At 40.1% G+C, this 144179-nt stretch overlaps 1 protein-coding gene across 2 annotated transcripts; it reads left to right on the forward strand.

Moving 5' to 3' along the window:
- Positions 1-3167: 3167 nt before the first annotated feature.
- Positions 3168-61795, forward strand: RNF144B (ring finger protein 144B). Of its 2 annotated transcripts, XM_063298958.1 has the most exons (9): positions 3168-3264; positions 3412-3517; positions 16599-16784; positions 36408-36512; positions 55227-55287; positions 57292-57496; positions 58250-58394; positions 58899-58988; positions 59103-61795. In XM_063298958.1, the coding sequence occupies exons 3-9, from the start codon at positions 16620-16622 to the stop codon at positions 59241-59243; spliced, it is 912 nt and encodes a 303-aa protein (XP_063155028.1). In that variant the 5' UTR covers positions 3168-3264; positions 3412-3517; positions 16599-16619; the 3' UTR covers positions 59244-61795. The 2 variants fall into 2 exon arrangements, with proteins under 2 accessions (XP_063155028.1, XP_063155027.1); XM_063298957.1 differs by lacking the exon at positions 3168-3264 and having other exon boundaries at positions 3311-3517.
- The last annotated feature ends 82384 nt before the right edge of the window (positions 61796-144179 follow it).

Consider the following 144179-nt stretch of genomic DNA (forward strand, 5'->3'; position numbering starts at 1 on the left):
TTGTGCTTAGGTATGCACACTCATATGTCATTTTCAATGAGTGTGACACTTCCACTCTTTAATGTCTGCTCATTAACTAATCCTATAACAGTGGCAGGCTTTTCATCAACACTTCAACACTAAGATCATCCACCTGTGCAATTAGATATGTGGAGTATCCTGCCTGTAAGCAGATACCGGGAGAGGTTGAATTATCTTCTGTTCTTGGTATTATTAATTTGCCAGTAAGCAAAATTCAGCTTCTGAACCACTGTGCTGCTGAGAGTCAAAGGGAAGCTATTACTCCAAGAAGACACAATTTTCATGAATTGTGTGTATTGGAAACCTACATGATTTAGAGGCTGTTTGACTATAATTCCAAAGCTGCTTATAGTTAATATTTTATTGGAAGAAGTTTCTCAATTATCATGCCCAAGATTTGTCCTAGTGAAGTCTATAGAAAGCATGTCATTGGTTTTAAGTGCCTCAGTATCACTCTATTCCAGTGGTCTAATGTTGCAAGTTAATTAAACAGGCTATCATCTGGGATAAGCTCCCACACTGCAGTCAGTCAGTTAGCATCCTTGAGTGGTGACTCCTATAGCATCTTTATATTCTTTACTAAGTAAACAGCTAATATTTACTAAACTGAGGAAAAAATAAAACAAAGCCTGTTCTGAAAGAAAATGATACTTGAAAAAAATTGTCCATTACATTTTTCAGTACCTCAGATAACTGAAACCAGAGAGTGTGTTAAACATTGTTCTAAAATTACATATCATCTATTTAATTGACATGAAGTGGAGAATCTCACTCTAAGACTGGATAGTGCCCACCTTCCTGAGAGCTCTGGGTGCCTATAGAGTTGTCATTTCAATATGCATCATGCACCTTGAAGCAGTGGGGCTCAGCTGATTTTGCTTCTACCTAGTCTTTCCCAACAAGAACTGTGAGAGGAATGAAGTCTCTGGGACCTTTCAACTTGTTGGAAGTTCTGGCAAATCCAGCATGCCTCATTTGCATGTGAATTAACATGTAAATTAAATTATCCCACAATGCAACTCTGAGGAAGCTGTTGCCACTTCCACTTCCTCTTCCTCTTTTCCTTCTTCTCCAGCAGAAGCAAGCACATGGATGTATGCTGCTCTCCTCCATTCTGGGCACCATGTGGTGGGCCTAGAATTCCCCTTTCTTCCACGCAGCTCTTGGCAGCTGTAGGGCTGAGAGTTTAGCACAAAACTATGTAATTAGAAAGAAAAGAAGAACAAAGGAACTTCATCTTTTTCACCAAGATGGATGTAGCAGAAGCAACAATAAAGTCAGTAAGAAATTCTTTTACTTCTTAACCTAATCTGTCTAAGCGTGTGATTCTTTATGCTTGGGAGGGCTGAGTGTGTAAGATTAATAACCTGTATTTCTCTGGCATGCTCACTGAAGCTATTTTAAAGATAATCTTTTTCTGTGCCAGCTTCTCAGCTGCGTTATAAGCTCTGCTCCATTTCAGTGGTTCTAGCAGGCCACTGAATTGGCTTCACAACTTTCTGACAGTTCCTTGAAACAGTGGCTCATGATACCTGCTTTGGCAGTCCCTTGCTTTTCCAGGTGAAAGGCAAAACAGATGCAGCTTCCAGAATGAGGAGGGGCATCACCTAAGGCATTCATAGGCCAGGTGAGGTCCACAAGTCAGAAGACTTCTGTATTTCTGCACACTGTTTCGGTTGTCAGATTGAACTCATGAGAAGGAATAAGCAGTCCCGCTTCCTTCTTCTCATGCATTCAGTTGACTCTACAGAGAAGCTACAGTGTTGTCATTGTATCCAGTTAAAGTTCTCCCTCTACTTGGACATCCTGATTTTTCATGATTTCCAGTCAGATAGAGGAATACAAATACATTCTTTGCTAATTTTTGTAGTTGTAAAGGAAAGGGGAAAAATCGCTGTCACCTACAAGTTCATTGTAAAAGGTCTTACAGCATTTTGTTAGGTACTGTTATAACTCTACAAAGGTAGTTCAAACTTAGTGAACATAGTACGGAAGCATTTAATATTTTGTTCTGTTGTATTCTGTAATAATCTGTGATATTTTGTAATAACCTAATACAATACTACACATGTAGTAGTCTTGTAGCACAATTAAGTAACATGTGTACTTAGGAAGACTGTCCAATAAACACAGTAGCTTATTTCTAAAGAAACAATAATAGAATCAGGCTGCATAAAATTAAGGTTGGGCAGTTTATATAACAATAATTGGTTATTTAACATTTCGCAGATTGGCATGGTCCGTATTTATATACATAGATGTTTTGGAGCTTGCATGTAAAAATGCTATTATCTATTAATGTCTGATGTGCAGCAGTTCTGGGTAGCCGTGTTACACTGCACTGAAAAACTGAAAGATGCTCAGATGGCATGTTTGGCATATGGATTATTTTCACTGTAGTGAACATCAGACTCATAGTCAGAAAAAGAACATCTCATATATTTTTATGGTTTATTGCAGAAATCCAGTTTGTTTATTATTAGATTTCTAGCCCAGCTTCATTTTGTACAACTCCAAGTTCTACCTCCTACTTTCCCCACAACAACAGCCCTGTGAGGTGGGATGGGCTGAGAGAAGGTGTCTTGCCCAAAATCACCCAGCCGGCTTTCATGCCTAAGGGAGAACTTGAACCCAGGCTCCCAGTTTCTGGTTCAGCCTCTTAACCACCACAACAAACTAGCGTTGGTTTTGTGTGCTATATTCAGCGTAGTTTCTCTACAGTGCCTAAACTTTGAGGTGCTGTATAAGACAATAGAAGATTGAGTTCTGTGCACCATACATTGGCTGTGCCATTAATAGATTTGTATAAGGAAAAAAATTCAGTGGATGCAGCCCTTATGATACCCCATATTGTGTTTCTGCTTCTTTTGCAACAGTTAAAGATCCAGAAGTCTGGATGAAATAAAAAGCAGCAGCGCTAATCAAAAGCTTGTGACACTTTCGTCTTTGTGTATGTGTGGTCGGGATCCATTGTGATCCAGCTCTTTATTTATAGCCCGAATGGAATGTTTTGATAGCTCTCCTGGACTACCCAGTTAGAGTTCAGGAAGAATTTGTTCTTACTTAACTTGCTTTTTTTTTTTAATTATCAGCCAGTCTCTGGGAGGGTTAAAAATAATCACCTGCAGTTGAAATGGGACTTGGGAAGTAGGAAGTGCTGTGGCTCAAGCTTCCTGTATAAATAAGTATAGCTTTTCCACAGCTCTTGCATATGTGTGGCGATATGTGCTTTAAGAGATAATGGTAGCATGCTTCTAATAGAAGGGAGGAGATTATTTCTCGTAGTGACGAGAGGGGGGGGGAGATGAGTGTGTTTTCAAGCCCATGCAGCAAGAAAGAAACACGGAAGGAGAGAAAGAAAGGGAGAAATGAAATTGTTTTATTTTTCAGGCTCTGAGCTCTTGCTGGCTGTGACATGTCTTGGAAGTACTGAAATGTGAGTGAAGCTGTTGAAAAGTCCAGTGTCTAAGAGGGAACCCTCCTCTCCTTTTTTAAGGTATGCCAGAAAGACCTGCATTTCTTAAGAGCAAGGATTGCTAATTCAGGGCTATGTATTTTTTTTTTTATTTTCAGATGAGGGAGCGCAATATCTGCTCAACAGTTTTAGATAGCTAGCATGTTTCTGTTTAATCCAAACTTAAACTGCTGCTAGTGTTGTTCTAAGAAAACTGAGACAAAAATATTGCTTTCAGGTGTTCGGTGCCAGAGTTCAAGCTGTAACAAAATTGTGTGTCTGTGTAAATATGTGTGTTTTGTGTGTGTGTGTATATCTCTCAAAAAGAATGATGCTGATTTGATCAGTACAGCATTTTAAAAGAGTAATTTTATCTGTGTGGAAGATGAAACTCAAATGGCTAAGGTTACAGACTCGTCCATTTGAAATGGAAACTTAATTTATGCAAAAAGATAATATAAAAGGGACTAATGAGAGGGTCTGTTTGAAAACATACACATTTGTTGTGGCTTGTTGGATATAATTGGTGGTACAGCTTTATCTGCATCTTGTCTGTGAAAAAAATCACCAGTTTATAGGGACATTGTATTTGTTCAGTAATTTAGAAAGTACAATGGTAAGGTGGCAAATATTGAATGTGTAGTATACGGAAGGTTGTCTTTTAACATAGATTAAGCAGAAAATGAAATGTGTGTCTACATATTTATAGACATCTTGGAAAGCATGTCCTTGTACGGTGGTCTCAGTGCAAAGTGGTTGTTTCTGCTTTGCCTTTGAAAGATTGTTGTGTGTCATAAAAGAGCTAATAAACCCTCAGGCTTTAATTGCAGTTAAGTACTTTGGAAAATTTGAAAAATAGTTGCGTACAATGTGTTTTCTACAATGTACCATGGTTTACTTCTGGAAACACGGTTTCAGTGACTTTGTGGAGTTTATGCTTGTGGAATTTTGGTTCTCTCACATTCATCTTAGCCTTGCTGAGACGACCCAAACTGGATGCCTGCATAAGTAAGAGGGATTTGGTATGATACCTGCTGGCACTTTCACAATCTTCAGGCATTAATTGTAACCCCTGCTCTGAATGTTACCTGCCGTTTCTGCGCAGTAGAGAATATGTGTTCAGTGTTTACCTTCACTGGCTGAATGTTTGCATAGACTATTCCCAGCAGAAACTGAGTGTCAGAGGCAGGGTTCTGGGTAAGGTCCTCACCCACTATTGTATGTTCCTCCTTATTTGCATTTGAAAATCAGCAATGCTCCCAAGGCTTACTTTAGATCCGTTTTTTCCCCACAAGCAGTCCTCCAGCACAGGGTGGGACAGGTCAGGTCTCATTAGCTGGCAAATAAAGGGTTTGGAGAGGTAAAAATGACAATGTCTTGTGACCAGTTCTAATCACAACCGTGGGGCTGGAAACAAGTGAGGCAGACTGATCGAAGGACTGGTTCTAGCTGACAGTTCAGGCAGGGTCCATGATGGATATTCTCCCAATGCAACCTTGCTTCTTGTCTTTTTTTCTGCTCTGAAACCAGATGAATGACAATCACTGGTAAATGGCTGGAAGAGTTTAGTGTAGTTTCTTGCACTCCTTCAGATTTCCAAGGCAAGCTGAATACAGAAGTTCTATCTGAGAACATGCCCTTTGTGAATATTACCATTAACTCTGGAACTTGGAACTTTTCATGTCCTCCCTTCCTCACCCCTGCATGAGCTGGATTTTTTGAGCTTTCCCTATTACTCCTTTGCTTTCAGTAGAGATATGCTAATATTAGTAAGTTCCACACTGCATGGTAGTGACCAAAGATAAAACTACAAAGTGAAGTCCTTAATCATCTGTAGACATGCTAAGGACTTTGGAATATTGAGATATGAAGAGCACTGACTTTTTCTGTTAAACTGTGGCTAATAGCCTGCAATCAGTAAACTTGACTGAGCTAATTTTCATTCAGGTGCAAAACTGGAAACTGGATCAGCTTTGCCAGTTACCTTGAATAACAGATGGGATTTTTTTTTTCTTTTTGCATGTGATTCAGATTTGTGTTTATTTTGGTAGAACTAAGGAAGAAAGCATGAACTGAAAAAAGACTAAAGCCTGTATGAACTGAAGGAGACATTGTTACAGATAATAATATAATCATGGTTAAAAGAGGCCATTTAGGCTAACAAGTCCAACACTGCTCAGTGCAGGAATACAAATTAAAGCATTCCCAGCAAATTGTTGTCTAGCCTCCACTTGAACACATCCATAACTGACTATGGAACCTCCTTTGCCTCTGAATAAGACAAGAAGCTTGGAATTTTCTCAAAGAGGTTTTTTTCTAAAAAAAATTTCAACCATGAGAATTAGAAACTCACACAGCTGAATTATCTTAATGTGCTAGGCTAGATTTTTTCAGACTCCTAATTTATTGGTTATAAGCAAGAATGGTAGTGCACACTGCCTTATCACTGCCACCTGGTTCCTCCTGCAAGTGGGAGTCACTAAATTAAGCATAATGTTGTGGCTCAGTCTAGACATTGGCTTCAGTCCTCTTGAAAGTTTGGTGCATAGGAACAACAGAACTTACAGAAATAGGATACAGAGAACCCAACTGAGGTGAAGGCAAGTATTCTTAAACAGTAAATCCATATTTATTTTATTCTCTGCTGATGTTGCTGAACACAAGAATCTGGAGATCCCCTGTACTTTCAAGTCTCATTAAAAGGCAATTCTGAGTATTGTTGAGTAGTAGATAAGTTAGCAGTGTTCCAAATGTTGACTTAGTTGTCTATGCCAAATAACTTTGTGCTAAGAGTTCACTGTCTTTGTTTTTCATATATAAGGTACTTTCAGGAGGGACTTAGCGGTCTTTACTGTATAGTAACAAGGAAGTATAAAACTAAAGTTTAATTTGAAAATGATATGTATATTGGTCATGTTCCTATCCTGATACAATCCTTTGTTTGAATGCCAAAGCATAAAATGTATGTGGTTTTGGTAAACTGCTTTACTTTAACTACTGTGGTAGTTCCAAATTCTTATATGATGAATGATAGGCTAAACTTTCCGTTGGTATAATGAAAGCAGCCTATAGCTGAGTGCTGTAGGAAAGACTGTATGATCAGAAAATGTTTCAAGCTGTAGATCAAGTTTTGGTAACTTTTGGGCTAAATGTATCTTTTCCTACAGCCTCAGAACCCCCTCTTCACTTTCCTGTGAAAATTGGTGAAAATAAAGTTTGCCCCTGGTTTCAGCAGCAAGCTACATCATCATCCAATTATTCTGCACATTTAGTCTGTTAGATTGCATTCTAATGCTAATGAAAGAGATGAGATTAAAGTGTTTTGATCCTATAATTTTTCTTTTGTTTTTCTTTCTCTTCAGTTGGCTTATATTAATACACCAAGCCCAATTTAGCAGTTGGGGAATTTAATCAGATTTTTATCATGATTTAGAACAGGACAGGGTAATGTTTTGGTGTAATTTGAATAAATGAGTGATTAATCAGCTAGATAATTAGTAGTGGGGGATATTTTTGCCCATGCCTCTTTTTCTTTGGCCCTGCCCACTGTTTGACATTTAGTACAAGACTGAATATGGCTCTTGGCACAAAGGAACACTGCAGTCTCTGCTTTGATAAATGCTGTTCTTTTGTTCCATAAGTTTCGATTCGGTAAATCAGTTAGTGAACCTTAACAGTATTATTGACCTTTATCTGGAGACACTAGCATTTATGATATCCATAAGACTTGGCATAGATAATAACTACATTCCTTTCCAATACCACAGTGCCCTGTCTTTCCTACAAAGATTTTCAAGGTTTGGTCCAGACTGAATGCAATGTTTTTGTTGTCTACCTTCATTTTCCTCTACTTCTTACCACACTAAAGCTAGTGGAAATGATTCCACTGAATTTTGTGAGAAGAACATAAAGCTACCACAAAATCCTTGAACATGGATTTTGGAAGGACAAGGACCTTTGTTCTTGCTTACTCCCGATATTTTACAGAAGTAAAATTTTGTGGATCATTGAGTTAAGCTTTTTATTTACTGCAAGGCTCTTTGCATTGTTTTGGAACTGTTATTGTTATCTTTTGTGTCTTGAGGAAAGAGGTGATGGTGGTCACAAAGAGGCATGATGGAATGGTAGACTTATTTTTATAAGCTAAAAAAGATGGTGGTGTGATTTTGTATCCAAGCTCACTCCCACTTAACAATATTGACATTTCAATATTGAAAAGCCGAGGAATGGTGTATTGTTTTGTCTCTTTTCCTCTGCTCTAGTCAGGGGGTTAATGACACAGCCTTTAGAAATATACAAATATGAGCCATCCATTAAGAAGATTGCTCTCCCTGGGAAAGAGGCAGGAGAATGTTGCCTAAGTACATGGGCAATGTATTATTCCCACTTTAGAATGAAGTTAGTGACTTGAGAATGCTTCTGTATCCTACTCCTGCTCTTATGCAATTTATTTGACTGCTTTTATGTACAGCTGCTCTACTCCTGTCAGATTAATACAATTTAGTTTCCTTGAATGTAGCAAAACAGTGTTAGACCATCTGTAAAACTTGCCATTCCTTGATTGCCTTGATGATGTAGTTACAATTGTACGTTTTTATTTTATCTCATTTGAAATGGAACTCATTCATTTTATTAACTTACAGAATTCTGGTCAGTGACTGTAATAAAGAACTACGCTATACTTCTGCTTTTGGCTAGTTGAATGAGGTGGCAAATGGTGTCTGCAAATACTTTTTACCAGCATATATTAGTATACCAGCTGCATTTTTACAGATAGGGCTGATCTATCTATTGTCAATCTTGCCCTATTTACGTTCAGAAGCCATGCGCTCATATTTAAAATGGATTTTCTCTGCAATGACACTGTGCCTTTGAAAAGGGTCTGGAGGTATCTAAACTCCTGGAGAGAAATTTTCAACAGGCATAGGATACATACAGTGTATAAGGGTACTCCATGCAAAAACTATTAATACCACTGATTGAAAACCATTTTGCATTAAATCCATTTTTTCTTTATCCCCAAATCAGGTAACTGTTGAGAATATTCATTACAAAGGGAAGAATATATGAAATGCTGTTTTTGACTCTGGATGATTGCACAGTAAAAACTTTGTCTGGAAAATCCTGACTATTATTTATTAACTTACTGGATCCCATTTGGCTCTAAGTCCAGTTCTAAATTCTAAAACTGACCTTCAGTGCTGAATAATTGTTCCAGTAAATATGGATTGAGGGCTATTAACTTCCCTGTGAATTTTCCCAAGTCTCTGAACAATTCTGGGGACCCTATTTCATCTATCTTCACCTCTGGGAAACTGTGAAATGTTATTTTTAGGGAACCTGATTTCTTCATTTACAGTATAAAGTATTAGAGAAAGACTATATTTTCTCAAAGAAATTTTTCTTTGTGTGTGTATACTAAATAAAACAGCAAGGTAATTATACTAGTGACTTGGCTTGTGTGCTAGCCTATTTTATAGTAGAAAAAGGTCCTTAACAATTAAGAACAATATCCTAGTAGACCACTTTAGGGCTCTTCCACATATCTATTAGCCTTAGTCTCTTACTCAGTTTTGCACCCCTGATTGAATGTTCTCTTTGCTGCTCCTAAGGTCAGAGAGGTTGAGTAAGAAGAGTATAAAAAGGCCACCCACCTGGCTAATGGGGTAGCAGAAAAATTGGGACTCCAGTGAGTGTGCCTTCCTTCCTTTTCCTCACTGTAGTAGTTGTTGTTGTTTTAGCAAGGGAAGAAGTCAGGCAACTATATAGAAAGAACGGTGAAGCTACCACTCAGATCACTCTGAAAGAATAAAGGGATGCCAAGGTCCTCTAGCACTTTGGCTTCAAAAGGAATGGGCAAAGGTTAGGAATGAAAAGTTGAGTATTCACGCCAATGGGAAATTTCTTCTCTGCACTACCAGAACAAACAGTGCAAAAATACCTTTGCAGTGTTTCTTCTGGAGCAGCAGCTGAATCAGAAGTTAACTGCCATAAGATCTGAAATGCACCTGTCGCCACATGATCTTTCATGAACTTCAGAATGGAGTGGAAGAGCTGATGGTGGTGGAATCCAAGAGTGGCTCCTACAAGAGGAAATATTACAGTGTATAGTAAACAGCTTGAGCAGAGATACAGTTATAATGTTATAAGGAACTGCTTCTTGGATGTGAAAATAGGAAATCAGATCAGCAAGCAAGATAACGGTAATTTTAAGACCAAGCGTAATGGATGCAGAAAATCTCAAAAGTTCTAAAATAGCATGCTGGTGTGTGGGAACAACCCTGGGAGACAGGGGGAATAGCCGCAGCCAGGTAAGAGGCAGGTTAGCCTGCAGAAGGAATGTGGGCATGGCAAATGTCTCAGAAGGGACCCTCCCTTGTTTCTTGGACTGTAAAGGCAACCGGGAAGAGATGTACTTTCAGACTTGCAAGATCCTGTTAATGTAACCTTACAACAAAGTAGAGCTAGTACTTCTGGGTGTGCTTCTTGTCTGGACTACCTCGCAAGGCTGACAAATAGCCTTCTCCAATCCTAGAACTTTTCAAACTGTCACAATGGTAATTCCTTGAATTTTCACCTCATATGGCTAGTCTGGGAATTCTGGGAATATATATGTTATAACACATGTAGAAGGCTAGCCTTATGGAAGTGTTATCAACAGTGACTTGGACAAAATGGGTGAAGAGATAATGGATAAGCAATAATGGATTGAAATTGCAGCAAGCTAAAACAAGGCAGCAGCTTCTTTTTTGTTTCCTTATGGCATGGATTTTGTCAATAAATGGTAACTGTTTTTTTTTTTCTGTAGCACTGTTATCCAATCTGATGGAGAGGAGTTTGCTTTGATTTTTCTTTTCAAACGCTGTGTTCCTTCATTAGTTACAACTGTGTTTCTCAATCTTGGCAACTTTAAGCTGTGTGGACTTCAACACCCAGAATTCCCCAGCCAGCTGGCTGGGGAATTCTGGGAGTTGAAGTCCACACAGCTTAAAGTTGCCATGGTTGAGAAACACTGATTTACAAGATTGTCAAGGCAGGTAAGTGTCCTGACTCTCACTGCACAATCATTTTTAAAGTGGGATGCAGGTTCCAGTTCTTCACATAAATCCCAGCATAAGACTTCCTGATGGAATTTCTCCCAAGGGCAAGAAAGTAGGGTCAGCCAAGGAAGTCACACAATAATGAAGAGCTGGGCAAAGGAAGCAAAATTAACTTTCTCTGGTATTTGCAACCATAAAATATGCCATAGAATGTTACAGTTTCTTTGATAAAATACATGGACAGCAAAGTAGAAAATGGAAGCTTTTTCATAGGAAAAAGATGTTTTGGGAAACTGGAGAGCATTTTCAGCCCAGCAGCTTTTGAATATAGATCTAAGTGTTTGTAATGCTGTGGTGCATGTACATATGTTGTTAATTTTCAGTAGGAACAGGTATGTTGTGTATGTCCCGCATCTGCCGACCTTTATTAGATCTCAGCGTCACTTGTACAAAACTGTCCTCCAGAAAAAGAGTATACGTCACTTTGAAAATTGTACACCACTTTGGGATTGTTTTTTTAATTTAGGATGCTATTTTGTTTTGGGTTTGTGCTGGTTTTTATGTTACTACTATTAACGCTCAGTTAATTGGAATCAGGTGGTGTCCAAATTGAATTAAATAAAGTGGGATAAAAAAACATTAATAAAAGAAATGAAAGTGCTTTACTTGGGCACTTTGGCTTTCTTTTCTTTTGATGTGTGTAGGATGATTTCTATCAAAGACATTACTTCTGTCTAATGAAAAGCGAAGTGAACAAGGTCATATGTGGGGTCAGAATTAGTGATTGCCAATTACTGCATAATTGGGCAAATACTCATAATTGAAGTCTTCATTTAGTGTGGTAAAATCAATTAAACTGAATCCATGTCAGGAGAATGGATTCTGTTGGCTTTTAATTCCTCCTTTTTCATAGTTGGTGTGGCAGATCCCTTGAACAAAAAATTGATCTTGGCAGCCATCTCCTTTCACTTTGTTGTATCATTTCTTAGTTATGCATTTGATTCCATTATGCTTCCATTATGGTACAGTTGCTGTGATGCCATAAGATCTCTTTTCTACCTACCTATTCTTAGTTGGTGAGGGATGCTGATATCTTTGATAGGCTGTTTTCTCCTTTTGTTGTAGCTAATGTTATAAAATCCACAAATGTGGCTGGTGCCCAATAATGAAGCCAGGGAATATATAATTAAAGCCTGTATCAGCTCTTAACATTGTTTTATATTCTAGTTGCTCAGCTTTGAAATGGCATACAATGTAGAAGTACAAAAGCAGCATTCTCCTACATGGACCCTACAGAGGTTTGGCATTTTAATCTGTATCATCTCTAGAGAGGGTGATCCAATGTTTCTGGGAGACACCCAAATTGAGGAAAGCTGCTTTAATAGATTGTAGGCCTTTGGCAAGTAACATATTTTGTGCATAACAAAGGTCTTGATGGTAAAAAGGTTTTGAATGCTTGCATCATAGCTAGCACTCAACTTTTTTCTCTTTCCCATTAGTTGTGTTTTATTGCTGCCAAACAATACAAAGTATTATGTATGTTTGGTGCTTTTAAATGGATGAAGCATTAGCATTTGCTTATCTCTTCATCTAGTCTTTCCCAATCTTCTGTTGGGAAATTAATTTTTAAATAGACATAAGACATAATGTTCTTGAAAGATGAGAAAGAAAAACACTGTGTTGCAGTGTTGAAGATAAAACTTCCTGAAACCAATAAAAAAGAAGATTGCTTTAGCATATAGTACTCAGATTTTTAGACTGATGGGTTTTAAAGGTTAAGTAAGTGTAAGTCCTTTAGTCAAATTCTAATTTTCTTGAAAAGTAGGCTGTGGTTTTAACATTAAGAGTTGTAGTACTTAGAATCCCACTCAGACAATGTGCTGAATATTTTTATACACTTTAGCTGTGGAACTAAGCAGGTTTGAGCCTGGCCAATCCCTGGGAGAAAATCATAAAAAAGAATTCCCATGTGCACATATAGAGAAAAAATGTACAATAATGTTATAGATGACGAATTTCAGTGGACAATTCTAATTTAATGCCATTTTCTGAGGAAAGACCTGCTATTGTAAATCATGAATGCCTTGATTAGATAATAAAAACTTAGTGACAGCCAACTAATTAACCCTGGTTGTATATTATATAAGACTGCATCCAGTTGTGTCATTCTACTGATGGAAGAGCATTTATCCACAAAACAAAGAAACATTTGTACACTGATGCCTGTGAGATATCTTAGAACATTCAGTAATGCCAGGATAAAGCAACAGCTTTCCGTTAAGTAGAATGGACAGAAATGCTGATGCTACTGTAGATAAGTGCTGAGTCTACAAAATGAAGCTGTGGCAACTCTGCTGCTGATTTCACTGGAGGCTGACGCCATCTTCTCTTGAAAGTATCTTTATACTGATTAAGATTTCCTGGACATAATTCTGTCTTGTGTCACATGGTCCCCGTACTACAATAATGATGGAAATAGAATTTCACAATGTTCTGATGCTAATTACTGCTTATTGTAAGTTAAGACAAACAAACTTCATGTTTGGACTTTGCATGCTTTATAGTAAGAATGATCTAGGATTGCTGGTTCAGTAATTTCATGGGTCATCCAGATGATACTGTTTTCCCTTACTCATGAGCCTATGTTTGATCTCTGTATTGTTGCAACCCCCACCCCATATAGACTCGCTCCTGACGTCATCAGGAGTCATGGTTGGCTTAAGGGAGGTGTTACTTTTATGTTTATAAGTCAAACATTAGCATATGCTCATGACTTTACAGGGCACAGAATAAGGGAGGCATGGCCAGGAAAAGAGACTGAAGTAGGCAGGAGAAATATGTAGCTCTCCTTTGTACTTTCTGTTATGGTGTGTTCCTTGCTGCGTTTTGCAGAAGTGAACTTTGTGGTTGGTACACCATGGTTCCTCAGTCAACTAAAAATAAAAAGTCTGTGCCATGTGAAACAAAATTTTTATCCAGATATGTGTCAGATGTGGGCTTTTATTTTAGATATATGCTGTTCTGTCAGCCACCCTGAAAAGGTAAAAAATACCTGATTTTAAATGCTGCAGACTATTTCTTTTGTTTGGATTCGGCCTCCCCAATGAGAATTAAACAGATTGGTATAAATCTCAAAAAATGGGTTGAGTAACAGCCAGATGCTGTTTCAAATGTTGAAGCTTTACATATGTTCTTCTGCTGGGATGGAATGTTTAACACAATGTGCTAGCAAGAATTTTAGCACCACAGCTGAAAAACCAGACTTATGTATATTTGGGATGTATCAAGTTGAAAAGAAATTGCAAACCCAAATAAATAAAGCCTTTGATGTGTCAGTGTACTGTTGCTGCTTCACTGATCAGAATAGTTGCAGCAGTTATAGAACAGTAGCTTGTGGATTGTGAGTTTGCTACAAGATGTTGCCAAAATTTCTGGTAATGTCTGAAAGGCGCAGTTTGTTGCCTAAAAGAGCGCAAGAGTTGTTTTTGCATGCAGATAGAGGAAGACAATTACGTTCATAGAAAGAAATTCTGCAACCCAATGACTCTTCATTGTGTAATTCATTTGAAAGCAAGTACAATTGTTAGTTTTTCTGTGCATAAAGATTAATATCTGATAGATGCATACAGTATCTGAAGTAGAAGTAGCTGATTTGTGCCACACAAACAACAATTACTATTTGGTACTTAGATGAATAGTGAGACAGCTGATTACATTTTATTAATAAGAAGTCTGTGTGTATAGGAAACATACCAAACAAATGTGATGTGCAGGGCAAGTTCTTACTTTGCATTAAAATCAATGTGTGTTTTGGCTTCCAGTATTCATGAAGGAAGAATATAATGGGTGGAAGCAAACCAGCTAAGCCATTGGACAAAATGCATTTAATCAAACTGTCCTGAATAGGAGAAATCATCTACATGATCCTGCTTTAAAGCCGCATTTTATTGTCTTGATACTTTGCTAGACCCTTGTCTTTAACTGGCAGGCTTGTAAAATCTTAATGAACTTCAAAGCTGGTTTGCTATTAGACAGGTTTGCTGGCAAGTCAGGCTTCTTAATTATTTAATTTGATTAGGCTTGCTTGCAAATGTTTATGAAGTCTTTAGGCCACTTTTCCATAAAATATATGGTTCTAGAAACTCACCATGTTCAGAGTATAAAACAGCAGCATTAACAGATTTCAAACCAAGCTAGCATTTCAGTAAACCAGCCTTTCTCAGCCTGGCACTCTGCAGATCTTTTGGAATTGCAGTCCCAAAAACTCCGAGCCAGGTCTGCCAAAATATTGGCTGTGAATTTGGGAAATGTTTTATTTATGCATTTATATTTCTTTATAATTTTGATTTATAAGGCTGCCCCAAGTCAAAACTGACTTTGGGAAGCGCAGAGTTAAAAACCCAAGGCAGTACCTAAAAAAGCAAACAAAATAAACAGAAAAGTAAAGTTACGTAACAGGGGAAACACATATCACAAAACAAATAATACATATCAAATGGACAAATCACGTCCTGCTCCAGTGGTTGGGGTAAACGAAGGTTTTAAAGACCTTCTGAAGGCTTGCAGGTTTGAGGCAGTTTGAACTCTGTGGGGAAGCTATTCAAAAGGGCAGGAGCTGTGACAGAATAAAGTGCTTACTAGATCCCACCAGATGACATTGCTTAATTGATGGGACACAAAGACACCCAATCTGTCAGATCTTACAAGGCTGACAGAAATGTCAGAAGAAAAGCTGTCCCATGAAGAGGTATATAGGTGATCACCAGCACCTAGAATTGCATCCAGAAATGTACTGGTAACCATTGCGGTTTGTGTAGCAGAGATGTTACATGGGCACACCAAGATGTATGCGTAGCTGCTTGTGCCACTGCATTCTGATCAGCCATACTTCCAAATGGTCTTCAAGGGCAGCTCTATGTATAGCATATTGCTGCAGTCCACAGATGAAACAGGGCTTCTATTCAGGAGTCTGCAGATACAATCAGCATGGAGAAGAATTGACACTGCCATTCTTAACACCACCATGTAGGCTCAGACCTGAGCTCTTACCAGCGCTTGGTTGGGTCTACTTTTAGTTTTATGCCAACATCACTCCAAGTATCTCTTTAGGCACTACATTTCCCTCAAATTCTTCAAACCAAGAATCTGGTTGGGATTAGCGACTGGAGAGAAGTTGTGCTAGGGCAATTTTATCAAATGCTCTGGCCATATTCCATAGATCAACCAGATATGAGACAAACTGGGTAACCTGGATCCTTCTAGGAAATGCTTCAGTAGGGACACTGGTTGAAGTCATGGGTGTCTTAGTGATATCTGCTCTGATTTGGATCTGGACAGAGTCCATAGCAGATTTGCACAATTTGTAGATGGGAAGGTGTCACATTGATAGATTAAAAATAATTGCAGGCCGCAAAGGAATACCTGGCATGCTGATCAGCTGTTTGGCAGCTAGTGGAGTGGTGTCAGCACTGGAGCTGGTGGTGGTAATGTGGCCTGGAGGCTTTGGAGGTGCTCAACCGTGCGTTTTCTGGGGCAGCAGCAGTGAATTTTGTGGAGTCCTTGGTGCTCTCTGAGCCTTATTAACTTTTAAAAAAGTGTCTGCACATCACACAAGTCTGTTTGGAGGGCTGCATCTTGTGCAGGCCTGGTCTACTGGGATGAGCAGGGCAATGTCTTGTGGAATCATCTGGGATTATTTTGAATTTGTAAAGTCTGAGGAAGTGGCCCATTTTGTCTAGCTGTGGACCATGCTATAGCTTCTATGGCATTTTATGAATAGTTTTGATAGAAAATATTTATTTCTGGTAAATTTACATTGTTGGTTTATCTGAATGAGTTTTCTCCAGCTGAACTGATGAAGGCTGCTGCAGAATTAGGAGGGCCTGTACGTGAGTTATTCTGCACAAAATATAAGTGGGTTAGCCCTATCCAGTGTATTTGACAAACTATGTTGATGAGTAAAACAACAGGTTAAAAGGTGGAGCTGTAGAAGATGTCAGTTTTACATTGCTTAAAATTCTGTTATGTTAAATGTTGGCTTGCAAAATGATTCTCACTGGCACATTCTGATTTATATCTTGTAGAATTGCTGGGTGTTTAAATTGATGTCATCTGCTACTAAGATCTGCTTCAGCACCATGACAGCTGGAATAGCAGAAGTTGGGGAATTACCCTTGGAGTCTTTGGTCACTTGCAAACTGTGCCTGTCTGAATATTCACTGGATAAGATGACTGCTCTTCAGGACTGCAACTGCATTTTTTGTACCTCAGTAAGTATGGGCAGCAACGTATCTAATGCTGAAAGAAAAGAAGGAGCTGAAACACAACCCTGTAACATTAAGTAATAGATTACTACAGTAAGTAAGAATGATATTTTCAATATTATATTCTAAAGCAGGGTAGACAACATGATATTCGTGGTCACCAATGTTTTTGTGCACCAAGTTCTAAACTGGCTCCCTTCATCTTCTTTTATTTTTTTTCAGATACTTATTTTATTTTTTTCAGACACTTTAATTTTTTTAAAAGGAGGCAGAAAACTGGCATCCTGCAAAGCACTGACCTTTCCCATCACCAATAAATGTGCAGTTGGTATTCTTCTGAAAGTTATAATGCTTTATTATACTGAGCAAGGCCTCTAATACTCAGTGCTGTCTACTCTGATTGGTAGCAGAGTTCCAGAGTGTCTGCAGGAGAGCATTCCCTACACACTGCTGACATCTTCTTAATTGTAGATGCTAGAGTTTACGCCTACCGTCCAGCCATGCAGAGCATGTGCTTGTCTGCTGAGCTGTGGATCCTCTTTTTATGCCTACCAACCCACTGCAATGTTGGAGAAAAACCATGTAAAGGGGCTCAGAAATCTGTCCATCCATCTGTCAGTAGGATTACTCTCTGAAAATAGAACAAGCCCAAATTGGGTGTGGCAGAAGTCAATGAAAGAAAAATTGAGTTTGAAAATGGGCAAAATTTGGTCTGAGGCAAAAAAAAAAAAAAGTCTAGAAAAAAAAGTCCTCAAAGGCATCCTCGTGGGATGGACAGTGGCTCGGAATGCTAGCCCCTCTTCCATCCTAGGCCCTTCACCTGCCTCCTGATCACAGAGCATATCCAGCCCCCCACGCCCCACTTCTCAGTGCACATACCTACACAAAAGCACACAGATGCAAGGGGAATACAGAGACATGCACGAAGTGCAATACACTGCTTTGTTATATTGAAGAAAATTACAGATGGCTCCTATGGCTAATGCTGATAAAAGGGTTGGAAAGAACTCCAGAAGCTATGCTCTTCATACTTTCCTAACTAATTTTTGAATTCAGCTCTTTAATCAAAATAGTACAGGTAAGGAATTATTAGCACTCAGATCTATATTTTGTCAGATGTGAAAAAGATTCATCATTCAGTCAGCTAAGATATCAATTGTAATAGTAAATGTATGGGGGAATGTATTGTGAGTAATTCTTAGTAAGCTTTTTTCTACTGGTTGCTAGGGATTTAAGTGGAAGCTGCTAGAGTCCTGCTTGTCAACTTCTCATGATTATCTGATGAGCCACTCCTTGACCACATTGTCATTTATTTGATCAGTCACTGCCTTACGTAATGTTTTTCTACTTACTGTATGTATACAGAGCTCTTCATAACCAGTTTTAGGGTGGTTTCCCACAGGAAAATTAACGTATCAAACAAAACCGCAGTAAAGCAATGCTCTTAATGCTTCAAACAACTGTCAGATCCAAAACGCTCTTCAGTAAAGTAGAATCCAGGTTCTCGTATCACATCAAGAGGACCCAAACATGCGAATGAAGAAGTGCAGTTTAATGGAACTAGTCAACTGAATATGCCTGACATACTTCTAAAGATAGAGAGCCACAACTAAGAAGATACCCTGGTTATTGTCCACAGGCAGGATCATGAGAAGGGTTCTCAGCAAAGATATTAAAGTCTGGACAGTCCCAGACCAGACTGCATCTCAATGGTTATTTAGGTTCAAGCTGGACACCTGCACACATACGCATGTATGTAATCTAAATACTAGGTTTCAGTATTCACACAGATATAATGGGTTCCTCATAAGTTCGGCTCCTTATATCAGTAGCAATTTGTGACATATTGTCATGTTCATCGTTCCAATGGTTTGCATACATCATAACATTTCGCATGTCATGTTTCTGATCCGTGTCTATCATCTGCGGGGTGGGGAATTCCAGCCCTGCCAGGGTGTTATCTCTGTACTGCCCTGAAGGAATGTGTGTTTGGGTTATGACGTGTATTCAAGGTTACTTTCCCAGGCAGATGTGTGAGCCTTGCCAACGCTGGGAGGGGGTGGTTGTGATGCTGGGGTGAGGGGCGGGATCGGCTTGGAGGTGAGGGTTTTTAGTTTGTATTTGGCGCGCTTTTGCTTATTCTCAGCTTTCTTTGTATTTGCATACTATCCTTTCAATAAATCAGTTTTATTCACTAATCCCTGGTGAGACTGAGTTCGTTGGGATAAGGCAATCATTACATAAAGCTGAGAATCATCAAAAAATTTATCCCGCTAGCCCCTAGCCAGGTTACCTGTGACGGGGAGCGCTAGCGATGTCTTTACTACGAGAAGCCGAGTGGATTGAAGAGGAGCCAGACACCATGGCAGCGAGGGTGGCCCGGAGCGCCCACGCGGAGAGGGCGGCACGCCGAGAACAGCTGGGTCTACAACCTGGCGAGCAGTTGGTAATGTCGGAAATGACGGGCACGTCAGGGGCCGAATATAGAACGGGGGACGAGGACTCCGCTGTAGGGGACGCCCAAGAGGTCCGGAAACCAGGACCTCCGTTGTCACCCACAGTGGTAGTGGTAACCGGTGCGGCCGAAGAATCGGTCACCCCTGCACGAATGAAGCCTTTAGAGGAGAAGTTGGAGTCCTTGGTGGTGATGCTAAAGGAAAGCCGTAGAAAGTCGGGGTCGGCTGAGGGAAGACGAAAGGGCGCTAGGCATCAGAGCGCCAACCCTGAGTCATCACCCCCATCTCCGCGGGGAAGAGGTTGGACTCGGTTCCGACAGTCAGCGAAAGGGAGGAGGACCCTAGACGTTACTGGAAAAGCCAAACCTCTGGAGGCGGCGAGACCCCCCCCCTTTCCGGTGAAGTTTGATGGCGACCCTACAAAGCTGTCTTTCTTCATTACCAATGCTAATAGCTACATGGAGGACTGGGAGCAGAGCTTCCGCTCCGAGAGGGGGAAAATCAATGCCATTGCAAATAGGCTAAAGGGGAGGGTGGCGGATTGGTACGTCCAGCTGTGCCAAGCAGAGGCCCCAGAGTTAGAAGACTTCGAGTTCCTGTGGGCGCTAAAACAACACTTTGAGGACCCTCTGGCACAAGAAAGGGCAAAACGGGCTCTGAAGAATCTTGCCCAAGGGTCACTTTCAGTGGCAGACTACGCGTTAGAATTCAAAGCACTGGCCGGAAAAGTTGAGGATTGGTCCCAGTCTACCCTAGTAGAGCTGTTTAAAGATGAGCTAGAAACTGAGGTCCTTCGGTGGGCTCTGGGACATGATGACCCAAAGACTTTGTATGGGTGGATTCAACTAGTGGGCAGTGCTGAAAACGCTCTGGAAACCTTCGTGCATCGCAAGGCGGTAAAGCAAGGCAAAACAATCAAAAGCGCCCGTGCTCCGATCTCTTTAGGACGACCCAGCCAGCGTTCGTGGGAGGAGGAGAGGGAACGTCGCTTTGCTAAGGGGCAATGTCTGCGCTGCAGGAAGGAAGGACACCGAGCGGCGGCGTGCCCAAAAAGACGAGCCGAGGATCGCCCAGCTAAACCGGCTGAGAAATCGCCATCCCTACCAAGGAAGATGAAAGCCGCCCTGGCTGAGGCGGAACCTGAAGGCATCCCCTTCTTTGGAGAAGAGAGGGGACAGGAGACCGAGGAGCCGGCAGGAAACGCCAGCCATCTGCTTTGAAGGGCGCCGTGGGGCAGGTGGAAGAAGAAGAAGATGGGCGCGACCATGTTTCGGTGAGTGGGGATTTCCCTACCCTGACCGTTAGGGTGAAGTTGAGGTCCAGCACCTGAACTATCGAACTGTGGGCCATGATCGATTTGGGGTGTTCACGGTCCTTGATGCACCCTGACATGGTTACTGCGTTGGGGTTACCCACGTTCCCTTTAAAGCGGCTGATGATCTTTACCCAGTTGGACGGGACCATGGCAGGGGGGAAACCAGTTACCCGCTCTACCGGGATGGTTGCATTGCAAATGGGCAGCCATTGGGAAAAATTACCGTTTATTGTGGCACTGGTAGGGGGACCTTTGGTCATCTTAGGGATGCCCTGGTTTGTACGGCAAAATCCCTCCATAAATTGGGTGCATCGAACGGTGACGTTCGCAGATGGATTTTATAAAGCCCCTGCTAAGGACCAACTAGACGACAGCGAGGTGGGACGGGCAGCAACCACTTCTCTGCAAGTCCTCGAGCCGCTGGAAGGGCTGCCGGAGCAATACCAGGACTTTGCAGATGTGTTTGGTGAAAAAGAGGCGGACTGGCTGCCACCTCATCGCAAAACTGACTGTGCCATAGAATTTGTTCCTAATGTGAAATTGCCTAGTCCTAAAATTTATTCTATGACCCAGAAGGAGCTGGCAACACTACGAGAGTTCATTGACAAAAATCTAGCTAGGGGTTTCATTGAACCAGCCAGCTCTCCAGTAGGTGCACCTGTACTGTTTCGACCAAAGAAGGATGGCACTTTGAGACTGTGTACAGATTTCCGTGGGCTCAATGCAGTATCGATATTAAATAAATATCCTTTGCCCCTGATAAAAGATATGCTAACACATCTGGCAAAGGGGAAAATATTCTCTAAGCTGGACTTGAGGGAGGCGTATTTCCGTATTCGCATACGGGAGGGGGATGAATGGAAAACTGCGTTTAATTGTCCTTTGGGTGCTTTTCAATATAAAGTGCTACCATTTGGATTGGCGGGAGTGCCAGGAGTTTTTATGCAACTGATCAATGAGGTCTTGCATGACCACCTATTTAAAGGGGTGTTGGTGTATTTAGATGATGTTTTAATATATACTGAAACGATGGAAGAGCATGTATATCTAGTCAGAAAAGTACTGAGCAAACTGAGAAAGGCGGAATTGTATGCTAAACTGTCTAAATGTGCATTTCATAAATCGCAAATTGATTATCTGGGCTATAGGATTTCAGATAAGGGAATTGAAATGGATCCCGCTAAAATTGAAGCCATTTTGGCATGGGAGCTGCCACGCACGTGTAGGCAGCTACAAAGTCTCCTTGGATTCGCGAATTTCTATCGGCCCTTCATCCAGGGGTTCGTGGAAATAGCGCTACCCCTCACTGAGTTGCTCAAAACTAAAGGTTTGGGAGATACACGGAGGGTGAAAAATCCGGGAGTGCTGCTAAAATGGACACCCGCATGCCAGAGGGCTTTTGAGACCCTTAAACAACTGTTTACGTCTGAACCTATTCTGCAGCATCCTGATCCTGACAAACCATTTGTAGTACAGGTGGATGCTTCTGATTTCTCTATTGGAGCTCTGTTATTGCAAAAGGACAACCTCGGACAATTAAAGCCATGTGCCTACCTCTCCCGTAAATTTTCAGAGACAGAAAGGAGATGGCACGTTTGGGAGAAAGAGGCTTTTGCTGTTAAAGCTGCTTTGGAAAGCTGGCGTCACTTATTGGAGGGGGCTACCCACCTTTTCGAGGTTTGGACTGATCATAAAAACCTGGAGGCACTGACTGCGTCTCGTAAACTGAGCCCAAAACAAATTAGGTGGGCTCAATTCTTTAGTCGTTTTGACTTTAAACTGAAATTTATACCAGGGAAAACTAACTTCCTGGCTGATGCACTGTCGCGCCAGCCTCAGGATGCCAGTACTGTGCCAGATGTAGTGGGAACTCTCTGGACAGAGCCCCAAATGAGTCTGGCGGCTGTGACTCGCAGCCAAACTCGAGCACAGCGAACAGATGCTTCAGTTTCACCTCGCTTGCCTGTTCCCTCAGACTTGCAACAACAGTTTCTTTCTGAACTGAAAACTGACACTTGGTTGCAAGCAAACCTCAACGAGGTCACTTTTAAACAGGCTTTTGCATGGAAGCATGATCGTCTCTATGTGCCTGAGGCTTTACGCAAAACCATTCTGTCATGATCCCATGATGACAGATTGGCTGGACATTTTGGGTTTGGGAAGACCCTTCATCTGGTTAGGCGCCAATTCTGGTGGCCAATGCTCAGGCGCGACATTAAAGAATACGTCAGTTCCTGCCCAGTATGTGCTGCTTCTAAACGAAAAGTGGGAAAGCCCCAGGGCTTGTTACAACCTGTGGCTAATCCTTCCCGCCCCTGGGAGGAGATCTCTATGGACTTCATCGTTGATTTACCTCCTAGCCAGAGGAAAACTGTAATTTGGGTGGTAAAAGATTTTTTCTCTAAACAAGCCCATTTCATCCCATGTACCTCCATCCCATCTGCGCAGCAGCTGGCCCGCCTCTTCATTGTACACGTGTACAAAATTCACGGATGCCCCGCCCGCTTGGTGATGGACAAGGGCACACAATTCACGTCCAAGTTTTGGCGGGAATTTATGAAATTACTGGGTACTAACCAGGCATTGTCAACTGCGTCGCACCCGGAGACTGACGGAAATATGGAGGCGGTCAATTCTACACTTGAACAATATTTGCGTGCTTTTGTCAATTATCAGCAAGATTATTGGGTTGACCTCCTACCATTTGCTGAAGTTGCCTACAACAATGCCGTTCATCAAAGCACTGGCCAGGTGCCTTTCCATACCGTTTTTGGCCATGACTTTGTCCCGATCCCAGAACTGCCTCAGCCAGCATCCCCCACTCTTCACCTGCTGATTGGGCTGCACGCCTGGCAGCCGCCTGGCCAAAAATACATCAGGCACTTACTGATGCCCAAGCCACCTATAAACGGCATGCAGATTCCAAACGGTCCTCCTCACCATCTTTTCGAGTGGGTGATAAGGTATATCTTTCCACCAAATTCATTAAGTCTACACAACCTTCAAAAAAGTTGGCACCTAAATTTATTGGTCCTTTTTCTATTGTTGCTCAAATTAATCCTGTTACTTTTAAATTGGATTTGCCTGCAAATCTTAAACGTTTGCACCCTGTATTTCATTGCAGCCTCCTTAAGTCTTTCAATAAATCAGCCCGCTGGCATCCACAACCTCCCTCTCCTGCACCTATCATGATTGATGGTCAGCAACACTGAAGTCAGAGAAATCCTGGATTCCCGACAATGTTCTGTTTTACAATACCTGGTTCACTGGAAGCATTTCCCCCATCCTGAGTGGGTTGCTGCCCACGATGTTTACTCCCCTATTCTGGTTGCCCATTTCCACGCTGCTTATCCCGATAAACCTGCTCCTTGATTTCGTTTCGTTTCTTTAAGGGGGGCGATATGTCATGTTCATTGTTCCAATGGTTTGCATACATCGTAACGTTTCGCATGTCATGTTTCTGATCCGTGTCTATCATCTGCGGGGTGGGGAATTCCAGCCCTGCCGGAGTGTTATCTCTGTGCTGCCCTGAAGGAATGTGTGTTTGGGTTATGACATGTATTCAAGGTTACTTTCCCAGGCAGATGTGTGACGCTTGCCAATGCTGGGAGGGGGTGGTTGCGATGCTGGGGTGAGGGGCGGGATCGGCTTGGAGGCGAGGGTTTTTAGTTTGTATTTGGCGCACTTTTGCTTATTCTCAGCTTTCTTCGTATTTGCATACTATCCTTTCAATAAATCAGTTTTATTCACTAATCCCTGGTGAGACTGAGTTCGTTGGGATAAGGCAATCATTACACATATACATTGCTGTTCCATTCTAGGTCTATACTATCTATTTCATAGTCAGTGACATATCTCAAAAAGCTATACATATATATATATATGACTGGAATAGCATATACATCTGAGTGAATATTTAAGTAATAAATAATTTGTGTGCTAAGCTTCTTTGGGAATTAAGCTAAAAAACAGGCTGCCAAGAGCTCTTGTCAGTGAGGAAGCATAAAACCAATGTTCATACTTTTGATGGATAACAAGAATGAATTCTTGAAAATCAGTTTGTATACAGTAGTTGCTTGTAGAATCTTGTATAAGATACTAATTTGGATCAAGTTGCTCTTAATTTTTAAAATAATATTTCTTTTGGTATTGAATTGCCTGGAGTATTGAAAAAGGGCTAAATATTGTACCACTCTTTTTTAAGCAAACACATGCACAAACCAGTTAAGGAATGGTGAAAGGTGAAAGGTCCCCTGTGCAAGCACCGAGTCATGCCTGACCCTTTGGGGGGATGCCGCTTTCGCGACGTTTTCTTGGCAGACTATAGCGGGGTGGTTTGCCACTGCATTCCCCAATCATCACCTTCCCCAGCAAGCTGGGTACTCATTTTACCAATGTCAGAAGGATGGAAGGCTGAGTCCACCTGAGCTGGCTCACAAATCCTTCAAGCCTTAATAATAGATAATAATAAGATAAGCCTTAATCTTATTTGCTAGGAATAGTAGATTGGGACAGCTGGAGTTCGGGGACATAGACCTAATATTTCCCAAAATGTTTGTGGCTTATATGACCTCTAACAACATTTGTGTGATGGGTGAGTTTGTTGGGGTGAGTTTGATAATGTGTATTTTATTTTGAAATCTGAGTATTACTTCAGTGTTTTGTTCATGTAAATCAGAATTCAAGTGAAGGCTTGGGCATTCTCTCAGTGTCTTTTAGCCTTAACTGTAATCTAATCTTACAGTTAAGTTGATAATATCTATAGATCATTAATTATATTTTTTGTAAATTTCATATCAAAGGAAACATTTTCATTAGAATCATAAAATGTAGAGGTTGGAAGATACCTTGAAGATCATCTAGTCCAGTGTTTCTCAACCTTGGCAACTTTAAGATGTGTGCATTTCACCTCCCAGGATTCCCCAGCCTGGGAGTTGAAGTCTACACATCTTAAAGTTGCCAAGATTGAGAAACACTAGTCTAGTCCAACCAGCTGCCCAATGCAGCAGTCTATTATTACAGTATCCCAAAGAGATGACCATTGGAACTCCAATTAAACACCTCCAGCAAAAGAGAGTCCAAATGAGGCAGTCTGTTCAGTGTCAAGTCTGTGGTTACTGGATTACCTGGCTCTTCTTTTACTTTCTTTTGAACAACATTTCCCCTTATCCAAGCCTGTGTCACTTCGCCTGTGCCGTATAATTTCTCAAAGATTATAGAAAGGGGCCCAGCTATGACATCCACTGGCTCCTTCAAAACTCTTAGATGCCATTGGTTTGAACCTGAAGTTTAAACTTTTTCATGGTTACTGAGAAATAATTTCTTACTTTCAGAGCAAAATTTTTGAGGGGATTAAGTTATGTTACAAATTGGTGTAGGAATATGGCAGATGGTTACATATTTTAATTAGAGGTTATGTTTTAGGGGACAGATAGTGTCAGCCCAACTAGGTAGACTAGACTAAGAAACCATTGCCATATACTGTAGGTCAGGACTACTTTTATTGTAACAGCTATAGTAACAAGCTTGCGAGTCTGAATGTGCATCCCCCACCACATTTTATCTTCATGTGAACTAGGGAGGGGCCTGTCTGAGATGTTTATTCAAACTAATTTCTTGGCCCAGGCTCAAGCCTCTCTCATCTGATCCTTGCCTTGATACTGGCTCTTCCTCCTGTCCTTCAAGGCCATTCCATATTCCTTCCACATCTATGTCGAACATTGACAAATGCAAGACAATGCAATGGTTATAATAACTGGTGTGTGGTTTCCCCCTTATCCTTAAAAGAGGGTCCGTCTGAAACATTTGCCGCCCTGCTTTGTCTAATAAGATCTTCATCCACACGAAGACTAGTTCTAGTATAATGTTTAAGTCAAAACAATATCTACAAATATGCATTTGATGAAAATAAGTCACCTTTGCCCCTTTGCCTCTCTTGTGTGATCAGCTGTATTTAACTAGCTGTTCATGGGAGAATGTAGCCTCCACAGAATGTCAACTTACCGTTATAAACCCGCTTTATTTATTTATTTATTTATTTATTTATTTATTTATTTGATTTATATTACCGCCCCTCTCCCCAAATGGGGGACTTATCTTGTATATAGTACAGTGCAGATTAATATCTAGTTTCTGTTTCAGTTTTGGGTATGCATTTTGAGAACTTGTAGGAAAACCCATTTGCCACTTCCTCTTTTTTTGCAGAAGGGACAGACGTTCTCAAAAAACTAAGCAGGATCAGACTTGGTTAACACATGGATGGGAGAGCACTAAGAACGGCCAGGGTTGAAAAAAACATCTCAGAAAATGGCAGTGGCAAACATTTACTTATTAGTCTCAAGAAAATGACTTGGGTATATGAATGACATCGCTAGAAGCTGAGCTTGATTTGAAAGTTTTGCTAACTTTTGTGTGTGTTTTATTCCTAAATTGTCGACAGAGCCAGAAAGTATGCTGCCCTGTTGAATGGCAAATCAAATGTAATGGATTTTGTGCATCACACCAAGCTACTGCTTAACATGCAGTACATGTACCTCCTTTAAAAGGTGATTGATTGTGGGAACCACATTGAGAACCACTTTAAAATGGTATGTTAGCAACTCCCTTGATAGAATTGCATCAGGGTTCTAATGCCAATTGAAAGTGTACCTGTTATAGTTGTTAGCCTCCAAATCTCTACACGTTTAGTATTTTATTTTTAAAAAACCAACAAAACATCTCTCAAATTTAACCAAATCATTAAAATGCGTTACAGGTTAACATTTAACACTGGGATAAGAGGTCCTGGTGTTTTACCACTATAGCAGTATAAAGAGCAAACAGTACGACTGCTGAAGCCCAAATGGCGCTGCTGTGGTGGTGGTGGTTGTGATTGTTTGAGATGCAGCTTCTCCCCAAAGACAGCTCTAAGGCAGAGTGCCAAGACAGATTTGAGAAAGATGCAAAATAATTGCAGTGGAAAATATAGCAAAGATGCTGTGAGGTCAAGTTAGTGGATACAAATCTAGACAAAGAAATAGGGCTTTTCTAGTTTTGAGAGAGTAATAAATTAAGGCTGCTTTCCTATGAGTTTATCTGGGTGTAAGCACCATAGCCAGAGGGTCTGGCTTATATGTGAATTTTTATTAAATTGTTTTAAATTTAATACATTATATAGAGGAAATGAAATAGAAGTGTGTTTGAATTGAGTAGTGTAATTGAATTCTGTTGAATCATGTAAGTTATTAGTGAAAAACTGTATAAATAAATATTATAAGCTGCTATATTTTACTGAAGCAACAAGTAACTAAATATAGCTAGAGAATGTTGTATACCCTTACTTTACACATACCAATTGCAAGTTTTTATTTGTCTTAGCTAGGACCGTCATCCAAGAACCCAAAATGAGAAGTCAGTTATCATTAAAAAGCTCATGGCAATAATCCTACAAGACTAGTCCTTTTGTTGGGAAAATTCCTATGTAAAGGGTCAATGGTTGGGGAAATGTCTTTTTGAGAGAGAGATACTTTGCTAGATTCAACATCATGCTATACTACGATTGGCTGTGTTCATAAGGCATGCTAGGCCAAAATCAAGCAAACGATGTTGTGGCTTAGCCTGCTCAGAGAATCCGGCAAGAATAGGCTGACCATATTTCCTTGGGACAAAAACGGGACATTGGGATGGCAAAATGGGATGGGGTTAAACTTATGTAATATTCTGTATTCATGAAAAAGATGATAAAGAAAGTTATCGACAGTAAGCTGGGAAGGTGCAGGAGGGGGAGGTGCAGCACTGTTTGGGTCCGGAGAGGCTGATGCAGGGGTGGCGTTGGGCGGAGAAGTTGCAGGAGGGCTGAGGGTGGTGGTGAGCTGAGGGCAGCGGTGAGCTGGGACAGGAGGACAGGAATGAGGCGGCAGGAGGCTGGAGAAGCGGAGGGCTGAGGGCAGTGGAGGGCCGGGACAGGAGGGCACAAATGAGGTGGCAGGAGGCTGGAGAAGTGGAGGGCTGAGGGCAGCAGGGGGCTGAGGGCAGCGGCAGGCTGAAGCAAGCTGGGATGGGAGGACAGGAACGAGGCAGCAGGAGGCTGGAGAAGTGGAGGGCTGAGGGCAGCAGAGGGCTGAGGGCAGTGGCGGGCTAAAGCAAACTGGGATGGGAGGACAGGAACGAGGTGGAAGGAGGCTGGAGAAGCGGAGGGCTGAGGGCAGTGGTGAGCTGGGGCAGAAGAACAGGGACAGAGGAGTGTAGTGAACGGTTGTCCCTGGCAAGCTGTTCCTCTCTGGTGCGCCCTTTTATTTTATTTTCTTCCCACCGTTTTGGCCTGAGAGCCAATCGGCTTTGCTTCTGCTGTGCGTGCTCTTCCGACCGTCTTCCACTGCACTGATTGGCGGCAGCGACTCTTCCTCTTGCTCACCACCAATCAGCTGTTCCTGCAGTTCCTGCTCTAGGTTTCCTGCTGGATTGAGAACTACTGCCAAGTCAGCCTCCTTTTCAATTTCAATTTCAATTTTTTCCCGCTTTTCCCAATAATGGCTCCAACATTTTTTTAAAAATGGGACAAAATTGACATTTATATTAAAATGACAGGACAGTTGGGAAATGTTCAGAATGGGACATATGGTCAGCCTAAGCAAGAAGGATGACTTTACATGAGATAGATAAACTCTCCATTTCCAGCTGCTAAAATGTAGAATAATAATAATAATAACAACAACAACAACTTGATGACTGGGCAGTTTACAAGTTGTTAAAAAACATTTTAAAACAAGTAACAATACAAGAAATACAAAGCAAAGAAACAAAGATGGCAGAGAAAACAAACCCAGATGGGAACAAGGGAAAGGAAGAAAAGGGGTGTTTTCTTCGCCAAAGGCCCAGGCAAAAAGCCACATCTTCGGGGCCCTTTGAAATATCAGTAGGGTGGGGGCCATTCAAATCTCAACAGGGGGACCTCGTTCCAGAGGACAGGTGCTGGTACAGAGAAGGCATGCTTCTGGGGTCCTGATACATGGCATTATTTAATCGATGGAGCCCAGAGTGTGCCAGCCTTGCCAGATTGAACCGTCTGGGCAGACGTTATGGGAGACAGGCAGTCCCTCAAGTAACCAGGCCCGATGCCACATAGGACTTCATAAGTAGTGGCCAGCACCTTGAATCGCACCCGGAAGCAAACTGGCAACCACTGCAGCTTGTGAAAAAGAGGTGTTGCATGGACATACTAAGGCATGCCTGTTACCGCCTGTGCCACTGCATTCTGGACCAGCTGAAGCTTCCGAGTGGTCTTCAAGGGCAGTCCCATGTCGAGCCCATTGCAGTAGTCATGATCTATACTAACAGGACCATGAGGCAGGGAAATGCTGGTGTAGTATGGAATGAGAATAAGACCTTCCAAGAGCAGTTTGGAATCAGCCTGCAAACTTCTTTACCTTTGAACCTTCAGAAATGCTGCAGAGCAAAAACATTGTCCCATCCAGATGTGATGCATTCCGCACTAACAAAACCCCCTTCACCCTCCACTCCACATAAAAAAAAAAAAGAATGATGGGAAATAAGGAAAAATTGAAGCTCTCTGATGTTGTGCAGGAAGAAAGTGACAGTATCTTGTCAGTTTTGCCTCTGGTTATTTCGCCTGGGTTTTGAGGGGGAGCTGCAAATGTATGTATTTTCTTGACCAACCCAGAAACCCAGAACAAAAGTTTTCCAAAGAAAAAAAAGCTATCTTGCAAATAAGAAAGATTGTGGCAAAAGTAATTTCCCTTTTTAAAACAATATGACAAAAAGCTCCGATACAAAAAAGAGTGTTTGGCAGATAGAGAAACATAACCTTTAATGTTTGGTTAGTGATGATCATCCATAGAATTTTAAATAAAATCAGCAAAGTTAGCTTAAGTGATCTAGTTTATATGTCATGCTTGAATAGAATTAGAGACTAGATTTCATTGCAGAGAAAATAGTCCAAAAAAGAAACATTGCCTCCTGGTTAGCTTTTAAAAAAACAAAGTTGTAAGTAAAATTTCAGTATCTGATGGAATTGCTTCATCTTAGTAGAGACAGACTGTTATTTTGTCCAATGATGTGATATTCTTCATAGCTGATATTAGTGATCTAGCCAACAAATCAGAAACTTACTTAGTTGATAGCTGATTTAATTAACAACTCTATACTTCAATTATAAAAGAAATAATAGTTCTAAGAAAACAAATTGTTGTGCAATGAAGTTTAAGTTTTGGATACATTTAGGAGATTGTCACAGTACTGCTGAGGAAGAAAAGGCTGATTAAAACCTCCCTGTATCGCCATCAATTCTTGGCAAGAAAAAGCAATGGGTTGTAAAGGAGTGTGGAGAAGTTGTATGGGTTGCGTGGGAGCCAATGCAGCCTCTTGCCCAAAGAGATTAAGTAGGCCTTGTTTATAATACACACACACACCTCCTGTACTTTCCATATTAACATTTGCCATATTGTTGTAGCATTTTTCCTGTTGCCATTTGATCTCTGAAACTTGTAAGAGTTACAGTTAATCAGCTGGAAGCCTTTTAAAGTGTCGAAGCAGGGACAGTTAATGGAACACGTTGAAATGGTCACTTGAAAAGCCATGTGATGTACCTATACCAGTCCTTTTGTTTGTGAATGCAGAGGAAGATTATCTAAAAGTGGTCTTGATGGATTTGTAATGAGAGGAAGTACAAATACCTCCTTGAGTCTTTAGTTGGCAATATGAGATCTGAACACATTGCCTGTTGTGTGAGCTATATATTGAGTGCAAATAAATCCCTAATGGTTTTTTAAATGAAAATTTTGAGCAAGGGCTTAGCAACGTTGTGCACTTAAATCTTTCCTCATCAGCTATCAAGTTATTTGTGCTTTCCCCTTCAAGTGTCCCATGGATGTCAGTTTCTTTATAAACATGGACAATGCACACAGAACTCTCCAGGAAAAAAGAAGCATGGGTATATATTGAACAGACAAACATGGAAAGGGTGAAGCCAACCTTGTAAACAAAATCCCCAAAACTACGTGGAATGACTGCTGGACACTAGCAGAGGGAAGACAGAGAGCTGCCTTCTATGTGAGGCACAGAGCAGAGCCCTCCTTCATATATTATACCCTTGCCTGTGAAGCCATTAGTGGACAGCTAGGACCACTGAATGGAGCACAGCTTAACATAGCAAAAGATGTGCACAGAAAAAGAATATTATCTAAAATAGCATTAATGAGCATGCTAGAGAAATATAGGTTATTGATCTTATACACTTAGCCCACCCAAGCATAAAGACACTTAGACAAAGTAGGTTTAGAAGTAAGTAAAAAGAAGTCTTATTCATTTTTTTTGGTCCAGTTACATCCATTCAGAAGAAAAATGATGATTCTTGTTCTTCTGTCCCTAAACTGAATTAACCCGTAGTCCTCATTGCTGCTAAAGGCTGCATGGAGAAAGAGGGAACTTCCTCACTCTAGGTCCAAGTATGGCTCCCAGAGATGGAAAGAGCTGCAGCCGCATGCTCCCTTCCAGGGTGGTGAAGGAGGAGGAAGACAGGAACGTGGGAGGGGCAACAGACAGCCTCTTCCAGAAGCACATACAGAATTACCAATCAAAGCGAATATTTGTAGCTCAGGGTTGAACTGTGGAGTCCTTGGGGCTCTCTGAGTCTTGTTGTTTTCTTGCAGACATTTCATTGCCAGACTAGGCAACATCTTCAGTGCAAGGAGGGAGTGAGTCTTGCTCTCAGTTTATATACTGTGGTTTGCCCTGCTTGTGTTGGTAGTGGTGTTGTTCTGTCCTTGGGAGTTCTTTGGTTGGGCTGTTGCACCAAGGACTCCACATACAGAATTTGCATCCTAGAGCAAACTCATCTACGTGCTAATGAGGCATGCTGATTTGCTGAGACCTCCAACGGCATGCAATGCAATTCCTAGTTTCCTATATGACCAAGCTTAAACTCAAGGCTGAATTAAACATGACTTTTCCCTTCTCTGCTATTCCTTCACTCAGACTGGCAGGGTGTCAAGGAGCAACTCCACCAGCTTGCCTTCTAGTCAATGGATGTTTTATGATGGGCCACTTCCACTGTAACAGCCATTTTGTGAGTAGGCAACAAGTCTCACCTCCTGGCAACCCTGACATGCTCTCAGAGTTCACACTGGCCCCAAACAGTTGCCTACCTCTAGTCTAGGCTATTTATGATCAGTATGGGCTGCCAAGAGATACTGACCTTAGCTGAGAAAACATACTTTGTGCTAGAGATGCCACTTAAATTTCCTGTGTAATTCTGGAAATGTGGGCAATCCCTGATGTGTACCTTTTGCTCCAGAAGGGTAAAATCCATTTCCTAGCTAGTTTATCAGCAGCACTTCTGTGATTGAACATAATGTATATAAGTCTTTTACATGGTAACATTTGTGATACTTGATGAAGCAGTTTATAGTGAAGTTATAATATTGGAAAATTTTGTAACACCACCTATTGCAATGCTTTATGTGATGCAAAATACCTGGCTTTTAATATGTACTTAATATTACTGACTGGATGTAACTTCCACAAAATAAAAATGTATCTGTGGGATATAAATTCCCCAGCTCACCTTTACCGGCTCATCTTAAATTCAGCCTATGTTTATACTTTGTATTCTCTTTATATTGCAAGATGTTCAAACGCTAGCCATAAAGCTTTTAAAAATTAGAATTCGATTCGTTTTACCTATGGGAATGCAGAACCCTTATTTGGAGAACTAATCTAACTTTAATTGAAAAAGGCAAGCTTGGCGCTTCCTTGACATGAAGATATTAACAAATTAACATTAACGTATCTGAATGTTTTTTTTTACATGAAATTATTGAAAGGGCAAATGAGACATGAGAAATGCTTTTCTTACCAAGGCTATAGGCCTTCATCCTGAATTTTATATGTTTGCTTCAGAGTTATTACTAAATAATGTTTTATTGCTGCTAAATATATTCGTTCATCAATTCATGCAAATTATATGCTCTCCATTAAAAATATCAGAAAAAAATCAGAAAGGAAAACTTTAAAAAATGTATCCTGGTCAGGGCTGCTCCAATAGCTGCATAATTAAAGATGAGGGAAAAGGCAGGAGGTTGGGGCCATCTGAATCTCCAGTGACATGTTGTTCCACAGGGCAGGTACAGCAACAGGTGAACTATGGTAGGTGGTGCAAGCATCTGGCCAAACTGTATGTGTGTGTGTGTGTGTGTACACATTCATTCATTCATTCATTCATTCATTCATTCATTCATTCATTCATTCATTCTATCTATCTATCTATCTATCTATCTATCTATCTATCTATCTATTGCTATTGAGAAGGACAGAAGAGACATTGCATTGGTTGTACTACTTTTGTCTGAGACCTATGTCTCAGATTGAAAGGAACAATTTCGTAACTGTGTAAGCAGTTTCAGAACTGTGTTTCCTAAGTGTTTCACATTGTACAGAAGCAAAGTGGCAAAAGCTGTCCTTGAATTTGTTGTGAAAATCTTTCACAATTAACTTTTTCCAGATGGAAAATAAAATGCTGTCCATAACTATTGATAATTAAAGAAAATTCTAAACCCTAAAAATTTTGAAGCCCTTGATGCAGCTTCATCAAAACAGTAAAAAGCTCTGTTTTGGGGGAAATGGGGAAGATGTTATAATCTCAACATAAAGGCTTTACTGTATATTGCAGCAGAGCTTTTACTGCTGAGAAAACTCCTCTTGCAAGAAAACAAAGACACAATATTCTCTAAGGCAGTGTTTCTCAACTTTAGCAACTTCAACTTCTTCTGGACTTCAACTTCCAGAATTCCCCAGCCAGCACACATTTTAAAGTTGCCAAGGTTGAGAAACACTACTCTAAGGCTACATCCACACAGCTTCCTTGCTCCAGGGCAAAGATACCACATTAGCCATTTCTGGAGGACATATCTATCTGCCACTGCCTGCATCTTACTGTCCATCTGAAGTTGAGACTGCCCAAAGATGGCTTTAGATACTCTGCTTTGGAGGTGGTGATTTTCCTCTTATCCTGGCTCAGGACTTTTCATCTGGACAATCCATGGTGCACGGGGGGAGGAGGGTTGAGCTGAGGCGGTTTGAGTGGTGATCTGCTTGGTTTGGCTTTGATGGAAGTAGAACCTTGACTACTGCAACCACTTTCCTGTTTTAAATGGGGTGGTTAACCTAGAGGATGCAAAGCGCTAAAATGACTAGCCTGTCCCTGGCTTAATACAAGTAATTGAAAGTATAACTGAAATTATTTGGCTCTTGTACTTCTGTAGCCTGGATGGTGGGGAATTCCCTTCTCAGTGGATGCTGCTTCCAGAAAAGTTCTATGTCTCATTTCCTCATCTCATGTAATGTTGTTAGGGTAGTCTACAGCTCCCACCCAATCTCAACAGCAGAATCACTTTCTGATATTGCAGTTCTTCAACAATATAGTACTTATCCATTAGCTATACCCTGACTACATAAATCTGTATAACCATTAGATGGCAGCCAATAGATATGAAGTCTAACTCTTTGGTGCCTCCTACTGGTCAAAAAGTTGACCAATCCACCCACAGTAACATGAATTAAAATCTAATCGACAGTATGAGAAAGGAAAAATAAATAAATAATAATTGCGGTCTACAGAGTACCCAGAACACTGTTCATGCCCATTGGAGAAGGCTTTTTATATGGTGGGAGACATTTATTTATTTACAAAATGTATAGAACTTTGTTAGTCTCCTAACAAGGTCAAAAACATTGTAATGCACAAACAACAGTAATAAAATACTGTATTGGGAACAAAACACAACAATCATATATTTATATTCACAGTGGGCTCATATGTATGCCTGGCCAGTGCTTAAGGGAAAATCCTGGTCTTCAAAGTTGTCTTAAAGTCTGGCAGGGTTTAAATCTTGGTGGGGGGATGTCCTTCCATAGGGCAGGTACTATGACAGAGAAGCCACAGTGTCAGATGACACTGTTTAATTGGTTGGACCTGGAATATACCAATCCTGTGACATCTTGTACGGTGGGCACAGATAATTGGAGACAGATGGTTCCTCAAATATCCAGGTCCTGTGTCATATAGAATTTTATAGATGACTAGGAGGACTTTGAATTGCACCTGGAAGCCCACTGTCACAGCCCACACTGGATGAGGCTGGAATTTCAGCTGAGGGAATTAACAATCACAACCCTTAGAATGTCCCACATTCAGGGTGACCTAATTTCCTGCCAGCTCCAAGATGGGAATGGAGCATGGCAAGACAGCTTTGCGGATCTGGTCCAGTTAGGTGAGAAGAATGAACCAAACCAAACCAAAAATAAAAAAAAAGGGAAATAAGAAAAGCAAGCTTCATTTAAAAAAAAGAAGAAAATGTAGCCAGATGCTTCCCAAAGTCCTGAACAAAATGAGTGAATTAATGAATTAAAAGTAGTGGCACAAGACTTGACTTTAATAACCAAATACATGGGAGGAGATTTCCATCCATAATGACTATTTATACAGTGAAAAAGGTGAAAGGTCCCAAATGCAAGCACTGAGTCATGTCTGACCCTTTGGGGGGATGCTGCTTTTGCGACATTTTCTTGGCAGACTATAGCGGGGTGGTTTGCCATTGCCTTCCCCAGTCGTCACCTTCCCCAGCAAGCTGGGTCCTCATTTTACCGACCTCGGAAGGATGGAAGGCTGAGTCGACCTGAGCCGGCTACCTGAGAATCCAGCTTCTGCTGGGATTGAACTTGGATCGTGGGGAGAGTTTCGGTTGCAATACTGAAGTCCAGTCTTCTTTTTTTAATTGCAAAAGGTCCAATAGCTAATGAAGGTGCATTATGCTGTGTTTAATTCATACGTATGATTCATAACTTAGATTTCTTCTTCTTCTTTAGTGTCTAAAGCAATACATGCAATTGGCCATCCGTGAAGGGTGCGGTTCTCCCATCACTTGCCCAGACATGGTGTGCTTAGGCCGTGGGATGCTGCAAGAAGCAGAGGTATCTTTATTTTCTTCCTTTATCATTTCTTTTTAATCTTCTTCATTCATTTACATAATGAATATATTAGATTGTTTTCCCCCCTTAATTACTCTAATGACTACTTGGCAGGAGGCCCACTTCAAAGGAGAAACTAGAACCAAGCAGATGGTTTTTCTCTTGTTTTCCCTTTTCTGGGGAAACGTTTACTTGGCATCCAGACAGTTTCAGAATTGCTTGCTTAAAAACAAGAACATTCTCAATTTGAACGTCCCTGGCTCTTTGTTAGCAATCGATTCTAGAAGATGTACTACGGCATTCAGAATTGTAAAACACAAATGATAGAAATGTTTACATGTCGCTTGAGAAGGGTCATACCTTTCTGGATGGAAGGAATGGTGCTTATGTATACTTGAAAGGGTATATATGAACTCCAAGTGCAGTTCATTGGATTTCTGAAGATACCAAAGACAGTGAGTGCTATGTATAGTCCAACTATGCAGTATTGAGTAATAAAGGCTCAGGATTAAAAAAAATCACATGGCCAATCATCTATATTAAATCTCTTCTTGGAACACTTCATCTCACGGTTTGTATTATACCCATTGTCATTATGTGAATTACTTGTAGGTTGCACTTCAAAACAGAGTTTTCTCGGGACAATTTGCCAGATGGCAAAATTGTCAATTTCAAATTAAAATGATGAATAACAGGATTAAAAGTGTACAGAGATTATAGATTGGTTAAAAAATCGTAGGAGCAGCCTAGACATTAAATGTTAATATAATTCATTAAAAGGTTTGATAAAATAAAAGAAGCACGAAATGTCCTTCCCTGGAAGGCGTTCCCTGGAAAGACCTGCTCTTGAGCTAGAAAACAAAGTTAGGAGAACTGCCCTAGATGTCTTGCTTTCCATTTTCAGTGCAATGGAAGGAATAAAGGGAAGTGTATCATATATAATATCACCCTTGATTTAGATCTAGAAGCGAAAGAAAAAAGGAGACATTCCAGAGTTTGCGTAAAGTAGCTGGCTGTGGGTAATTGAAAGTCAGACAATTCCAGCGGATGCTTCCCTTTAATTTCATCCTCGAGAAAGACTTTGTAAACTGATGTCATTAACCCTGATTTAGGAGAAAATGCAAAACTTGTAGAAGTGCATACATGTGAGACCCAGGCTACAACAGTGTTATACCTTGGGATGCAGGTTTTTTGTGGTAGACTGAACTGGTGATTTATAAAGACCTGGACAACTAATGCAACATGCCCAATACCCATAGACAGACAAGGAGGGTAGTATGCTAGGGTATGCAGGCATTAAAATTGGGAAAAAACTTAAGTGTTTGGAGTAATTTTGCTTTCATTTGGTATATTCAGACAGCTGTTATTGTGCAATTGTCACACATTCATGGAATGTTGTGTGGTTCCAGATATCATTAACTTCCCTTTATAACTACACAGTGTTTTCCTGTAACTGCTATAATCTTCTTTTCCTTACCATAAAATATCTGTTAAAGAGTGAAAGATGGAATAGCTGCATTCGTCTTGTGACTTGTGCTACACAATATCCCCCAAAGCCTCCAGGGGACATCCATTCTGGCTCTCTGCTTTGGAATTAAGTGCAAAATGAGGCGGCTGTGGATGCTGTACTATACGTTCCTTTTCAAACTGATTTGGGCTGTAGATGACATGAGCTGCAGTGGGGACAGGTCAGAGGAGACCTCAGTTTTCTTTCTCCATGCCATATTTTCCTGTTTCGTCTATATTGAATAATAACATTTATTTTGTCCAATTATTAGGAGCAGGGGGGACAGTGTGTAGTTAAAATGGCTGAAGAAAATTAAAATGGACACAGACCCTTTTATCTGAAGGATATAAGAATTGCACCATTATGAAATAATTTAAATATTCCCTCCAAGTTTTCTTCAGTTGCATGGAGCTTCCTTAACATTCAAATGGTGGAGTTAAAAAAAAAAAGTGCTCTAAAGCACTAGGTCCACCCCAAAATCCATGTAATTGCACAAATAAAAGACCTGCACATTTCCATAGAATGTCCATGATTTTGAAGTTGAATTTTCAAGTGGTACATTGCACATATTCACCTTGAATTGTAGAGTTAGCAACTCTGTTAAGGGATAAAGTTGCTTCATCTTCTTAGATCAATGTCCTTGCATTACTCACGAAGACCTGAAATAATAATAAGCTTTCAGCATTTTGAATGTAGAGAGAATGCAATGCTAAAGTATGCATGAAAATCATAAAAGAGTGTTCCAGGATTATTGTTTGTAAAGCTCCTGAAATCCAAGCTCCATTTCAATTAGGCAGGCAAGAGGGCACTCGAGGGTATACATTAATGGGCCATTAATGTTTTCTTCTGTATGCAACCCTAAATGTTGAATGAATAAACAATGAGGAATATATTTAATGGCCCATGTATGATGGGAAGCACTGAATTTTGTTAGAGGTTTTGTTCCTTACCTATTTGTGATCTTCACTGATCATATATTGTAGTGATGAATAATCATTCCTGAGCAGAATAGGTGCTCTTAAGAGCAGTGGATGATCTTTGTTGGATCAAAGCTTTAGTAAGCTTTTGCCTCTCTTAATGAATAAACAGTGTGGCTTTGCTGCCCTCTCTGCTACCGCAGATTGCTTCATATGTTGTTCTGATTATATCTCCAAATTTCATCTATTCCTAAGACCAGCTTTAACCTGTTGCCCACCAAATGTATTGTATTGTTAGCCAGGATGGCCTTTGATCATGCTTGCTTGGAAATACTGTATATTATCTGTTAAGCTAAGTTTTATATATTCTATTTATGTAAATATGTGTTACACATTATAACACATGTAGTGGGCAGCACACTGGGGAAGGAGGTGTCCTGCAGTGCAGGGTGCTTAAGAGGCATGGACACCCACTCTTGTCCCTGTACTCTTGGTATAAGATAGTTGAGATCTGAAAAGGGCTTATTAGAATAATTAGCTGGACTTGTAAGGTAATTTCTTGTCAGGGTCCTCTGTTTAAGGCAGCACCAAACACACTCAACTGCATGAACACCTCCTTTCAGATTTTCATGCTAAGAACCTGAAAATCTCCAAGGTAACCTGTCATATGAAGACATTTGGAGTGGACACACACATGGCACCCATATCTCTTCCCATATTTAGTTCCACTTGCTAGAGTTCTTGACTTATCTTTAAAAGATTGTCCCAAACTGTCCTCCTCCTTAATAGTCAGTCAGTGGCTTTTTACCAAGAACTGATCCAAGCATGGATGTCTTTGTATGGTGATACTATGTAGTTACATGTTTATGTTATTTAGCTACTGGACTAATAATGTACAAGCTTATAAATGCACTGAAATTCAGTGCAATTTCTTGACTTAGATGGTAAAACTAGTTCTTAATTTAAAACAGTTAGATTAAAACAGCCTAGAGATCAATAAAAAGAGGCAAAATCTGCTGACTTGCATTAGAACAAAGAAGAATGAGAGCTCCATACAAGGCTTAGTTGAAAAAGATCTCTTTTTTCATACATCAATGTAATGGCAGCTCAATGACTGAAATAATATAAACTGTTTTAGCTTACTTTCTGGGTAACTCCAGGAAGTTTATTTATTGCCCATTGCAATAAATGACTAGGAATGATGGAAGTGGTCAGACTAACTGTAGCTTCTAATCTGGTTATATGGTTATTATCTTTATGGTCCTTTAATGGTGAATTTTTTGAAAGGTCATCTCTGCATATTCCACCAAACAGGCACTACTCAGTGCCCAAATGATAAAACATAAATTTCTATGGAAAAGTATGCAGTACAACTTTATGGTGTGGATGTTAAATCCCCAGATTTCCACTTGACAATCTAGGCTTTTAAAACCGCTTCTTCACTGAAGTAACTTGTTGGCTACAGAGATCTGCAGGAAATACTAATATAATCCAACTATTGTGAGGAGCGAATTGGAACTGCAGAAGTAGTCCGTCTGAAGTAAACTGATGTTCCTCTGCAAGTCTTGTTTGGTATCCTAGAACAAGTCAGCCTAGGCAATAGGACAGAACAAGAATGACGTTGTTCTGAGTGCCTTCCCAAGGCCCACGTTACCCAGTACAGCAGAAAAATACTTTCCACTCCATATCCATTTTCCTGAAATAGCATTAATTTGTTACATAGTTTTCTTGGAATAAATTCTGTTCAAAAACAACTATAATAAACCTTCAAGAACACTTCCATGGTAACTGAAGCAGCATTTGAATAGTACTCACTGCCTAAAAATAGTAACTTAACTGCTATTTAGTTTGCTTATCCTGCCTTTTCATAGAAATACAGTCAGGTGATTAAAGCTCCTCCTGAATACTGTTCATTTTCTTTTAAATTTGAGGGGAATAATAGGAATTACAAGTAGATGCAGGATAATTGTATGGAGGGAAAATGAGACAGTTTCCTCAGTAAGTGAATGATGGGTGACATTCAGAAGATGAGCCTGACTGTTTTTTTCCCTCTTTGTTCTTGAATACATTTTTAAAAGATTTGTTGGCAGTGGTGAGAAGGTATGAAGTCTCTTTGTAATGGTTCTACAGTACCTCTTTACTTTGGTGCTGCCTTGACTGAGCACTGGGCAAAGAGGTGGCAGCTGTATGTATCAATATGCACTCCCAGGAACAGGGACAGCTCATTCTTACTTGACTAACATAGCAAGGCTGCCTCTTTCTTGTTGCCTTCATCCCATCCCACTTATGATACCTTTGTTTGGCAAGTTGTATTGAACTGATAGATGTGTGAATCCATGTGAAGGGACAGAAAAGCTAAGGTTGAACTACATATTCAGGAAGCCTGTAGGGAAAAAAAAACAGGATAAGATGAAATAGTGATCTTGTTTACATATTGTGCTAAGCTATAATTTGCTTAATCATGGCTTGTAGAAAAATCCTTGATTGGCCTGGTTCACATATTGTACTAATCCCTAAAACCAAGGTTCATAACCCACAATAATTGCATTCACAAAACATGCTAAGCTGAAAAAGCACCAATTTAACCTGCCTTCTCCTCTAGCTTCTTCTCTTACAGGACAACAGCTGAGTATCTCTATCCTTTTTCTGGGAAAGTGTATATATTTTGAGGGGAAGATCAGGGCTACAGGTACACATCATTTCTATTTTCCATGAAAGCTTATGGGGTGTATTTTTGGAAATAAAGCTGATGATAGAGGCTGGCAATTTGCTTTGCACTATGGTAGCTCTCTGTTTGAAAATAATCTGTTTCTTAATGTATAAAGCCAGGTGGAGCAAGAAGCATGGTACATATCAAGGGAGTGTAATGATTGCCTACCCTAACAAAACCAGACTCACTGTCATGAGTAAGGATGGTGAGCAGGGGGCTCCCATCCAGGCTGTTAAGCGCATGCGTAGCACTGAGGAATTGGGCAGCTATTCAAAGAGACACAGATCGGGACCGCCTTAACCTTTGGGGTTTATATGTCTGGGTTTTTCCCACGCTTCTTCAGCTTGTTAGGATTCCTGTTATGTACAAGCAATAAAACATTAGAGACCAGTTCCTTGTCTCAGCGTGGTTCCTGGCTGTTAGGACACTCACAAGTAGAAGCTTAATGATATCTGATTTATTAAAGAATAGTATGCAAATACAAAGAAAGCTGAGAATGAGGAAAAGCACACCAAATACAAACTAAAAACCCTCGGCACAAACATAATCCCTCCCCTCGCCCAACTGTTTCAAATTCCCCACCCCAAGTGCTGGTAACAATTTCTGCTGATGTCCTGGGAAGAAAACCCTGAACACACAAGACAACCCAAACACATTCCAACCCTGCTGAATACAGATAACATCCCAGGAGACAGAGTCCTCCTCCCCTTCCAACCGAAACACGCATCAGCCAAATGACATGCGAAACGTTACAATGCACTTTAACATTGAAACGATGAACGTGACATACCACCCCCCCAAAAATAAGTAACTCATCAGGGAGCAGGTTTCAGAGGATAAGCCAAATGAAAGTGTCTAACTAAAACAGGAGAATTAACATCACGGGCAAACACCCACTCAGGGTGGGGGAAGTGCTTCCAACGAACCAGGTACTGTAAAGTTCCACGAAGCCTGCGAGAATCAAGGATCTCCTTCACCTCAAAATGCTGCTACCCGTCAATCATGATCGGAGCAGGAGGTGGAGGCTGTGGATGCCAACGGGACGAGTGGCTGACAGGCTTGAGCAAACTGCAATGAAACACAGGATGCAAACGTTTCAGATTGTGAGGTAAATCCAATTTAAATGTAACAGGGTTCACAATCCCGACAATGGGAAAAGGACCCACAAACTTAGGAGCCAATTTCCGGGATGGTTGTGGAGACTTAATAAATTTGGTGGAAAGGTAGACCTGGTCCCCAATTTTAAAATCAGGCTGAAGGGCTCTCCGTTTGTCTGTGTACAGCTTATGGGTAGATTGAGCATCAGCCAACGCCTGCTGAATCACTGGCCACGAATCAGCCAGTCTAGCAGCCCAATCAGAAGCAGAACAGGGTTGAGTAGAAGGTTGTGGCAACTCAGGGATAGGCACAAAATCCCTTCCAAAAACAACACGGAAAGGGGTGTGCCCTGTGCTCTGATGGACAGCGTTGTTGTAAGCCACTTCAGCAAAAGGCAGGAGATCAACCCAATTGTCCTGCTGATAGTTTACAAACGCCCTTAAAAATTGTTCAAGGGTCGAATTTAAAACCTCTGTAGATCCGTCAGTCTCCAGATGCGATGCAGTGGACAACGCCTGTTTAGTGCCAACCAGTTTTAAAAATGCCCTCCAAAATTGGGAAGTAAACTGTGTCCCGCAGTCCGTGACCAAGCGGGAGGGGCTACCGTGAATCCGGTAGATGTGGATTAGGAAAAGACGTGCCAATTGTGGGGCTGAAGGAATGGAAGCACACGGAATGAAATGGGCTTGCTTTGAAAAATAATCCTTGACCACCCAAATCACAGTCTTTTTCTGACTAGGAGGGAGGTCCACAATAAAAGCCATAGAAACCTCCTCCCATGGACCAGAAGGGCTTGCAACAGGCTGCAAAAGCCCCTGTGGTCTACCCCCCTTCCTCTTTGACATGGCACAAACAGGGCAAGAAGCAACATAATCTTTTACATCACACCTCAAAGTAGGCCACCAAAACTGGTGTCTCACCGAATGTAACGTTTTCACAAAGCCAAAATGCCCAGCCAGTTTATCATCATGAGACCTGGTTAGAATTTCCTTTCGCAAGTTCTCAGGCACATAGAGTCGGTTTTGCCTCCAAGCCAACCCCTTGTCAAAAGTAACATTGTCTCTATTCGCCTGCAACCAAGTATCGGATTTCAGTTCCTGGAGAAACTGTTGTTGCAATTGAGAGGGAACTGACATCCTCCTCCCAACTGGCGAGAGCAAAGCCGTCGGCTGCTGCGCATGGGCTTGGCTGCGAGTGACAGCTTGGAGCCCCAGCTGGGGCTCCATCCACACAGTACCCACTATCTCAGCTGCTTGGACTGAATCTTGGGGTAAGTGAGACAGAGCATCAGCCAGGAAGTTTTTCTTGCCTGGAATAAACTTCAGCTGAAAATCAAAATGACTAAAGAATTGAGCCCAACGAATCTGTTTAGGACTGAGTTTGTGAGGAGTGTGGAGCGCTTCTAAATTTTTATGGTCAGTCCAAACCTCAAAAGGGCATTTAGCCCCCTCTAAGAGGTGACGCCAGGCTTCCAAAGCTCCTTTGACTGCAAAAGCCTCCTTTTCCCAAACGTGCCACCTCCACTCAGTTTCAGAAAACTTCCTGGATAGATAAGCACAAGGCTTCAACCGATTGTCAGAATCGCTCTGCAGCAGGAGCGCCCCAATTGAAAAGTCAGAAGCGTCCACCTGCACCACAAAGGGTCGTGTGGGATCGGGGTGCTGCAAAATGGGTTCAGCCGTGAAAAGGCTTTTAAGTTTGTCAAACGCCGCCTGGCATTCAGGAGTCCAACTGAGTACCGCCCCCAGGTTTTTCACCTTGCGTGTGTCACCCAACCCCTTGGTACGTAGTAAATCAGTAAGGGGCAATTTCAGCGAACCCCTGGATGAACTGGCGGTAATAATTAGCAAATCCAAGGAAACTTTGGAGGTGCCTTAGGGTACGTGGGCGCTCCCACCCCAAAGTGGCTTGAATCTTCCCAGGGTCCATCTCAATGCCCTTGTCAGGAATCCTATACCCCAGGTAGTCAAGTTGAATCTTATGAAATTCACACTTAGAAAGCTTAGCAAACAGTCCAGCATTTCTCAATTTGCTAAGCACCTGTTTCACCAGGCGCTCGTGCTCCTCTTCCGTTTCCATATAAATCAAAACATCATCTAAATACACCAACACATCTTTAAACAAATGATCATGTAACACTTCATTTATCAGTTGCATAAACACCCCGGGTGCCCCCACCAACCCAAAAGGTAAGACCTTATACTGGAAAGAACCCAGTGGACAATTGAAAGCGGTTTTCCACTCATCCCCCTCCTGTATGCAGATGCGGAAATAGGCTTCCCGCGGATCTAATTTGGAGAAGATTTTCCCCTTTGACAGATGTGCTAACATGTCTTTTATTAACGGCAAAGGGTACTTGTTTGATATGGAGACCGCATTTAATCCGCGGTAATCTGTACAGAGTCTCAGAGTCCCATCCTTCTTTCCCCGGAACAACACGGGGGCGCCAACCGGCGAATTTGCTGGTTCGATGAAACCCCTGGCCAAGTTCTTATCCACAAAATCCCTCAATGCTGCAAGGTCCTTCTGAGTCATGGCGTAAATCTTCGGCTTAGGCAGCTGAGCGTTGGAGACCAACTCAATCGCACAATCAGTTTTTCGATGTGGCGGGAGTTGGTCCGCTTCCATCTCACCAAACACATCCGCAAAGTCCTGGTATCTCTCCGGCAAGCCCTCCAGTGGTGTGGCCATTGAAATGTGGGGTTGCTGCCGCAGCCCTCCCCACCACAGCAGATGGCACTTGTTCCACTGCAGGAGCTTGGTAAAAGCCATCAGAAAAAGTCAAAGTCCTGTGGACCCAATTTATGTGGGGGTTTTGCTGGACTAGCCAGGGAATCCCCAAGATGACAAGGGGATGACCCACAGGTGCTACCACAAATTGTAACCCCTCACCGTGGCTGCCCAATTCCTGTGAAATGAGTCACCGGTTTCCCTCCCACTGTTGAACCATCCAGTTGGGTGAAGATCAATGGGAAGCTGGGTAAATCCAAAGCAGCCACCATGTCAGGGTGCATTAAACATCTGGAACACCCCGAGTCGATTAACGCCCAAACCTCAATGGTCTTAGTGCGGGAGCCTAACTTCACTTTCACATTCAGCGTGGGACAATTTGCACTCACCAAAACATCTTTGCGCCCATCATCCACCACCTGCCCACAGGCGCTTTTTAGAGCAGGTGGCTGGCATTTCCCGCCAGCTCTGTTAGATCGTGTTCCTCCTCTCCCCCGAAGTACGGAACCTCCTCCACCTCGGTCTCCGCCTTGGCTGCCTTCATTTTCCTGGGCAGTGAGGGCGATTTGCCCGCTGCTTTTCCGGACCGATTGTCTGACCTGGGTTTTGGACAAGCAGCCGCCCTGTGGCCCTCCTTCCTGCACCGAAGGCACTGCCCTTTGGCATAACGGTGCTCCCTCTCCTCCTCCCAGGCACGTTTCCCGGGTTTTCCAGTCATGGTAGTGGGTCTGGATCCCTTGCTGAGCGCCGCGTGTCTCAACGCTTTCCTACTGTGTGCGAAAGTCTCGTGGGCATGTTCAGCCTTCCCTGCCAACTGTATCCATTCATACAAAGTATCTGGGTCGTCTCTACCCAACGACCACCGTGGGACCTCCATGTTCAGCCCATCCTTAAACAACTCTATTAAGGTGGCCTGGGACCAGTCCTCAACCTTTCTAGCCAAAGCCTTGAATTCCAGAGCGTAATCGGCTACGGATCTTTGCCCCTGGCTGAGCTCTTTAAGAGCCCTCTTCGCCCTTTGTTTGGCTAACGGGTCCACAAAGTGCAGTTTTAATGCCCAGAGGAATTCTTCGAAATCCTCCAGCTCAGGAGCATCCGCCTCATTTAACTGGACAAACCAGTCAGCAGCCCGCCCCTTTAGTTTGGTGGCAATGGCATTGATCTTGGCCCTTTCGGAATGGAAATAAGGTCCAAATTCATCCATATAGCTGCTTGCATTGGTAAGAAAGAATGACAGCTTAGTTGGATCCCCGTCAAATTTGACTGTAAAGTCTTTGACCCCCACTCCCGGCGGGCCCCTCGCCCCGTCTGGGCGGTCTGACTTTCTTTTGGGTACTGGGGATCTCCGCTCTCGAAGAGGGGACCTCGAAATTCTCACTCTGTGAGATTTTGGCTCAGCCCTGTGCTGTCTCCTTTCTCTTTCCACCGATCGAAGGGGGGAAGAAGGGGACGAATACCTGGGGCTGTGCGATTGTGGCTCAGCCTTCTCCTCCCTCTTTCCACCGAGCGAGGAGGAGGAGGAGAAGGGGACGAATACCTGGTGCTTGATTCTCCTCTCCCCCTCTCCCGGGGCCCCCAGTCCATTGACAGTTTCTTTAACATATATTCCATCGACTCAAATTTGGCCTCCAATAGTCTTATCCTTTCCAGGGTTTGAAAATCCTCTTTCCCTCCCCCATCTTGCCTCACAACAATTGGGGATATTGGGTACCGCTGCTTCCAAGACATCTTGGACGTCCCTGGTAGGGGTCCCCATGCTTCATCCCAAGTTATCAGCTCGCCCGGCGATCCTTCGGTAGGCTCAGAGGCTCCTTTTTCTCCAACCTCCTCTTCTTCCGGACTGGAACACGACATCTCCTGTATCTCCAATAATTCTCGAGTAGGGACCCTCTCTGTTCTCCTCACCGTGGAGTCGGGTTCCCCATTGCTCATGTCCTCACTTTCCCCGGTTTGGGGTTTTGGTTCGGTCATCGCTAGCGCTACTCCCTCACAAGATAAATCCGGAAAGGGGCTAACAGTAAATTTTTTAAGATTCTCAGCTTTATGTAATGATTGCCTACCCTAACAAAACCAGACTCACAAGTAGAAGCTTAATGATATCTGATTTATTAAAGAATAGTATGCAAATACAAAGAAAGCTGAGAATGAGGAAAAGTGCGTCAAATACAAACTAAAAACTCTCAGTGCAAACGTAATCCCTCCCCTCACCCAACCGTTTCAAATTCCCCACCCCAGGTGCTGGTAACAATTTCTGCTGATGTCCTGGGAAGAAAACCTTGAACACACAAGATAACCCAAACACATTCCAACCCTGCTGAATACAGATAACATCCCAGGAGACAGAGTCCTCCTCCCCTCCCAACCGAAACACGCATCAGCCAAATGACATGCGAAATGTTACGATGCACTTTAACATTGAAACGATGAACATGACAGGGAGCATATTAGTATACCAACTTACCACTTTGAAGAACCCAAGCTTAGAGCATTGTCTGAATGCAATTATTATATTGATTGAAGTGTAACAGCCGGCAAATATGGATGATCAATGACTAAATGCTAATACATAAAATTAAGAAATATGCCCAATCAATAGCATATTGCTGAATGGACATCTAAATTCCATTATATAAATCCAGAATAATAGTGCAGTCCATTATATTTGATGAAGGATTGCTACAAAATTATCCACACAGCCCTTTCTATTTCACTGCTGCTATTTCTCTAGCAATTATGCAAATCATTTAAGCATTCATCAAGGAGCTTTTTCTCTTCCCTTCCAGAGCACACTTTCCTTTGCTGGATAGAACTCATATGCACCATATCAAAGATGTGGAATGGCAATCAAGAATGGATATTGTTTTCATTATTTCAGTGAAATGTAAAAGTGTTGACCTAGAGATAGTGTCATGCACTGCCTACCACTGAGTGAAACACAGACACTGATTCAAGGAAGAGCAGGTTCAGGTTTATTTCAGTGTAGTGCTTGACGAGAAAAAAGCTGAGAGTGAAGGGAGCGCGCCGGTGCGGGGTTTAAATAGCCCGTGCCGGTCAGCGCCCCCCCCTTGGGTTGTGTCATCCCCCCCCCAGTCCTGCATGCTTCCTTGCCGGTAGGTGAGGGGTTGCAGGGCCCCTGCTGGTGCCCCGGGCTTCGCCCATAATCGGTTTCTTTCTCCGGCCGGTGATTGCTGTCAGCTGGGCGATCTCCGTTGCGTTTCGCTGACAGCTTCAGGTGGGCCTCGTGATCCGCCCTGTCTTTGTCTTTCCTTCTTCCTCTTTTGTGTTCTGATGGCTGGGTCATCCAGCCGGGGTCATTCCCTTCTCCTCGGGGTCTGTGTCTGTTGTTGTGCGTGCTTTGCTTATCTTAAATCCCTTCCTCTGCTTCCTAGGTATTGTCATGTGTGCCGTTGTGCTGATGCCTTCAGCTCAATGGTACTCATGACAGATAGCAACATCAGTCACTTGTCTTTATTTTAAAACAGTAAACACTTTAAAAGATCCCTTTACCCAGAAACCAATTCTAAAACTGCCAGTATTTTATAATGCTTCTTTAAAAAAAATCCTAGCATTACAGTTGTTCCATATTCCTCTGTTGTACTGAGTAAACCAAAGTAGTAGATTTATTGCAAAGCTAATCCTTCTGTAGAAAAATCATGATAATTTATAATGGAGCTCTGATGGATGCTGAAACTGGAAGATGAGACTCTTATAGAAAACTCTCTACTGTTGGTTGCCAGATACAGTAGATATCATTCAGCACATTTTGCTGCCTGAAGTATAACAAATAGTCCTTTACTTCCTAAGCCAGGTTTCGAATATCTAGCACAGACAACCAGAACAAATGTCTTTATGGTGCTTAAACCAGATTTTATTGAATTGCCTAACTTGTTTTGAATACGTGATTCCTTTTTCAACGGTTCTGTAGTTCAAAGGTATAAAAGGAAACATAAACTACATATTTGTGAAAACAAAATTTTTGACTTGAATTCATTCGATAAAAACGTCATTACAGAATGAAATTGAAGGCAGTGAAACAACCATCTCCTAATTGGATATATATAACTAAATTTAAATGGTCTTCCCTGTCATCTTATTCGCTGAGCTTGGTGCTCTGTGAATGTAAGGTTATTTTAAACTGGGAAAAAAACTGGTTTTGTCAGATGTGTGTTGTTGGTTTTGCCCCAAGTCATAGTGGTTAAAGCACCAGGCTAGAAACTGGGAGACTGTGAATTCTAGCCACATCTTAGGCACAAAGCCAGCTGGGTGACCTCGAGCCAGTCACTCTCTCTCAGCCCTAGGAAGGAGGCAATGGCAAACCACCTCTGAAAAACCTTGCCAAGAAAACTGGAGGGACTAGTCAGGCAGTCTCCGAGAATTGGACACGATTGAACAGATTAAAACAAAAGTTTTTTTTAACAGTACAAGTTTGCTGCTGCTTCAGCCAACAAGGGATTGTGTCTGGCTATGCTTTTTACTGTTTTTATTGTCTGCAGGTGGTGGTGGGGGACATCATTTTGGCCATTCCATTTTACATGCTATCTTACATGCATACATTGTACATACTCCATAGGATACTTTGAGATGCTGCCTGCTACAGCTACTTACTTCCATTAGTGCCTTTGGGACATTGGGAAGTTGGGATTAAATTGACTGGGGTTTAGACAGTTTCCCTTTCTAGGGGGGAAACTAGCACCCCCAATGCTACCTCAACCTCTCCACTGTGCTTGTATCAAGCCCTGCAAGGTTGGCAAACTTGGAAACAGGAAGCACTTAGATTTCTGGAAAGATGTGCATTACTAGTAAGGCAATATAACAGGATCTTGAAAGCCTGTCAAAGCAATTCTCCTGCTTGGATTATACCCGGCATAATTAAGAAACAGTGGCTCTGTGTCTCTTTCTCACGCTTCCTCCTCCCCTGTGCCATGGTGTCTCTTTTGCAACATTCCTGTTTCCTCCTTCACTTTCCCAGGGTCTGTTAGCCACACCATCACAGCCTGTGACCTGTTATTCAGGCTACTTCTGAAAATAAGGTAACCATTCCTCTGGAGGATTGGTAAAATTATGTCCAGAAGTAGTCCAGCCGATAAGAGGAAAGGGGCAGAGGAAAGAAGACAGACTAGGGTAAAGCATGAGAAACTCTCAATGTGCTGGGTGAGTTTTCTCCAGCTTTACAGTTGTTCTTTGCCCCACCAACCTATCAGTTGGGGTATTTTTGGACACAGTTTTACTGGTTTTCCAGAAGACCACTAGACCCATGTTTAGAAATAGCCCATGTGCTGATTACTTCATGGAGCACTTCTGCAATGACAACTTCTCATACAGGCAGCTTGAAAGGTGGCTGAAGTCTCCATCCCAGGCACCTAACCATTCTTGCCCAGACCTGCCCCTGACTGCAATTGCGGGGTTTTTTTCCCCTGTCAGCCTGTGATGCTGGGTGAGAGGGGAATTGAAGCCAGGGAAATTTACCAATCATTTTTCTTAAATTGTCCTGCAGTAAAACTGTAAAGAAGCATTCACAAGCCTTGTTAGCAAGTAAGATTTGTGCTCGGCAGTTGGGGCAGTGAAAATTATGCTGACCTAGTTTTCTGCTGATCCAAGGACCTGAAGAATGCATGTTAGCAGGGGTTGTGAGGAAGAGTCCTAACTGTGCATAGTAACTCCTTCCCATTGTGCAGCTTCGAGAGGGAAGCTTGATCACTCTCTTGAGTCACTGAAAAGCCTTTGTCCTGGGTGTAGAGGATAAGATAGCATGGAAATATCATCTTAATTTAGTTATATATTCGCTTTATTCCAAGAAGTCTGTTTCTCTGTGCTTAAATCCATTTCCCTATTTGTTGCCTTCCGCTCCTCTGCAGCTTGTTACTAGCTGTTCTTTTTTTTTTCTTCTGAGACCACCTCTTCATGGTATTTTAACGGAAGATGTTTGGGAGATAAATGGATTTGTTTGGGAGAGCTGTGCATTTATTTTCGATCACAACAAATATGATCAAATATGATCTGACAGTAAACATCTGTTTTCCATTGACTGCTATAAAATTTTGCATTATATATCCTTATTGTCTGGGGAAGACAAACCTTCATCTCTGGGTACATACTTTCCCAAACTCTTTATTATTCCCAACAACACAATGCTCTCTTTTGTGATATTTCCTCACTGTTCCATTGTTTTGATTTGGGCTTGTTTTATTTTTATATTCCATAGCAAAGAGGAGAAACATTGCCCAAAGCTGTTTGCTTTCCTACAGTATATCCAATTATTTCATTTCTTTCTATATACAGTATAGTGCTGCTCCTCACAAATCCTCAAAGTCTTGTTTGAGATGGCGAGGGAGGTATTTAATGAACAGAAATGAATATTTTATGATAGGAGTAATGTGCGCTCTCTTGCTAGAGTAGGGGTAGCAATGAACTGATATCCATTGGAAACCAAAAATAGGAGTGATAAGAGAAAGAGTGAGAGAAAAAGCATATTAAATCTATCACCTTGATTTGTAGAAATGTGATTCTGAAATCACAGCATCAATAGCATTCATTACCTGGCATGCATTATTACTGGCACTTAAATACGATTACTCCAGGTGACTTATATGTAGACAATTATGTTGTCAGTTATATATTAATATACAAGACAAATTGAATGTCCCTGAGAAATTATTTTGAAGTTGCTTCAGTAATAAAATAGTAAGATAGTAATGTTACTACCTGTCATTATTTGCTGGAGGGGGGCTAAATGGCCCATGTGTTTTGATGAGGCCCTTTTATTAGTTGCAGAGCTAGAGTCTGTGAAACACTCAGCCAGAACTCACAAACTAGCACGAAGTCACAAACAGTCATGTATATGTGTTGATGGCATGTATACGTGGGTAGGGGTGAGGCAGCTTTAGCGTATCCTGTTGCCTTTTGAAGTGTGGGGTGGCAATTAGAAGTAGGGCTTTCACTACGATAGTATCTTGTAATCCGTCCCATTTCCCTCTTTCGTTTTTTGTTTTGGATGTGTGTGTGTGTGGGTGTATGTATGTTGTTTTTGTTTACATGAAGTAGGAGACTAAATATCTGATTTTTAACCTATATCCGCTTGGTGACTGCACTGATACATATTTTTATTAAAAAGGGCAGAATACTTTGTATGAATACGATTACATATCCTTCTTCCCTATTTCTGATTCTCAGATGTCAGTATCAAAGAGTATGACTTAGAGTAGTGTTTCAGTTTAGGATAATCACAGATGTCATTACATTACTGCTGCCATGGAAAGCAGAATAGAATCTAAATGATTCATATCAGTGGGAGATGCTAACAGGGCCCATTCTGTCTTATGATAAATCTTTTTTGTCTAGGGATGCATTTGCTCTGGGTAGAGAAGGAGTTGAGTGCTGGAATGATTAGAATCTTGCACAAGGGAGTAATCTGAGTATATTCAGCAAGTGATATGTTAGTAATTATTATCATTACCATGTGACAGTCTGGTCATTTGAATTTTTCATACTGGCACACAGTCAATTATCACCTTAGAGTTGTTACTGTCAACAGGAAACCCCCCTGAAGCAAATTATTTGTTTGTTAGGATGCTGAAAAAAATGGGTTGTCTTTGAAAGCCTTCATAAGAGATTCTATATAGTTAGCCTTGAAATAGGTGTATTAATACTGATTAAAAGCAAATGACCTAGGGATCTGTTTGGGGCGCTGTACACATTTTCAGATATATCATTTCTATATTATGACCTTTCAAACATTCTTCTGCTTTTTGGTTACATCAGATTCTTCTTGCAGGTTGATATATATCAAATTGTTAGTCCATCTTCCAATTGTCCCATCCCCAGTTGCACATGTTTTATTAAAGCAAACTAATGAAAAGAGCCCAATTTAATGGAAAATTATTGGCTTAAGCCAGCCTTTCTCTACCTTTGACCTGGGAGGAGCCCTTGAAATATTTAACAGGCCTCAGGGACCCCCTGCACATTCAGGCTCAAATATAGGCCAGAAGTTACAAAATTATTCTATTTGTTTCATGTGTAGGCCTGTATATATGCATTAACAGTGTATATATGCATCTATCTCCCCACCCACCTTAAACCAAACTCTGGGTGGTTCACAACCCAAGGATAAAAGCAGTATATACCAATAGTGAAATCAAAGCAGTAAAACCAAAAACTAGAAGACCTGGCTCTACAGCTAAACTTTCTGATGCAGCCCACAACATATTCATCCCATACCATATATCAGTGTTGACATATGTGTCATCATTTGCCCCACTCCTGCAGAGACCCATGCACCCTGACTGCTAATATTAAGACAGTAGACCTTGCTGGCTGATAATACTAGAGATGACATTATTGATATTGGTAACTGGTTAGATGTCTTTGGCGTATAAGTTGATGCCCCACAAATTATAACTGTATCAGAGGTAGTATTTTGAACTAGAAGAAGACAAGTAGCTAATCATTTATTATGTGCCAGGGCCTTTGCTTACTGCAGTACGTGGTAGCAACTGTGAAATTCATCGCAATACAGTGAATGAAACATAATGAGTGTTTCATGGATATTCATCCACATAACTCTAGATTCTTAGAACGAGAAAGAATCCACAGACTAGTTTTTTCAGTATTGTGCAATGAAGGAAATACCTATTGTAAATACAGTAATTATTGATGTAGCTCTTCTTCCTTTTAGGCATTGCCTATACATATACAAAAAACTGGAATTTTGTGTCCATTTTATTCTTGAGAATAAAAGCAGTCCTATTAGTCTTTTCTCCATAATGAACTGTTTTCTAGAATTCTTACCTTCCTTGTAGAACTTGCCAGAATATCCTGTTGTCAGTCTCCTTGCACTGTCTGCTAAAATTGCATGGAGCATTCATAATAAGGACTATTTACTAAGAAGTGCATTCATACATTTGCTTTTAAAATCAAACTTACATTATATTATTAGAACTACATTAAAGTCACAGGCACTGTCTTTTTCTTCTGCAGCTTCCTATGTTGCTTTATATTTTGTATATTAACCTATCTACATATTGGTGTCTTCATCATATCATCTAATTCATTTTCATTTTGTAATGTTTTCTATAGATCTTGAAATTTTATTAACTCATGAATTCAAACATTGGCCAATCATGAAGATTTAAAAATAATAGAAATACTTATCCAGCAAATTTATTTAATGAAAGCAGTCAGGCATTGTTTTCAGTGATGATACAGAAGCCACTAAGGATGACTTAGTAGAACCTCTCTCTCTGCCTCTGTCTGTCTGTCTGTCTGTCTCTCTCTCTCTCTCTCTCTCTCTGTGTGTGTATTCCAAAACTCATTGAAATGAATAATTTAGGTAGGAAAAATGTCTGGATTATAGATCAAGTTCCTAGTGTTGTCATTTTTGGCTTAGTGCAGGTAACAGTATCTGGCTGAATGTAGATAATCTTGAAAAAGCTATGCCTGGTTAGTACTTGGATGATTATCAAAAAATATCAGGGCAGACTAGATGCAAAATTGGAATATTTCCATATTTTTGCCAAGAAAACAATATGAATAAATCTATGTGGCCCCCAGGAGTGAGTTTGACTTGAGGGAAACTTTAATTTTTTTTTATTAGGTGAGATTTTGAGGGTGTTTAGACAATTTTCTTTTCAAATGCATCTCAGTCACTAGTCTTGCAATTTCTCTCTGAGTGAAGGGAAAAAGTCTTATTTGAGCTATTTTTAGGAATGAATGGTAATCCACCTTTCCTTTTTAATTTTTTTTTGTGTTCTTCATTCCAGATATCCAGCTTGGTGCCTGCAGACCAATTTCAGTTGTACCAACAGTTGAAATTTGAAAGAGGTGAAGCTTTTACATCAATATATAGGGCTTCAGACTCCACTGTTAAATTCACAGTGGAGTCTCAAGGTGTAGGAAAAGTTACTGGACTGAGTGTACAATCTTATTAATGTCTACTCAAAAATAAGTCCCATTTAGTTCAATGACACTTACTCTCAGGTAAATAGTTATAGGATTACAGCCTAAACTAAATTATATATTTTAAAGAGATTTAATGACAATTTAATTGAACATAGTTATGGATTCATTTTATTCTGTATGTTTCCTTTTAAATTCTGGGATTCTGAATATATTTTATCCCTTGGTAAGGGAGAAAGATCATGAGGGGCATACCTATTTTCCTTTCAAATAACAGAATCTTGAAGGCCTGACAATGTTTTCATTTCCTTCCATTTTCTACCAAAGAGACTCAAAAAGGGACAGTTTTAAGTTTCTTTCTCACACTATTTTGTTTTGCTGGACTGAGCACATGTTTTGCTAATGGTCTCCAAATACCTTTTCCAAGGTCATCTCTGTCTCTCTCCCATATATAGATCATGACTATAATAGCAAAGACATGGTGGACCTTTGATGGGTAATGCTTCATGTTAAGTCAGGATTTTAATCAATGGGTTGTTGAACAAATTATAGTGGCCTTATTAGCAGATAATGCTAAGCCATAATGGATGGGTTTGCACAGCACATTATCTCTAAATGAAACTATCCACTTTATGGTATAGCAGACAAGTATGTATGCAATGAATGTGGGGAAATTCCAGTTCAAGAAGTTCAGACAAGGCAAGGGAAATCAACTATCTGTCCATCCAAGGAATGAAGAAAAGTCAAATGCAGAAAATAAATACTTAGAAGGGTGGACTTCCCCTCTTGAGTTGGCATTTACCAGAGGGGAGAAAGGTTTTGCTTGGTCTTTGTCTTGAGTATTATTGTTTTTCTGGCTGCAGGTCAAGCTGGGCTGGAATCTAGTGAGACTGGTTAGCAAGCTAGGATTAGTGAAGCTAGTGAAGCTATAGACTCTTTTGTTTTATGGACTAAGATCTGGACTGTGATAATTTGTTCAGAGATTCTGGGCTGGGAGGAGCAGCTGACTGAGATCTTCTTCAGAAAAGAATTGTTCATTTTTTTTCTCTTTTCTTTTTCTCTGATTTTGCTATTTATAATTCTTAATGAACCAATGGGGATCATTCTGAGAAAAGGCCTTTAACACCCACAGCCTGCCAGGTCAGGGTACGGAAGGAGGTTACAACTTATCCTGATAAATCACTGGCAGCAGGGTTATGTGAAGAGAGTTGGAGAGAATCAGCAGGGGCCTGTGCCATATGCATGCACACACACACCTCATTAAATATGTACTACTTACATGAGGTTCTTTTGCCATAGGAAAGGGTTAACCCTTATTCTCCATGTGCCATAATGTTGAATGCTTTTTCATTGCCCAGAGTCCAATGGAATTGGTGGCCAATAAATTTAATAACAACAACAACAACAACAGCAACAACAACAGCCATTTAAATGTTTTAAAAAACAGAAAATTGCATTCCTTCCCTTCTCATATTATACAGTCAAATTGGGCTAGAACTAGAATTTCCTGTTGCAGGTTTTACCAAGCTAGAATAACTGCTATGATTCTCTAGTTCCTCCTCATGTGAAATGAATTACTGTATATGGTTAGGCTTCTCTGAGGATGCTTGCAGGTTTCAAACAACAGCTGGGTGGATCCTGATGTAATGAAAGAACAATCTTTTCTAAAACATACCAATAGATATAGACCAAGTGATATTAAACAATGGCCTGGTTCTTACATAACACTATGCCAGGACTATTCATGATAAAAAGAAAGCTCTCCCATGCATAAGCGCCTATGATTTGTCTACCGATACTGGATATAAATAGAAGAACTGCAACTTAAAATATAGATTTTTATCATAAGTTTATACTTTGGTTTCTCTTCTGTATAAATCTTTCACCTTATTTTAAAGTTATATTTTGATTTGTAACAAACATTCTCAGAAGTGCATTTGGATCCACTGAGAACCTGGTGTCCCTCTGCTAACTGTCAGACTGTGTGCCAGATTGAACCGAGTGAATCTGGATTACCAGTGCCTATAAAATGTCAGAGGTGTTACTTGACATTCTGTTCATCATGCAAAGAGCCTTGGCACGTGGAGGGATCATGCCTGGAAAGCCATTTCATGGGGGTTACAAGCGAGCAAGGGTAAGAGAAGAATTTGTCTAGCTTTTACAAAATCTTTACATCATTCAAATTACTATAAATACTATATTTCTTTAACTAGAAATACTGCTCCTGACATTGATTAAATAATTGTTTGATAACTGAAGGGAAGAAATGCTGGACTTTAACTGAGGTAGCTCAGGTATTTGATGTGCTGCTTCGGCATTCTTGATTCTGAAAGGTCAGTTCTGTGGGTACCTTCAGCTATTCTGGCTTTTTGTCAGCCCATATGGCAGACTTGTTTGGGATCAGTGGAGCTAGACTCAATATGGCAATTTCTTAGTGGGTGAATGCAGTGGAAGCTGTTGCTTGGGAATAACTTCAGCAGAGTAAATAGAGCTGCTTTGTACATTATGAGGAAGCAATGATGAGAAATGTGTGTCACTTTCATATCAACTCTTCAAGACAGAATGCCAAAGCAGAAATACGATGAATCTGCCCACTGCTCATTTCCCTAGTGGAAGAAATATTTGAATTCCAACATTGCCCAACCATTAAATACAAGAACAAAATACACGGGTGACTGTCTATTATTTTTACATGTGTTTGAATGGTTGCAGTGAATAATTATGTTTGCTGCATAAAGGAAGTACTATTCTCCAGTTTACTTACGTGGGTCAACATTCTTCTAGGCAACCCTACTTGGCATGACCAGACAGTTCAGTGTGAATGTTTATGGAAAAAGCCATGGTACCCTTAAGACTGTTTCAGAGTTTTTCTCCCCTTCTTTTCTAGAACACTTATTAAAAACAGCTCAGAAGCTCCAATTAAACAGTGTCCAGTTTGTCGGATCCATATTGAGCGGAACGAAGGCTGTGCTCAAATGATGTGTAAAAATTGCAAGCACACATTTTGTTGGTATTGCCTACAAAATTTGGATGTAAGTGGCCTGTGAAAAAAGATTTTTCTCTATAGTTCTTTAATACTTGTAGCCAGGAAGACTAATGCTTAAAAATACAACATTTCTATTTCTACTATTTCATGATTGCATCTCAAGTTTTTCCTTCTGCTTTTTTTTTTGAAATTCTATATCAAAAGTTATGAATGCAGCTCTCATACATATAACACTTGATGATGTTAAATGGAGTTTTGCAAATGATTCATCTTCCTTTTTGTTTAGCTTTAATAGAACTTGTTCCTCATTTACCAGTGAATTTTTCCTGCTTCTGCTGCACACTTTATAAAGCCTAGTTTTATAAAATATGCAGTAAATAATTGCTGCATAGAAGGTTAATTGGTGTCAAAATATTGGTGACACTCATTTTTGTGAGGTTCCAAGTTTATAAAATAGAGCTGGAGGAAGCCTAAAGCCTCATATTACCACTTTGTCATCCAAAAAGGTTGAACCTATTCATGTAAGCTGTGGTGCTATTTTACCTTTCAGAATGACATCTTCTTAAGACATTATGACAAAGGGCCCTGTCGAAATAAGCTGGGCCATTCACGAGCCTCAGTTATGTGGAACAGAACACAGGTATGCCAATAAATTGGATTTGTGTTTATTATAAGCTTTAAAGGTATATATGTTTTGCATCTTCATACATACAAGGTTTTCCTGCTTACTCTATTTCTTCTTTTCAACTTCCAGGTTGTTGGCATTCTAGTGGGCCTGGGAATCATCGCTCTGGTAACATCTCCCTTACTGCTCTTAGCCTCGCCATGTATCATTTGTTGTGTCTGTAAATCCTGCCAAAGCAAGAAAAAGAAACATGGCCCACCACCAACATAAAATTTTCTGTCCACGTTGGACGTGAATGCCTATCATATTTGTCAGGGAGAAGACTAATGGTTGACGCCTTGCACTGTGCTGTACCAACCAATTCTCCTTTACTTTGCCAACTTCTGTAAAAAGTGCCTACTGGTTCACAGGATACTTTGTTTGCAAGCTGCAGTTCAGCAGGGGGGTGGCTATTTGTTGTGATCTGGGTTCAACTCTGTTTTTTCATTGTTTTTAATAGACCCAGGCTTGTAAGATGTTTTAAAGGTTTTTCAAAATGACTGCTTTGTTTAAATTGGCAGATGAAGCTGCTGTTGTTCACCAGATTCTGAATGAGTATAGAGTTTCAGAGCACCTTGAGACTATCTCCTGAAGCAGTCATACAGTTGAATAAGAAAATAAAATGTGTAATTCAACTCTTTTTAAAGAAAATGTTGGTTACTTTAAATGTTAGATTTCTAGTGCAGACTTAGTGACAGTTTAAAACAAAAACAAAAAACAACCCTGTAAGTTACAAGGGTTTTTTATTTTTTAAAAAAAACCATACTTGAAAAGGGGGAAACCAGAAAACTCAAGTGTCAAATATAATTGGTGTATGGTCTTGCCAAACTACACTTTCTAAAAGGCAAGTCAGATCAAATAAATTCTTTAGAATAAGATCTGCCTTACTACACCACCAAATCCAATAATATTGTACTGTACAAGCCTGCTCTCATATAGTAAGCATAAAATGCTGAGCAGATCACCCTATCTGTATAACCCTGGGCTGTAAATTGCTTTCAAGCAGTTGATAAAACTTGAGTGGTCTGATGCTAGTTATGGTCTAGAAGTGGCAAGTGCGACATAACTGACATGAGTATGGCATAATTGGGCCTGTATTTTTTTCTCTAGATTTTATTACTGCTGTCTTATACTTCATGTGAGGCTCAATGGATGAGTCAAAATGATCTTAAGACAAGGATTTTGGTTATCACTTGTGGGAACAAATGAGCTTGCCAAAAGGTTGGCCATTATAGACATAAGCTGTTTCTTTCAGTGAAGAAAGAAATATGCTTAAAAACAACATGATCCTAATAAATATTGTTGCAACAAATAATAGCCATTTTATCAAGCTAGGGAGGAACTGTGAAAATAACACCGTGTACCTCAAAAAAGGCTACATGTAAGCATTGTTAATGAATCTAGTTTTTCTGATGAAATAACTACTTTCCCATGTTGGAGTATCTACTATCTCATAAAACAGATCCTCAGCTAGTGTGAAATCAAAGGAAGAGTGGCATGCCTTGAAAATATTGGAAAAGGACAAAGGGTGATAAAGAATACAACACTGTAATCTTGGTTGGAAGAAAATAATTCTCTATTCTGATCATGCATTCCTCCACTCCACCCCATTCTATGGGAAAAGGTGGCATTACATAAACAATACATATAATTGTTTCTTGAACAATTAAGTTTATGTATTCTATGGTATATAGGCTAACATAAATCGAATACATCAAGGACAGCCATGTATATTTCAGAGTAAATGCTCAAAGTGTAGTCTGATATGATAAAATTGCCTGGATTTCTGTAAGTAAATTCATCTGCAATCTCAAATTATTGGATCATCTACTTTAGAACTAAATTGCCAAGTCATCAAGGAATGTTTTAGTTAATAAGATACTTTGTAATTGTATTATCTCGCGTATCCCTTATGAAACAGCGATATTCTGTCCATCTAGCATGCTGGCTGGGAATTTCTGGAAGTTGAAATCCATACATCTTAAAGTTGCTTAGGTTGCGAAACACTGACCTAGAACTGCTTAATGTATGTGTCTAATTTTCTGTTATCTATTTTGGTAGTCAAAAATAAGCCTAAGGGACCTTGGGTGATGTAAAACCTTAATAAATAAATAATTAGGACCTGAATCTTTAGTATCTGAGTGAAAAGGGGGTGGGGGTGGGTGGGAACCAAAGTGAAGAAACAGGTCTCCTACCATAAATCTCTCCCCCTACCCCACTCTCCACATCCCCAATTCTTTTTAGGATTAAAACTGATGAAATTTAAAGGAAGTCAATAAGACAGAATGTTTACCAGAAAACAGTAGCTCATCAGATTAATGATGTATGTTTCTTTTTCTTTCTTTATGTAAAACTTGTTAACATAAATAAATAAAACTTACTTTGACAAAAAGTTGTTGACCAGCTACTGGAAAGAGGTTTTTAATGTTCTAAATTCTATCATTATTTTCAGTAGAGATCTTAATGGTTTTTCTATACATTCAGCATTAACTGGAAAAGGGAAGGAAATAATGGGCACAAGTGTGTGCTTTCAGTTCTACTATGTTTACTCTCAGGTGAATGGCAAATGGTTATTATAGAAAATGTGTTTAAGCTTGGAAAAGAAAATTTAGACATCTCGTAGTGGTTCACAGAAGTCATCATGCTAATCAACAATTTAAAAAAAGGGGACAATTGTCTATTGATGTTTGTTTAACCTAGTATAATTTCATTACTCTCTTAAGTTAGTGAAGGCCCAAGGCTGAGATTTTTTAATGATTCATTAAAAACTGTGCAGGAAGAAAGTGCAAGTGTTCTTTCTAATTTAATGATTCAGCATTAGGACCTTTTAAAAATAGAAATGTACATCATTTTGTATTTTCTTTCTTTTCCTCTATTTTTAATGTCATAGTATGTAATATGTGCAAAATCAAAAATTCAGCAAAGCAGTTTGTATTCAGCAAGCTGCTTTTAAAAGAGACTGCAAATACTTAGTTTTGTTACTAGGAGAAGACAATTCAAAATTGCCACATTGTAAATATCATTGAGAGGGAAGTATGGAAAAGACAGAAAATAACATTTGTCTTGTGGATTTAACAGCATACTTCAATACTACAAAAAACATTGGGACCCAACTCTATAATCTCTAGTCAGTACAGCCTGCAAGAGGAACCTGCTCAAGGTTTCTTGACTGGGTAATTCATCTCCATTGTTGAAATGGAGGACAGGTATCTGTCACGCTTTAGGTAGTCAACTGTCCTATTTAGAGAATAGAGCTAACAGTTTGCCACTATTGTGTTCTTCTTGTTTTGGCTGCTCTTCCATCCAAAGGAAACTAAGTGCACTGTTACTGGTCTTGGAAACTTTCTTCATTTCTGGAAAAAGGCAATGCATTCCTATACTGTGTCTATATCATCTGTATCTCCAACAAAACAAGTCAGATACTGTGCTCCCTGTGTAACATCTGCTGAGACAGAAGACAAAGGTGGGCATTCATTCATTCATTCATTCATTCATTCATTCTTCACATTTCATCACTGCCCATCTCATCAAGAGTGACTCTAGGCAGTTTATAACAAAATTAAAATAACTACAGATTAAAATACAACAAAAGCATATTTCTTCATAAAACATAAATATAAATTCCAAGATGATGAATACAAAGATCTTAATTTAATGCATATAATTCCCCGAGGCCTCTTCAAGGCACTAACCACCCCCAAGATTAATTACCCCCCTCCCACCCCAGGCAAGATGGCAGAGCCAGGTCTTCACTTCCTTTTGTGTAAAGTTGTGATGTATCTACATTCACAATATAATGCAGGCTTCCCTAACTTTGTGTTGCTGATGAGTTGAACTACAATTCCAATAATTCACAGCCAACATGTTTAGTTGATATATGGGTATAAAATGAAAAAAATACTTCATACCATATTTAGAAACGCAGGCCCAGTTTTTCTATCCCCTTGTGTATGCAGTACATAGTCCAAATTATTTCAAAAATGAAATGTTCATTTATATTGCAAGATAAGACCTGTCATTAATATTAATGGTTGGCACTTTCATTTCAAATGAAACAAGCAGTATAGTTCTGTCTCCTGAGAGAGGTGCATTCGTAATAGCAGATTCAGAATACAGATCGAGAGCAAGGCTATAAAGTGGAGAGAAAATGTGACAAAATGACATTGGACTAGTTATGCATCTGATTCTTTAGCCACTAATCCTTTTGAAGCATTTCCTACATCAAGGAATGTTTGAATCCAAGGTCACTGAGGTTTTGATTTGTTTTTATTGCTGGCATACAGATTCCAAACAATTTGATATGACCATTAGCTTTAAGTTGTGGTCATATCAACACAGCTGTATAAAATATATTTTCTTAAAGGAGGTGATATTTCATGCTGCTAAGAAAGTTGGGTTGTCCCTGAAATGAAATAAGATGAAGGATTGAGCCTCTGCCTGCAACTGAATTATTAGGATTTTAAAAAAAAATGTTGATGAGTAATCCTCTAACTCAAGTTCTTTCTCCCGAAGAATGTGAATTAGTTTGGAAATTCTATTTTGTGAGAATAAGGGTTGTTACCTTTTTCTGAGTAGGGCTTTCCTGCCTTTAGGAACTGTGTTCCTAGAAAAGATCCCACACCTTCAGGGTCCCCCCCCATGATAAACTTCCTGCAAATGAAAGTTTGTATAGTGCCTCTGCCAGGAGAAAGCCTTGAGTAGCTAACTACTGTTGCTTAGTAGGAAAAAAGTCAAACCAACCACATGTAAAAAAACAGCATTCCTTGTTTCTATTTGGAGCCTTGGAGGTGCAAAAAAATATTGATTGGGGAAAAACGGGTATATGCCAAGGCCCTCAGCCAGTGATGTAGGCTTCCCTCCTCTAAAACAAACAAATGAAACCTGTAACTCTGTTCCTTTTGGAAATGGCCCTGGAATCCATTTGGACTCTGGCCACAAAATGCAATAGAAAGCGAACTCACTCATTGATTCCTTACGTTTAGTATCCAAATTATGTGGAGTGTTCATTTTGACTCAGGATGATTCTGAAAGAACTATATTGTCTGGTTTATCCCATTTTTTCAAAAAGCTTGACTACTTGCTTGGTGCTTTATTGAGCAGTATTTCCATATACATTGACTTCTGCAACATTTAATGATATGATTTTTGTGTGGAGCAGTCAGAGCAAGGGAAAATAATTCCCCTATGCCTGAGATGACCATTATTAGCAATCCAGACAAGCCAATTAGTTCCTAGGAGCTGGGGCCCAGGAAGAAGTGGCCTAGAGCATAGAACTGTTGATTCCCCCTAGGTCTTAATGTGGACCCCATGAGGCCCAGTGAACTGAATGCTGGAGTTACCCATGTTCTCCTGATTCAAATACACATTGCTGGGGAGGAATCTTTTGTTAATAAACCTGGGAAGGAATTTTATCCAGTTGTGCGGCTGATTCTGCCATTCCCTTGGTGATGCACTTTTCTTATAGCTACCCTGTTAAAACCTGTTCGTTGTGTTCTAATTTTCAGTGGCAAGACGTTGCTTGGGATTTGAAACATTAGGTTGGATTTGTGGGTAGTGGGTAGGCAGTCATGGGTCACCCAGGAATCCTTATAAGATAGTAGAATTGCAAGGCTGAAATGCAACTTGGAGGTTGGTGTGCTGGTCACACACATCCAAACAGTAGGAACCAAGCAGGAAACAGCTTATACCAGAGTGGGAAGAGAAATCCCAGAAGCTACTAGGTAGATGGATTGGCAAGTAGAAATGGCTGAGGAATGGAGCTGCACCAAACCTTTCACAGCTGTTGCTAGATTTTTTTCAAGTAACAGATTTTGTATTTTTACATTCATTTTCCCCAGTTTGGCTGCCCTCCAAATGCATATGGATTTCATGTAGCCATTGATTGAGTATTCTGAGAGATGAAGTCCATACGTGTGGAGGACATCCATCCTGGAGAAGACTACTTTACACCCTTCCCAGTTCACCTGGCCATTTTGTGCCTTACCAAACTGCCTGCACAAGTGGATTATCTCTGCTGAGAATTATTATGGAATTATAGGAAAGCTCTATGTATGATATTTGATGTGTCCTTGCAATTATACAGGTTACAGCAAAAAAGTGGGGGAGAAGGAAGGGAAATTAATTCTTCCCTCCCCATCTTATGATGTGGATGGAGACAGAGGACAGAGGAACATTCATTATTTAATATGTAGCCTTTGCATTTTCAGTGCAAAATCATGTCTCTTGACCTGAAAAAAATGGACCATCTCTATCTTACTGAATGAAAACTACACAGCACAAACTTCTAGGTTTGAGAAATAGACATCAAAAATGCTGATGAAGCTTGCCTGATCCTTAGTATTAGAGCTGATTCTTTATGCATTAGCATTGTAGCCCAGTATTGATGATAACACTATACTCAATCCTTCCTGTATAATTACTATATTCTTAAATTGCAAATATTAATAGTTTTCTACCATTTGAAGTAAATTTATGCTTTTTAAGTTAATGCACATAGAAATTCACTGTTAATTATGATCAAAGCAAGCTTTTACCGGATGTGAACAGTATCTTTGTTGACATTAAAATATGGCAGAAGCATCAATATTCATCTAGACAATCTGGATAATCTGACTCACAAGAAACCATCAGTTATGGATTATTTTTGCAAACTCTCTTAGCACATAGTGATCATTTTTATGACTTAGTGGAACAGCTAGGGCAGGCTGTAGCACAGTACCTGTGCACCACCTAGTGGTATCACATTCTGAGCAATTTAATTTTGTTTTGTGTTTTGTATTTTAATATATAAGTTAAAATGAATAACTTTTCCCTTAAAACATAGTAATTAGTAGCAATTAGTAATAACTTTATATGTAAACTGTAAAACTTTTGTAAGAAAAACTATATGCATAAAATAAACTATGCAAAGCTAACTAAAAAATGTAAAAGAAAAAAGAGAAAGAAAAAAATATATTGAGAAAAAAAAATGAGATTTATCAAAAAAGAAAAATCCAGTAATATAACACAAAACAAAATTTCAAAAATTTTGCTATTCTATATTTTTGAAATCTTATATTTACACAAATCATTGCAATTCAGTTTTTAAGCAGCAAATTGTACACCATATGGAATCATATTGTCCAATTTTGCCTATCTACTGAAACAAAGCAAATTCAAAGGCTGAGAGCTAACAAATGTCACTGTGCCAACTTTCAGAGTCTGGTACATAAATGTCCTTTCAGGAATACATAATCATGTTATTCACAACAGTCCAGGCATGAGAGATCTAAAGTTCTTACAAATTGACCAATTCCAGGTTTTTGGAAAGTAATTTAATGGCACCTTGACTCTTTAACTTCCAAGAACCTGGTTTACCATAATAGCAATGTTTAACCAATAGGGAACTACCAGTGGACATTTTTATAGCTTGTCACTAAAGATCCTTCAAATTGATTACATCTCCAGTATAGGAAAGATGAGAGCCAGCCACCCTTTTAAAACATGCTTTTAGGTGCCCAATTAACACACATACATTTTTTACTTTTGGTAAATTAATGTTTTAAACACAACAAAACTTACTTAACATTTCTTAAAAGCTGAAGCCATTGGTTTCGCAATATGGAATAATACTCTAATTCTCTATTCCAAAGTCCTAATATATTATCCAATTTTTTTCTGGTAATTTTAAAATATAATAATAGATTCTTGGTTTAGTCTCTCTGGTAGCCTTCTCCAATAGACTCAGTGTTTCCAAGATTTTGAGAGCTGCTAGGGTATCAGGGCCCAGCAATGAACAAGTGTTTTTTAAGTGTATATATTGGTGTTCAGGTGTTTTCACTAAGGTATATTCCTTTTGTGATATTTCAGAAATTTTAATGAAGGGCACTAATATGCTGAGCTAAGAGCAAGTCCATCACAGAATGCACTACTTACATTCTGTTGTTCAGTTGGATTCCTATTGTTTGGTGATGATAAAAATTACTGTGTATATGCAGTTATACCCGTTAGAGTTTAGTTTATTGAAATACACAGTCACTGACCAAACATACATCTATGTTTGAATTGAATTGAATTGAATTGAATTAGATGGTTGGATAGTGTAAGGATTGCACATGACAGAGAGATACAATTCAATTCAATACAACATGTTTGTATTGTATTGAATTGTATCTATCCAACCATTGAAGGGAGAGCATCCAGATATATCAATGTGAAAGCCCTCCAGTGAGACAGGACTGATAAATGATACAAATATTGGGGAATTATAAAAGGAGGGTACATGAACTCATTGTAGCAGAGATAAGAAGTGTGGGTTCCATCTCCTTGTAAATTAAGCTCTAAATTTCTCTGCTTGAACTCTTTCCTGGCTTTATCCAAGCCTAGCAAAGATACAGATCTGGGGGGTGAGCACACATTGGGCCAGGCCATTCATTCCAAGAAGACTGGTATCTGTCAAAATTAGTTGAGCTAAAAATTTTGCCCCCCCCTAGCTTTTTTGAGCCAATACTTCAACTGGCAGAATTGTAATTAAGCCTTGACTGAAATATAGCTGGATTCTAGATGGAAAACTGCATTAGTGACAAAGTGGGAAACTTGAAGGACTCAGAAGTTTAGATTGTACAGCTTCTAATGGATGAATGTTCTTCTCAGTGCAACATTAAGCACCATACAGCAAAAGACTTAGCACTTTGGTTTTAAAAACTTTAATTGCTGTGGGCGTGTAATTGTTACGCCATGGGTTGAATATCTAATGACTGCATTAGAAGCTGTTTGGGCTCACAAAGAAAGGTTTGAAGAATGAAGCTTCCAAGAAGAAGATGACTGGAAATAGATGCCAAGGTATTTGAAAGCTTTCCCCTGCTTAGTTTGGTAGTTATCGATCTTCCAAATGTGGGGGCAATTAGTGTGCTGCTTGGTGAACATAGCCACTTTGGTTTTTGTGTGATTGATTTCTAGCATTTCAGATTGGCAGTAGGATGCTAATGCATGAAGGCTGCATTGCAGTCCTGCTTGAGAAACAGACAAGATTAGCGCATCATCAGCATATAGCAGAATGGAGATTGGTTTACTGACCAGAGAAGGGGGATGAAATTCAGCTTTGATGTAAAAATTGAAGAATAGAGGGGTACCCATAACAGAATCTTACTTATTAGGCAAATATCAGATTTCATGAGTGATCCAAAACATTTATATACTATTAATAAAAATTATTAAAAAACAAAACATTTATATACTACAAAGTATGAGAATTTTAGGAAATGTTATATTAAACAGTACTGAAATTCCGTCCGTCCGTCCGTCACAAGAGCAGCAATACACTCAACAAAATGCCCATTTGAAGGGGGAAAGGAATAATTTTAAAGGAAGCCTAAACTATAAAAGTTGTCCTTGTACAAACTTACCATTTTTCTGAAATTTGCAGGGAATTTACCAAAGCTCATTTTTATCATGTGTTTCATATGCACCAAAACAGCTGCAGAGAGACAAGGCACCCCTTAAAAACAAACATTAAGCAAAATGTATACATGTATTTGTCTGAAATGTGATTGTCTTCATCCCATCAGATGACCTCTGCATATATTCTTCATTGTTGCTATTAAAAAAGAGAATATTAGATTACAAAGATTTCTACAGGTATTCATTAATGTTTTTACTTTAGTAAATAGGGATGATGTCCGAAGTTCAGAAAACAAGGTAGACTACATTCCAGTTCAAAGATGAAGCAAACTGTTATTCTTAGCCTAGACAATAAAATACATCATCATCATCATCATCACATCCCCAATTCTAAATAATACAACCAACAAAAAGCATCTAGATAGTATGCTGGGAGGCCTACTACTGAAAAGGGGTCTAGACTTGCTGAGAGGATATGTCATCTGTTGGGTAGTTGGTCCCTACCTGTGTGTCCCAAGAGCAGGGCTCAGGAGAGGATCTTGCATGATAAATATGATCATGCAAGCTCCTTTGAGAGAAGGTAATTCAACAGAACCTAGTCCAAAGTTTAAAATCAGCAATCTAAAATCTAGTCTTTCTATGAACTTAAAAACAAAGAGTTGAAGACTGAGCCCAACTTTTTATCATCAAAAACTCATCTGGTAGGTTTTTATGGAATGTGCACTCATGTGTTTTATTTATTTATTTATCCAAATAAAACAGCTAGATGCTATTAATCCAGTCTTCCCTTTCCCAAAGGTAACTGTCCTAAGTGACACTAAGTCTTGTGTTTGGATCTCAACCTATGTAGACAAATATACCTCTCCCATTGCAGGTCTTCTTACCCAGTTCAGTGCTACCTTATTAATTCAGCTGGAGTGATCACAGGAAGCTGTATTGCAGCACAATACACTTTGTTATCATGTTCAGACAAGGTCAAAGAACTTGCTTTAAAACAATGTAAAAAAAAACCCACATTATTACCAAATCAATATTAGTCCCTTTAGAGAACTGGGCACTAGGGGGTATTTTTTCACATATGCTAGACACATGCATGTTTCATGAGGGAATTTATAAGACACTTCAGTGGATTTGAGAGTCATGTATCAGGAATGTTCTTCAAGTGAATAACTTCAAAACAAGACAGTAAAAGTATTTCTGAGGGTCTCTAAAGGTGTATCCATCTTCTTCATGGGAGATTTCTAGAAGCATTTGGATCCTGGGGATATGCAACACTTTAATGCATTCTGAAAGTCAAAAACTTTTCTGTACAATTTTCAAGTTCCCCCAGGCGGTTAAAAGCAGAGTTAGTTGAAGAATGCAGTCCCTAAAGTCTAATATCTGCCCCTCATAGTTAATATCATTTATATTATTCTTCATTCTGGATCCATTTGCTTTTTGTTAGGAAAAGTCAAAGTGTCCTTGTTCTCCCCTGTGGATGATATCCATCCAGTCAAAGCAAAACACAAGTAGACAAGGATGTTTTCACTTAATGAATTCCTACATTGCCCTGGTCTGTCCACCTTTCTCAGAAACAGAGCATGATATGACAGCTGTTCCCTCCTTTTCATTTAGTCAATAATACTAAGCTCAATAATCATTTGGGAAAGCCATTCTGCAGTGAATCTGCAGTCTTTCCTCAATTTATCACCCAAAAGGTATTTGGGAATTATGAGAGATGACAATACACAGCTGGAGAGACCGTGTTGGAAAAGGCTATTCTAAAATGTTTTGGAGACAGCTTCTACCAATTCTGTATTTTCTTAAAAGCAGAAGTCTACAGCCAGAAGGCTCTGGGCTGCATACGGCCCTTAAGGTCCTTTTTGCAAACAATAAAAGTTCTAACTATTATTGCTAAGATTCAGTGCCATTTCTTCCCTTATATGGACAAACTATTATGTACGCTCTAAAATCTGCTTAACGTTCTTTGAAAAGTAAGGGAATCACTAATCTCCCCATACTAAAGAACAGGAGGAAAAAAAATCATAATCTTGGCCCCACTCACATACTGTATATGGCACAGTCCTGCCCATGCTGCATCGTTGTTCTACCTCTCTGTAAAGGAATGCTGACTTTATTAAGCATGGCTGTATAAGAACCAGTCTTATTAAGTCTAAGCAGCAGATCAGATTTCTCATTACAGACAAACATCTGCCCTGAGTGAAATGGCACATTGAAGTAACTGATCAGATCCACACTTCCAACTGTAATTCAGACAGTTATGAAAATGGTTAAAATAAATATAAATGAAAGGCATGTGAAATGATGGATATTCAGCTCCTTTTCACCCCCTATCCACAACAAAAGCAAAATACATTTTAACCCTCAAATTAAACCCTGGAAAAGGAAAGGGAATCCATGGGATAACTTAATGAGCTATCCATCTGGATTAAATAAGCCTGATTTGGCTGCTGAGCAGCTCTGAAAACCTATGAACATGTTAGATGTTGATGAGGAAAGAATGCCCAGGAATTCTTTCTGGCACAGAGCCTAATGACTTTGAAAACAGCTGTAACAACATTAATACACTTCACAGTAATGAAGGTGACTTATTTGGAATAAGAGGTAGTTCAGCTCAGAATGACTGTGCCTGATGAGCCTAAACCCCCATGATCAGTGAGTTATGGTGCTGACATCTTAGTTGACTCATATATTCGCAGAGCCCCTTCTCACAAAGGGAAAACAGCCCTATTTTTAATGGAAGGCTGCCTTCCTTGATTCTGACACTTGCTGAACATTAAGTGCCTTGCCAAACACAGTTGACTGAGCGTGTATGGTGTCCCCAGAGGGGCACAATTAAGCAAGCAGAATCTGAGTTTTGCCATTTGGAGATGGCTGAGAAAGATGAGGAATGGGTACTGGGAGAAGGACATTGGGAGGAGAGTGCAGTAGCAGTGACTCTCTCTGCTACATTTAGGCATTTCTATCTAAAATGCAGTTACTACCATACAACCTGCAAATTGTATGTCTTTTGAGAGCATTTGTTTTGAATCATAAAAACTACAGCAATGTGGCCAACATAAGATAATGAAGGATATACATGCACAAGCCCCATGGAATCTTATAACATAAAGTGGCAGGAAACTGCAGCCCTATGGTTTGTTGGTGTTGGAAGTCCTGGCAAATCCAGCATGCTTCATTAGCATGTGAATTAGCATGTAAATTGAGTTGTCCCACAATGCAACTCTGAGGAAGCTGTTTGTTGCCACTCCCACTTCTTCCTCCTCTCTTCCTCCTTCTTCCACCCAGGGAGAAGCAAGCATGCTGCTCTGCTCTCCATTCATCAGGGCCATGTGCTCGGGCCTTGATGAAGAATTCTGCTCCTTTCTTCCATGCAGCTCTTGGCAGCTGTAGCGCTGAGAGTTTAGGGCAAACTAAGTATTTAGAAAGAAAAGAAGAACAAAGGAACTTCATCTTTTCCACCAAGATGGATGTAACAGAAGCAACAATAAAGTCAGTAAAATTCTTTTTTACTTATCTTAACCTAATCTGTCTAAGTGTGTGATTCTTTATGCTTGGGAGGGCTGAATGTGTAAGTTCAATAACCTGTGTTTCTCTGACATGCTCACTGAAGCTATTTTAAGATAATACTATTTTTCTGTGCCAGCTTCTCAGCTGTGTTATAAGCTCTGCTCCATTTCAGTGGTTTCAGCAGGCCACTAAATTGGCTTCAGTTGGAAATGTACCTAAAGAAAGAGTAAGACTGGTGTGGAGACAGTCACCTGGGAACCTTAAAGAAGATGCAATCTCACCACTTCGTTTTCTGATAAATATGGTTGTTGACTGGCCGTGTTTACTCTGGAAGTAATTTTGTGATTACTTAAGCCCTCAATGGCAGTTCTGTTTTGTTTTGTTTTTGTTTTGTAAGCAGCCACAATATAAATTCAAAAGCGTAAAGGTGATTACCAGCCCTAAAATGTTTTCGGTCCTAGTGATGTGTGACTATTGATGCAAAAGTCTGAAAAAGGGGATTTAAAAAAAATAATGATGAAAGATCAGCTTTTGTGTAGACCTGTGCATGGCCCAGGTACATAACTGCCCAGAGTCATTGCAACACGAGATGGGTGGTAAAGAAATATGATAAATAAATAAATAAATTCAGTTCTACAACAATACCAATGTATTTGGATTATTGGATTATTCCATTTAACTGAGTGGGGACTGGACATGTATAGGCTGCACTCTTAGAGCTCTTCCTCATGGCTTGGTAACCATGTAATGAAAATGTCTTACTAATCATTGTTAAAAGACATGTCCTCACAGTGTTGAGGGGAAGCAAACTAAAGCTGTATTTCCTCTTCTCCTGACAGAAATGTGGCCAACCAACAGACTATGATGCTTCCTTGATGATTCTGGTGGTGATTCAAAGCAGCTTCTATTGGCTGATTCCGGTGGTGATCCAAAGCAGTTTCTATTGGCTGCTTTGTGTTGCTGTAAGCATGCCCCTGCCACCAAAATCTGGTCACTCTGAAATGCCATCCATGGCATTTTAGCTTTGGCTGCAGGAGAAACTGGACTTCTAGCTTCCACAAAGCTAGCTTTCACATCACTCCCTCCTACTTGTAAGGTGGTAAGACAAGTAGGGAGTGCTAGTTACAAACTTGGATCTTGTACTCTCCTGAAAGACTGCAGAATCCATGTTCAACAATGCTTTCTCCATTTCTCTTTCTAGTCTGAAAAAAAAAAGACAGGAGGCTAAAAAATTAATCCCTTTACCATCCTTGCATGTCACCTCCTTTTCAGCTTGGCAGGAGAAGTGGGAGGGTTATTTTTGAACACGGAGCATGTGGTCCTCCAGAATAGGGCAAGATCTGTAGTTGGAAGCAGCACTGGCCACTTCTTCAGGGGTCTGGGGGACAGAGCTCTTACCCCAGCAGTTTTTCTGGTGGGGAGGAGAAGCTGAGGGAGCTGAAGAGCTGCTTCCTTGTGCTTCTCTTGTCCTCCCAGATACTTGCCACTCACCTTGAAAGCCTGGCAGAAGAGATGGGTGGCAAGAGAAGTAAGGGTGAGGGAAGCAGCTATTTAAGCTGCCAAACATCCAATCCCATTATAATCTGTGGGGACAGCACCACTTCTGGGCCTTGTTGCTGGGACAAAACATCATGCAGCAATGCAAAGCATTCCAGTATCCTTTTGTGCAGTCCCCATGGACTGAAGGAGTGCATTCTCCCATGACTGGACAATGGTGGCTAAAGAGCAACCCAGTTTCTCTTGCCAATCCTCTGAGTCCTGGCAATTCATCAGGGCCCTGAGAGACAGCAAAAGGAGCAGGAGAATGTGTGTGTGAGAGAGATTAATTTATGGTTGCTGTTCCATACAAAAATGATTTTCTGGAGGAAAAACTAAACATAAATCTATTCAGTGTGGGATTTCCAAATTTGTCCCTAAATTCTTTACTTGCTCAAATAGCAGAGCAATAGTTCTACTTTTTCTATCTGGTTTAATGAAAGCACAAGTCCCTGCAGTTTTCTGGGCAAGATTTGGTTTTGCCATTGGCTTCTTCCTAGGGCTGAGAGAGGGTGACTGGCCCAAGGTCACCCAGCTGGCTTTGTGCTTAAGGCGGGACTAGAACTCACAGTCTCCCAGTTTCTAGCCTGGTGCCTTAACCATTACACCAAACTGGCTCTCGTGATCTTTCTGGTACTTCTAAAAATATTAGGATGAGAGGCCAAATGCTCTGATATATGCCAGCCCAGAACATACTGTTTAAGAAATTTATTTATTTTGGAATGGAATAAAATAGTAGAATTTCTTATAGAACATCAAAGTTTCTTGGAAGGCAGAGACAGATCAATGCACGAATTCAGTTGCAGGGATGCTTACCAGCTATTATATTGACTTGAATCAATATATTTTTATTTATTTATTTAATTTTTATCCTGCCTTTATTATTTTTATAAATAACTCAAGGCAATGAACATACCTAATATTCCTTCCTCTTCCTATTTTCCCCACAACCACCACCCTGTGAGGTGAGTTGGGCTGAGAGAGAGGGACTGGCCCAAGGTCACCCAGCCGGCTTTCACGCCTAAGGTGGGACTAGAACTCTCAGTCTCCTGGTTTCTAGCCCAGCACCTTAACCACTAGACCAAACTGGCTCTCTTTAATTTGTATAGCTCAAAAGGTTTAGCTATATTACAGAGTGCTATATCTCTGAGAAATTATTTTCTAGCTCAGAATACGGTAAGATTCTCTTTATGTATAATTAGTTTTCAGCAACAAAAGGGTACCCAAATCTGTTGCTTTATGGGCACTGTCCACAATGTGTGAAATTGGGTTATCAGTTGCAGTGGTTGAGGAATTAGAGTAGACCCAGAGAAATCTAGGAAGTTTACTGGGTTATTATGGGCCAAACACTATTTCTCTGTCTGGTCTACCTGATAGGTTATTGGAGGAGAGTCTTCCTGTATATAGCTATCTCAAACTTTTGAAGAACAGGAGGGATATAAACTAACAAATAAATAATCTACATTGAAATTCAGGGGATTGATCTTCAGTGATTCCCTCCAACTAACAATATACCCACAGAACACCTCATTGCTCTTACGTAACAAAATTGATGCCCTTGAAAATCTTAATCATCCTTAGGATGATCAGTATATCAGTTGTATCTGGAGTGGTTCATCCTTTGTAAAAATTAAGTTATTGATCCCAGAGCCAATATTTGATAAGAAAAACCTTTCCTGAGGCCGACTGGGAAGAACAACCTTTCCAACAGCTGACTAGGAATTATTTTCTTTCCTCCCCCCTTGTGAGATATCTGGATGGCATGGGATTTTGGAAAGCTATGATAGGTATTTTGTATCTTGAACAGTCTTTGCAGGCAACATGAAAATCAAGGACTAGACAAGGAGCCATATACTGTATCACATTTTGCCATTATAATTACAGCCTTTAATCCACATTTTCCTTTCTACCTGGCCTTTATTATTGCTCTTCCTATCTCTTGCTGTTTTGTAATATGCCTTTGTCATGGGTGGTACTTCAAATTCTAAATAGTAGTAGTAGTAATCAGATGAGTAAAAGAAAGAAAAAACTTGCATACTGTAGGTAGTGATAATGGGTGAAATGTCATTCAACATATATTCTGCATCCCTGCGTGGGGCTTCTGCAGAGGAAGAACCTGTCTTTTCTACCTTGTAGAAAGAGCTCATTATTCCTTATTAATTAGGCTTTCAGTCCCTAATCTGTTTACGTGTATCTCCAGCAACTGTTTACAGATAAGTGTTGTAGGATCTAATTGATGAGAGATAATTAGCTCCTCCCTAATTAGAGTGAAATATGCTTCCTTCACTCTGTGGATTATCACTTATGGATGAAGGGCCATGGAAGAAAAGCCAAAGAGATACAACATGGCTGATCATCATTTGTTTCAGCTATTTTCAAAAGCCATTTAAATGACTAGTGCAATATTACGCTTTGTCATGGGGTTTCCTCCCATCTCTCTGCTCCACTATGAGTCAGAGACAACGACTGATGTTTATTTATTTATTTATCAAATTTCTAACACCTCCCATCTCCCCCCAGAAAGGGGGACTCTGGGCGGTTTACAATAAAATCCACAATAAAAATCATAAAAATACAAATTTCAATATAACAGCCAATAAATAATGTTACAGATTATTCTATGATAATACTGCACTGAACAAGTTACTCCATGTGGTTAGTTCCTCAAACTATTTTGCATTTTATCTGCATTAGAAAGTATGGCTGCTAGATTAAAAATAGTTTAGGACAGAATGGAGAATCCACCCCCCCCATCTGATCTATATTCCTTTTCCAACATTGTTTCTACTCCCATTCAATACAGTACACATTTTTTTTCAAATATGGCTTCTTGTTTATGCTATCACATAGGTCTTTATTTGAATTTTTAACTTTGGAGAGGGGGGTGTCTTTCATTTTCTTCTATTTCTTGCTTCTTACTAGTTTTATCTGTCATTTGTTAATTGTCTTTAGTATTTAACTTTTTAAAAATTGTTTATTGTTTGTATTTTTGTACTCTATTTCTTTTTTGTAATCTTGTAATAAAAAGAAAAAAATGGTCTGTAACTATGTTCTGGTTATCTGTTATTAGAGCAAGGAGTAACAGGATTTATGTAACAGGAGTAACAGTAAGCTGGATTCACACAACATGTAAACGTCAGGCACTATGGTTCAAAAACTATAGTTTATGGCACAGACTACTTTGTGAACCCAGCCAACCATGGTTTATTAATAAACTATACATAGGTATACCATGTCTTGTGTTGTATTATGTGACATGGCCATGAAATTGGGGAAACATAGATAGATGTGCTGTTATTGGATGCCCTTCTCCTTCCAGTTCTGGAATTTTTTAAATAGAAGATCAGACAAAGTATGAAGCCTTAGCATTTTGCAAAAGAGAAAGGGAATGTTTTAATGAATCAGGCTTTTAGGCAGTTCCCCAACCTGATCATCAGCTTCAGACCTGTCTAATCTCACAATGCCAAATGTTTCTTGCAATTGTATCAATGTATTGTGGATTCAGCTGTATTGTGGTGTATCTGTAATTCCAGCAAAGGTGGACATTTTATTTGAAATGTTGCAACACTTCAGAGCTTATAGATGGCTTGTTCTCCCACTGATGGGAATGCTGTATCCCCTGCTTCATGCTCTCCCCCCACCCCCAAAGGTTCACTGCTGTAGCTTGTTCACAGTGTTTCAAGATGGGTAGAAGTAAAGGCAATCACAGGCCACCTTCAGATTGCTTTCAGGTGCTGATGGTGGAAATGGTGGTGGTGTGATAGTGTCATTAGTGAGACATCCATTTTGATAGGTAAGAATGTGGCTACTTATATATGTGGGCACCTGTGGATGGCATGCTTGTGAATTTAATATTTATTGCCTGGCTTAAAGACCTGAAATAACCATGGGAAAATATATACTAAGGGTAATATTAAAATAATATCAAAGGAAGTGGCTACATACAATAAATGCAAGTTATAGATAAAATAATAATAATAATAAATATAATTAATAGCATTGATTAGAATGTGTAGTTTGGGAGGCACATATGGCTTTCAGCCCCAGATGATGACTACAACATTTTTTTAAAAGCTCACAGCTCTTGTTGGAAAAATGTCATTTGCTTTTGAACTTAATTGTCAGCTCTTCAAAGTAGGCCAAGTTAAAGAGACACTCCAAGAATTCTGGGAATGTTACTTTATTGTTACAGGATACATTACCATAATCCTGAAAGCCCATCCAAATCCGTCATTGCCTTCTTTTTAAGGACAGCAAGGGCAAGTCTCTTTCTCACGCTTTCTACTTTCCCAGGGCTGAGCGACTGTTTTACCTCTCCCACCTCCCTCCTTCTCAAAGACAGAGCTAAATTCATCTACATCAGTGTTTCTTAAGCTTGGCAACTGTAAGATCTGTGGACTTTAACTCCCAGAATTCCCCAGCCAGCATGAGAAACACTGCACTACATTTATGACCTTCTTTTCCAAGGTAGGCAGTTGCAAGAAGTTGATAATAGCCAACTCCACCTCTTAGGCCATTGTTTTCTTCTATTTACAAAACGCTGCAAGTCGCCCAATCATACCGAAAAACAAGTGGAGATGTATCTATGCACTGCATCCATTTTTCAGCATTACCCAATCTTCACTTGCCAAAAGGTAAGACAACCCTGAGCTAGCCCCCTTTCCTTTGCAAACTGACTTCATGCTTACAGCCTCATCTTTATTTATAAACAATATCATTTATAAAAGGATTTCAGCAGGATTTACTGAGGCTAAATGTGGTTAAACATGCTAATTTGTAGAGGTCTACAGCATTTAGATCCTGGTTAAAAAGGGGCAGGGCTTTGATTGTGCCCTCACAGCCACCATCTTGACTTTTTTAACCCCCTCTGTGGACACAAATTTGCTTTCTGGTAAATGGGAATAATCAACAATCCTGTCAGGGTTTTTTGGGGGGTGGGGTGGGAATATCCATAATGTACACTAAGACACGAAAAAGGATCTGGGGACGGACTTATTTTTGGATTAACAAAAGATTTTCTAAAACCTTGAAGGAATCTTTGAGATGGGAGAAAGTAAGTCTGAATGGAGATTCAATCCTATGACAGCATCTTGATGAATTAAACATTAAGATTGTCAGAAGCAAAAGAAAGGAAGATAAAGTCGATTTGTTTGATCAGGGCTAAAAAAAGAAATATTTTAATAAAATTCTGGAAACCCTTTATGGACTTTTTGCTGACACCTGGTCAGAAATGACAATGATTTTTGGATTTGTGAATGGATAAAGGGGGATGGGGGGCTATGGGAAGAAGTGAACCATGTAAGTAATTTCAAAGGGGTTGGGGAACTATTAATTTGCCTGTACTTGTTGCAAGGAAGATTGGGAATTGCTTTTTTAAATATTCTTTTTTTCTACCTCCTTTAATTTTTATTCTTTTTCTTTTCTTCTTTACACTTAGTATTTATTTTTCTTTTCTTTTTTCTTCTGATTTCAGCTTGTATTATCTTTTATTAACGTAAAACTCTTTAATAAAAAGTATTTTTTTCAAAAAAGGAATATCCATAACATATGCTCAAAATCTCAAAAGATGCACATTGAACCAAACCTCTAGATGATGCCGTTTGGAAGGAATATTTATACAGTCCATCACCTGAACAAGCTTTTTAGTACACTCTGTATTTTCTACCTGACTGTAGCAATTAAAGAAAAGGCAAACCTTTGAGCTGCATCCTGGGAGCCAAACATCCAATTGTCTCATTTTTATTTCTGACCTAACATTTCCTCGTCCTCCCTTCACTCTCTGCCTTGTGACACAGAGTTCTGCTTTAGTAAGTTATAGGATGCAAGTTTCTGGTAACAAGATATGCCATCAGGGAGATAACATAAATTTCCTGTCTCCCTCACACCATTAAAAAGAGAAACGTGTTCCCCTGGCAGGTTTCTCTTGGCTTGTGGACACAAATCTTGCCAGAAGCAAGAGAAAAGCCCAAGTGGGAATGGCAGCATTTTTTCCTTTCTTTCCTTTTGTTGTATGAAATAACTTACAATTTCTTCAGAGAACCTTTGGGAGTCTCTGAGGTGAAGGATATCACGTTCAGGTACTTTACTCATTCCTTGTCTCAGTGAAAGAAGCAGTTTTCTTAGCCTCCAACTTAGCCATCGGTGTAGCTGCATTAATTGGGCAGGGTTTTGAACTCAGCCACTGTTGAGGGAGCCACTAGTGCCACTGAATTCTACTAGAGTGAAGGAATTTTATTCGCAGATTATAATAATCTGGATTAAACAGTGTTTCTAGAAGGGCTGTAAAAGAATCAGAGCTTTATGTGATAGCTGTTTTTCTTTAATAATAACAAAAAATAAATAGTTTTAAGCCTGAACTTGTCAGGACATGTACTGAAGAAAAAGTCTCTCTAAATGCAGCAGGACTTCTTAAATAAGCATGCATTATTTAGGAAAGAAAAAAACTAGTTTGTAGTTTTGTTGTCGTTCATTTGTATGCTTTATATGATCGATTTTGGTTCAATTCTTCCATATTTTACACCTGCCTTCTCCAACCGGATGTCTTCCAATTGTGTTAGGCATTAATATCCCTAATTCCTTAGCCAGCAAGTCTCAATAAGGCCTTTTTCATTACGTTCTGCAGGATTCTGCAAAAAAAAAAAAGTTCTCTGGGTTTTGCAACAACTCAATAAGCAGAAATTTAGCAGATGGAGTTCTAACTACAGATGGAATGATGTAAGTTTCACCAGGGGAGTTTTCCAAATCTCATAGATAATAAATGCTCAAAAGTGTTGCAAGAAAAAAAGAAAGGTAGCAGGGGAAGATCACCCTTGATTTCTATGTATTGCAGGCATAGGATTGGGAATGAAAATTTAAGAAAAAAAATGGTTAACCATGAAATGTTATTTCCTGGACATGTCTGCTCAGAAGCAAGCCCAACACAGAAGTTTATGCCAAGACAATTAGGGCTAAATTCACATACTGTGCTTAAATAAAATACAGTTTATCTGGTGTTGCCTTAGTGTATTATGGGAAGCCAGCATATGGCGGTTTATTCAGCAGACTCTATTTAAAAACACAGCTTAGCACATTCTGTGACCCCAATCTGTGTGCTCTGTACAGGCCTGAATAAGAGTTTTATCTCTGAGGTAGGTTTTTCCAGGATCCATTTCATTGTTAAAAGTTCAAACATATTCTGGTAGCAAAACAAATCAGTGGTCTTTGCTGCAGCGATCTTTAAGAAGATCATTCTTTCAGGATTTGGCAGAGTTAAATGCCTCTCCTGGGTGTTTGGCAAGATAATTGGCTCCCATTGCTTTGTCTCTAAACTTTTCAATACTCACGTTGGCATCTTTAAGGGAAGGTAAAGTCGGTGGACAGGTGCTGCCATCTGGGATAATCAGCAGATGGAAGTCCCTGGCTGGGGCTGGGAACAGGAGAGATGGTGACAGCCAGGGGCTGTCTAGTGGGCTGCCTTACCAGAACAGGAAAAACAAGATGGCTACATTGAGGGACCTACTGAACCAGTAAGTAGCCAACTTCATTTTATCCTAATGTGTTGTGTGGACACAGCCCCATGGCTGGGCTTCTGACTTAGTGTGAAGCAACAGTGTGGGAGATAATATTTCCTTACAGTGATAAGCACAAACATAACCTCAGGAGTGCAGTGGCTGGAGCATGGGGGGCTTTATTTTATATTTTAAAAAGAAAAGCCGTTTTGTGGGTCTCAACATGCACCATCCATATACTCTGCAGCCCTTAAATTGTGCTCGCTTGCTGAAAGTGTAAAGGAGGGTTATCAGTCACAAGCCATGGAAGTGGTCCGCTCTGAAATACGTTTCTTTAAACTGTGGGATATCATTTGTATTAGCTTTAACTTAAAGGTTATCTGGAAGCTTGCCCTGGCATTTGTTAATGGGTGCCACATGCTGATCCTAAGCCTCCTTCAGAGCACATGCCTCTTCTACTTGTGCATTTGTTGCTTTGTTATCATCATAACTTCTTAAAAAATAATTGTGTGTGTGTGTAGGATTTTATTCCCCCAGGATAGAGGAATTTCCCTACCCAAGCATCCAGCCAGAATCCCCAGAACTGTTTGCCCTTAAATAGTTAAAAGGACAGATGTGCCCCTTTTCCCTCTCTCTATCTCAGCTCACACAATGTCACATTGAGTTTGAAACAGGGAACTTTTAATATCTCCCCTCCCCAATTGTGTTGGCACCTGGCAGATGCCTATTTACCAGAGGCATCAATACACATAGTAATCAAAGGAAATCAGAGGCACAGATTAGCAACAGCTGCAAGTCATTAGTGGCAGACATGGGAAAGCACAGCTCTGCACCCATCTTTGAAATAACTAATATGAGCATTTCGGAGCACAAGGGTTACCGCAGGGCACATCTGAACACGAGAGGCAGGAAACAATTGCTTAGTTTGTCTGCAAGAGATTCCCCCCTCCCTTCTAAAAAAATAAATAAAATCAGAAAACCATCCCACAGTGATTTGCTCTCTATTATGGGGATGCCAAATTGACTAAAAAGAATAAAAATTGAAAAGGGCGTACTGTGCAACTAGTGAAGATCAGATTTTTGGATATCAGGATAGCACAACACAGAAGCCTTGGAAGTTTGTTGGTCAAGTTTTCCTACAAATTTCTCACTGTGCTGGTCAAAGAAGACATTGGGCAGATGTTCTCTGTCCACTCTACTCTGTTGCAATGAATCTGTGATGTATTAAGACCTGTCCCCTCAAGTTGCAGTTCCCTGTTGTTTTCCCACAGGGTCTTTGGCTGTGGGACAAGGCCTTTTTTCCACAGAGGACTTGTACCATTAATGAAGATACTGCAGGCATGTTATCCCAAGCACAGCAAAGCTTAGCCAGCCCCAGTCTAGATGCCCTCCAGGTGGGTTGGCTTCAGTTCCCCAAATTCCCAAGCCAGCATGGCATTGCTGAGACTTTGGGGATTAGGGAAAGTTGGCATTATTCTTACATGCCGAGCTGTTGTTGTTGCTGTTATTATTATTAGATTTCTATCTTATATAATATTCCTGATTCCTATTTTCCTCACAACAACAGTTCTTTAAAGTGGGTTGGGCTGAGAGAGAGTGACTGACCCAAAGTCACCCAGCCCACTTCCATGCCTAAGGGAGGACTAGAATTCACAATCTCCCAGTTTCTAATCCAGCCCCTCAATCACTACACCAGACTGGCCTGATTTTATGCTATGGCATGAAATGGAGGTACTGAATGTGGCTGGTTTTCCTTGTGAATTAATCCATTGTAGAAGAATGTCATTGCAGGTCCGTGGCATTACTGGTTTGGTTTGCAAGACCAGGTTCTAAAGTAGCTGGGCAGCTCCATCATGGCTTTTCTGAGTTCAAGACTGTGCTTGCTCCATAAGCCATACTCTGTTCAAGGTATGTGGGCCATTAGAAAGAGACTATATTAACAGGGGCTCAAGAGGCCTCATTAAATTATTAAGTGTAGTGTCAGTTTTCAAGCCTTGGCAGACTTCTGTTGTCCTTTTTTAGACAATATACATTTGCCTTAAATAGGCCCCAGGAACTATTTTTGACATTTCTGGAATGCCCCCAAATCATCAACCAATATCAAATAATGTTATAGCATCTTCTGTCTAGCTGGATACATGCTCTACTTCCCTTCCACCAATCCATGTACTCATTTATACACTGAGGAGGCAAATAAGTCTTCTGGTGTTAACAAGAAGTTGACTGCCTTATCATCAAAATTCTATTTATATTAGCCATCAAAAGGGAGGTATATTTTGTGTCATTATGATTCTAAGTTGTGAACAGTATGACTTAATATTGAGACAATAATTCAATAGTAAGAGTGAATTATGTACTGTATTGCCAATTACAGTAAAATATGGTAATCCTTTATTGAAACATACAGTGTATCTCCATCTCTATATCTGAGAAGGTATATATATGCATGTATGTGTGGTCTTTCTCTCCCTCTTTCTCTCTGTTCTGTTTTAAATAAAGAATGACCTCCAAATAATAGTGGATCTAAGAACACATGCTTAATGAGCAATCCTAATTTTCATTTTTTCTTCTCTCCCTTTATGAATGGAATATGCCTGATTTGCCCCCCTCCAAAAAAACAGGTACTAAAATGTTGGCCGCACGCATTCTAGTGATGTAACAGAAGGCATAGCTGTGTCCCTGAGGGCCCGCTGGCCAGCCTCAAAGGAAAAATGCAACCCCCAGACTAAAAATACACTGTCCATCTTTCTTAAACACGCATTTCCCAGTGAGATTGTATTCCTCTTTGGGAATTCTCTCAGAAGACATGTAGAGTCAAGAGTGGTAGTAATGCCTCAAAAAGCAAGATTGGTAGTTTCATCTGTAACTCTGAATATGAGTACAGCTATTAAGCTCTCCCTGTTAAATGCAAGAAATTTGAATTTTATAGTAATTTTATTAAAAATTACAATTACAACAATACAAACTTATACAAACTAAAAAAATAAAAGAATAGAAAGAAAAAATAGAAGGTGCAGGAAAGAAAAAAAAGGAGAGCCAGTTTGGTCTAGTGGTTAAGGCAACGGGCTAGAAACCAGGAGACTGTGAGTTCTAGTCCTGCCTTAGGTGTGAAAGCCGGCTGGGTGACCTTGGGCCAGTCCCTCTCTCTCAGCCCAACTCACCTTACAGGGTTGTTGTCATGGGGAAAATAGGAGGAGGAAGGAGTATTAGATATGTTCACCACCTTGAGTTATTTATAAAAATAATAAAGGCGGGATAGTAAATAAATAAAATAAATTGTTGTATACAAGATGGGCAGCAGAGAAATTTGATAAATAAATAAATAACAAATAGAAAAAAACAGAAAAGAAAGAAAAAATAATATAGTAAAGAAAAAGAAATATACAAAGAAATTACTTCCCCCTTTATCATAAGTATAAACAATTTTAGTAACTTACCACCTTCTCTTAAAATACAACAAATGACCTCTTCTTCCCATATCCCATCTCTTTATCTATAGAGAAATCCTTAAAGCCTTGTCATTTCAGTCCTGATGTCAGCAAAAGTCCATTCAGGGTTACCAGAGATAACAACGTATCTTTTTAACCTTGATTAAATAAGCCAACTTTATATTCCTTCCTTTTACTTCTTTTTTAAAATAATTTTTATTAAAACTAAAAAAGAAAAAAGGTGCAAAAAAGCAAAAAAAAGAAAAGAGAAAGAAAACTCCACTAAGAAAGCAACTTCCCACCCTCATCCCAACAAGTATAAACAATTTCATAATCTCTTCACCTCCTCTTAATTAACAGATATTCTTCCCATAACTCATCCCATAACTCATCTCTTAACTATAGGTAAATCCAGTAATTTTTCTCCAATCCAGGTGTCAAAACAGAGCCCTAAAATGATAACATTAATTGATATATACTGTATAAAACTCAACATTCAACTTCTCAACTCTTAGCTGTAAACAAAACCATATTTAAAAGACATGAAGTGGTCCTGGTATCCTAATGGAGATAAAAAACTAAAGTTTAAATAACAAAGAGGGACCATTTCTCCTTTTAAAAAACAAGCTCACAATCCCTTCTTCTAGAGCAACCTTTCTCAACCTTTGGACCCTGGAGGAACCCTTGAAATATTTTTCAGGCCTTGGGGAACCCCTGCACATTCAGGCTCAAATATAGGCCACAAGTTACAAAATTATTCTATTTGTTTCATGTGTAGGCCTGTATATATGCATTAACAGTGTTCTTAAACTAAAAATAAAGAATGAAACTTATCTCTTTAATGTGAAGCTGCCCAAATTTGAAATAATTGTTTAAATAAATCGTTATCTCCCAGGGAACCCACAATGACCTCTGGTGGAACCCTAGGGTGCCACGGAACACTAGTTGAGAAACCCTGTTCTAGAGTAACTGTAGGGGGAAAAGCTTAAACACCATGTTAGATGTAAGCAAATCCAGTACACATCATTTTTCCAGTCCAGATATCAGTAAATCCAAAAAGAACTGTCTAATATAGCAACATGTCCCAGTTTAGCCCTGGACAAATAAACCAACTTTGTGTTCCTTCTTATTACACAAAACAATCTTGCTGTCATGAGCACTGATGGTAAGCAGGAGAGGGCCCCTATCCAGGGGGGAAAATGCATGCGTAGTAGTGAGAATTTGAGCTGTCATTCAAAGAGACACAGAACAGACCCCCCTTGACTTTTGGGGTTTATCTGTATGGGTTTTCTCACACTTCTTCGGTTTGTTAGGATTCTCTGTCTACTGTAGCAGTAATAAAACACTAGAGACCTATTCCTCGTCTCGGCGTGGTTCCTGCTTGTCAGGACACTTGCTCTTCAATCCATTCACATGGTTACTGATCCTTATTTTGAATTTCTTCAATACTTCTACGGCCTCTTTGGTAAGTCCAGCAAAAAGAAAGTGTTCCAATTGCTCTCTGGGATTATCATTTTTATTTCCTTCTTAATTTTTAAAGCCTCATCCAATTTTTACTTCATATCTGATGACAAATTCTTATTTAAATTCTTGTTCATGTTGTTCTTTGGTAGATTTTGTTGCATATCCTTTTCTGTAACATCTTCTGGGAACAGACTGTTCTCAAAAAGACACAACATAGTTGACATAATTGATTCAAAGTCCCTGTGCAGTTCACAGTGCAGTTTCTCAAAGATATCTCTGAACACCATTATAAGTTACTTGCTTTGTTATGTCTCCAATATCAAAAACAGTTTTTCTTTCCCACGAAAATACGTTTATTCTTTAAGATTAATTTCAAAGTCTATTCCAACATTTCTTGAGCCCTTAATCTGTTTAAAACTTTCTATAGCCAAAACCTTGTCTTGCTTTTTGCTGTTTATTTTAAATTCTTAAAGATTATAAAGATACATCTTCATTTTTGTATATTAAGGATTGAAGACACTCACCTGGTGTTTGCAGTCTTGTCACTTTGAAGGTGTCTAACTTCTTTAAAGCAGTTAATATGCAATTTCCAAAGGTGGTTAGCAAGGGAAGTGTAAATTTAGCATCCTTTAAAAAGGCTCCATTTGCAGCTGGAGCAATTATGGTGAATTCCCTTGTCTCCCAGTTCTCCCACCCTCCAGAGACCACTGTCTTGTAGTCTTCTTGTGTGGAGCAATTGTAAGGAGAACAGCTTGGGCAATCTCATATCCTCCCTTTGTCCAGAGAGGGTCAAAGGGGTCATCTTCCTGTTTGTGGCCGCAAATGTCGATTCTTTTTGTGGAGCTGTCTTCAGTCTGCCATCTTCCCCAGAACGTTATATTCCTTCTTTTTACTTCTAACAATCTTGATCTTTAGTCCCTTCAAATAATGTCCTAGAACTTGATTTCTTTTCATTTTTTCTTTGTCCCTTCTCACAACATTCTTCAAAGCTTTAACAAGCCTCTTTTGTAAATCCAGTGTGGGAAAATTATCCAGGTCACTCTCTTGGCTCGTTATTTGTATTTCCTTTTTAAATTTTATAACCTCAGCCAGTTTCTTTTGTATGTCCAGTGTAGCATCTTTTTCCATATCATTCTTGTAGCCTGTCATTTTTAAATCTACTTTTAGATCTGTCTTGATCTTGTCAGGTAAAACTTGTTCCTCTTCCATAACATCACAGTCCATCTATAAGGGCAGACACTCTTAAAATTAACTTCTGGGTCCATTGTTCAAAAATATCCTTCAGCATGTCCAATGTTAAAATATTTTGCTTCATTATGTACTTGTAGATCAAATATGAGTGTTCTTCTCCTTTAATTGTAAAAAAAAAATTAAGTCCTTAAACTTTTATTTAAAACTTCTTTTGCTAAGGATTGAAGGAAACTCACCTGGTGCTGTAAAACTTATTGATCCAAAGGTTCTAATAGTTGAAAAGCAGTTAACAAGCAATTTCCAAAAGTGAGTAGAAAAGGAAGTTTGCAAACCTGGTGTCCTTTCAAAGGCACTGACTGTGGTTTGAATAAGATTCCCTCGTCTCCCAGAGCTCTAAACCCACCAGAGACGGCTGTCTTGCAGTCTTCTCATGAGGAGCAGCTGCCTGAAGCACTGGTAGGTGATCTCAAGTCCCCTCCTTGTCTGGAGAGGAATTACAAAGGGCTGGTCTACTGGCTGGCTCTTCACTCTGCCGTGGTAGTCGGCTCTGCCTTTTGTGGAGCTGTCTTCAGTCTTCCATTTCTTTCCTGGAAGTGTGAATTGGAGGACAGTGGACATGAATCAGCACATGTGACCCTGTCCTAAGACTCTATCCACGTGAATGGAACTTCTGTTTTGCTGTGACTTAGAACATCAAGCTTGAAAAGCAAAATCAGGCACAGATACATAATGGCATTGTCTCTCAGTTGTAAGCAACTGGCCTTTATTTCCTGAACCTCTTTTTAGAGATTATTTTTAAAAGTTCTTATATGTGAGCAGCTCTGCATTCATTAGATATAAGAGAGGATAAATACTGAAGTTATTTCCTCAGCTATGTCCAGTACCTGCTGTAAAGCTATTAGATGGCGTTTGGGCCTTGGACAGATATGCTCTAAATTCTGCTTCTAATCATGTGAGTTTGCATATCTGAAAGTCTGACTAGCCAGTTCTTGTACTTTCTGGCTGGGGAATTCTGGGCGCTGAAATCCACACATCTCAAAGTTGCCAAGGTTGAGAAACACTGGTTTAGTGTGATATGTGAATCCAGAGTGGATGGCACTATTCTTTAGTCAGAGTAAACATTTTAGGGTTTTATTGGAATGTCAAACAGAGCAAGACAATTAAGTTAATTATAATTAAGGTCCTGCTGTGTCAAACATGTCCTTGGAATACTATTTTTAATGTGTTGTGTTTTTTTTGTCTCATTCAGGCATGTTCTTTTTCACTGGTGTCTCAATATACTAAAAAAGTTTTTTTTTTAAAGAAAGTTATTGGAAACCTGGTTTGGCCACCATGCAGCAATTTATGCAAGCCTGTGTCTTAAAAAGTGTTAAACATTTCTAAATTATAGATAATATTTTCCAGTTTCTTTTTTGATTTAAAATTTACTAGAGAGAAAATTTCTGTTTTCTCCAGTATAATCTTGCTGTGAAGAGACTGCTAAAAGATGAGTTCTGTTTTTCTCATTAGTCAACACTTTTCTCAGCTCTTGAGAATCACTGCTAATTGATACTTTTTCTGTTTTAATTACATATAATTTTTCTGTTTTGCTATTCAGGGAACAAGGAGAAGAAAACAATACTCTGCATGCAAATATTCCAATCAACAGTTTAAAACCTTTTTGCTCTTGAATTCGCTCTTTTTATTTTTCAAATGAAAATGAAATGTTTATACGTGCCCTTTACAAGTTTTCCACATTTGGGATTTTTTTTTGCTTTGTCTTCACAGATAAAGTGAATTTTAAACTGTGTAGGTAAGGATAACTTGGTTATTCTCTGCTTAATGGGGAACCTCCAGACTTCCAAAAATGCATGCTTGTTTCAACAATTTTCCATGTTTCCTTCAGGAAGGAAGAAAATTTTATGTAGTTGGTTGCACATCCTTTATGGAATTGATTAACCAACTGGCTTCCGCTGTGGAATTTATTTGAACTATAATTATTGGTTAGCACATTAGAGTCCTTTCTATGACTTACCATGGAACCTCAAGGTGTGTATACGACAGCAAGAGAGGTTGACTATGTGTATGAACTGTCCCTTCACATTTTGGGGGGTAAAAATAGATGAACCCATACTATAATGGCATAAATCCATACGTGCATGGAAGCATTTTCTTTTACTGGTCTCAGTTAAGAAAAAAACCATTCCTACTCTATGCAGATGGCCAGTGCAGCTGTTCAGCTGGCTGAAGCTAAAATGTTAATGTCAGTGATCTGATGATGAGTCACCATGTAGAACTTATCTAGGACTTTTCTTTCCTCTGTTGGGCTCCTCTATTTCTGTCACTTAATATCTGTACTTCTCTGCCACACATAATGTGAGCACAGAGATGCAGTCAGCAGAAGGAGTAAGAGAGCAAGGAATCCAAATGCACATAGTAAATACAACACTAATTAAAAGACCATCCCTGTAAAATAATTGTTGAACATTAACCAATTGCATTAATCAATTGGGAGGAATTTTTGAAGCAAACATGAACAGTTTTGTCTATCATTGGCTATGAAGTTAATGCTGTTTAATTTTTAAAGAAGCTGAAGCAGATAAAGGATGGTGAATCATAGTGTAATACAAAATCAACTTACAGTATATCCACAAGAAGCATGATGGTTCTTTTGAATGTATTTTATGTATATTTTTATGTACTGGCTACAGTTCATCTTCTTTGATGGTTTGTTAATGTATTCACTGACTTAGTCCTTTGTAAGCAGAATGTGTGTGACTCTGTGGGGGAAGGTAAACAAGGCAAACATATTAGTACCTGGAGGGGTTCTGTAAGGTTCTGGATGGAGAGAACCATGTTGCGATTCAACCCTATCAAAATGGAGTGGCTGTGGGTTCAGAAATTGAATGACTCTGGGACAATACCAATTTTAGTTGTGCATGGGGTTGTACTCTGCTGGAAAGAGCTGGTGCACAACCTAGTGATGCTTCTCGATTCTCATCTGTTGCTGGAAGAGCAGGTGGGAGCTGTGGCCAGGAGGGCCATTCCCCAGCTTTGGCTAGTATGCCCATTGCAACCTTTCCTGGAATAGAAGGCACTAGTGAAATCCCTTCTGCCCTTGTCACCTAATGGATAGACTACTATACATTTCTCTATGTGGGAAGATCACCCGGATGTAACTAATACATGCCCACATGTTAACCAGGACAACTCAGTACTGTCATGTAACACCAGCATTGTGGGAGTTGCATTGGTTGTTGGTTTGTTTCTGGGTGATGTTGAAGATGCTGGTAATCAAGGTGCTGGTAAAGTCCTACATGGTTTGAGGCCTGGCTGCCTCAAACGACTTGCTCCACATTGAATCTCCCCATCAAGGTGTGACTATATCGAGAGTTGCTTAGAACCTCCATTCCTTGCAAGGTATGTCAAGGTATGACGTGAGCATTCTCTGCAACACCCTCCTAGCAGATATAAAAATCACACCTTCACTTCTAACATTCAGGAAGCTTTTAAAAATATGGATGTTTCAATGCACATTTGGGGACTGAGTACTGAGAGATGCCTGAATATAGGATGATGCTATATAGGACCATGTTTTTATCATTATAGTATTATTACTGGTTATATTTTTATGATATATTGATACTTTCTGATATGTGGTAGATTACTGAATTGTTATGCATTTGTATTTTGTTGCTTGTAAGGTGCTTCAGGTGACTGAAGTGGCATGAAGGCATGCATAATAAATGGAAAAAATTCAGGAGACTGAAACAATGCATCCCTGCTGAATTTTCTGATTGACTGGCATTTACTTTAATAAAGACGTCTCTGCAATAATGAATTAAGCATACGCCTCATTTTCACAATTACTTATGATTTGAAGAGGATATCAAAGTAGGAAAATCTGGACTTCAGTGCTGTCACTTTCTGATCTATGCGGATTTCATATTTAGTGCTTCAATATGGGCCCTTATGGGATGGAACTGCATTTCTGGAATAAAATATTTCAACTCCAGGTATACTTACTACTATTTTTCTTGCTTTCAGTGTGAGCAATATTGTCATGAGTAAGGATGGCGAGCAGGGGGCTCCCATCCAGGCTGTAAAGCGCATGCGTAGTACTGAGGAATTAAGCAACCATTCAAAGAGACACAGATCAGGCCCGCCTTAGCCTTTGGGGGTTATATGTCTGGGTTTTTCCCACGCTTATTCAGTTTGTTAGGATTCTGTTTATGTAGCAGTAATAAACATTAGAGTACTACTCCTCGTCTCAGCGTGTGTCTCACTGTTAGGACATCAATCCTAACAAACTCCTACTCCCATCAAAAGAGGGAGGAACAAGAAATTAAAGGAGAGAAAACCAAGAAATTCTTCAGAAAACCAAGAAATTCGGCTCACCATCCAACAGTTGGCAGCAGCCCTGCAACAACACCAACAATGGGTAGATCTACAGGTCAACACATTACAAGCTGCCATGCTACAGCAGTTACAACAACCAGCTCTGATTAACCCACAACCGGTGCCAGCAGCAGCAGCAGCAGCTCCACCAGTAGTCTTGACATCCCAGGGCAGTCTACCAGAGAAGTTTGGAGGAGAAGCAGGACAGTTGAGAACCTTTCTCACACAGTGTACAATGTTTTTCGACAGCAGACCGGCAGAGTTCCCCACAGGCAGAACCAGAGTCACCTTCATCCTAAGTCTGCTAAAGGGACCAGCAACCAAATGGGCTCTTCCCATGGTGGAGAACAACGACCCAATTCTCAATGACTACCAGAACTTTTTGGCAGCGTTCCGAGCACACTTTGACTACCCGATCAGAGAGGTCACTGCCAGCCGGGAAATTCGGAAGCTCAAGCAAGGTAACAAGAAGGTGGGAATCTACATTGCTGATTTCAAGTTGTTAGCAGGAGATCTGGACTGGAATGAGAGTGCATTAAAAGACCAATTCAAACGGGCTGGATGAAGAAATTAAGAATGAATTAGTGCGCCAGGGAACACCAGCTAACCTAGAAGCCTTATATCAGTTGTCTGTGGTCATAGATGCCAGGCTAGAAGAGCTCAGACAGATGCAGCTGGGGAGAGGCAGGGGCCTCAGGACGCTCCCAGGATTTCCAGCTCTCTCCGTAGCATCTCCTTACTCAGGACCAGAGGAGCCGATGCAGATTGGGGCGAGCAGGAGGCTTATTTCCGAGGCTGAGAGGCAGAGAAGGAGAGAGAGAGCCCTCTGTTTCTACTGCGGAGCCCAGGGGCACATGGTGAGAGCTTGCCCAGCGAGAAGCCAAGCAACTTCAGTAAGAGCCCCAGGGCAAGCAGCTGAAACAAGAGCCATCTCCGCCTCTGCTTCCAACCAGGGAAACTCCGTTGGTCTCCCTCCACAGAGCTCAGCAGGGAGACCATCAATCAATTAAGGAGGGCTCATTCCGAGGATTCCAGGCAATCCTTTTACTACTTACCAGTAATAATGCACGTCAACCCAGAGTACCAGGTCAAGCTAGAGGCCCTCGTAGATTCCGGAACTTCAACCAATTTTATTGATGTGCAGACCGTACAAGACTTCAACATCCTGACCATAGAATTGCCATGTCCCATAGAAGTGGAGACCATTGACGGCCAGCCCCTCAAGGCAGGGCCGATTAGAAGGTTCACAGAACTGGTGCAACTGACAACGGGAGACCACACTGAGTGGATCCAGCTTTATGTTACTGCATCGCTTAATGTGCCTGTAATCCTAGGCATGCCTTGGCTGAGGATCCACAACCCATTGCTGAACTGGACTACGGGAGCAATCTCCTTCCCAGCTAAGGAATGCCAGCACCACAAGATTCAAGCCGCTTTCTGCTCTCCAGCAACCAACGCAGTCATGGAAGCAGGGGGGGTCCAGTTGCCAGCCAAGTATGCAAATTTCGCAGACGTTTTCAGCGAACAAGAGGCCACAGCACTACCCCCCCATAGGGACTGTGATTGCACCATTGAGTTGATACCAGGAGCCAGGATTCCAGCAAGGAAACAATATCCCATGTCTCCCAAGGAACTAGCCACCTTAAAGGATTACTTGGACTCTAATCTCCAAAAGGGGTTCATCCGACCATCTACTTCCCCAGCGTCTGCTCCTACCTTCTTCGTACCAAAGAAGCCTGACCCGTTGGCACCTGCAAACCAGGAGACACCCATGAGAGTGGTCCACGATTTCAGTTTTTTAAATAAACTCACAAAAAAAGAAACTTATCCACTGCCCCTAATATCTGATCTGCTGGATCGCTTACAGAAAGCACGCATTTTTACAAGGTTGGATCTCAGGAATGTGTACAATCTGATCCGGATGAAAGAGGGGCACGAATATCTAACTGCCTTCGACACCAGGTTTGGTAAATTTGAGTACTTTGTTTTGCCCTTTGGCTTGTCTTATGCAGGAGCCATATTTTCCCGATTTATGAATCAAATTTTCTCTGATTTACTAGATAAGTATCTGGTCATTTATCTAGATGACATATTAATTTTCTCTGAGGATGCTGCAACTCATGTAACCCATGTACGTAATGTCTTACAAAGACTGAGAGAGAACAAGCTATTCGCCAAGCTAGAGAAGTGTGCCTTTGATTTAACTGAATTACATTTCCTGGGCTATAAAGTTTCAACAGAAGGCATATCCATGGATCCTTCTAAGGTCCAGGCAATTCTCTCTTGGCAACCTCCCCGAAATGTTAAAGATATACAAAGATTTCTAGGATTCTCCAATTTCTATAGGTGGTTCATAAAGAATTTTAGTGACAGGGCTAGACCCTTCACACAGCTTTTGAAGAAAGGATCAAAATTCATTTGGGGGGAGAGAGAACAAGCAGCCTTCCAAGAATTTAAGCAACTCTTTGCATCCCAGCCGCTGTTAAGACACCCTGATCCCACAAAGCAATTCATAATGCATTCAGATGCTTCCGATATTGCCATTGGGGCGGTGTTATTGCAATATACAAACAAAACCGAGAATACATTGCTTCCGTGTGCCTTTTTTTCACGCATGCTCTCACCAGCAGAGAGAAACTATGATGTTTTTAACAAGGAGTTGCTGGCAATTAAAGCAGCATTCCAAGAGTGGAGGCACTGGCTAGAAGGTGCAACCTTTCCTGTGAAGGTTTGCACCGATTACAAGAATTTACAGCTTCTACAAAACACCAGATCCCTCACCCCATGCCAAATCAGATGGAGCCAGTTTTTCTCCCGTTTCAATTTTGTTATTTCTTATGTGCCCGGGGTGCAAAACTGCTTGGCAGATGCCCTGTCTCGATCCTTTCAGGCAACCCCCGCCACTCACCAGGAGGTACAGGCTACTATATTACAACCTCACAACTTTGATCAGTCTATGAGGGGGAACCAGACAGAGATTTTAGCAGCAGGCAGACAAGCAGAGGACCTATTTACAAGAGTCAGAGCTCAGCAGCAACAGGACCCGTATGCCAGGGCCAGGATGGATGACCTCCAGAGGGGCCCGCAAGACACTGCCCCCCCATTCAATGTGGAGGCAGGAATCCTCTGGCATAGTGGGCGATTATATATTCCCCCTTCATTGAGGGAAGAAGTACTGAGACTTTGCCATGACCATCAAACGGCAGGCCACGGAGGTGTTTTCAAAACTCTCCATAGAGCTCTGAGAGACTACTGGTGGCCTAAGATGACTGCAGACATAAAGGGTTACGTTGCTTCTTGTCACACCTGCAGACGAGCCAAGCCTCTCCCAGGGAAGCCCACAGGATTCTTGCAACCCCTACCCACCCCCAGTAGGCCTTGGGATACAATCTCCATGGATTTCATCACTGATTTACCCCCAGTCCAGGGGCTGACTTCCATACTAGTGGTGGTGGACCTTTTCACAAAAATGGCGCATTTTATTCCTTGCAAGGGCCTCCCATCTGCACAAGCCACAGCGCAGTTGTTCATGGACCATGTTTTTAGGTATAGAGGCATGGTGAATCACTTGGTGAGTGACAGAGGCCCACAGTTCACTTCCAGGTTCTGGAGGGCCCTTTTCCAGTCATTAGGGGTCCAGATCCACCTGTCATCATCACATCATCCTGCTAGTAATGGGCAAGCCGAGAAAATTAACCAATGGTTACAGCAGTATCTCAGGTGTTACACCACTTATCAGCAAGACAATTGGCCAGCCCTGCTCCCCATGGCAGAATTTACTTATAACAACTCTGTGCAATCCTCGACCAAGATGTCCCCTTTCCAGGCACTCTACGGGGTTAACCCTTGGGTGTTGCCCACCTCCTCCCAGCAGGGAGCTGTTCCAGCCACAGCTGATTTTCTTAAAGAGCAACAAGCCGCACAGGAGTTGTTAAAGGAGCAGCTGAACAGGGCAAAGAGTGCTTACAAGAGAGCTGCAGATGCTCACAGACAAGAGGGGCCAGCGATTGTGGTAGGAGACAAAGTGGTGTGGCTCTCTACCAAGTTTTTGACCTCTACCAGACCCTCCAAGAAATTGGACTCTAAGTTTGTGGGCCCTTTCACTGTGGTACAGCAGATAAATCCAGTGGCTTATCGTTTACAGCTACCAGCATCCATGAAAGTCCATCCAGTGTTTCACAGATCATTGCTAGCCAAAGACCCTCCCCCAAGTGCCTTACGATCACAACTGCCCCCCCACCTCCAGTAATTGTGGAGGGGGAGGAGGAATACGAAGTCAAGGAAATTCTGGACTCTAGGAGGAGGGGAAGGGCCATCCAATATTTCATACACTGGAAAGGGTACCCTGAGGAAGAGCGCACGTGGGAGAATGCCAGAGATGTACATGCTCCAGCACTGGTTCATCGATTCCATCAGCTTTTCCCTCACAAACCCAAGCCTCGCACTCTACCAGAGATTCCTCACTTGGATGAGCAGGCCGAGGAATTCGTAAGTTTGCACCTTCCACCCCCGCCTGAAGCCTTGACTCCAGTTACAGAGGAGGGGGGGGCGCAGCCCTCCACCTCAGGCATGCATTTCCCAGGGGGGAGGGGGGACGACTCTTCTAATTATCTAGCTATTTTCCAGCAGCGGCCACCTGGGCCAGAAGCGTTATCAGACCTGGAGAGCAGCACTGATTCATCCTTGGGGGAGTTTTCCTTTGAAGTCTTTCCATCGTTGCCCAGTTCCCATGGGACCTTAGAAGGAAATGTAGACTCTTATCAAGCCTCTGGAAGGAAGGGGGCTGAAATGGAATGTGAATCTGGAGGGGAGGGTGATGTCATGAGTGAGGATGGCGAGCAGGAAGGGGCTCCCATCCAGGCTGTAAAGCACATGCATAGCACTGAGGAATTAGGTAGCCATTCCAAGAGACACAGTTCAGGCCCGCCTTAGCCTTTGGGGTTTATATGTCTGGGTTTTTCCCATGCTTATTCAGTTTGTTAGGCTTCTGTTTATGTAGCAGTAATAAACATTAGAGTACTACTCGTCTCAGCGTGTGTCTCACTGTTAGGACAAATATAGTACCTAAAAGGCACTTGCAAAATGGTACTTGCAGCCCACCATTATTTGAATTATTTAAATTAAAAAGGAATTGGCAAAATAGTGATGTTTCAGCAAACTTGCAAAGGAGTTTATTAATTTTATGCATGCATTTGCAAGACTTCAGTGATTTGGAGCAAGACCTTTATGTGATTTGGGCCATTTTTAAAAAAAAAAGGCATTTTGACATATATGAGTTTTGGCCATTGCATGAAGTCATACAATGGCTTCTAAGACTTGAAATAATGATCAAACCTCCTACAGAGATTGGGCAAAATAATAATAATAATAATATAATAATAATAATAATAATAATACTATGCATTAATAAAGCCTTAAGTAGCCATTTGTTAGTTAACTACATGGATAACAGAAGTATATGGAGCCAGCTCCATTTTAGTCTTTCCACAATAAACTTGCAAAATATACCTGTCCAATATTCAGTGGTGTGACATGTACTTAAACAGAAGTGGCTGGGGAATTCTGAGAGAGGAAGTCCACACATCTTAACATTGCTCTGATTAAAAAACACTGCTATAGCGTCTGAACACTGCCAGGAGTTATTGTTCCAATGTACAAGCTTGTAAAAAGATATCCAATTCGGGCAAGATTATTCCTCTTTTGTCCTGTGTATAAGCTAATGCTCTTCCATTTGTGGCCTTTTTGCTTCTTGTTTAAAACTTAATTTGAATCTATTTAGATTTTATGAAGGCTTTATGTTCCCCTTCTCTAGCACTGCAGTGCTGATCAAATTAAAAAAGAATTGGTACATAACCAGCAGCGCTCTCTCTTTGTTTAAATACACGTCACACCACTGGATATTGGATAGGTATTTTTTGCTCGTTCATTGTGGAAAGACTAAAATGTATGACAGCACTGATCTTCTTGACAAATTTTCATTTCAAATATTAGTTTAAAGTTTCTGCTCAAAAGTAATCTACACTATGATCAATGGGAGTGATTCCCAGGTCAGGGTTGATGTTATCTTTCCCTGACCTGATGTTTTCCAGAAGTCCTGGAGAATAACTCCATAATTTTCAACTTGTATAGCCAGTGGCCAAGGGGGCTGGCAATTAGGCAGATGTACTCCAACACTTCTGGAAGGCGCCAAGGCCTTAGAAAAGACTGGTGAATCAATTGCTGCCTTACCCCAATCTTGTCATCACAGTGTCATTGAACAGATAATTCTTTTTCTACTTCCCCATCCCCCGGTGTCCAAATATTTTCTTTCAGCTCAGAGAGCAATTCTGAAAAAAAGAACAGCTTCTTCTCACTGAACCCTTGCAGAACATCAACCTCTCCCTAGAATACCTTTGACTACCAAAATGTGCTTCTCTGGCCATTCTTGTATTCTTCCAAGGAAACCAACATGGACTGATAAACTTCAAGATGGAAAAATAACATTATAAATTTCACAGATGAGGAAGGCATTCTCCTGCCAGATATGTTTTCTTGAAAAGCATATTAAAGAGCACCCATGAAATGACAGCTAGAATGTCCTTGAAATTGAAACGTGGCACAATTCTCTCCGGCTTTAGTCCAAGCTTGAGTACTAGAGTTGTCTCACTGCTGCTAGAATGTGGTGGGGTGAACATATCTGGCACCAGTTTTCTCCTATTGTTGAAAAGCCCAATCCCAACCCCCAACCCCATTTCAGAGGCAACTTTGTCCTGGCCTAGGCTCCCTTTCCTACCTGTCCAGGCACACAGTTCCTTTGAAGATCTGTCTAGCCTGAGATTTTTGAAGCATAAAGAACCCTGAGAATGGAGAACCAATGCCAGCCTCAAATTAACTCTCAACATCTCTAACAGGACAATGTAGGCACATAGGTCACTAGTCACAGTAAAATGTATTTCTAAAGCAGCATCTCTACATATTAATTATTGTATGCAGATTTTGTTTACATTACATCCCTTTTGTAATGCCTTCTGCTTTTTTGGAAAAGCATACAACAACCCTAGATCTATTTCCTGATTAATTAATTAATTAAATTATTTTTTTTTACCCTTTCAGAGAGCTTGCACCTGTTGAATACTTGGCAGACATCTTGCACTGTTTTTCCTTTTAATGACTGCCACACCAACCAGTGTTTTTATTGCTGGAGCTTTTTCTTTAAACAAACAAAAAAAATTGCTGAATTCATTCCATTCCCCTATTTTTATATCTTAGGAGCTAACTTGGCTGTATCTCAAAATATTAATGCTTTCATTACAAATATGGGTATCTCTGGAGGCAGGTACGTAAGTGAAATATGCAAGATCAGTATTATTCCAGACAAAAAAGAGTAATTTGGAGAGAGTCATTTGGAGTCCCAAATGAGTCTGGAATTCTGGAAAGAAGAAAGAAATGATCAGAATTTGGATAACAGAATGAAATGAGTGCTGATCGGGATGTGCCTTTTATGAGATCTTATCAGACTTTCACTATGCCATTTTCCTGTATGAAGATTGGAGAGAAAAATAACATGTGGTGACTTGTCTGCCTGAAGGAACCATAAAAATCAAGCATAGCCCAGAGTAGAAAGCAGCTTTCATCAGAGTTAATAGTAGGATGTGTTTTAGAGTATAATATATCAATTATATCAAGGTTTTTTTTGAGAAATTGGAAAAAATAACCCAAAACGCAATAGCTACTCTTTGTTCCAGTAAACAGTAGCAGAGACAAAAGAAATGGAACCTCTAGCATTTTCCAAGGAAACATGCATTGCTACATCCTTCCAGATTCCAAAGGCATCACTATTTTTAAAAAAACTTTTCTGCTCCTGAGACAGAGAATTAGCTTAGGAGGTACCTGCAGTGGTGAAGGATAGAAAACTTTACATTTGCATATTTAACCAATGGCATGGAGCACATCGTAAAGTAATTTGTTATCTTCTTTTTTCAGCCTCTTCAGAAAAGGAGACACGCAATACTGGTTTTGTCAACCTCCCCACCCCGCCCAACAATATTAAGGCTAGCCTGAATCATTTTGCTGCTTTAATCAGGACAGAAAAGGGCATCCCTCTCAAATTCAGTGTATAACATCAAAGAGCAGCCAAGTTATCTGAGCACCTGGGAGAAAACCCCAAAGCATCTCTTCTTCCTTCCTAAGAAGAAAGATACAACAATAATATATTAGTGGCCATTTGCCCTTTAAAAACACTCCAAAGATATCTGCCCATTCCACCAGATCTTACAGGGCTGGTCCCCTCTATTAAATAATGAAGAGTTGTGCCTTCTTTGTCATGGTGCTTGCCCTGTGGAACAGCCTCCCCCTGAGATCTGGAGGGCCCTGGCCCCTTAGCCTTCCAAAAGGCTGTGAAGAGTCAGAATGTTACATGAGCCCAACATAACTTTCTTTGTGTGGCTGAGTCTGTTTATACAGTGCCTTGGCTACTCTATTGTGATTATTTTAATTCTGTTTTTTGCTTTATTTATAGAGGTTTTATTATATGGATTTTGTTGACTGTTGTTAGCTGCCCAAAATTCCTATGTAAGATGGACACCCATATACATTTTCATAAATAAATAAATAGCAGGTCCCTTTGATGGGCTCTTCACTTGTCTTATGGAGAACTGGACCTTCCTGTGTCTAAGTTTTTGAACTGGTATGTTCTGGGTCTTCTCCTTTTCCCATTCTCTGTTTGTCCAGTCTGTCCAAATTTAACCCCTTTATTTAATCTATTGATGTCTCTTGTATCCTAACAATATGGTTAGTTTTGTGTATGGAATTGGCCCATTGTGTTCTAGATTAGGACAATAGTAGTTTGCTAACTTTGGGATGCAAAAGCAATCAATCAAATCTAATGGCATATAATTATTGTTCCAAGACTTCAGTCTTTTGCCCATTTATATATAGGGATATATGCCCCATCCAGGTCTAGTTAAATATAATTTATTTATACCTATTTGACCCTCCTTATCATTAAGTCTCCTTTGAGTCAAACCTGATTCTTGGTGACTTAATGGACAGGTGCACATAGATTTTGTGGCAACAATATAGAAGTGGTTTGCAATGTCTTCTAGGCTTTTTAAAAACTTCCCAGTCTAACCTAAAACTCTAGGGTTCCCACTTAGCTTCCAAGCCCAAACAAGGACAGCCAGATGCTACTACTTGTTGAGGTCCTTCTCACTGAATCCATACCCAAACCAAGGTTACAGCAGGAGGTCAATGGGAAGGTGCATTCACATCTGAATTTAACTCCCATTCCTGTGGAAGCAATATAATAAATATAAATAGGATCCACAGGTAGATGAATACTTTTAAATGCATTGAGCCTCTGAGTAGCTCAGCCAGAGTACTAGCCCCAACCTTGGAATAAAAATGTAAAATGCTCCCATTTATTGTAATGTTCACATCTGTCACTAGAGGGAGGGCAACTACGCAGAATTAAGCACTTATCTTCTATTTAAAGCAAAAATCACTGAAGACTTTTTATTCTGGTCTTGTCTGAATGCTGTGCAAAAATCAGAGTTTAGTAGCTAAACAGTACACTATTATAGAAGGGAATGTGATGTGAAATTAAAACTCAAGGGCCCTCCATTTAGCCCTGAAAAGGTGCTTCCAGCTATACAGCTCCCAGCACTGTCAATCAAAAGTTACTGGTGTGGTTATTCTAACTTTCCTTTCTTAAAGGAAAAAAATAAAGACCGAGCAGAAAAAAACAGGAGGATTACAAAAGAAAGATTTCATTTGTCTGCACCACCCATTGAATTCCATCAGTGAGATCAGATAATAAAAGTTTTATCCAGAAGCATCAAAGAGGATCATAACTGATCTTTAAAGGAGGACAGAATTTTGAACTCTCTTTCAAGCATGGAGAAGTGGGCATGCGGGACTGTATGTGATGGTATTCTTAAGGAGGCTAGAATATATCATTGTATAAAGCATTGTCGGATATCTGATATACCATAATCCAAAACACCAATATTCACAATGAAAAAAGGCATGAGAAGAATTTAATAAAATGCTCTGATCTTATTTCCCACAGCAGCTTCTACTTGTTCTTCTGCTTGGTGGCTTTCTTTTAACTTTTACCTTCAGATGCAAATTTCATACTTTAAATATGTGCCACAGGAAAAAGTGCTTCTCTTCCTCTGTCTTGAATTTCTCAGCAAGACAGCCTTACTCTGATCAATAAGCCATTTAAAAAACATTGGTATGCTAACACCATACAAATATCAGCTGCTACAATTTAAAAAAAAAAGCTTATTTCATGGAAGATTTGCATTTTAAAAACCTATATCAAGGAAATGTACATTTCAATGAATAAAAGCAGTGGGTTAATGCATTTTAACAGTTAGGGGAAGGTGATTAGAAAGCCTCCATTATATTGTAAAATATTATAGATAATATTTTTCTTACAATCACTAGCAGACGGGAATATTGCTCTACAAATATGGACAGTAAAGAAGACAGCGTAATTAGTAAGTTACCATCTGCTCACTCTCTATTGATTTATATGTTAAGTTACTATTCTTTTAGCCTTAACTGCATTATTTTACTTGTCACTTGTTTACATTTTAATGTCATTCTTGTTTAGACAGATCATTTCTAGAGATTTCCTTTTTTAGCTTTTAACCGTTCTAAATAGTATAGTGTCCTTATCAAATGTAGTCCTTTCGTTCTGAGGATTGTCCATTTAATATTGCTTTCTGCTCAGTTACCAAGCCATAAGGAAGCTTCTCTTATTTTATCAAAAACTTTTCAGAATGTTTGCTGAATTATTCTTACAACCAACTTGCTTCTTGTCTGTTTCAAATAACTCTAAATTTTCAACTTTTGAAAACCTTTGAAGAAGTCAAGATTATTCATTTGTATACTTGATAATTTTATTTTAAATAACACTCTCCATACATTTACCTAGAATGTATGTTAAGCAAGCTGATCTTTAGTTTTTTAAAATCCCTATTTCACAATTAATGCTACATACTTTGGTTATAGAGGATGATGTTAAAGATGTGTTGCAGAAGGACTTTTTAAAATCTACAGAAATGAAACAGGCTTGTTTATGTTTTCTCCTCTGAAGCTCGTTATGGAGTCAAATCCAGGAAGACAGAAGGCTGCAAATCTCAGTATACCTATTAGAGTATAAGTGCTGTAGAACTCAATAAACAAACATGCCTAGCACTGCAGTAATGCAATGCTTGGATTATGTATTGAAGCCATCTACTTTCTAGCGCTCTAAAGTAAATTACCTAATAAAGTAAACAGAGCAAGACAGGAACCTTGCTACATCCATGCTGCCATTCATCTCATGCATGACTTCTGAAAGAGCCTACATGGAGGAGTCTACATACAGGTATGTAGGACCTGCAGGCTTTTTCAAAGTTAAATAAATGGTCAATTCTCATACTGGTGAGATGTATAAAGTGAGGTCCCTACAGGGACTGGCTTTGGGACTGGTGCTTTTTAATTTGTATATAAATGGTCTAGCACTGGACTGAGGAGTGAAGTGATGTTTGTTGGTAGTATCAAAGGGGACTTGTAATGGTATGTGGGAATGACCTTGGGAGACAGGTGGAAGAGCTGCAAACTAGACAACGGTCAGACAAGTGGCAGCTGAGCCCACAGAAGGAATGGGGGTATGGCAAACGTCTCAGAAGGGACACTCCCTGGTTGGCTTGATTCCTGCCTTGGGCTTAGGCAGGGGGTTGGACTAGAAGACCTCCATGGTACCTTCCAACCCTATGATTCTATGATTCTGTGATGCTTGGACTGTAAAGGCAAGGGGTGGAGGAGATTTGTACTTTCAGACTTGCAAGATTCTGTTAATGTAATCTTACAATAAAGTGAGAACTAATTCTTCTGGGTGTGCTTCTTGTCTGGACTACCTCACAAGGTTGACAGGACTGGAGAGACTCACTGAAGATCAGGTCAGCCATGGCTACTAATATTGATGACTCTTTTCTACTTACTGAATCAAAGGCAGCAGGTCTTAAATACTGATTGCTGGGATGTGCTAATGGAAGGGGGCTACTCTTTTCCAGTCCAGGAAGGTGAGCTTTTCAAACACTTTCAGCTTTGGGTAATGCAGAATGCAGGACTAGTTGGCCCTACAACCTGATGTAGTTGGGCTCTACTTATAATTTTACATTCTTACGTTCAAAGTTCTGTACTGCCTGTATATATACAGTACTATTTGTATCATCTCTATTCAGAAGTTGTTTATAAGGTAGGAGACCCCCAAGCAAGGCTGCAGGTCTTCCTGGATAAGCATTCAATCAACATAGTTATATTGTCTGAACAGGCCTAATGCAGGGTTCCTCAACCTTGGCAACTCTAAGCTGTGCGGACTTCAATTCCCAGAATTCCCCAGCCAGCAAAGCTGGGAGTTGAAGTCTGCACAGCTTAGAGTTGCCACGGTTGAGGAACCCTGGCCTAATGTATTTTTCACAGTCTTAGTTTTTCTTTTAAAAATTATCCTGCTTCTTCTTGTTAACTATGCAGACCTTGGGTATATTTTTACTTTGTCATCCTCACCACAAATTAAGTAATTAATTTTTTAAAAATTCAAAATGTACCAATAAGATTGTTTCCAAACATGATACAGTAATAAATCCATAATAGGAAATATAGCAGATTCCTTCATGGTTTTAAAAAAAAATGAAGAAAACTGTCCACAGGCTTGAATTTGATAATAATAAGATGTATGGATTAATTTCCAAAAGAAAATGGAACAATAGATAGAGAATCTGAAGAAGAATATGTATCATCTGTAAAGATGAAGGTTAGCACAAGAAGGGGCCTAAGGGATGGCACATTCCCTGTGGAAGCTCTGAAACATCTGTATTCTTTGTAGAGAATGGGAGGGAAAGAAAAACCAACAGTGGGGATGCTTGAAGGATGAATTTTGTTCTCAGAGCCTGAAGTACAGGCTGTGGTCCTAAGCCCAGGTGGCATTTAAAAAGAATTGCTTAAGTGAATTAAGTCTGTAGTAGGGAAAGGTGGTGTAGTTGGCCGGAGGCCTAACAGAATAAAGGCAGTGGTCTGGAAAAGGAGATGGATTCCAGGAAGGACAAGTGCCTGCAAGGAAGGTGTGCCAAGAAGATGTTTCTGGCGATGGAGCAGCTGGCATCAATGGCTGATGCAGATTGGCCAGCCCATGAGGATCCTAATTGCAGTACAACTGCTGCCTTCATAATCACTGCGACAGAAGCAGTACAGACCAGAAGGCACAGAGCGGGCCTGGATGAGGCTTCAGAGGATATTGGATCCACTGCAATTTGCCTTGCTTTTAAGAAGCACATAAGCTGACAGATGCCAGGATGAAGGAGGCCTTCATAAGCACGAAAGGGCAGAAGTAAGACCGATTCAGGCAGAGCAATGGCACTGGAGGAAATATGGCAGAATTTGCGTGGGAAGATAAAGGTGTGTAACAAAGGCTGGTGGAATGTCATAATTTACAGATGGCATTATGAGCCAGTCTGGAATGTTGTACAAACAGAAGCAAATGTGCATTGCTAATGGTCTTTATAGCCAGCTACATACAAAGGCATATTCAGATAGGAATGGGAGCAAGACTTGAATGCCCATGCAGCTCTGTATAGGCCTTTCAGCCACAAAGAAATCAATTTAATCAATATGACCAGCACTGTTATTAGGTAGAATAAGGAATGGCTCCCAGGGTCTTCAAATGCAAACTTAAAAGCAAAATCGCCGTTATACATTGGTGGTCAGTGTGACAGCTGAAATCTTTAGAATTAATAACATCATTCCTCTTTTTTTTTTGGCAGAACATGTGCATCATAGCCCAATAAGAATAACAATGATGCTAACTTTTTGGGTGAAGTGTATGTGAAGCCTTGTTCAGCACAGAGATTTCATGTTGTTGCTCCTATATGATGTTGCTATCCTTTAATTTTTTTTTTTTACAAACAATTGCTCTTAAACTGAACCTGAAGCAGTATAGGAATATTGCTGCTTACAAAGGATTATTAAGCTGTCGATGTATTCTTTAAAGATAATATTACAGAAGGCAGTTATGGGTGTATATGGTAAATTCTTAGAAAACAATTTTTGGGCTTCCAGGGCTTCAAAAAAGCCTTACAAAGCTGTTGGCAATGAATGTAATGTTGTTGTTGCAGTCTTACTCCTCTTTATAGAAGGTAACTGAAGATACGAGTTTGATGCATGAAGTCTGAAGTTGTTACTTCTTTGTGCTTTTTTGTACCTGGGCTGCTGCCTCTATATAGGCTGGATGAAATTTTCATTTCATTAATTTTTATAATGCAGGTAGTCCTCGGTTACGATGGCAATTGGGACTGGGATTGTTGTTGCTAAGCCATGTGGTCATAAAGCGCTATGTCATACGACCAAATTGCTTAGCGATGGCAATCCCAGCAGGTCCCATTGTTGTTGTAATCCCAGGACTGTGTGGGTTGTTGAGTGGGAAAATGTGGGAGTCGCAGGTAAGGAGCATGGTGGGGATGGAGGGAGTGCCAGGGGCAAATGCTGGGAAGCACGGCCAGGCTGGCAAGGGCAGCAGGGGGTGCTGGGAAGCATGGGCAGGTGAGGGGGTATTCCATAATGGGACTCCTCAGGAGAAAAAGCAGCAGGAGCAACTTGAGACCTTCCTTGTTGGCTTCCCCATTGATTTTGCTTGTGGGAAGCTGGCAGGGAAGGTCACAAATGGCGATCATGTGACTGCAGGGACACTGTGATGGTCACAACTTTGCAGACCAGTCATAAGTCCCTCTTGTTCAGTGCTGTTGTAATTTCGAACAGTCGCTGAATGAGTGGTCTCAAGGACTACTGCAAAAGCGTAGCGAAAGCGTATCATTGTTCTTTAGCAGGAGGATTAAAAAAAAACCAAGTTAACAAAATAAGTAAGTAGATAGTAAAAGAAATAAATTTGAAAAAAAAAGTTAAACTGGTAGATTCATTTATTGCTACATTACTTCATTCCCTTTCCTAAACTGGCTTTTTTTTTCTTGGAAGCCTGATTCAAGGGAGTGGAATCCTAATGAATCACTGATAATGTTACTGTATGTTGTGTTAAAGGCACAAAGCCAGTTCTGAGTGAGAACAGCAGTTACTGCCCTCACATTGGCTTTATAATACTTCCCCTTAGGAAAAATTGAATTCATGTAGTAAAAAATAGGTATGAGTATACTTCAGAAATGATGTGGAAGAAGTTCTTGGAACTCATGTGAACACAACCACTGAACTTCTCTACTAGTTTTTTTTCAAAGAAGTAGCATCTATTTCAGGTTCACGGGGAAGCCTGAAAAAGGATATGGCTGCTTTAATGAACGTTTGAGAAATGTACATTTTCCAGATAATTTTTGAAATGTACATAGCCCTAGTACAGAATTCACTGCATGCTCCTAATAGTAGATTAAGGATGCTTCCAGATTTTAACACTAGGAGTCATCATTCAAAAGGCATTACAGAACTATACTGTTTTTTTTCTTAGTATATTTTTTTCTAAAAAAAAAAAGGACAAAACAGTGGGAAAACTTGGGAGAGTTACAAATAGATGATATCATCTGCATTGCAGTGAATAAAGCAGGGTGATTGCTTGATAACAACTTCAACTGAAGATCCTCTAAGATTAAAAACAAGGTTTATGATATACAATTACAATTCATACAAATATGAAATTAAACTGGAAGTTAAGTGATTATGTTTGTATCTGTTTTCTTTTTTAATTAAGAGACTCATCAGGCCAAAAAACCCTTTAGTTTCCTGTTTCCTAAAGTAGATTACCAGATCCCATAATAATCTCTCAGACAGGGCAAGAGTGTGATACTCCTTGGTAGCTAAAAATATTATCTTCCACTTGATTGGTAAAATCCCCCTTCAAGCTGTCACAAGCCTCAAACTGCATGAGATCATCCAATAATGTTTATATTGACAATTTCATAAATGCACAACTGTGCTATGGTGCAATCTCATACAGTGATCTGAAATCTCATGAGGTTTTCAAATCCTGTGTAATTCTGGTGATATTTATTTATTTTTCAAATTTATATAGCCTCCCATCTCACAAACAAGCAACTATTCCCCTGAAATTCATAAGATTTTGAAATTTTCAAATGAAATTGCACGCAAAGCTGCTGAAATCAGATTTGGTGCTCTCGTAAGATTTGAGGCATTTAATTAAAACAACAACAACTATTTTCAATATAACATTTTAATGCTGGATGCTAACAACAGTTATTGTAGATGTCCTGGTGCCCGTAGGTGTTATTTTGCAAGCCCTGCACATTAAAATGTCTTTTTTATTTTCCAGAGAAACAAACTCGTATGTTGCATATAATACTTGGAAACCACTTAAAATATAGTTAATCACAGTGTTCTAAAAACTGTATTGGTTATGTGTGCTAGTCATGTCTCTTCTGCTATTCCTGTATTTCATGAGTACCCAGAAATAAAGAAACCACTTGGAAAATTGGAGAAGTCTAATGGATTTGAGGAGCCTTGTGTGGCTCAGAGTGGTAGGCAGCAGTATTGCAGCCAAAACTCTCCCCACGACCTGGGTTTGATCCCAGCAGAAGCTGGATTCTCGGGTAGCCGCCTCAGGTCAACTCAGCCTTCCATCCTTCCAAGGCCGGTAAAATGAATACCCAGCTTGCGGGGGAAGGTGACGACTGGGGAAGGCAATGGCAAACTGCCCTGCTATAGTCTGCCAAGAAAACGTCATGAAAGCAGCATCTCCCCAAAGGGTCAGACATGTATTGGTGCTTGCACAGGGGACCTTTCATGCAATGGATTTGAGGCACTGGTTCACACATGCTTCTGTATTTCTTGATTTCTTTACACTTGATGACTGTGCAGATGATGATGACAATTGAGATGAGTGTTTCCACTGACTCATGGCAAAGCAAATCTGAGTCTGAGAGGTTATGAACATTTAGTGTATAGCAACCTTTCCCCAACCTGATGCCTTCCAGATGCATTAAGGACTACAACTCCCAGAATTCCCAGTGCACATTCTGATTCTGGAAAGTGTAAATCCCAGCAATGCTGGGAAAGGCTGCTCATTTACAGCTGCAAATCAGTACATACCTATGTGGATCTAGCTGCCCTTTTGTAGAAGAAAGAAGTTGTGCCTCATATTGCTATAATGTGTCTTGCTTTTGATATCCATGTTCTTCTATGAGAAAACCATTCTGTGAGAACCATGTGCAATTTACCACTTGCTTTTTGACAGGACTGACTTATCTTGTGATACTGACTTTGCTCTTAATCAAGACATTCCCCTGTGGTGTAGCCTGTCTGATAGCCAGGCCAATAATATTGATTTTTAAGTACTGCAACATGGCTAACATTTTGCTTTATGTAGACATTTTCTCACTGTTGAAGCTTTCCTTGCCAGAGAAAGCAGGCAGAGATTCATAAAAAGGAAATGTATGTGACTATGCCAAGACAGCGAGCTCTTTGGCATTTCCATCTGATGCTGTCGAGGTATAATGACATATATTAGAAGGTCTCCTTTCATAATGTAGCTCTCGTATTTCATAAACTGGGGCATATAATTTGTGGAAGGATTCCAACCAAAGGCACCTCTGGTTTCTGATCCAGGGCAGCTTTGGAATCAGCATGGATCTAGTCCTGCTGCTTAATCTCTGAGACTGCCAATTTGAAGACAGAGGGATTTCCCCCCACCTCCCACCCCTTTTATCTGTTCCAAACATACTTGTGGTTCATTCTTTTTTCCCCTTCTTTCATCCCAGTGAAAATGGCAAAGTCTGTTTGTGTATGCATACTGTATATATGGAAATATAGTGACAACATTGAACAAAGCAAGGGAGAGACCTGACTGGGCAACCAGCTGATGGCAGTAGATTTGCAGAACTAATTATAGTTTAAATTATTTTAGGAGTAACATTTTAAAATGAACGTGTGCTGATCTTACTTGGAGATAACTTCCACTGACTTTGATATGATCCCAGGTAACTAGAAGGGCTGGAAGAGCCTTACTTTTTAATCAGTCAGTGTCCATTCCATAAATTGAATCTCTTTGTATTGTTTCTACTTGCAGGTTCCTTAAAAATAATTAGGGAATAGGAAAACCTCTATAGTATAAAAGGATAGTACATTGCAACTAGGTACATGTTTCTTTGGGAGTATGTCCCATTAGTGGGACTGGGTCACTTAGTAAAGGTGATTGCAGGTACAAGATCTTGCAAAGATCTTTCCTTTTTGAGAAACGTAATTTTCCAAATATTTCTTAGATTTCTAAACATTTAAAGATTTGGATTCTGCTGAAAGAAGATTCCCTTTTAAAATGTACAATTGCACTGAAGTTCTGAAATGCCATACAGGTTTTCAAAGTCTGTATTTTCAGCCATCTGATATAGCTGTGATAGCTTTCCCCTTCCCAATATTTAATTATGTTCTGAAATTTTACTGAATTTCATGATAATGTTTCTATCAAGACTATTTATTTCCCAGTTTACCCATATAATTCAGTCCTGAGCTTTTCTAATGTAGTCACAAGGAATGGAAGGATGCGTTTGTGAGAGCAGTGCTGTTTATGAAATTTTGATTCCCCACTGAAACATAATTGTGAACAAAATATGCACATAGAAAAAAGATCAGTTCTGATTTAAAATGAGTGTGTATGTTTAATGAGAATTTTCTCTCTGCTGAGACGTTATTCTAATTTGGCCTGTTGGTTAGGATGTATGTGAAAGGTATAGACCAGTGTTTCTCAACCTTGGCGACTTTAAGATGTCTGGACTTCAACTCCCAGAATTCCAATTCTGGGAATTGAAGTCCAGACATCTTAAAGTCGCCAAGGTTGAGAAACTCTGGTATAGACAGATTCACACACAAGGCTCATGAAGCATATACTGCAGCCTTTTTCTATATGCCCCTCATTTAGTACTTGTTCTTACATATCAAATCGACATTGATAAGTTCAATTAACCAAAGTTCATAAGTAGACATGAGTTTGAATTAGCTTCGGTTTTCCTCAGAGATATGTTAAATAGCAAAATTAGTAGTTTAGTAATGCATTAACTTTTAATGAGCAAAACAAGTTCTTCAACTGCAAAGAATGTCTGTACAAAAAGGGTTTTAAAAAGAAGATAAGGTTTTTCATCCTTCCTCAAAAGCTTCTTTCCAGTTTTGAACTTGGAGACAATTTCCCGGGATACTAATGAAAATACTGCTTAAGCAGCCTTAATACTACTTAGTTCATGCTACAAAGCAACTGAGTGAACATGAGTATGAAAACTGATGGGACTTTTTTTTCTAGAGGTAAATAATTGAAAATGACAGTCACAACTTAACTAGTAAAAATTCAGATAAATGTGTATGGTGCACTTCAAAGGAAGGTGAATGATTAAAGGTGGGAAATTACGTTCGAAGAAGACAATTCCATTTGCGTGAGAGACACCCTTAGTTTTGCAGTGTGGGAGTTGAAACACTTGTTTTCTTCCTTTCCTCAAATTAGCCCTGGTGAGGTCATTTCTATGAAGTGGATACAGAACGGTCACCTTCTGCATTAACCAATTGGACATGAATGTATCTATTAGATATCCCCCAATACAACATGTTTCCATTTGATTTCCTGATCTGCATTTTGCTTAAGATTCCTTTGCAAGCTACATGGAGACATTCTTGATCCTACATGAGCTACTGAACTCATGCGGGTCTTAACTGCAGTTCGTTGTTGTTTATTCGTTCAGTTGCTTCCGACTCTTCGTGACTTCATGGACCAGCCCACGCCAGAGCTTCCTGTTGGTCGTCAGCACCCCCAGCTCGCCCAGGGACGAGTCCCTCACCTCTAGAATATCATCCATCCACCTTGCCCTTGGTCGGCCCCTCTTCCTTTTGCCCTCCACTCTCCCTAGCATCAGCATCTTCTCCAGGGTGTCCTGTCTTCTCATTATGTGGCCAAAGTATTTCAGTTTTGCCTTTAATATCATTCCCTCAAGTGAGCAGTCTGGCTTAATTTCCTGGAGGATGGACTGGTTTGATCTTCTTGCAGTCTAAGGCACTCTCAGAATTTTCCTCCAACACCACAGTTCCAAAGCATCTATCTTCCTTCTCTCAGCCTTCCTTATGGTCCAGCTCTTGCAGCCATACTTTACTACTGGGAATACCATTGCTGTAACTACGCAGACCTTTGTTGTCAGTGTGATGTCTCTGCTCTTGACTATTTTATTGAGATTTGTCATTGCTCTTCTCCCAAGGATTAAACGCCTTCTGATTTCCTGACTGCAGTCAGCATCTGCAGTAATCTTTGCACCTAGAAATACAAAGTCTTTCACTGCCTCTACGTTTTCTCCCTCTATGTGCCAGTTATCAATCAAGCTGGTTGCCATAATCTTGGTTTTTTTGAGGTTTAGCTGCAAGCCAGCTTTTGCACTTTCTTCTTTCACCTTCATCACAAGGCTCCTCAGTTCCTCTTCGTTTTCAGCCATCAAAGTGGTATCATCTGCATATCTGAGATCGTTAATGTTTCTTCCAGTGATTTTAACTCCAGCCTTGGATTCCTGAAGCCCAGCATGTCACATGATGTGTTCTGCATACAAATTGAATAGGTAGGGTGAGAGTATACAACCCTGCCGTACTCCTTTCCCAATCTTAAACCAGTCCGTTGTTCCATGGTCTGTTCTTACTGTTGCTACTTGGTCATTATACAGATTGTTCAGGAGGCATACAAGATGACTTGGTATCCCCATACCACTAAGAACTTGCCACAATTTGTTATGGTCCACACAGCCAAAGGCTTTAGAATAGTCAATAAAACAGAAATAGATGTTTTTCTGAAACTCCTTGGCTTTTTCCATTATCCAGCAGATATTGGCAATTTGGTCCCTAGTTCCTCTGCCTTTTCTAAATCCAGTTTGTACATCTGGGAATTCTCTCTCCATGAATTGCTGAAGTCTACCTTGCAGGATCTTGAGCATTACCTTACTGGCATGTGAAATGAGTGCCACTGTTCGATAGTTTGAACATTCTTTAGTGTTCCCCTTTTTTGGTATGGGGATATAAGTTGATTTTTTCCAATCTGATGGCCATTCCTGTGTTTTCCAAATTTGCTGGCATATAGCATGCATTACCTTGACAGCATCATCTTGCAAGATTTTGGACAATTCAGCTGGGATGCCATCGTCTCCTGCTGCCTTGTTATTAGCAATGCTTCTTAAGGCCCATTCAACCTCATTCTTCAGGATGTCTGGCTCTAGCTCACTGACCACACCGTCAAAGCGATCCCCAATATTGTTATCCTTCCTATACAGGCCTTCTGTATATTCTTGCCATCTTTTCTTGATCTCTTCTTCTTCTGTTAGGTCCTTGCCATCTTTGTTTTTGATCATACCCATTTTTGCCTGGAATTTACCTCCGAGGTTTCTAATTTTCTGGAAGAGGTCTCTTGTCCTTCCTATTCTATTGTCTTCTTCCACTTCCATGCATTGCTTGTTTAAAAATAATTCCTTATCTCTTTTGGCTAACCTCTGGAATTTTGCATTTAATTGGGCATATCTCCCCCTATCGCTGTTGCCTTTTGCTTTCCTTCTTTCTTGGGCTACTTCTAGTGTCTCAGCAGACAGCCATTTTGCCTTCTTGGTTTTCTCTTTCTTTGGGATGTATTTTGTTGCTGCCTCCTGAACAATGTTGCGAACTTCTGTCCATAGTTCTTCCGGGACCCTATCTACTAAGTCCAGTCCCTTAAATCTATTCTTCACCTCCACTGCATATTCCTTAGGAATATTAGTGAGCTCATATCTAGCTGATCTGTGGGTCTTCCCTAATCTCTTTAGTCTGATCCTAAATTGTGCAATAAGAAGTTCGTGATCTGAACTACTGCAGTTCAGGGATCTACTTTTTTTGGCAGAAGTAGCATAAACACAAGAAGGTATTAAGGAAAATTTTATGTTTGTGTTCCACAAATGGTTTTTTTGTAGAAGGTGAGTTGCAGTCATAGAAGGTTAAGAGCAAAGGGGTCCTCCATGAGCACAGCTCTTATTTCCCAAGGAGAGCAAAAACCTAGGATGTTAGCCAATATTTCTGTCCCCCTGCCAAAACCAAAAACCTGTTGGCAGTATCTGATTAGCTCCAAATCATCCAGGAAGTTGCCTTTTTATTTCTGCTTGATCTCAGGATGTTATGGTCAATTAATGAGTCCTTATGTTAAAATGGCTGTGATTTAGTCATAAAGAACTTTTAACCTGTGTTTGGAACAGCAAATTCTGTTATTTGTATGCATCCCCACTTCCAGGCAGTTAAAAGTTTTGACCTTCATGAAAAAAACCATCTCTCAGGAAGATAGGTAATATCTTTGATATGTAATAAGGTGGAGCATGTGACTATGATGTGACCTGTAAATGTCACCATGTTCTCATCATAGGTAAGTAGATTGATAGAACAAGAAATCCTGGTCTGTATGAACAAAGATCTGTTTTATACTGCAGGGTCCAAAGTAGAAATACTTAAGGAGTCTGACATGTCTAAGAAATATAAATTTTTAAGTGATTGGGTTTAGCTACAGATAACCACCACTGGCAAAGACAAGTTAGATTAAATAGTATGCATGTTTTAGGATTAATTAGGTATAATTGATACTCTCATGTGTATCCTTTCCACCTTTTGTATGCAAACAAAATCCAAAAACCTCATCTTGCACAAACAATTCTCTCTTCACGAGGAGTATACTAAAGTTTAATGGTATTTGCCATTGTACACAAAAATCTGTTTCCTCCAAATTAAACATGTATTTATTTAGTTAAAGCGCACACTTAAATGTGCTTTAATTTTGCTGAAATCTAAAGTAATTCCTTTACCAATATTGGTGCTTGTAGCCTTTGCTGGAGACATCACTGTATTCCTCAGATCCAGATCCAGACCCAGGCCAAGGTTATCAAGGGCCAAAACATTTGTAGTGGCAACAGGTGGCTATGTGAGTTAATGGCAGTGAAAGGGAGTGGGGGAGTGGACCTTAAGTTGGTTTGGCATACCATTTTCAGACACAAACTAGTCAGCCACATTTTAGCTTATCATCCTAGCCCAGGTGCTTCAGTGGTTCATGCAAACACAGAACATTTGATCTATTCAGGGAACCATGATTCAGGGTAGGAGGCAGAGATAAAAAGTTTCCAGATTTCTTTTTGTCCAACTTCTTAGCTATTTTTCAACTAATTGGACTCTACAACTAGATGCACCTCTGTTCATCAGAGCATATCCCCAGCTACATGACCTCCCAGATTTCCACTACACTGGGATTAGGCTTGAGCAACAGCCGGCCCATTTTTATTTATTTATTAAATTTGTTACCTACCACAATCAAAAGACTCTTGGCAGCTTTCCATAGCTTCCAAAACATGCCATTAAAACATTAGTAATATAAAATAAAACTAAAAAGATGCATATAACCAAATACAGAACAAGCTTCATAAAGCCAAAAATAAAGAAATAAATAAAAATAAAACCAATAAGTAAAATAAAGAAGTTGATGTTGATAGCATCACCTGCATGGCCTGGGAAGCATTTACCCATGGCTATTATCAGTATATGGAGGATATTGCATCCCACACTGGCTGCCAAACTGCACTTCCCCAGTGGCTTTATGGCGATATTAAAAAGTAGAAGAGAGAAGATCAAGCTCTGTGACACTTCACAAAGAAGCAACCACTTGGCTGATCTCTTCTTCCCACAACAGCCAAATGGAACCACTCAATAAGGAAAGAGCAGAACCATTGCAAAAAGAGTGCCTCCAATCCCCAACTCCTGCAGGTGGTCCAGAAGGATACCATGGTTGATGGTAATGAAGGCCACAGAGAGATCCAAAGGAACCAGGAAAGCACACTTTCCCCATCCAGGTCACAACAAAGGTCATCCAAAAGAGTGAGCAATGCAGCCTTGGTCTCATGCCTAGGCCTAAATTCTTATGGAAAAGGGTTGAGGTAGTCCAGTTCCTCTAGAATGCTCTGTAGCTTAACACACGGTGCTGGAATTAGTCTTGACTCAAAGCCTGTCCACTGACCTCTCAGGGTTGATTGCAGAGGTCTCACTTGCTATATCTGTCTTTTAAGTCACTGATTCCAAAAAGCTACAAAAGAACTTTTCTGAAGAGTAGGCATGGCATAGAGAAGAACAGCTTCTTGTTCTCTTATATTCAGAATCATCCACTCCCATGCCTTACTTTCTAAGGATTAAGTAGAACCTAGGTTCGGATATACAATATGACACTACGAACTGAAAAAATCCCTACCGGCTGCAGTCAAAATGGGATTTAAATGAATCACAGCAGACGTTTGCAAAGGATATAACAGACGGCTGCATTACCAAGCAGAACAAGAGTTACTAAAATAACCGTGGCACCACATGGTTACACAAAATAGCCACATGCACAAGTGGCAGGTTTCAAAAGGAGTGCTTTCTATTGTAATAAATAAATGAAATTTAATGAATATTTAACAAGCCACCTGCTTAGCTATGGTAATTAAGTAGTTTACTGTAGGCACTATGATGCAGCTGGATCATGAAAGGTGACCAGGTAGTGATACTACATCTTGAAATGGGTATATGGGGTGCTGTTATAGTGAAACCAGAATCAAGAACTGCAGAACAGCATTTGGGGATATGAAACACTCTGGGAACTAAGTTTAAGAAGAATAAAAATGTGATACCCTCAACTTGAACTCTCTTGAGAGAAGTCCAATATTCTATTTGTGTTATCAGATAAAGCTGGATGGCTGTTAGACATGGCATTCCCAAATGCATAAGCCTGGCAAAGTAAAGCAAAACAGAGCTGAGCCAAGCCGAACCGAGCCAAGCCAAGCCAAGCCAAGCCAAGCAAAGTGGCCTTAGGTGCATGCTGGCACAATGCACTGTCAGGAGCACAATGCTTTTGCTAATAGTGTGGATACTGGGGATTGTTTCAACCTAATTAATTTTTAAATGACTAGATGCTAGCAATATTGTTGAATTTCATAGGCATTTTTCTAATTTGTAATGTTCAAATTAGAAAAATGTTATAATATTATAAGCAGCGTAATTTGAAGAATTATAAAATTCTTCATCTGTCTCTGTCTCTGTCTCTGTCTCTGTCTATCAATCATCTAATCTTCTGGACTCTTCTGGAGAAGAGTAGAGTGATAATAATAAGATGGTCTTCTGTCCAGAAGAGTCCAGTGCTAGGAACAGCTAAGATACTGCACAGAACATTCAAACTCCCAGGCTTCTGATAGAGGACTCAAGATTGAGGAAGGCACATATCTCCCATAGGGGTGAGAAGGGATTTTTTTTAAAAAAATCATTGAATTATATAAAAGAAAATTGAAATTTCTTTTCGAACTGAGATTGTAATCCAAGTCAGTGAGCATTCTACTTTTTGGGTGGCTTGAAAGGAGACCACAGCTCTCCAAAAGTTAAGAGCTATCAAAGCAAATTCTGGCTTGCATGCCACTGCACCTTCAGTTAATTGCCAGGACAATAACTTAGAAGGTATTTTTGGCAATTAAATGTTCTCAGCTACTGAACTGGCTCTGCTCATGAAGGCTGGCCATTGAGGCTTTCTAGACAAGAGGTTTATGAAGAGCTTCCTCTACTGATCAAGCTCTCATATGAGTATCAAAGCGTTTTTGGCTGTTGTAGGTATGTTCTGAACACTTTCCACCTTTATCCCTTGGCTCTGATTCCCTGGATCTATTTTTGCATGTTGACATCTGATTCATCTATGACATAACCTTGCCCCCTGATAGCTTGTTGTCATTTTATAAATGTCAAGAACTTTAGTTGCTCACTGTTGCTGAGCTCCTCAAATACACGTATTGAGTAGTTTCTAGAAAAATGCAGGATGCAAATAGGACTCCATGAGTGCTAAGCATAAGTTGACAAACATTCCCTTTTCATCCCAAAGCTGCAAAATCAACACCGACTGAGAGAATGTTCTTATCACTTCATACTATTTCAAACACAATACTTTGGGACAGAAGGCATTTATTTATTTATTTATTTATTTATTTATTCATTCATTCATTCATTCATTCATTCCATTCATTCATTCATTGTATTTATTCCCAATTTTGCTTTGAAGTCAAAAAAGCAAACATTGGTGCTCTTTTTTAAAAAGACAACATTGAGCTAGATGGCTTGTTGGCCTGGGGAGTCATTTTGTCATTTTCTTTTGGCAACTATGTTGATGAGTGAAGGTGAAAGGTCCCCTGTGCAAGCACCGAGTCATGTCTGACCCTTTGGGGGGATGCCGCTTTTGCGACATTTTCTTGGCAGACTATAGCGGGGTGGTTTGCCATTGCCTTTCCCAGTTGTCACCTTCGCCAGCAAGCTGGTTACTCATTTTACCAACCTATCAACTATGTTGATAGGACAGAGAAAATTAGATCAACTGAAGAAGGAAGGGATAATGAAAAAGGATGTGATTATATAAGGTTAGTTAAAGAGAAAAGTTGTTGGGATAGATATTGATGGATGGAGTGGAGAGATTTATTTATTTATTTATTTAAATAATTTATAAGGCCACCCATCGGACAACAGTGACTCTAGGTGGCATACAAAGATATAAAAACAAACAAAAAACAAAACAAAACAAAACCCCAACCCAACTATACATATAAGCCATGACACCCAAGGTTAAAACAATAAACTCCAAATCACAGAAGCCATATCAGTAGCACAGCTCATCTAACCTCCTGGTCTAAAACCTGGGGAAACAGCCAGATCTTTTGATATAGCCATAATGGACAATTTCTGTCCAGTCTTCAACATTCCCTTTTTGAGTACAATTGTTGAGAGGGTGATGGGAATCAATGACACAGAATCCAGAGGCAATGGATTATCTGGATTACCTTCAATTAGGATCCAGGTCTGGACACAAGGCAGAAGCAGTATTGGCTGCTCTGATGGATGACCTTGGTTAGGACTGGATAGGAGAGTGCACCCCTTCTGGTCCTATTCAACTTCTGAGAGGTGTTTGATTCCAGACACCATGGTATCTTCCTGGACACCTTGTGAGGGATGGGGATTGGAATCACTGTTTTCCTTTGGTCTTGATCCTATTGAAGTGGGAGTTCTCAGTTAGTAGTGTTGGAGAGGAATGTTTGACCCCATGCTCCGATATGAGGTACCATAGAGTTGGGTTCTCTCCTCCATATAGTCAGCCACTAGGAGAGATATCCATCAGTTTGGCATGAGGTATCATCAGAATGCTGATTACACTCAGTTGTATATCCCTATTCTAAGCCAGCTTGGAGATGCTGAGTTGATCCTGGTGTCTGTGACTGTCAGGGATTGGATGGAGAAAAACAAGCACAGGGAGCAAGACACAGCTGCCTCCTGGGAACATTAGTTCCAGTTGTATCTCTGGATGAGATTGCACTCCCCTGAAGAAGCAGGTCCCTGACTGGAGGTCCTCCTGGACTCACAGGTGGAGGCTGTAGCTAAGGAGGGGCTAAGGGAGGGTTGCAAAGCTTCAGCTGCTTCATTCACACTGTCACCACAGTTGCAATGCTTGGGGCTGTCCGTGCCTATATGGGGCTGCCTTTGAAAATAATCTGAAAGCTGAAAAGTGGTCCAGAATGTGGTGTCCAGAATGGCTAGTGGGCAGGACACACTATTGCAGAAAAACACCCATTTTACAGTTGCTGTGCTGACTGCCAGTAGCTTCCAGGCCCAATTCAAAGTGCTGGCTATCACCTATAAAGCCCTTTATGGCACAGTACCAGGTTATCCTACCTTGTCTGTAAGGATTCTGCTCATCTTACCAGTTCCTTTAGAGAGTCAGTTTAAGATCCTGTCCCCACATGGGTTAGGACAGGCCTTAACAGTAGTGGCCCCTATGGATTGCAATTAGAGATAAGTTCCTGGCATTTAGGAAGCTTCTTAAAATCCATCTTTTCAGGTGAGCTTTTGACAGTTTTAATGCCTAGCATGGGTAGAGAGGGGCCCTCTGGTTTTATTTTGGACAGTGTTTACTATTGTTGCATATTATTGTATTGTGAGATTGCTTTTTGAGAATAAAAATGTTGCAGACAAACAGCCAAACACTCCCGCTACCAAGTTTTTCCAAAAAACAACAATCCTGTGTGTTAGGTTTAGCTGAAAGGTAGTGACTGGTCCAAATTCTTCTGAAGTGCTTTCATGGTAACACTTTTTCAAACAGTAAACCAGTATGCACGTAACAGTCCTAGATACAGGAATCCCTAAAGTGCCCTTCTGTACTAAGCAGATATAGGTATAGTGTCCATTCCTTAGTCTGCAGCTTTTACATCCTGTCCTTGCATGCTGTTGAAATAAAGGAGAATTACCACTTTAACCCTCGTATGACTAAGGATGACTGTTTCACTCATGGGCTGAGTATGAGAGGAAGGCAAGATCATGGGGCCATGGCAAAAAAATAGTATTGCCAGGGTGGTGTGAGAACATGGTCATAGAAAGACTATGGGTATGATTTTCCCTTTTGGTTTATCCATCCTTTCTTCTGTCCTCATCCCCAATTTAGGATATATTTTCTTTTTCTTAGAAATGTACTTCCTTAAGTCACAATGGCACATATATAGCTATACCATGTTTAAGTATAAAGCATGTAAATATTTCCATGAGAAGGCCAAATTTCAGATTTTCCAAAGTGTGTGCTTGGACTTTGTCACAGGTTCGTTTGATACCCAAGGGTTGTTTACTCAGACTCACCAAGGCGTTCCCCAGTGAGACACTGCACACAAAGACCTTTTTTCTCCCCTTCCTTGCTGGGTGTTATTTTACTTAGAAAGCCACTGGTTACAGTACAAAAGTGCTCTTTCTACCCAGGTGACCAACTAATACAATTTCCAACTAACCTATATTTCTATCCCTATTACTACTGTAAACTATGTCTATTCTAACTAATACAAGTAGGTTACTAAGCTATGACTGTCACTATACTATGCTATTACTATAACTATTAAATACTACTACTATCTCCAGGATACAATGCTCCTTTAAAAGGACAAAGTCTCACTTGCTCCAGGCATTTCTACAAACCTTTATTGATGTGCTCTCCCTCGCTTTCTCCTGTCATCTGCTTCTCTCCTACACACCCACCACACCACCACCCAGCTGTTCCAAACACAAGGCTTTTCAACAATCTCCCTGCCATTCTGATGCTGAGGTGATTTAGAAGTAAAGGGGAGGAACGCAATCCCAGCTGCCTGCAGTCAGGGTATAGCCCATCCTCCCATAGACATAATCATACTACGCTATCTGTAATAAGATTACAAGTTTGTATTATGTACAAATATGTCTGATATACACCTGTATCTTTAAAACACAGCATGGGAAATGGCCTGGAGTCATCTCCATTTTGTTCTAAAGCATTCTTTTTCAGAGTTTCTATGAGGCTTTTTGAGTCCAGAATAATTATGCTACTAATACAGGATGCTGGCAGGAGCTAGTCTACATTAAGAGAATGCAGGTGTGATGGGATAGATTTGGTTTCTTAAAAAGTACAAAAAAATTGAAGTTTCTGGAGTGTAAGTAAATAGAGCCTGTTTCATATCTTTATTAGGAAGGCAGGAAACACAAATAAGATTTTCTTTTGAGATGCATGCAACATGTTTACTTTTAAAGCACTGTATGAGTTAAATTATTTTATATTTAAATCACTGTATGCAGAGTAATTAATCTTGTACAATTGGATATGATGCTTGGTTGTAATCATTGTACTGAGCTGGAAACCTACAAACAGAAATTATTTATATTTATTTATTAACCGTATATGCCACCTGACTCCTAACAACTCTGGGTGGCTCACAAGTAAAAAGATTAAAAAAGGAAATAAAAGAGAATATCTGTAGCTCAGGGTTGAACTGTGGAGGTCTTGGTGCTCTCTGAGCTGGGTTGTTTGCCTGCAGGTGTTTCATTACCCAGCTAGGTCATTATTAGGTATTTCATTGGGTAATGAAACGTCTGCAAGCAAACAACCCAGCTCAGAGAGCACCAAGGACTCCACAAACAAAATAAAGAATAAAAGATGGCAAAGATGACACAGATCGGACAGGAACAAAAAAAGAAGAAGGGAAGGATCCACACAGTCTAAAGAGGCTTCGCAGACCCTCACCAAAGGCCTGGGAGAAGAGCCAGGTCTTCGAGCCCTTTTGAAACACCAGTAGGGTGAGGGCCATCTGGATTTGGATCTTCGGAAGAATCTCATTCCTCATTTTCAGCTAATAATCAGAATAGCTTCCGTGACTGCAATGCACAGATGAATGCAGATCTACCTACCATTATTCTACAATTTCATTCAAAAATTGTCCTTGCAAATCAAATATTCTATACTTTATGACATCTTATGAAGTTCTACTCATGTTTTGGATTCAAGCAAAGTGCCTAAGAATAAGTTTTGTGCTAAACATTATCCATTTCCTCCCTTATTCTCAAAAGAGTAATTTTGCTGTGATTATTTCATGCAAATAAAAAAAAGATAAATTCTTGCTTATGTCAAGCTCAAATGCTGTGACTAAATGGATATGCCCATATAGTTTTCTTGGCAGCAGTACTGAAATAGTCAGCCATTGCCTTCTTTCAGAAAGTTTTTTTTTATTATTATTTCTCAGTCTTGCCTACAACCATAATGCTGCTATTTTTTCCTAGTTTGGTAAAAATGTCCTCAAGTGTTACTAAACTAGAAATATGAATATGATAATGTCATGAGCTTCATGCTATATAACTAATCAATTTAGCCACACAATTATTTAAGGTAATTCAAGAGAGTAGATTTTACTGGATTACATAGATCCTTATTCCCTCTGGCATCACCCATCTATGTTTTTTTTTCCTGGATTGATCACTTAATTGGATCTAATGAGTCAGGGATCACACAGTGAATGGAACATCACAACAGCATAGGCAAACAAGTACAGTCAAGAGTGTGAATAATTTATGCTAACATGAATATTTATGCTGTGATCCCCACAGATTATTTTTCTATATAGTTTTTCCAGGTAAGAAATTGTGTCCGTGTCTGTATGGATATTTGGACCTTGTGACAGGACTGGCTTAAAAACAAAGTTCATGAATTATCAATATTCTATGGGAAGGCAGTTTTAACAGCATTATGAAAAGAGTTAATTTGATTATAAATCAAAAATCTCCAGGAAGCTGATGGTTTTGGAAAAGCTAGAATACAAGCTGTTTACTCTGTAGATTGGTGTATTATTCCCATATCATTCTACATTCTCTGTGTTTATGGCTTTAGGAACATAATAATGTTGGAATGGAATGGTGTGGCATATTTGAATGTATATCAAAGAGAAGGCCACAGGGGAGTCATGGAGGGAGACAGATCTTGTTCCTATAATATGGTTATCCCATTCACTCGTTTTTATTAGTTATTTTGGGGGTAATGTTTTTACTTGACGTTGAGAAAAGAGACTGTAACTGGCACAATACAACTAGGAAAAGTAGCAGGTTTAGGGTTTACTGAGTTTATGGTAAAGGGGAAAATATTAAAATATTAACTTCTTTTCCGTGTGCATTAGAAATATAACCTAGATTTCCTCCCACAGCTGCTGGATGACTCAGTGTGGAACAGGGTCTTCTCTGAAGATCTAAAGGACTGAGGGTGAAGATAATTCTTATAGCAGGCTATTTAGAAAAAAAATAGAGAGAGAATCTCAAATTAGGGAAAATGAAGAGTTTAAATCAATAACGATTTGTGCAGTGGTGCTTAATGACATGGGGAGCAATTGTGGAAGAAAGCACAATTAAATGCATAATAATCAGCACAATTTTAGTGAAAGAGTTACAGAATGTTTGGCATAAATTTGGCATAGGACAGAGATTTATTGACCAACCATGCTAACCTAGCTTATGTACCCACAGTATAATTTGGGAGATTTTGTGTCATTTTTACCATAAGCCAATGACATGTTTCCTTCTTTGTTTCACTATGCAGCGGATTTGCTGATCTCCAAGCTGGGCTGGAGTCTTAAGGCCTCAACTCATGTATTTAATGGAGATCTCCTGTTCTTGAATTGATTGGCTGTTGTCACACTCTCAGAAAAGATCTGGCTCCTCATGCCAGATTTTAAGAAAATGTGGCTCGTAAAATTCTTCTTTTTCTTCTTTGTAAAGAAGCTTCAAGAATTTCTTACAGATTGACAAACAGATAAAACAAGCCCTAATCAAGACCACATACCCTACCTATCTGGGATTTAGAGCAATCTTCAGAAAAAAATGAATTCTTAATTTGAAATAACAAACTTGTGCCAGTTTCATCCTGTCAGAGGAAAACCCATTTTGGTATCTGGAACAATAATTATTTGGGATCTTGACTTCTCAATGTAATTGGAAACCGATGAAGAAAAAGAAGTTAAGCTAAACTCAACTGGAGAGTCCAGAAGAAACTTGTGGTTAAATCAGAGATCAGTCAGTTTAAGAACAAGGCTGTGTTTTTAAGAGTTTTATTCTGGAGAAGGTTGTGTTTTTAGTTTTGTATCTTTCTTTGATACCTTGATTTCAAACCTTTATTTATTTGCCTAATTGTTGCTATGGTAATTCAATATTTAAAGAGGTAATTATTGCTGATCTTGTTGCATGTGTCCATTGCTGATGTCCAGCTGTTAGCTCTTTAGCTCCAGTCTAGCAGATTAATTACTGCTATTGATTACTTTGAGCTTCTCTCTTCACACCTGCAGTTTGTGTAATTAGCCAGTAGCCTCCTCCGAAAATTAGGAGCAGTTTTACCCTGGCACTATGCCATTTCCCAGCCATGTGCTCTGCTCTCCCGAACAAAAGCAGATCTCCTTTAAACAAAGATATCTAGGTGATGAACTCTTTGGTGCTATACATGTACACTGCAGATCCCCACATCTTACAAAACATCTTTTACCTCCAAATTCCTAAGAGCTGATCCTCCAGGATCTTACATTCCAGAAGCATGTTTCCAGCTTTTAAAATATCAATTACTCCTTTATTAAGACTACATTTTCTCTCCATAGTCATGATGGAGGACTTCTATCTAATTGCATGAATGACTCAATGCTTTATGTTTTTTCATGGTAAAGATTTTTTTTCCATGTCAACCCAGAGTTGTGTTTTGACAGCTTATTTACAAAATGGAATGTCAATATGCATTCCCATTAAAATTTTTCCTCCCTTATATAACATACTTCTTTCAGTCAGCTCAAGTTAGATTTCCTTTCTAAATCATCTTCTTTGAGATTTCTTAGCTTTCTGGATGAGGGAATTCTCTAAAGCTCAGGACTGGGGTTGGGAGGACTATGGGCAGAATCTCTCTTTTCTTTAAAAAAATGGACTGATATCTGCAGAAAAAAATAAGATTTGTCAGCAAATGTTTACATCCCATCTGAGATCAGTGACAGCAGATTCTTTAAAAAAAGACCTGCAGAATCTCTGCACTAGGTCAAAAGTTAAGGGAAGAAGCAAAACCAGGTCACCAGCTCTTGCCAGATCAGGCAGTGGAAATATATCCTCAGTAGGAGTTGGAGCTACCATGGGGGATTCTTCAAAGATGCTGTGCCTCTGCTGCCACTTCTTGCAGCCAAACATTGCCCTGTGTGGCCTTGGGCATACTGTAGTTTGTATCTTGCGTTGTCAGATCCAGCCAAAGTGAAAACACCTCCAAACCCTTGTCTCTGCACACTTCCATGCTATTTCAGTGTCTCAGGATACTGCCTACAATTTGTTTGTTTATTATTTATTTATTTGATTTATATAGCCACCCATCTCACATATGTGACTCTGGGAAACTTACAGTAAAACAGCTAAAAAACAAATAAAATACATAATACAAAATAAAACACAGAGCAGCCAAGCATCATAAAATAACCGTCAACAAAGCCAAGAGATGGGCTGTCTCACACAACCCCATGTTCCGGGGTTTCATTTTATGGAATATTTATAACTTGGTTTATTTCTTTAAAAAAGAAAAGATAAAAGAATGATCTGCTGTTGCAGAAGTGCAGATATTAAAGGTCCTCCTTTTTACTGCTTCTTGACTTGTGGCCTGAAAAAAATGTAGTTGTCTTGTGACAGTTGAGGCGGGTGTCCAGCGGAGCCTGTTTTTCAAAGAGCTGATAGAACAAGGTAGGCCAAGATACTCAAGGTCTCCAAAGTGAAGGTGAGTCAGATATATTAGTATTAAAATTTGTTTCCTGAAATTTTATTCAGACATTTTGTAAATAATCCTAGAATTCCTTATCCCACTGTAAATAATACTTTAAACATGCATTTTGTGAAGAGCCTCCATTAATTTCCTAAAATACTGTAACCATGAATATGGTTATATATGTATATTATATGGGGGGAAATAATTTTGTCCCAGAGAGCAAAATTTTAGTCACCATAATTATAATTGGAGATAATGGAATATTAGTACAGGTAGTCCTTGTTTAGTGACCACAATTGGGATCGGCAACTTGGTCGTTAAGCAAAGTGGTCGCTAAGTGAAATCACGACTGTGCTTATAATCTTACTTCAACTTTCCTTTGCTTTATAGACCTGTGAAGGTTGTAAATACGAAAATTGGTCATAAAATTACTTTTTAATCACTGTTGTAACTGTGAATGGTCCCTAAATGAGGCAGTAGCTAAAGGAGGACTACCTGTAATGAAAGGAATATTATCTAATACCCAGATAGTTTTTTGGGGGGAAAATACCCCCATGCTCCCTCATTCTTATCAAAGAGCCAGCCAGCCTGCCTTCCCTCCCTCCCTCCCTCCCTCCCTTTGTGATGGAAGAATCTTGAGTAACTATTCAAATGAATGCTTCTGATTCTGGGGAAGATAATTGTTCTGAATTCAACCTCTCATCATAGGAGGGACTAGCCTAGCTGAGGACTCCAGTTTTCAGATAGGATCTACAGGAAAAAGCAGATGTAATGACTGCCTATCCAAACCAACGATCAGACTCACACAGGACTTCTATAGAAATCTAATTTAATGATGAATATTATGCAGGATCACAGGCAAAGCTGAGAATACCAACAGGGCGGGATTTCTCCCAATTAACCCACAAGCAACCCCAAACCCCTCCCCCTAATATCAGTACAATTCCATTCCCTTGCAGGTGTTCCTAATGGTTGCTGGCAGTCTTCAGGTAACGTCCTTGACCAGTCAAGTTAGTCCAAACATGCATTCCTTCGTACTTGCATCATCCCGCTCGCTGCCTGGTACAAGGGAACAGTAGCAGCCCCCTCCTGTACAGCCACACATGTCAGCACCAGCATGGCATGGGAACTCGTTGTGATGTTTCAGTAACATTGGAACAGGAACCATGACAGCAGAGCTGAAGATGGCCTCTGCAAACAGTTTTAGAGCCTCTGTGGGATCTGACTTAGAGCCAGGGCTGCAACTGGGGGGGGGGGGAGGCAAGTGGGGCATGTGCCCAGGCTCCATGCTGGGGAGGTGCCAAAATGCCTGCGTAGAGCAATGGATTTGGCAGTCTTTTGAGTGTTCAAACTTTACCCAAACCTGCCTATTTGGGAAGCAGCAGAGATTCAAACCCACATCTCCTGTCTGTTCAGGAGTGGATGGGTATCAGCACACTGAAGAAGTGAAAAAGTTGGCAAGGAGGAATCAGAAAGAGTTTTTTGTAAATGTGATAATGTTACGGGACAGATAGGATGGAGTTTGTTTTGGGGGGCAGGAATAGAGGTAGGTTTGACTGTTCAGATGGTGGCTGTGACAAACCTTTATCTGTCTTTAGCAGTTTTATTTAGGATCTTTTTTTTCTGGAGAATAGAAAGTTGAACTCACTTGCTTGAACTGAATTATGGCAATATTTGGAGGTTATCTTTAACAATTAGTATGATATGTAGCATCTGAATTATAATCTGGGCTAATGTATCAAATAATTGTACTTTGACTTTATCTTTTGTTCACTAACTTTCTACTTTTTCAGAGCCTTAAAAAGCTTTCACTCCCTCATGCTTTTGATTCCACCCATATGTGTGATGAGATGGTAGTTTACCAGAACTAGAACTATATAGTGGTGACATTAATATTTTGAAAAAACTGGGGAGATCTCTCATAGAAATATAGGATATCTTTCCCCTTGCCTCCCCCTCCTGAAGCAAGTTTTGTTCTACCAATCAACTGTCAATCTCTTTGGAATCTGACTTTTAAAAAAATGAACTGCTTTGATATTTTCATTCTACTTTCTCTTCATTTCCTGTTTATTATTTTATCAGTTTTGTGGTATCATTTCAATCATCTTGATCTTCATAAACTCACGCTTTGTAAATTTGCCTGAGAACAAATTGAGAATGATAATAAATTAAATATTAATTATTATTTTTAGTAATAATAACACCCTTTGTTAGATTTTTCTTATGGCTAAATACTATACTGTATTTGTTTAACTTTGCTACTTATGAGGAGGAAATTTGAGACAAGATTTTCTGGCATTAAATCTGTAGTTTTATTAATGTGCAGTCAAATCCATAAAAACATGTTTCCAAGTCTATTTGCCTACATGTTTGATGCACAACCCACAGCTCCAGCGCCTGATGCAGCTGTCAAATGTTCTTGTATTATCCCCAGCCTCCTCTTCAGCTGCTGTGAATTTTCAGTAACTTAAAATTAAAACTCTTTTGAGACTGAAGAAAATGGCAGAATGTGAAGTTGGAGGAAATCAACACATAGATTGGGAATGGGTGGAGGTTAATGGGATTTTTCTTTGGGACAGATTCACTTTCTGGTTTGCCCCCCAACATGTTCTTGAAGAACTCTATGTTGCTCTCAATACAGCAAAATTTGTAGATCCTGGCCTATGAAGTCCTGCTGACGCTGCACATAGGTAAGCGCGTCATATCTGGCACTGATTCATAATTGAGATTTTTTTTTTACCAACTTCATCCATTTTGAGAGCTGTTTTACATCTGATGGACAAAACAGCCCAGTGTGGTGGTATGTTGTAGATTTTAACACTCACCAAGGTGGCGTGCACATTTTTGGCTTTTAAATAGTCTATATCATTCTTCATCTCCTATGAAGCAAGACTCATATTCATTGAGACCACCCAGTTGAGTTCCTTGGCATCCCAGTGGATTAGGCTACAGCCAGAGATGCATTAAGGGTTAGACTTCTGGATACTAATCCAGGGCCCTGCCATCCAGGGGAGCCCTCAGGTGATCCCCAACTCTAACAGAAGTGGTGTATACCATAAAAGCATTGCTCAGCCAGCCGATGCTCAACATTTAAAGAGAAGAATTTTATGAAGAGTAGACCAATCAGAGGTCACCATTCTGGGTGTACAACCCAGGAAGACATTCAAGCATCAGTAGTCCCACTCCCCAATCATTGTTTCAGCTGTTACCATTCACTCTTCTAAAATTCTGCTTTATAAAATATTGTGCATTGGTGGCCTAGAGCACACTCTTCTCGAGTTGAAGAGGAATAAGAAAATAAAGAAGCGGGATTGACCCCAGCAGGATAGTGCTGTGGTAATCTGAGTCAATGGCCAACAAAAGTCCTGACAAGACACCTTTCCTTGGGCTCCTTCAAATCTGGGCCACTAATTACAATAACTCTCATCATCATCCAGAAAGACTTAGCCTATTTTAGCTGACAATTTTAGACATAGCAGTTCCCCCCAAATCTGGTCATGAGGAAGGCTGCTAGAAGATCAAGAGAGCAATGTTTTCCACATGCAGAAAAAGAGTTTTTGTATTTACTTATATATGCACGTTTTTTAAAAAATTGTAATAAACTACGTAGAATCAGAAGCTTCCCCAGTGCCCAAGGATATGGGCATTCTTTTGATATATTTATTCTATTTTGGTTTCTAGTTAGTTTGAATATATATTCTTAAAAATGCCCAGTTTATTGTGTAGGAAGATATTTTTATTTGTAATAACTCTCAGTCAATCAATCAATCAATCAATTGTATTATGACCTTTAGCTGGCAAAGTAAAAAAACAAAAGCTTCATCCAGGCATATGAAATTCATTGGGCTGTTCCATTTATTTGTTCTGAATGCACCTACAGTACTTACACATCTTTCCAGTTTATAATGTAGAACCATATTTGTGCCCAGGACTTACTATAGAAAGAGGACGAAAACAATTCTGTAGGTTCTTGCCCAATATAGAAAATGAACAGGCATCTCTCTTTTGCTGACTTGTGGATATGGAAAAGTACCACCTTCAGTCCCAGCTGGAATTGTATCAATGTCGGTATTTCCAAATTAAATTCTAAATTGTGCACAGTTGTTTGGAGACTTTTGATGACTTGTATTATTGCAATTTCAAGAGCTATTTGAAAAGAAGCCCAATGTGACTCTGGCTTCCAAGTCCCATTTGCCATTATTGCCACTCTGTGAGCATGCGAGGCAAACCCATGTTGCTTTTACAGAGCACAGAGAGATTCAAATCCTCACAGCAGCTAGAGGAGCTGAATTGTACAGTTTTACTTTACAAAACAAATCAGCACTGACCTTTTCTTAAAGAACAGAGCTGTCTGTATCTGAAAACAATTATTCTGTCCTGCTTAGACAGGAGAAGAAACCCAAAGACAGTGAAATGTGATTTAACACTATTGGAATTAATGAGGAATGTGCTATTTGAGAAAAATTATTGCATTTTCTTGGCTACAGTACAGTGTATTTCAGAAATCAGTGTATTAACCCACAAGAGAATCACAGCCTTGAGAAAAAATGGCAAGAATAAGCAGCATATGTTGGAAGAGGCATATCTCCATTTCTGGAGCAAACTCTTTGAGAAGGTTTTGTAAATTGATGGTAAATGGAGGCTCCATGTTCAAAGGTAGGACATCCCCAGTTATCTGGGAACTGGAAAAAGGGACAGCTATTGCCTGTATGACTTTTTAAATAAGTTTCCCAAAAAGATTTGACTGGTCTCTGTTGGCAACAGACAGGTAGACTAAGTAGAAATTTCAATGAATTGCCTCACCATAGTCTTATGTGATGCTTTTCCTGGGTAACATCCTGGTCACTGGAATGGGAGTGTTTATCAGAAACGCCCACTAGATGTCATTTTCTTACAATTAGCAACATTATTAGGATTTATTTCCTGAAAGTAGCATTGCATTGTGCTTGGTTTCCCAACCAAAACTGAAATATGCTTAGCACATGTTCTTACAGATTTTGCAGGAAGCAGTTTGGCCTTAAAAAAAAAGAGAGAGAGAGATGCTTTTCTAAGAGTACAAACCTTTGCATTTCCATTCAGAAATACCTTGACATTTAATGGACCCCAAGCTATTGTGTATTTGAGTATAGCCTTAAGAAAATTGTGTAATTTCCCCTATGAGTTTGGTTAGTTTTACATGCATAATATATGTACATAATTTTAAGATCTCTCTCTCTTTCCCTGTGTGTATGTGTAACAAACACTATCACTTTTATTGTGCTTGCATGACCCAACATATTTGTTTTTGCCATAATGATTGAAAGCCACATTGGCAAAATCTTAGACAGAGGAAGTGACTACAGACTTACTTGGCTTGTTGATGCTACTAAGAACAAATTCATTTAATTCTATTTGCTACCATCCAATTTATGAATGTAAGATTACTAAAAACAGTGAACACACAAACCAGTAGGAGACCAAGGTAATGAAACATGCTGTTGTCTTGTCTTGCAGTGTACTAAAGTGAGACTGGCACAGAGAATATGAAAGGAACGACTTTTTGATGTATGAAATGTGGGTATTTTCTCAGACTAAGCAGTGTCTGATTCATATAAACACATAATCAGACCCACTAGGAAACGTGTAATTAGTGAAATAAACACCAGTTTATTAACTGCTGTTACTTTTGTTTTTTATTTTCTGCATGATAACTGGATTGATTCTACAAATGTGGAAGTTTAATTTCTGTTTGCAATGTGTCAGGGAAATATGTCTGATAAAATCAAGGCATTTTAGGAGAAGCTTGCATCATCTTGTAACTGAGTTTTACTAAGAATGGATGTGCTAGAAAAGCATCAGTTTAAAGGCAAACAACCAGGAGATCCAGTTTTGTTAGATTATGGCCACTGTGTTCAATTGAATTAATACTATTTTGGGAAGGTAAAGTGATAGAAAGAAAAGCAGAGTTGAGAGGAACCTACAACCTAGCAATTTCCTTTTTCTACTTTCCTATTTCCTTAGTACAAAATCAATATCATCTCTTTGCTGTATCTACATTTAACCTATAACGATCCTCCACTCTATTGCCCAGGAAGATGTAGAACTGTAGCAATAATAATAAAAGTTCAACATCGTTGCTTATCTGTGTCAGTTGGATGGAAAAGATGCTAGCAAGCAGAGTTGCCCTTGGAATAGAACTAAAACAGCCTGAAGAGATTTTTCCTAGGAGATAACTATATACAATACAGTACTATTTGCACAAATTGCTATTGATGTGGCAGTTTAATGAATTCTTGGGAAAAATTAGGACCTATACATTAAGAGGGTGCTTACCTGTTCATCTAAAGGAGTATTTATGCTGTCTCGTGCCCATGTGAGTGGGTATGACACTAACTTTACCACCTTTCTTTGCATGTTCGACCTTTGCAGGTCTGTAAAGCAAAGGAAAGCTAAAGTAAGATCATAAGGAGAGTCACAGTTACACTTAGTGGCTGCTTTGCTTAATGACCAAGTTGCCAGTCCCAATTGTGGTCGCTAAACGAGGACTACCTGTACACTTAAAAATATGACCCTATTTGGCCTCAGTAAGAAGACAGGCTGGTATAAAATATTGTGATTATTGACACGTATCCAATTTTGTCTCTGCCTTTCTTTCAGATGGTGATAGTCATTTCAGGGCCATATTGCTGCACATTGTAATAATATACATCCTGATATAACCAACTCACAGCCTTATGGTTGTGGAATAGTGCTTTCAATTAGAAGTCCATTTTGTCTAAAATCAATATATAAAAACGGTTTTCAGATTGTATTATCAGGCATGTGTGGGTTTTACTGTGTACATTGCTATTTCAGTACAAGGCAGCAACAATAAGCCACCAAAGAAGTAAATGAAATGTCCCCTGGCTGGAGTTCTTTCATTATTTCTACAGAAGTTCTGATATTCCATTCTGTTTGAACTCATTTACTATGGATTTGATGTTTACAGATTTGATCTCATGTCCATGTACAGTATACGGGCTTAAAGGATTTTGTTGTTTATTTGTTTAGTCGCTTCCGACTCTTCGTGACTTCATGGACCAGCCCACGCCAGAGCTTCCTGTCGGTCGTCAACACCCCCAGCTCCCCCAGGGACGAATCCATCACCTCTAGAATATCATCCATCCATCTTGCCCTTGGTCGGCCCCTCTTCCTTTTGCCTTCCACTCTCCCTAGCATCAGCATCTTCTCCAGGGTGTCCTGTCTTCTCATTATGTGGCCAAAGTATTTCAGTTTTGCCTTTAATATCATTCCCTCAAGTGAGCAGTCTGGCTTAATTTCCTGGAGGATGGACTGGTTTGATCTTCTTGCAGTCCAAGGCACTCTCAGAATTTTCCTCCAACACCACAGTTCCAAAGCATCGATCTTCCTTCGCTCAGCCTTCCTTATGGTCCAGCTCTCGCAGCCATATGTTACTATGGGGAACACCATTGCTTTAACTATGCGGACCTTTGTTGTCAGTGTGATGTCTCTGCTCTTAACTATTTTATCGAGATTTGTCATTGCTCTTCTCCCAAGGACTAAGCGTCTTCTGATTTCCTGACTGCAGTCAGCATCTGCAGTAATCTTCGCACCTAGAAATACAAAGTCTTTCACTGCTTCTACATTTTCTCCCTCTATTTGCCAGTTATCAATCAAGCTGGTTGCCATAATCTTGGTTTTTTTCATGTTTAGCTGCAAGCCAGCTTTTGCACTTTCTTCTTTCACCTTCATCATAAGGCTCCTCAGTTCCTCTTCACTTTCAGCCATCAAAGTGGTATCATCTGCATATCTGAGATCGTTAATGTTTCTTCCAGCGATTTTAACTCCAGCCCTGCCATACTCCTTTCCCAATCTTAAACCAGTCCGTTGTTCCGTGGTCTGTTCTTACTGTTGCTACTTGGTCGTTATACAGATTGTTCAGGAGGCATACAAGATGACTTGGTATCCCCATACCACTAAGAACTTGCCACAATTTGTTATGGTCCACACAGTCAAAGGCTTTAGAATAGTCAATAAAACAGAAATAGATGTTTTTCTGAAACTCCCTGGCTTTTTCCATTATCCAGTGGATATTGGCAATTTGGTCCCTAGTTCCTCTGCCTTTTCTAAATCCAGTTTGTACATCTGGGAATTCTCGCTCCATGAATTGCTGAAGTCTACCTTGCAGGATCTTGAGCATTACCTTACTGGCATGTGAAATGAGTGCCACTGTTCGATAGTTTGAACATTCTTTAGTGTTTCCCTTTTTTGTTATGGGGATATAAGTTGATTTTTTCCAATCTGATGGCCATTCTTGTGTTTTCCAAATTTGCTGGCATACAGCATGCATTACCTTGACAGCATCATCTTGCAAGATTTTGAACAGTTCGGCTGGGATGCCATCATCTCCTGCTGCCTTGTTATTAGCAATGCTTCTTAAGGCCCATTCAACCTCATTCTTCAGGATGTCTGGCTCTAGCTCACTGACCACACCGTCAAAGCTATCCCCGATACTGTTATCCTTCCTATACAGGTCTTCCATATATTCTTGCCACCTTTTCTTGATCTCTTCTTCTTATGTTAGGTCCTTGCCATCTTTGTTTTTGATCATACCCATTTTTGCCTGGAATTTACCTCCGAGGTTTCTAATTTTCTGGAAGAGGCCTCTTGTCCTTCCTGTTCTATTGTCTTCTTCCACTTCCGTGTATTGCTTGTTTAAAAATAATTCCTTATCTCTTCTGGCTAACCTCTGGAATTTTGCATTTAATTGGGCATATCTCCCCCTATCGCTGTTGCCTTTTGCTTTCCTTCTTTCTTGGGCTACTTCTAGTGTCTCAGCAGACAGTCATTTTGCCTTCTTGGTTTTCTCTTTCTTTGGGATGTATTTTGTTGCCGCCTCCTGAACAATGTTGCGAACTTCTGTCCATAGTTCTTCCGGGACCCTATCTACTAAGTCCAGTCCCTTAAATCTATTCTTCACCTCCACTGCATATTCCTTAGGAATATTAGTGAGCTCATATCTAGCTGATCTGTGGGTCTTCCATAATCTCTTTAGTCTGATCCTAAATTGTGCAAGAAGAAGTTCGTGATCTGAACTACAGTCAGCTCCAGGTCTTGTTTTTACCGACTGTATAGATGTCTACCACCTTTGGCCGCAAAGGATGTAGTCAATCATTAAAGGATTACTTTTGAGAAAAGCAGGAGAGGAAGGCATAACAAGAAGGTCTAACAATATTATTAGCATATTTGTATGCTTATTTTGATGCTATTAAGTGTTTTAACCTTCTCTCTTTGTACAGCTGTATATTGTACTGGCTTGTTCCCTATAAAGCTCTACATGGCATTGGGTCTGGTTACTTGATGGACCGCCTGTCTCCCATAACATCTGCCTGGCCTATTTGATCCTGCAGGGTTGGCGCGCTCTGGGTCCCTTTGATGAAACAGTGTCATCTCTCAGGACCCCAGAAGTTGCCTTTTCTCTAGCAGTACCTGTCTTCTGGAACGAGGCTCCCCCTGAGATCTAGATGGCCCCCACTCTGCTGTTGTTTAGAAGAGCCGTGGAGACCGGCCTCTTCACCTAGGCTTTTGGCAAGGGAGAGTGAGACCCCTCACTTCATCTTGCTTGCCATCTTTTATCTTTATCTTTTATGTTTTATTGATTTTATTGTAATTTCTTTGTTCGATTGTTGTGAGCTGCCCAAAAGAGAGTGGGTGGCTTACAACTTAAGTAATATGCTCAATATTATATTTGTATTTATACTTATTTATGGTATTTTAATGTTCCTATCTCTGTTGTAAACTACCCAGAGTCCCCCTTTGGGGGGAAGATGGCTGGTGGCTAAATCTAATAAAATAAATAAATAAATGATTATTAGGATTATCCTTTTATCGGATATTGGTTTAGTGCAGTGTTTCTCAACCTTGGCAACTTGAAGATGTGTGGACTTCAACTCTCAGCATGGCTGGCTGGGGAATTCTGGGAATTGAAGTCCACACATCTTCAAGTTGCCAGGGTTGAGAAACACTGGTTCAGTGGCTCAGAGATCTGCATTTTTGGTTTGATGTTGCAATAGCCTTTTCCCAATTAAATTACTAAGAGAGGAACATTTTAATTCCTGGATTCAGTTCCTGGAGTAAGAAGCTGCAGGCTACCTTCTGCCGGGAGTTTGCCTTATTTATTTATTTGATTAATTGATTTCTATAGCCGCCCATCTGAGCGAGTGACTCTGGGTGGCTCACAACAATAAAACTATAAAACAATTAAAACAATTACAATTAAAAGAGTTAAAATATAAAATAAATACAAAATAAATAAATATACAAATGTGATGGATAGACAGACAGAACAGAAATACTTGGCCTTTTTGTCTTCATTTTACAATAGAACAGCCTCTGAATCTAGACAGGGCTGAGAAAATTATAGTGGCTGACAGCATTTGTGACCCAAGGGAGCATGAATCCCTGTCATTGGGAAACAAAGGTATATATACTACCTGCCCCAAGGAAAAAGCAAGGATGTGAGATTGGTCATAAGTCATATGTTAGAGTAGCTATATAAATGCACTCCAGCTTTCATGCCTCATTGCTGACATTTTTCACCTTTGCTCTCTGTCAGTATATTTCTTGCCAGGGGGGTCTTAGTTTTGTTTAGTGACATGCTACGAGACTCCTGAGAATGGCAGGTGGTTTTCTTCTCAGAGATCTCAGGCAGTGCAAACAAGCCCATTCGAGAGATTGGAACTGGGTATGGCAAATACTGTCTTTATTCCAAGGATGTAGATTACAGATTTGCTTATGTATGAAGTCTGTAATCCAGCCTGAGGACTGTCTGACTGAGGCACGGCAGGCTGGCAGTGTCTGTCTGTAGAAACAGCAGGTACATATTCATTAAAATTTCCTATTGTTGCCAGAGGTATAAACTGGCATGATTGGTAATTGGTTGACTATGTATTGTTTCAGCTAAATTCACCCTTTAACTCAGATCTGTACTGTTAGTTCTACACAAAATAGCACAGCATAGCACAGTTTAAGAAGATTTGCCATATATTGAATTTGTGGTTATTACAGTACAGTAAGAGGAAACCATTGATTTTGCACTGAAATATATAACTGCAATCCATTGTTGGACTAGTGACTATTAAATCAGATAGGATGCTAAGACATGAGAACAGAATCTTGTAGATTTTAATACTGGTTTTTTAACCCCTCCCTCCCCCGTCCTCTTTTTCTCTCTGATCTGAGTCAGAATGATTTTAAATTACACTAAAATTGCTATTTGCTCTGTGGAAGATAGGTACCATTAAGGTAGGGCTATTGGATCTGGGCTGCACAAATCTAAAGTTTTCTGGTATCTCTTTGTTGCCATTTAGTAGTCACCTGGATTTATGCAGTTGAGATTGTTGGGAAAATCGCTGGACCCTACTGTTCTGGACAATTTTCGTCCAGTCTCCCACCTTCCCTTTTTGGGGAAAGTGGTTGAGAAAGTGGTGGCTTTGCAGCTCCAGAGGGTCCTGGAGGAAATGGATTTCTAGACCCCTTTCAGTCAGGTTTCAGGCCTGGTTATGGGACAGAAACAGCATTGGTCACACTTACAGATGATCTCTGACAGAAGTGGGGTGGGGGCAGTGCATCCATCCTTGCTCTTCTTCATTTCTCAGTGGCTTTTGATACCATCAACCATGGTATCCTTTTGGGGCAGCTCAGGGAATTTGGGGTGGGCTGCGTGGTTTTATGCTGGTTCGCCCCCTTCCTCCAGAGCTGGTCCCAATCAGTGGTGATTGGGAGCGAGAGATCTGACCCTCAGACCCTTCTTTGTGGGGTGCCGCAGGGTTGGGTACTCTCTTCGCTCCTTTTCAGCATCTACATGAAACCACTGGGTGAGATCATCTGTCACCACGGGGTGAGGTATCATCAATATTCTGATGATACTCAATTGTACATCTCCATCCCTGGTGAGGTAAGTGATCCTGTGACTGCCCTCTCCAAGTGCCTGGGGGCTGTAGGGGTCTGGATGGGGAACAACAGGCTTCAACTGAACCCTGGTAAGATGGAGTGGCTGTGGGTTAATGGCTCTTCCATATCCGGGACATTGCCATCTTTGGTTCTGGATGGAGTTGCACTGCCCCAGAAGGACCCAGTGCATAATCTGGGGGTCCTCCTGGACTCACAGCTCCTGCTCAAAGAGCAGGTGGCAGCCATGGCCAGGAGAGCCTTTGCACAACTATGTGCTGTGCACCAGTTACGCCCCTTTCTGGATCAGGAGGCCCTTCGAACAGTCACTCATGCCCTTGTTATCTCTCATATAGACTATTGCAATGCACTGTACATGGGGCTACCCTTGAAGGGTATCTGGAAGCTTCAGCTGGTCCAGAATGCAGCCGCGTGGGCTGTTTTTGGTGCCCCCAGAAGGGCACATGTAACACCGTTGCTGCGCGAGCTGCATTGGGTACCAGTTTGCTTCCAGGTCCAATTCAAGGTGTTAGTTATCACCTTTAAAGCCCTACATGGCATGGGGCCAGGTTACCTGAGGGACCGCCTCTTCCCCATTACATCAGCCTGTCCCACCCGATCGTGCAGAGAGGGCATGCTGCTGACCCCATCTGTAAGAGAACTCCATTTGGCAGGATCCAGGAAGCGGGCCTTCTCTGCAGTAGCTCCCACCCTGTAGAACATGCTGCCCCTGGAGGTGAGACTGGCCCCATTGCTCCTGGCCTTCTGGAGGAGTCTGAAGACCTGGCTCTGCCATCTCGCTTGAGGGAGAGAGGGGAAAAGATCTACATGGGGATGGCTGCTATAGACCACTCTTCCCACATATGGACCATTTTAGATTCTCCTGCCACTTGGACTTCTTTACTTTTCATTCCTATTTATATTTATTTATTAGAATAATTTTATATTTCTATATTTTATTTTATTGTATGGCTGTTGTTTTAATCAATTATTGTAAACCGCCCAGAGTCCCCTGATGGGAGGAGATGGGCGGGAACAAATTGAATTAATAAATAAAAAAATAAAAATACTGTGGGTTTAGTTTGCACCCAGCACATTCCCAGTCTGTCTCATCCACAATTGAGTCATGGATGAGGGTGGGTCAATGACAGATTGACCTGGCATTCGGCAGCAGCAGCTGACAGCCCAAGTCTTTGAAGTTCTGCCTACCAGGGCCCGGGAGTGAGATTGAGGGGCTGGAATGTGCCACAGGAACAATATACCTGTGGCGCAGTACCCAAGAGTGGCCTGCCCCCTGTCTCCAATCTTATCTCTCCATACCCATCACTACCAAGATGTTATGTCCCGCCTCCAATCCTCCAGATACTTCCTCCTTCCCCTGCCCATAATGGTCCATACCCAAGCCCATAGCCCCCTCACCACACATATACATATCCATCCACAGCTTCCACCAGGGTCCGCCAAACCCAGAGGTACTTCTGCAAAGCCCTCTGCACCTCCAGATAAACAGGCCCTCCCAACCCCACACCCTTAATACCCCCACACCAGTCCCCTCTTACGAGACTGGCAGGGTGCCCGCATATCCAGCAACCAAGTTTTGCTTTTCCTTGCCTCTGAGTTCACTGAGTTCTTTTTCTTTCTTCCTCCATTAAATATTGTACGTGTGTCTTCCAACACAACTGAATGTGCATATGTAACCTCAATTGGTACAGATATCCCTCCCTCCCTCCTCTCCTTAAAAAAAAAAACTTTCTGTGTCCCCTACAAACTTTTTGGGACTGTGAAAATTTTACATTTGTAATGGTGGAACAATGGCTACAGAAATAATTCTGAATTTTGTATACATTCTTCTTTTTACTCTTTAAAGGAGACAGAAGAACATCAGTGCTTTCACATGTATTGGTTTGTGCTGCATTTTGCTGCAGAAATATGGGGTTGGGTAGATTTTAAGCTTTTGTAAATGGCTGTAAAGCTGAGAAAGGAAAACAGCACATCAGAGACCTACTCCATCTATTCAAAATCCATTTGAATGAATTGTCCCTTATTTAACTGGGTGTGTTCTGTGTTTTCCATCTGTGGACTGAATGATTATTCCATTTTAGGCCTCCTGACTCCTATGGAGCCATCTGCAATGTGCTAGTGTGCTCAAAAAGGTGTGTAGGATTCCTGCTCCACAGCAGTTTGCAGTGAATCACAACCTTGATATTTAACACTCGGTTTCACATCTGTGTGGAGAAGCAGAACAAAACCCCAGCCCTTCCAAATTATTATGTAAATGAAAATTCATTTCTTTTGGAAAACTAGTTGGAATGAGAAAAAAACAATTCAGTAGCCTGAGGAAAAACAAACAAACAATTTACCAAACAGTAATATTTAAAGCTATACACCAGTACCAGGAATTTCAGTGCTATTATGTTGCTACAAAATTACCTTATCTGCAGCTTTCTCAGGGACAGAATATGGTTTTTGTGCTGTGGGGTGATCTGGTAAGAAAGCACTTGGCAGTTCTAGTCTCTATAAGTAATCCTACTTAGGTTGACATACATACATACATACATACAGTTAGAATCCTTGTTTTATTAGGAAATTCATAAGTTCTTGCCTGGCATCTTCTACCTGTGAAGATGAACAGGGGGTACCAATAATTAAATAGAGTTGGAGAGATATATGGCCCTTGCTTAGGATGTAACATATGAAGATGGGGTTTGAGTTCTTATCTGCCATTCATCCCTGCAAAAACTCCCAAAGGACATTGTGACTGATCTCATTATGGATCAGGCCAGCCACTGTGCTCGATCCAAGGCTTGCAAAAGTCCAGCATGGACTCTTTGTTGAGATGGATGGAGCTGAAATGATGTGGCAGAGTAGCTTTTCTCAACCTGGTGGTCACAAAGCAGCTGCCATTGCAGACATAAGTACTGTAGTTACAAAGCACCAGTTTCCTAGATTGCTATCCTTCCCCCCTCTAGTGTCTCATTCTTCAGTACACCCCTATTACCCCTGCTTACCTTTATCTTTTTCTGTGGATGTGGAAACACTTTCAAACAGCCATTTATGACTTTGATTTTCTGAGGAAGTTTATGGGTGGGTCCCATTTGTTTGCCCAGTTTTGCACCCATTTTGCCCTGTATCTGGCTAACAGGTTATGGACAAATGATACATAGCTGCTTGCCCATCTCTGGTTCTTTGAGAGGAGAGTGGTCTAACAGTGACTGAGGTACCAATTTCAAAATTCCTATATAAAGAATTGGTTTAGCTCCTGGCAAGAGTGATAAACTGCTCACTGGGGAGAAAAAAATGATGGGGAGGGGAGAGAGGGAAGGCAAAAAGACGTGTTCCTTTTGCCTTTGGTCACCATTCATCTGTGGCCCCCAACAGACTGCTTACAATAGAATATGGTACTTGATAGACAGAAGAATGCTTAATTATTTTTTAAGGTGACATCCCTTTATTTCCAGTAATGTGATGTGTTGTGATACTAAAAAAAAATATTGCTTGAAAAACTAAAACCTATTTTTACTTTCATTAAAACACTTTGGAAATGATGCTTTGAAATAATTTTCCAAATGATCCAGGAATGAGCAATAAACACTAGTAATTCACAATTTACATTATAATTTACACTGTTCACACTGCATTTGTGCACATTGTGTTAATGCACTCCGTGCCATTTTACTTTTTAGATACAGTAGATTATTGACTGTACCAAAGCAGAATCCCTTATAGATTAGGAACGCTTGAACGAAGGTACAAGGGGTTCATTTTGTCTGGTTGGGATTCTTTACTTAAAATGCTGGTGGCATCTGATTTACTAATTTAAACAGGCTGATGGTCATGCAGTTTGGTGACTGAGAGCCTTGACTGTGGACTGTATTTACAGACTATACTTTCTTAATAGATCCCTTTGTCTTGAAGGACCTCAAGGGTATTTTCATACTGTGATGTAGTCCAGTGTATTTCACAGACAAACTTGGGCTAAAAGACCAACATTTTTGAAGCCTGAGCCATGAAATGCAACACAGTTGAGTTGGCTAGAGCACCAAAACTTGTAGCATTAGTGGAGTCTGGGAGACACACACATTTATTTTAGTACTGACATCAGCAGGAGGACATTTGATCAATAGAAATGTGGTCCAGGTCGAATTCTGGAACCTGGATTGGTAAAATAGAAGCCAGGACAGTTAAGGAGAGGACTCCACATCTATCACACTCTGTTGACAATTTCCAGGACACTGTGTGATGGGACCCTGTGAAGCTGGAGATTATCGGCAGACTTTGGGCTACATCTTACTTTGGGGCAGGGAGCATTTAAATCCAAAGGTGTTCATTTGAAAAGGAGTTGATTTTCACATAGATCTGTGTTTTCCAAACAGCATGCTGGCTGAGGAATTCTAGGGGTCGAAGTCCACACATCTTAAAGTTGCTAAGTTTGAAAAACACTGGCATAGGTCATATACAGGAGTGGCAGTGGGGGGTGGCAGTGGGTGCAATTGCCCTGAGCCCTCTTTATGGATGGGAAGTCATCTAACGTGTGGTGCAATATCTGAAATGATTAGGTAGATCAATAATTTTAATTCAAGGCAATCAAACTAATCAGTAAAAATACATTTCTAGGAGCTATTTTAGAATCTGGACTTTCCTCACACTCTTCAATTTATTGGACTATTGGTTTCAATGGACTAAAACAATATTTTCAAAATATTTATTTATTTATTTATTTATGCAGTGAGCGTGCAAGGAGACGTAAGAGGTGGGGCTCAAGAATTAATTTTTCCCTGGGCATCCTAAGTCTTAAAACCCTACCCTACATAATAAAAAGAATCTGAAATCTTTTAAATGAGAGCCTCATTCTGCTGGCCTCTTTAGGTAGGAAGATGTGAGAGGAAATGAACAAGGATCATCCTGGCTGTCCCTGTTCCTGATCTCCATGTGTTGATTCACAGCTACTTTGTACTGAATTTAAGTATTGTGGATGCAAAAGATTGAGTGCAACTCTAAGGCAGAAGATCACACTTTACTGAAACAAAGATTATTGGGTTCTAGCTTACAAAGTAAGAGGAACGGAGAATAATAGAAAGGAAAACCTTTTATAAAGAAGTTGAACTGAGGGGCAGGAAATTCTAGGATTCTGACTGGCTGTTAGGATCTTGGGACCATATAGGGAAAACAGGGTAAGTCTGACTGTGTAAGGAGAGACGTTTTATTGTTAAGAAACACTGTGCTTTTTAGAGGCAGCAGCGGGGCTGGAAATTGCCATTCTTTCATGTTAGCAAGTAGAGAAACATGAGATTAGGTGCCTATCTATTGGGCAATGTCCTGATTAAGTTTGCCTTAGTCAATCACAAGGGGCAGGATCTTTGCTGTCCTTAATCAATTTCATTCTGCCTTTCTTAATGGTGAGCAATACTCCTTTCTTTTCAGCAAGGAAAAGATTCATGGGGGTGGGGGCTTTGGTTAGGGGCAGGAAGAGTTCCTTTGGGTCTGACGGGATTTTATGAAGTGGGAAACTGAATCTGGTTCCTGCCATGTTTGCATGATCAAGGAGAAGTGTCCTGGAAATGAACTCTTATCTCAGCCATAACAGCATAATTCCTACTCTGGAAAAATAGTGTATTTAATGCATAAAAGTAACAGTGTGCATTTTGTTATACATACAAATGGACTATGTAGTTAGGGCGTTGAGAGGAGGCTGTAGTTTAATTTAAGGCATCCATATACTGCCCTTTAAAAAATATATCCCAGGGTGTTCACATTATACTAAATACATAATAAAGTAGTTAAAATCAGCAATCAATCTATTTAACTTTAGAACAGAAAACAATATTGCCAGTGGTTAAAACTGTTAAAACTTCAATTAATTAAAATGCTTGAGATAACAAAAACACTTTAACCTGATGCCTAAAGCATAATCATGTGGGTGAGCAGACAGATTTCTTGGGGAAATGTCTTCCATAAATGGAGAAGCACAGTTTGAAAAAGATCTCTCTTACTTATCTCCAAACAAAGGTATGATTCTGAAAAGGTCCTCAATAGAATTTTTTTATAATTCAATAGATTGTTAAGAAAGTTGGTGGACCTGAAAGCAAATGGTCATCAGGCATAAGGGGCTTCAAAAGTAAAAAAAAACAACAGCATTTTCAGCTGGCTTCACAAGTACATGAGTACCCTGTGTACAATGCATATCTTAAAAATGGTAATACATTTTCTAACTAGCAAAGCCATATTTAAAACTTGATGGCTTAATTTGAACCAAGGGCAGCTTTGGAACCATCTGCAGCCCTACATAGTACATTATAGTAATACGTCACTTGATCGTGGTTTCTCATGTTCCCTGCCAGCTTCCTGCAAGCTAAGTCAATGGGGAAGCTGGCAGGAAGTTGGAAGTCATGGTCATGAGAGGTCCTTGCTTAATGACCTGCATGGTCCTTGGTTTACAACTGCAATTAGGACTGCTGGAACTGCTGTTGCTAAGCGGTGTGGTCACGTGACATTGTGCTTTATGACTGTGTCGCTTACCAATGGCAATTCTAGTCCCAACTACTATTGTAAACTGAGGACTACCTGTAGTGAAACGGGTCTTTGCAGATTTTAATAAAGTCATAGCAAGAGTAAACCTAAGAAGCTAATAGGAAAATGAGTTCAAGACAGATGAAAATTCCTAAGAAAAAAGGTAGAAGATAGGTGATGTGCTAGATGATTAATTAGAAGCCATTGAGTTGAGTCCAATATCTTCTGATTGCATAGACAAAGTCTCACCAATGTGACCTGTCCTCACCAACAACTTATA

This window comes from Candoia aspera, chromosome 3, assembly GCF_035149785.1.
Source record: "Candoia aspera isolate rCanAsp1 chromosome 3, rCanAsp1.hap2, whole genome shotgun sequence".
In the NCBI taxonomy this organism is placed as follows: domain Eukaryota; kingdom Metazoa; phylum Chordata; class Lepidosauria; order Squamata; family Boidae; genus Candoia; species Candoia aspera.

Bases quoted from the DNA above. Each gene is read 5' to 3' on its own strand.
- RNF144B (XM_063298958.1), top strand. From the start codon at position 16,620: ATGTCATCTGCTACTAAGATCTGCTTCAGCACCATGACAGCTGGAATA. The intron at 16,785-36,407 runs GTAAGTATGGGC...CTTCTTCTTTAG, and splicing joins ACTGCATTTTTTGTACCTCA to TGTCTAAAGCAATACATGCA. The intron at 36,513-55,226 runs GTATCTTTATTT...TCTTCATTCCAG, and splicing joins GGATGCTGCAAGAAGCAGAG to ATATCCAGCTTGGTGCCTGC.